The sequence below is a fragment of the Dipodomys spectabilis genome, unplaced genomic scaffold (genome assembly GCF_019054845.1).
Source record: "Dipodomys spectabilis isolate Male_0828 unplaced genomic scaffold, ASM1905484v1 ptg000231l, whole genome shotgun sequence".
Taxonomy (NCBI): Eukaryota; Metazoa; Chordata; class Mammalia; order Rodentia; family Heteromyidae; genus Dipodomys; species Dipodomys spectabilis.
The window spans coordinates 92399-234085 of record NW_024870908.1 but is presented as its reverse complement, the minus strand read 5'-3'; the positions used below and the strand labels follow the sequence as shown (position 1 = coordinate 234085).

Sequence of the window (141687 nt, the reverse complement as noted above, 5' to 3'; positions counted from 1 at the left end):
ATGGCCCTGCTTGCTTCCCTATGCACTTCTGGCTCCAGCATCTCTTATTTATTTGTGTATTTATCTACTCATTTGTTTATTTGCCAGTATCAGGGCTTGAACGCAGAACCTCCCGTGTGCTTTGCTCGCTTGCTCCCTCACTGCTGGCTCTCTGACCCTTGAGCCACACATCCAACCTGGTTCTTTGCTGGTTAATTACAGAGTCTTACGGGACTTCTCCCCTGGCAGGTTTTGAGCTGTGATCCTCTGGATCTATCCTACTGAGTAGCTAGGATGATAGGCATGAGCCACAAGTACCTGAGCCAGGGACAGTGGTGTAGACACAGGCAGTGTAGATGTGGGTTTGGGGGCAGCTAGTCCTGGTCAGGGTTCTAGTCTGGGCTGGTGTGAACTTGGGAACAGCCTCTTGGGGCTTGGCTCTGCTTCCCCACAGGACCCCCTCATCACCCCACAGTCACCAAATGACACTGGGACATTTCCTTTTGTGCCTGACCCCAGGTAGCACAGAGTCTGAGAACTGTCTCCCATGAACGTTTATCAGTTCTTCAAAACCCAGTGAATAAGGGGGGGGAGAGGAGCCCTCTGTCTTTCTCATGCCACACCCAGCCTGCCTCCTAGTGGAGGGAGCTGGGCCCATGACAGAGGTTCAAGGTCAGTGTTGAGACCATCATTGCCGGTGCAGAGATGGCCGACCCTGGGAGCCACTGGGCTTTCCAGCCTCCCTGCCTCGCTCTAACGCCCTCCTCCCGTTCTGCTTTCCAGTAAACTTCAAAATAGAATTAAATTGCAAGTTGGACCTGGACCTGTTACTCTTTCTAGCTCTGGAGGAGGAATTTCTGGCTCTGTGAGGCAGCTTCCGGCTTCTTCCGCTCCCTTTTAGAAGGTGGTTCTGAAGGTCTTTGTAATTTGCGTCTCCTTTTCCCTTGGCACAGGCTTTCTCCCGTGCTGATCTGTGTCATTATGGGCAGGTTCTTTGGCCTAATTTCTAGGGCCGCAGTCAGTGTTGTCTAAATCTGGCACCCGAACTCCAAACCAGCCAACGATGTCTTATTCCCTCCCCTCCCTTCTCTGTTTTCTTCTCTTCTCTTTTCTGTGGTATTGGGGTTTGAACCCAGGTCCTTGCACTTGCTGGGTAAATGCTCTACTGTTGGAGCCACGTAACCATCCCCTCCCCTTCCAGCCCAGGCCCTTTTACTTTAGTTTTTTGTTTCTTTTCTTTTTTCTTTTTGGACAAGCGATTTCACTTTCACCCAGGCTGGCCTTGGACCCATAATTCTTCTACCTACGTCTCATGTAGGTGGGATTACATTTGCAGGCAACCACATCTGGCCACTTCTTAATCTTCTAGCAGCTGAAAATAACCCCAGCAAGCATCTCAGGGTCCCATCCAGTGGGAACATGCTAGAGGAATTTCTCTCCAAATTGGGTAACCGGTGAGGAAACTCGTGTGAGCTGTTAGGAGCAGCCGGACGGGAAAGCTCAGCAGCCGTTCAAACGCAAGGCCGCGTCACAGAGGTGCTGCACGGGTCCCTGGGCCCTAGATCCTGGGGGAGAATAGGAAGGCCGGCTTGTGGGTGCTCAATGAGCACCTGCGGGGGGGGGGGAGCTTGTTTCAGTAAATTAATAAAACTATAGAAATAGTGACATGGGAGGGGAGGGGAAAGAGGGAGGGAGGAGAGAAGGAAAGGATGAGAAGAGGAGAGGAGGGAAGGAAGAGAGGGTTGAAGACAACAAGGGAGGAAGAAGAAGGAAGAGGCGGGAAGAGAGACAAAAGAGGAGAGGAAGGGAAGGAAGGAGAGAAAGGGAAGAGAGGAGAGTCGACAGAGCACAGGGAATAATGGAGAGAGTGCAGGAGGCGGAGGTGGGGTGGGGGACACTGTCCAAAAAGAAATGGACTCATTACCTGATTTATGCCACGTAACCCCTCTGTACATCCTCTGTACAATAACAGTTTAGAAAGGGGGGAAATCGGGCCGTGTGGAACCCTGCTCGCCCTTGTGGGAAGACTAGACAGCTGCCCCTGGGCCCCGTCCCCTCCCAGCCACACGGCCAGCCCCGGGCCCAGCGCATGCTGAGCACACGGAACAGTGTGTTGGATCAGCCCTGCCCGGCTAAGGAAGAGACAAGGCCTCTTTCTGTCTGGACTCAACCCTTAGCCTTTGGACATCTTTGCCCCACCTGGCACAGGGGCCTGCGGTTCCTTTTGGCCCCGGGGCATGCTGGGAAGGGTGCAGGGACAGCGGCTCTTCCTCCTGCCTCCCTGGCTCCTTCGACTCCTGTCCACCTTGCACACAGCACCTGCCCTGCTCCAGCCCTGCAGCTCCACCTCCCACCCTCTAGCTGAGTCCTCAGGCCGGGTTCTTGGGGTGCACGGGTTGAAGGAGGCCAGGCCGGTCAGTCTCATTCCCCATGGTGGCGGCGGGTGGACTCAGAACTCTGAGAGGTACACAGAGACCGAAAGCGCTGTGCTCTGGGCCACACAGCTGCTCCTCATGAGGAGGGCTGGCGAGAGCATGCAGACTTTGAGAATAAATTGCATGGGGGCTGTATTCCCATTGGCTAGTGCAATACCTCCCTGCCCCCCCCCACATGCTCCCTGCACACAGTAGGTGCTCAGTAAACGTCTTCGTGTACACAGACCATGGAGATAGAGGAAGTGTACACGCATGCTTGGGAGGAGAAGGGCACCAGCAATTCCATCACCAACTGCTTCCCATTCCCGTCACACCCCGGCCCGATGGCCTCAGGACTGTCCCAGTCCGCAGGTGACACCTCGCACATGGTCTGCCTGTCCTCAGCTCCCCCGGCCCCTCCCCGCTCACCCCCTCCGGGGTGAATGGTGCCTTTCAGACGCTGGGCTGACCACAGAGGAAGCTGCCAGGAGCCATCTTGGCAGCCAAGGGCTCTGCGGTGCTGTCAGTGTGAACTCCCAGCCCCGGTTGGTGTTGCGGGGGGGGGGGGGGGGGGGAGCTCCCAGCAGGGGAGAACAAGGACGGCTGTGACAGGGCCCCCGCTTCTGGGTGGGGTGCGCAGGGAAGGGAGGGCCCGAGTCACCGGGGCCTCATGGCCTGGGAGGCCTCTCCCTCCACCAGGGCCCTGGTCCTCGGCGCCTCTGGGCACTGAGCGGGCCTTGTGCGCGCCGAGGGAAGACGTGAAAATGAGGGTTGGCACGGACGCCCGGCCAGGGGAACAGGCCCCGCGTTGTGGGGCGCTGGCAGGGCGCAGGCCACAAGGCTGCATTCATGGGGAACCGCTCCCTGGGGTCCGGTTCTACCCCCTGTGCCCTGCCCAGGACATGGATCCAAGGGTTGGCAGAGTCAGCTGCTGGGAGAGGTGGCAAGGCTCCGGGCTCAGCCAGGGGAGCCCCAAATTCTGATTTTCTAGTCCATCTGATTTTCTAGTCCTATAATAGGCCACGAGCTGTGCGTGGTGGCAGGCTAAGCCTCTTCCAGGGCATCCTTTGTGCCGACAGTTACAGCCCACTGTGTGCACACCTCTTTATGGCTCGCCGCTACGCTCGTGTGTCCGTGCGTGCGCGTGTCCATGCACAGCTGTGTGAGTGTGTGTTCCTGAGCCTGTGTTCCCAGAGGGACAGGCTGGCGGAGTTCAGATCGGGAGCTGGCTTTCTACTTATAGTCTGCCTCTCCTCATCTGCACAGTGAGGTGGCCGTGGCTCCTGCCCGGCAGCAGAGAAACGCGGCTCAGGCAGCCCCAGGCCGATCAGCGGCCAGTCCATTCCATTTGTAGGGCAGTGGCCGCCTCCCTCCCGTGTCTGCGCGTGAGCCCAGCGGCCCCCCAGCGGCTGCAGGTGAGCTGTGGGCGCTCTTTTCACGTCTTCGGACTGGACAGGGATGGGGGTGGGGGCGTTCTCCTGCTTTCTGAACAGCAGTGCGTTGCGTCCTAAGGTTGGAAAAGGGAGATGGTTTGGCTCCTATCCGTGTTAGCGCACCCTGTCTGTCCCCCCCGGGGGCGGGGGGGGCCGTGCTGGCTGGCCCCTCGGGCTCTGGCGCCCAGCCCCCCTCCCCCCCCAAGTCTTCCTGACTGCCCTGCGGTTTCCTCCAAGTGTTCCAGGCCAGGGAGGGCGAGGCACACAGAGACCCACTGTCCCCGGCCCGCCGACCACGGCTCCGCTTCCACCCGGCCCAGCCCTCGCCTTCCACACCGCCGCCACCGTGCCAGGCCTCTGGCTTGAGCTGTCAGCCTCTGAGGGGTTGGTGGCCGGCCCTGAATGGAGGACTGTGTCTGAAATAGAGACCCGGCGTGTGTGCACGTGCATGTGCCTGTGTGTCCATGTGCGTGCACGTGTATGCACACGTGTGCGAGTGGTCATCAGAAGGTCTGGAAAGAGGGCTCGCGTCTCTCCTGCTGCTGCTTTCACAGTGCTCACGAGGCACCGGGGAAGGGGCCTGGAGGAAGGCCCATGGTTCAAATCCTTGGTCTGTCCTTTACCGGCTGTGTGACCTTGGGCAAGAACACCCTCTCTGAGATTGCTCACCTCTCGTAAAACTCCTATGAAACCACGCCTGGACCCCAGGCCTGTGCGTATCTCCTCTCCCTTGGCCTGAGGCAGGGAGGTGCGGGGAGGGAGCAGGCTCTGAGACCCTCTTTGCTGGGCAAATGTGAGCCAGGCCGCCGTTGGAGAGGTTCAGGCATCCTGGGTTTGTTTTCCCTGCCCACAGACGCGTGAGCTGTGTCACTGTGGGCTGTGTCAGGCAGCCCCGGATGAGAGGAAAACAAAACATCTTTCACAAGTCACTGTCTGTGGCTGAAAGCAAAGCCAGGTGCCACAGTGGCCTGGGGGCGGGGCCTGGTGGTGGCCACGCCCCGTGCCTGGCTTCCCTCTCCAAAGCAGGCTAAAGGGATGAAGATCTGAATTGGCATATCTATCAAGGTGTTATTACTTCAGCTGTGAGATCATTTGTGGAGAAAATGCCATTATTTTCTCACTGTAGGCTCCCAGACGCGCAGGGCCAGGCTCAGCCGTCGCATATCAATGCTAAGAACGGGCCAAGTGGGAGAAAGGACTTCAGGCTGCGGCCTGTCTGCTCCTAAATGAATTGAGTTCTCTGTTTTCCACGTGGTGACGGCAGAGGGGGCAGAGCACCCCATGCCCTCCACGCCCCGGTCCTCTACTGAGGCCATGTCGGGGGCAGAGGGGAGGACCCCACACTGGGCCTCGGGCCTCGCCCTCACACCCTCCTGTGGCCCCCAGGAAATCACCTGCGGTGGGCTGACTTGTGTCCCCGGTCCCCAGAAGCGTGGGTTTTGTCTCATAGAGTTGTTGCAGATACACTTAGAAAAGCCCAGGCTCTCCTGGAGGAGACAGGCCGATAGCCAGCATGACCACAATCGATATCCAAAGGGGACCTTTGGCCGGGTGCCCCGTGGCTCACACCTGTCATCCCAGCTACTCAGGAGGCTGAGATCTGAGGATCTCGGTTCAAAGCCAGCCCCGGGGCAAGAAAGTGCTACCCATCGGAGGCTTTGATGGCAGGGGTGGGGTGGGGTGAGCCATAGACACAGGCAGAAGGAAAGGGCCCGGGGTTGTCAGGTCGTCTGAGGTTTTAGTGCATGCCAGGGTGTCTGGGCCCTCAGCTTCTGAAATGTCTGAAGTGTGTTTCTATGAGCCACAAGTGTGGCTCATAGAAAATAGAGTCTCAGACTTTCTGGCCCCTGGTCGTCAACATTTCTTGGACTTGGCTGTGGAGCTGGGTTCAGGCAGAGGCTGGGGTGAAAAGCAAGAATTAATGGTGACCCAAAAGAAAGCCAGACTGCCTGCCTCCTCTCAGCAGCCTCCTGTGATTTCACCCCTGCTAGTCTGAACTGGATCAGGGCTGGAGACCATTTTCTTAAAGGGGACCTCCCAGAAAATAAGCACTTGAGACATCAAATGCCTTTGGTCTCCCGGGCAGCTGTTCAACTCTGCCTTTGTAGAGGGAAAGTTGGCAGGGAGGGTATGTCAACAAGTGGAGGGCGTAGCTGTGGGCTAATAAAACTTTATTCATAAAGACAGGCCACCAGTTGGATTTGGCCCGTAGACTGCTGGTCCTGTAGTGAGATAGGGCTCTGTCTCTGTCATCCTCCCCTCCCTCCCCCCCTCCCCCCTTCCCCTGCCCTCCCCTCCCCTCCCTCTCTCTCATACTGGGGTTTGGATTCATAGCCTTGTGTTCTCACTCAGCTTTCTTGCATATGGCGAGTTACTCTGCCACTTGAGGTACCCCATAGCTTGGCTTTTGGCTGGTAACTCTTAGAATCCACTGCCACGCCCCTGTTTGTCTGGCCAACTCCTCCTCCTCCTCCTCCTCCTCCTCCTCCTCCTCCTCCTCCTCCTCCTCCTCCTCCTCCTCCTCCTCCTCCTCCTCCTCCTCCTCCTCCTCCTCCTCCTCCTCCTCCTCCTCCTCCTCCTCCTCCTCCTCCTCCTCCTCCTCCTCCTCCTCCTCCTCCTCCTCCTCCTCCTCCTCCTCCTCCTCCTCCTCCTCCTCCTCCTCCTCCTCCTCCTCCTCCTCCTCCTCCTCCTCCTCCTCCTCCTCCTCCTCCTCCTCCTCCTCCTCCTCCTCCTCCTCCTCCTCCTCCTCCTCCTCCTCCTCCTCCTCCTCCTCCTCCTCCTCCTCCTCCTCCTCCTCCTCCTCCTCCTCCTCCTCCTCCTCCTCCTCCTCCTCCTCCTCCTCCTCCTCCTCCTCCTCCTCCTCCTCCTCCTCCTCCTCCTCCTCCTCCTCCTCCTCCTCCTCCTCCTCCTCCTCCTCCTCCTCCTCCTCCTCCTCCTCCTCCTCCTCCTCCTCCTCCTCCTCCTCCTCCTCCTCCTCCTCCTCCTCCTCCTCCTCCTCCTCCTCCTCCTCCTCCTCCTCCTCCTCCTCCTCCTCCTCCTCCTCCTCCTCCTCCTCCTCCTCCTCCTCCTCCTCCTCCTCCTCCTCCTCCTCCTCCTCCTCCTCCTCCTCCTCCTCCTCCTCCTCCTCCTCCTCCTCCTCCTCCTCCTCCTCCTCCTCCTCCTCCTCCTCCTCCTCCTCCTCCTCCTCCTCCTCCTCCTCCTCCTCCCTCCTGAAACCATGACAGAACACTGCTGTGTGACCATTTTAAGCAGGCCATGGTGGTCTGCCGGCGCCACCAAGCTTTTCCAAGGGGCCACCTTTGTCCTGCACCGAGAGCTTGAGCCCCCCCAGTGCTGTGGTTTGGGAAACTCTGGGCAGGGCTGATTTCAACATCTGGTTTTCCTAGCAGCCCCAAACCCTGACAGGCCTGGAATGGCTTTGATCCCCGCCACGGCGCCTGGAGAGCTGTCCCGGCTGTCCTTGGCTGTCGGGAGCCCGCCACTCCCCAGCAGGGCCTTACAGACCTGCCTGTCAGTGTGGCAAATTGACTGCTATTTTAAAAGCCCATCCGAGGTCGCAGGATGGTTGAGGAGGGTCCCCCGGGGGGGGGGGTGCTCTGTGCTCTGAATCATCTCCTGGTAATTTATCCGTGTTAGACGTCTGGCTTCGCGCATCCGGGGCACTCTCTGGAGCAGCAGACTCAGACACAATGGCACTGTAACAAGGTGTCTCCAGTTAAGGGTGCAGATGCTGACCTTTTTACCAGGCAGAAGCTCTTGGCCCAGCTTACCTGCAGGGACCAGGCCTCCTCCTATTCAGATGCAGAGGCCCCGGGGGCCACGCCCACTGCTACCTGCCCATTCCCCCCCCCCCCCCCCCCAGCCTCCTCCTGTACCGTGCTGGCTGCAGAAGGAACCGTTCAACCGCCTTGTTGAGACTTCCTGGATGGTAGCATTGTGCACCAGCTGCAGGCAATGATGGGTGGCACCTGTGTCACCAAGGAGGTGGCATTTTTGCCCGAGTCATGAGGCCAGAGGAAGAAATACCTCCTAGGCAGAGGAAAAAAGCTTGGGCATCAGAGGGCCAAGGAATGTTCTAGAAACAAGACCATCCACAGATCACAGAGGCCATCGCAATTGATGTCAGGTTCAGGTTTGATCTCAGGGGCTCTGTGGCCGGGTGTGTTGCCCGGCTTGGGATTTTGTGGGACCCCTCCAGCCATGGGGTGGAGAAGGGAGTGGAGTCTGGGATGGTCATCACTCGGTCTCAGTGGGTGACCGTCAGCAGCAGAGGTGGAAAGTCCTGGACGCACGGTGGAGGTGGATTTGGTGGGACTTGGCAGTGACTTGGAGATGAGCAGATCACACAGGGCCCCCGAAGGACAGGTGCCCCGCGGGCCCCGTTCTGCCTGCGTGGTGCGGGCATGGGGGGGCCGGGGTCCCCGTGACATCGACGCGTTCAGGTCGGCCCCTTCCTGGCGGCCTGGCTGTCCTGCTTGCGCCTTGTCTGCCTGGCTCCTCCTGGTGGCCGGGGAATGTCCACTTCGCCATGGCGTCTCCCACCATCTTGCCTGAACTGGGGAGGAAGGGGGTGTTCTTAGGTCCCTTAGGCTCAGGGCTCCCCCTGCCCACACCCACCCCTCCCAGTGCTCCTGTGCCCACAATGGAGAGATGCTTCGTTCAGAACGGATCTCTTAAACCCAGAGCCGACTTGCCGGTGTTTTCCTCCCCCGTGGGGAGATGCTGAGCGATGCGGAGACCTGGGGGCGGGGCGGAAGTGATTATTTAATTGTATGCAAATGAGCCGTGGTGAGGCGTCGGACAAAGGGCTGGGAGGAGTCCCGGGAGGGCGGCACCTGACTCCCCTCTCACTCCTCACTCCAGGCCCCGCGTGAATGTCTACTCGACTAAAAATACCTCAAGAGCCAGTGGCAGCTTAAAGAGCTGTCGGCAAATTTAAACCAGCTTTGTGTGCCGCCCATTATGGCAGAGGAGAAAAAGTTAGAGGGTCCCCCCCAACCCCCCGCCACATGACGATTTGTTTAACTCCTGGCGTGCCGTCCTGTCTTGGATCCTGTCTTCTGGGATGAGTTGGGATAGGGCTGAAGACTTTTCCTTCCTGAAATGATTGATGACCAAGGTGCGTGTCGACTGTATTTTAGGCTTGAGATGCTGTCGTCTGACTTCAGAGGATGTGACAATGTCCTGGGGCTGAGCAGGGAGGAGGTTCAGAGGGAGTCAGTGTGCCGCGGCTTACCAGGCTGCTGGCACAGATGCCCGGGCGGCCGTGCACGTCCACATGACGTGTGTTTATCTCCAAGACAACACCGCTCCCTTCGCTGCCTCTGATACCAGGTCCTGGGCTCCCAACAAAAAACCAGAGGTTAGCCTGGCACGGTAGCACACACCTGCAGTCCCAGCCTGCTGCAGGACAGGCAGAAGGGCCGCTAATTTCAGGCCAACGGGGGCTTCATTATCAAGATCCTGTCTCAAAGCAAAGCAAAACAATAATAAATACAAAGAGCAGAGGTTAGCGGTCTCCTCCTCCACTTAGCTTTTGTGTTTTGGAACATGGTTTGCCTCCAGACTCTAGGGAAGCCATTTGGATATGTACCCTATGACCTTATTCTCGGAACAATGGGTGCAGGCAGCTGAGGGGAAACACGCGTGTACCCCAGATGTCACAGCTCACAGGCCCTCGGGCTGGACGGCACCCCTAGACAGAGCCACCCGCGCCCCCAGAGCTCAGTAACACGGATGGTGCCCCCGTCTTTATGCTCCCCTTTCTTTCCCTGGCCGGCCCCAGCCTCTAGAATTGGCCTACCTGCTCATCCGGCGGAGCTCTCAGGACAAAATGCGCGGGCTGGGATGACAGGTATGCTCCCCGCCGCCCGGCTCAGGATCGCTTCTGCCCATGCTTCTTCCTCCCTGGGTTAACAAAGCCCCCTGAGAGGAACAGCAAAGGGCCCGCTGCGAAGCAGCCAGACCCACGCCGCCAGCCTTCCAGCCCAGATGTCGAGGAAGGGGCGGGGACCCAGAAGCGTGGGGGTCAGAGTGTGGCGTGGAGGGGGGGAGGGGGGGCACAGGCCTCTTCCAGGGGATCGCTGGGCACACTGCTGTGTGCGGGAGACGGCAGCGGCCTGCGTGCCCGCCAGCTCCCCGGCCCCCTGGCACCTTCTTCCCCGGGCAGCGGGGAGCCATGGCGGGCCCCAGACAGGAGACGTCAGAATGAAACTGATGATAATGATGATGGCGGTGATGATGGCTGTTTTCACAGCTCCTCTCCCAAGGTGCCCTTCCCCTGGAAGCTGGGGCTCCCTCACAGATGTTTCCTAATTAATCACCCTGCTCTCCGGCGGGGGGCAGTTGGGGGGTGGCTAATAGCTCCATTTTTCAAGGGAGGTGAGCCAAATGAGGAGGAGGAGGAGGAGGAGGAGGAGGAGGAGGAGGAGGGGGAGGAAGGGGAGGAGGGGGAGGAGGAGGAGGAGGAGGATTGTGCAAATGGCTGGTGAAGGCCACACCAGCTTGAGGAAGGGCCTTTGCTCCTCACCTACGGACCACAGCCTGGAGTTGAGGTTGCTTTGTGTTCAGGGAGGCTCTGAGCAGGTAAGGGGGGGCAGCCGGGACGGAGGGGAAAAACTGGGCATGGGGTGCAGGGCCCGGCCCAGCGGGCAGGTTGGCAGGGGTCCCACCTGGCCCTGTGTGCGCCCAGACCCTTTGTGTCTCCCGAGGCGTCTGCCACGCTTCCTGGTACTGCTGACCCCTCAGGCTGACCCCCCCGGGTCCTCCGTGACGTGAAGATCCCGCCTTTCACAACCCGACCTCCCTGCCTTGTGCATATACCCCGGCTCAGACGCGGGCTCCACCACGCACTCTCCGGGGCCAGCCGGCCTGTGTCCCCATTTTAAACACGTTGAGTTCCGGTGGGGGCCAGAGCGGGTTGCCCCGCCCGCTGTCCAGCCGCGCTTGTGGGATTTAACCCCCAGTCAGCACCGTGCAGGAGAGGTTCAGATGTGCGTGTGCGTGCACATGTGTGTGCGTGCCCGTGCGTGACCGCTCCAAACTGGTCCTCTTTCACTGAGGTGCCGCGTGGAGACTGGGGCCGGCGAACCAGAAGCCTTTCTCCTGTTGCTAGCATCATGGAGCCCGCGGCCCCGTGCATTGGTGGGGAGCGGAGCCCCGCTTTTTGTTCCAGGTTCCTCGGCTCCCCCAGCAACCCAACAAGTATTTAGTAATCCAGTAATCCATAAACAAGGCTAAGGCTGCTATTTAAAGAAACGCTGCTGTTAATCCTTCCATCCATCCATCCCGGCAAATCCTCCTGGAATGCGAGCACCCCTCTTCTCCCCCTCCCTCTTGCCCTCACTGTGTAAACTCATGGTGTTCAAGCCTGTTTGTTTTAGGGTAGAGACACCTGTGGGCTGGGGAGACTCAGAGCTGGGAGGTGACATCTTAGCTAGGTAGCAGCAGAACACAATCACGGCATGCAGCAGGCTGAGGCTGGAGGACCCATGTTTGAGACCCTATGTCAAAAAGACAGAAGAGAATGAAATACATCTTGGATTTTGTTACTCTAAGAGGCAAATGAGTGTTTTTCTAGAAATGACACCGTTCTCAATTCTAATCCTGTTGAGCCAGGCACTCGCCGCTGATCAACCTTGCTGGCGGGGCAGGCAGGTTTTGGGGTGCCTCCTCCAAGCATGTGACTGAGATTACTCACTTGTGTCCCGGCCAAGGGTCCACACCAGGGGCTCCATGGGGATGGCCAGGTGAGGAGATGATACAGCCCGCAGGGAGACCCTCACGGTACCCCCCACGCACGGACAGAAGCCACAGGATCGGGGATGGGAGGGAGGCCTTGCTTCGGGGCGCAGGCGGGGCGGGCTGTGTGGGCAGGAACCCCACGCACCCTCTGCATTGCGCCTCAGTGGGCTGTGAACTCGGCTCCTAGAAGGAAAGCGCTCCTCTGGTGTCACCCATGGGTCTCACCACTGCCTCTTACGGTCATCACCCACCATTGGCCCTAGGTCACACTCCTGAGTGGGGTTAAAAGCCGGGCCCGGGGATTCCTGAGGCCTCGCGAGGAGGAAGGAAAACCAGCCTGTGCCCCGAGTTACTGCAGTGTGCTCCGCAGCCGCAGTGTGGCCCCTCACAGGCCCTGCGCCCCCCGCCCCCCGCCCCCGGTCAGTTCCGTGTTCCCATCCCCTGGCCTCGCTTTTCTGGACCGTGAACCGGGTGTATTGGCCTCTCTGCATCGTAGGCAAGGGAAGACGGGCCGGCCAAGTCGCTGGCACCTCGCGGCTCCTCGGAAGGCAGCTGCCATGAGCAAGGGCTTCTGGGAAGTGGCGTCACCCGCTGGGAAACGGCCACTGCCTGGTCCCCCGAGCGCCCCGACCTCTGAGCAGACTCAGCAGCGTCTCAGAGCCTCCGCAGGGCGCTGAGCGTGCTGCTGAGGAAGAGGTTGCAGCTGCAGAAGGTTTCTCACAAGACCTTGGGACAACTGTGCCCGCATGATAAGGGATCCTGTGTGTGCCCGTGCCTGGGGCGCTGGGGGCAGCCCAGGGGCAGCCGGGGCACGGGACGGGGGGGCTGCCACCCTCTCCCTGTCCCTCCTCCCCCTCACACACCGCAGGTAGGGACATTCCAACCTGGCACAGTGCGGGGACAAGAACCAGTCTCCTTGTGACTTGGGTGCTATGGACCTCCAGTGGCTCCCTGGAGCCCAGACTCAGCATCGCACCTCACAGGGGCGTTGCTGGATTGGATGCGTTCTTGTGCAGAAGGTGTCGAACTGTGATCATGCATGAGCTCTGCTTCTTACCCCGCTGTGTGACACCGGTGCGCGTCTTTACGTCTCTGAGTCTGTGTCTCCCTCGCATGAGTAGCTAGGGTGCACAGAGCACCCTAGCACCAAACCTAACATGTCCCCACTCGAGGCAGAGAGACATGGAGTGCGTGCTACAACTGTCAGGACGAGGTGAGCCAGATGGTCTGCAGGCGGCACGCGGGAGGCGCAGGATGGGGTGCGTGTAAGTGCACGTGCGCATATGTGGAGTGAACACACGCAGCCCAACCATCAGAGGACTGAGTAATCGGTGAAGCCTGGCGCGTGGCGGCCACCTCTGGCTCCGGCGTGCAGATGCGGCGGCTCCTCCTCATTCTCCACGTGCCGGTCCGGTTAGGGGAACACGGAGGAAGGAGACCCTGTGTTGCAGGTTCCAAAAGCTGCTCCCCAGTTCCGAGGGGAGCGAGATTATTGTAGGCCCAGCAACGCCCCTCCCCTCCACTCACCCCACAAACACGCTGCCTTCCATACGGAAACCTCCAGTACCCCCAGTCCTGGAACTTTTCTAGTGGATTCTAGAACATGCCCCCCCTCCTCCCTCCTCACCTCCCACGGCTGCAGCTTCCTGTCCGCACATCCAACCAAGTGGTGGCTCTCGAAACACTCAGGACAAAAACGAGCATGCAGTGAACACAGGCTTTCTCTTGTTGGTTCTGAGCATCATAATTGCAACCTGGGTAGCTGCGTAGCATTTACGTGGATCAGTGCGGCGTGGGAAGCAAATGTGGGGACCGGGGCCAGGAGGACAAGGGCTGGGGGCTGAGTCTGCGCCATGTTTATACAAAGACACAGAGCGGCCCAGGACCCTGGTATCTCCAGGAACTCTGGGACGAGTCCCTGACCAGTGGCAATCCGCCCATGGATGAAAGTTCCAGAATGTCTCCCCTCTGCCTTTGACCCTGCCTCCCTTGCACCCACTTCCCCCCCCCCCCCCACACCATTTTCCCTCGAAGACGTGCGGGGTTGTTTATTCTACCTGCCGAACGCCGGGGTCTTAATTAGCCTTAATTTTTGAAGTTCTGCAGCTGTAAACTGTGTTGAGAAGATGGAAAGCTGAGTGTGCTAGTAATAAGATAATTGTCCCTGGGAAACGCTGCTAGCATGTAAACACGGTTAGCGCGCGAAACCAGAACAACTGCGCGCACCCCATCCCCGGCACCCCTTGGCATTTAAACATACTCCTGTGTGAATAATCACAAACACACAGTGCAGAAGAACTGAGCAGCCCCCCCCCCCATCCCCCCTGCGTCCTGTCCAGTGCAGAATTCCAAGTCTGCTCAGTGGATCGAGCTTCAGCCCTCCCACCCCATCCCACCCCCGTTAACCTGACATCAGTACTGGGAGTCAAGCAGGGACTTGGGGTTCCTGTTGCTTGTCTGGCATAGCCTCCATCCTCCACTGTTGTTTAGGAGAGCTCTGTATGACAGAGACTGCTCGTCCGTGTCCACGAATGGGCGAGTGCTCTGTGAGCGTGTGCACGTGTGTACTCACACCCAGGCACACAATCAGACATGAAAGCCTCCGTCCTGCTTCTCCACACCTCGCACCAGGGTGTGGCTCAGCAGTATAGAACTTGCCTAGCGTGTGCAAGGCCCTGGGTTCAAGACCTGGCGCTGCCTGAGGAAACAAAGGAAGGAAAATAAAAAAGAAAGGTGTTTCTGCCTCCATTCCGGAGGACACACCTTGCTTTTGTGGCTTTTTGCACCCCCTAATTGAACATGCTTCATTAAGTTTAAAAAACTAACTTATCATTGGTATGGTCGTTACGATGGTGGTGACCTGTGTGCTGCGGTGGAGCCCGGGGTCTCTCGAGTGCTTAGCTGGCGTTGCCCCGCCCACCCGTGCCCTCCCCACGTCGCCTCTACACTGCGAGCTCGGGCCACGAGTTCCCCACACACCCCAGGCCTCAGCCACACGTATATCCCATGAAGAACATGAACCCGGCATCGTGGCCGTCAGACATCACGGCACCTTGCGTTGCTGCTCAGCACAGACCCTGCACCCAGTAGCAATGAACGGTTTATGGAACTGACGTGCCTTGCTTTGTGGAGACAGTGCGATTGTGGGCTTCATCCAGTGTAGCGGAAACGTAACTTTTCTCCTTGCAGTCCTGGGATTGAACTCAGGGCCTCGCTCTTGCTGGAGAAGCACTCGACACTCGAGTCCCACCGCGTTCTCTTTCCTCTCAGTTTGTTTAGCAGATAGGGCCTGGTGCTTTTGCCCTGGCTCAGCTCGGACCCGCCATCTTCCTACTCCCGCTTCCTGAGCAGCTGGGATTACAGATGTCTACCACTATGGTTGGCCTTTAACTCATAGGCACAGAGCCGCCAGAAAACGTGTGACTCGTTTTCTTGTCTTATTTGCTTTACCCCAAGGTATTTTGGAAAGGAAGCCAGACCCATGAGGCCACAGGATCCACCATCCTTCATCAGTATCCCCAACATGACCAGGGGACTCTGATCCATCCCCTCTCAGTCTTGTAGCCGAGTTTGCTTTACAGTTTCTTGTCTGCACCTCCCGCTTCTCTCCAGCCCAGGTGCTGAGCTGAGCTCGGGATCTGCTAAACCAGAGATGACAAACTCCAGTACCCACAGCAGGTCTGGAAGGGGGTGTGGGGAGGGGAGGGCACGGGGTGGAGCGGGGGGGGGGGAGGTCCCTTCTGGGGAGTGATGGCTGGACGGCATCTTACGGGGGAGAGATCGGATTTGTCTTCCCAGGGCTTCTCCTGTCTTGAGAAGTGACAGGATTTCGCAGGTGTGTGTGCCAATCCCCCAAATTTCAAGCGCTGAAATCCAATGTCACTTTTATTTTCCCCCTTTTGAAACCATTACCCAGGCCCGGTACAGTGATGAATGCCTATAATCCCGTCACTCCAGAGGCTGAGGCAAAGAGGCACACGTGAGGTCCGGCCTGGCTTACTTAAGGACACTCTGTACCCACCAACACAACAGACAACAAAGCCACCCATTGCACGGGGAGGGATCGAATAAAACCCATCCGAGCAGAAAACTGACCCAGGAGGTCGAGCCGGCTGGGCCCGAGCCCCGTTCCCACCGCACCGTGAATGCGCTCAGCTGCACGGTGCGCACACTTGAACCCGGGCCTTGTTTTCCAGTTCTTTCTCATCTCACCCACCCTCCACAAGGAAGTCGCCATGGAGTTCCTGGGAAGGGAGCCCAGGGTCCGGCCAAAGCCTGGCAGGCTCGTTCCTGTGAGCCAGGGGCCCCCTCGAGCCCCCCCAACACAGGAAGGCTTGGGAATAAAGGGGGTCATTATGGACTTGGGCCGGCCGCAGCCCTGAGCACAGGGGCCTGGGTGTTGATTATATCGCAGGCTCTCGCTTGCCCTTGGCATGAAGTCTGGCAAATGCGACTTTCTGGGTGGAGAACCCGTGGCTCCAGAAACCACGCCATTGAGGCGGCGTTGAGGAGCGCCGTCTGTGGTCTGTTCCCTGTGAAGAGAGCTCATTGTGTTCCACCACCGTCCCGGAGACCCCCCAGGCCCCCTTCCCTTCCTCCGGCCTCGTCCTGTCCCGGGCCCCAGCTGGGGCTTTGTGAGCCATTTGCATGCTGCTTTCTTCCCATCTTCCTGCCGCTGCATAAGCTCTGAGCTGCCTGAGCAAGGCCGTTGTCCTGGGTGATGAGGGGTGGGGGTCGGGGCGTGGGGCCGGGGGAGACTTCTGTCCCAGTCGGCCTGGAGAAAAACAGCCCCGCAGTGTGCGGGCAGCTGCTGCAGGCGGCCACAGGAAACGAGGAATCGTGGGTGCCTGTTGCTTCTTCCTGTTCTCTTCCTGTTCCCCTCCTCCCCTCCCCTCCTGCCTGGGTCCCCAAAAGCCTAGAGCTGGACTTAGAGGCTTGCCTTCAACCCGTTACCATGTGTAGTGTGCACTTGAAATGTCTTCTTCTGTCAAGTCATGGGGTGGGTGCGGTGCCCGTGTGCTCGCTGGTGGAGCCGGGGACTGCGTCGGGCCCAGGGCTGGGAGGTGGGACCATCATCGCTGCCTCTGATGCTTTTGACGCCTCAGCCCAGTGGTCCAGACCCGCTGGAGCGTGCTGGCCTCCAGGGCGGCGCCGTGCCCTTGGGTCGCACGCCCTTCCAGCGCTCAGCCTGCCTGACACCACAAACAGCCGTGTGTTGCGCTCTTGTGAAATCATCCAATTTGTAAATGTTGGCAACCAGTTTTAAGAAAAAACACACACACACCCGTTTTGTGCAATAAGAAGGTCAGACCACAGCACAGGCCAGCGCCTGGGTTCTTGTTTTGATTTTCAGTCCTGTGATGACACCGCGCTTCAACAGGCCTGGTCTTGTGGCTTTGGAGCAACTCCCCAAACCTCCATCTCTGCCTCTGTAAAGGACAGAGCCCCCTACTCCAGGGGCTGGAAATCAGAAACGGATGCCAGCTGGTGACGGTGGCTCACGTCTGCAATCCCGGCTACTTCCTCGGGAGGCGGGCACGGGGAGGCCATCACGGTTTGAGGCCAGCAGGGGCCAAAGTTGGTGAGACCCCACCCCAACCAATGGCTCAGGGCAGTAACGTGCCCCTGTTGACTCAGCGGTACGGGAAGCACGATCAGCAGGATTGCAGTCCGCGCCGGCCCTGGTTAAAGAAAACACCCCTAAGAGCCTACCTGTCCCCACCACTAAAACTCACCGAAGCCAAAAAAGGGCTGAGGGTGTGGCTCGAGTGGTGGAAGGCCTGCCTAGCAAGCACAAGGCCCCGGGTGGAAAGCCCAGTGCTGCCCAGAGCTGCAGCTCCCGGGGTGCAGCACAGCATGAGAGCATCTGCTCATAGGCAGCATGGCCATCACATGCCGCAGCCATTTCTGGGGGTGAGAGGAAGGTTACACATGGCAATAGTTAAGATAGCCATCTTCATCATCGTCATCATCATCATCATCGTCATCATCATCATCATCGTCATCATCATCATCATCGTCGTCATCGTCATCATCATCATCATCATCATCATCATCATCATCATTGTCGTCATCATCGTCATCATCGTCATCATCGTCATCATCGTCATCATCGTCATCATCATCGTCATCATCATCGTCATCATCATCATCATCACCATCCTTATTATGAAGAAATAGAGGTAGAAGAGGCAGTTGGAGGCGGAGACCTTCTCTCCCAAGTCTGCTGACTTTTAGTGGACCCTTCAGGGCCGGAAGCCATCTGTGCCTGTGGCCCACGAGTCTCTCTGTCACCGCCCCCCTCTTCCCAAGCCTGGGACACAAACCCAGACACAGCCTGGAGCCCAGAGTCTCTGTCTCTGTCCCTGGCACTGGGGTTCCCCGTGGGAGCGGGTTGTTCTCTGTGTGTGGCCCTGTTGGAAATATTCCACACTTGGAACACCTCCCCCCACCCCCCCCAGTCCTCCCACCTCACAGCTGGGTGGGACATGGGATCTTCTGAACAGAAGACACACTGCTAATAGATAAGTATAAGAAGAAGAAGAAAATGGGGCTGGAGAGGAGCCTTTCTTCCAACAGAAGGGGGTGAACCCACCAGAACTTGGGTGTTATCAAGAAACGGGGGTTGCAGATGGAGTTTCGAGGCGCCTCGAACATGGCCTTTAGGAAACGTGCTCCTTCAGCGTCTCAGATCTCGCGACTCACCAGGCAACATGGGGTTCTGTTCGGGTCGGAGGTGGAACTAGGGTTCATGTAGAATTCTGGGCTGTGCCGCAAGGCACGTGGTGGTGTCGGAACCCGTGGGCCGTCCGCCATCTTGGTGACCAGAATAAGTAGATGCAAGAATGGCAGGTGCGCTGGCCCCTCCGTGCCCGCGCTGAGCTGGATCTGTGGCTGTGTTCCCAGGCTGGGCAGACCCGGGACCAGGCAGAGCCCAAGTGCTGCCTTCAGAGCTTCTGGAGGTCCTGGGGGCGGGCAGCCAGCATCTGCCATCCGGGCTGTGTGGCTGCAGGCAGCATCGCGTAGCCTGTTCTTGTCTGGCACATGGCAGGTCCCGTGACGGTCTGAAACATCTGTGCACTGTGCAAACGATCGTCCTTTTAGGGGAGCGGATGCCTGTGGCTTGTCACTCTGTGCCAATCGGAGCCAGGCTCAGGATGCCACATCGTCAGTCCTCACAGTGACGATGGAAGGTAGTTGTGATGATGATGGTTAATTATTATTTACAAGGGCAATGGGTGAATCAGGTGGCATGGGCGCTTATAGCAAGGAAAAGGAAGATAGGTTTAGGAACATCCTTCGGGAACCAGCAGCTCCCTGGGCTATGCGGGGGGGCGGTTGTTGATTGCCTTTTGTGATGTGGGTGAGCCACTGAGAGGCTGTGTCACTTCAGGCTGTGCCCCAGGATTTCCAGCTCTGCTCCCTTCCATGCTCTGTGGAGAAGTCGCATGACTTCTCCTCTGAGCCTCAGTTTTACCACCTGTAGAATGGGGCTGGTCCTCTCTGTCTCCCAGCGCTGTGGTGGTTAGTACCCGTCATTAGATAGCGCCTATAACCTGCTTACCACACCTTTTGTTTTGCTATTTGTGTTTTGATTTTGTTTTCTTGTTTGGGGGGTTTGAAGTCACGGCCTCTGGCTCGCTAGTAGGCTGGTGCTCTACCCACTGAGCCGCAGCCCAGCTCTGTGGTCATGGCTGGCCTTCGGGGCCATTTGAGGCATTAACCAGAGGGAGACAAATCTAGGCTTTGGTGTCTGCATGGTGTGTGCTCTTCCTGTTCTTACAAGAAGAGACATTGGGACTCCTGTATTTAAACATCTCGGGAGGATTTCAGATATGTCCCCAGTGCCACAGGCCCAAATCAGATGCAGCTTGAGGCTGTCTGCAGGCCCCTCCTGTCCCCCCTGCCCCCTCCCCTCCAATCCAGCCACCTGTCAGCCCGCTCTCCCCCCCCCCCCCCCCCCGCACCCTCCCAGCCCAGGCTGAAGTCCACATGCTCTGCCAAGGCTCTGCAGCTACTCTCTTGGTTTGGACTGGGAAATAGGGAAGGCTTTGCAGAATACAGGGACCTGGTGGGTCTGTGTTTAAAACCCTCGTGCGCAAGAAAGAGGGCGGGAGGGGGGGTGGGTTGCAGGCAGCGAGGGCCTCGACTTACCTGCCAAGCCTCCCGCCCTCCCTGCGGGGTCTCTGGTTTCTCCCTCGAGGCCCTTCCCTCGGTGAGCCCCGGCTTTCTTTGCCTTCAGGTGAAGGCCTGGAGCGGTTCTCCAGCCACCCCTTTCTAAATGAAGCTTTTCTTAGGCAACAAGGAGGGCTCTGTGTGGCTGCGGGCCGCGGGTCCCTGCCAGCCAGCGCCACTCGCTGCGCACGCGCCACCTCCACCTCAGGGGCCACCGATGCCCTCTGCGAACCGAACCCCCGCCCCCCAGGGACAGCAGGGGAGAAAGGGACACCGAGCCTGCAGCGAGGCCTGGACGCAGGAGGGAGCCTCAGAGGAGGAGGGTGGGGAGCGGGCAGGTGCAGGGGACAAGGGGGACCCCTTCATCCCCCCCACTGCGCTCTGCGGTGGGGAGAAAAGGACACTGTGTGGCATTGTGGAAGTGTCTCGAGGACTGGCTGGGTGTCACTGTGGGGAGGAGGGGGTTGCTCTCAGCTCAGCCCACCGACGCCCACCCCGGGGTGTCGGGTAACAGTGCATGCTTGTCCTTCCGACCGTTCTTCCTCGAGTCCAGACTTTGAGTGACACGGGGATTGGGGTTAATGGACCTATTTCTGGCAAGGTACTGATATGCTTCCTAGGATCCCCCCCCCCCGGCCCCGCTCCCCCCTCCTGAGGCCTCAATCGCCCCTCGGGAACATGAGCCGTCGAATGGGCTCCTTCCCCGGCGGGGCTGCAGCACACGCCTGTGCCTGGCACAGAGCCGGCCTTCAAAGCGGAGCAGTGCAATGCGCCCTTTGCCCTGCCACCACCGGGGCGGCCGTAGTCATGTGACTTAGCACAGCACGTGGGGTTGGGTACAGGGGGACACAGCTGAGCTCTCACAGAGGAAGAGTTGGGGGTGGGGTGGGGGCTGGACGCCTGTACCAGGTCCTCTGTCCATCGCCACCCACCAGCTCAGAGCTCCGCCCTTCTCCCCGTGAGGAGACCATGTGGTGTGGTCTGCGTGGCGTCCAGGCTAAACTGGTAGAGGGATTGGTGGTGATGATGACTCCCCCCCTCCGGCAATGGGGGGGTCAGTCCCTCTGGAAACCCGTCTCCTCTCCTCCCAACATGCGGATGGGAGGAACGGGGCTCCCAGAAGCTCAGGACTCCACTGTGGGCATGTGGTCCCCCGATGTTCCCGGATTGAAGTCATAAGCCCTAGTACCTCGGACAGGAAGGATCCTTGAAGAGAGGGTCTCTAAAGAAGCCATTGAGTTCTGTGATGTCTTGGGGCGGCCCTGATACCTTGACCAGAGCTCTTATATGAGGAGCAGGTCTGGACGAGTAGACACGGTGGCGGGGGGGGGGGGGGGTATGTGAGATTTTCTCCCATCCAGCGTGTGAGCCTCACCCTCACCAGGCCCCCAGTGTTTGACGATAACTATAGGTACGGCACAATCTTGATGTTGGAAATTTCCTAGGCCTGTCTCCAATCATGGAGTTGGCAGAGCGAGAGTCCCCCTCACCCCCCTCCCCCCCGTCCTCCTGTCTCTCGGGAGTGACGTCTCCACTGGTGCCCTGGACCTCCTTTGGCACTGAAATGGACCAGGCCTGAGTCACAAAGGTGGTCATCTCCACCCCAAAGCTACTGCCCAACTCCCAGGAGCAAATGCCATGTGCAGTGTTCCCGAAGCAGCCGCAGGAAGAGAGCCAGACCCGCCCACTACGCGCATGGCAGAGTGTCAGCCAGATCCTCCCTCCTCTCTTTATTAAAGCTTAATTGCTTGTTAAAACCAGGCCTTTAGGCCTTACAGGCTGGAAAATAGTTGAGCCCTGCTTTCTGATCTTCTAAGCTAGGGCTCGCGTTGGGCAGTTGAGTGTCATTTTTCCAAGACCTGTAATGAGACAGCGGCCCCCTCTTTATAACCAGTCAGCCCCGGGGACAGAAGTGTACACAGAGTCGCTTTAAACTCACCCCTGCCTCTCGGGGTTGATTGGTTAACACTGCAGGTTCCCTGCTGTGGTAAAATGACTCTGTTTTGTTTTTAGTCAAGACACAGGTCCTCATTTTCATCCCTCGTGTACACAACCTTAAAAAGAAAAAAAAAAAAGCTATGTAGATGCTAAAAAAAAAAAGGGGGGGGGGGGATTCTGGTATTTGCTAAGCTTTCTTTTTATTACTTCAAGTCGTCTCCCTTTCTGTAGACATAATGCACTTGGCAAGATTGCTCTGTCTAAGCCGGGCACTGGTGGCTCACGCTTGTCATCCTAGCTGCTCAGGAGGCTGAGATCTGAGCCTCGTGGATCAAAGCCAGCCCAGGCAGGAAACTCCATGAGATTCTTATCGCCAATAAATTACTAGACAAACAATTAAAAATTTCATAAAGCCAGAAGTGGAGCTATGAGCGCTAGCCTTGAGCAAAACAGCTCAGGCATAGCACACAGGCTCTGATTTCAAGCCCCAGGACTCACGTACGTACACACACACACACACACACACACACACACACACACACACACACACACACACACACACACACACACACGTCTAAGCTCTGGTGGAGCTGCTAGGAGACTTACGTTCCTCCAGTGCAGAGGTCACATCCAGACTCTCAACCCTGCGCGACCTTGGGCAGGTCACGAGCTGACCCTGTTACATTTCTCTCTTCTTGTAAGGAGAATGATGGCAGCACCTTCCTCCCAGGGTTGCTCCAGAGAAACATGGAAAGATACCATGGAAGGCAAGCTGGGGCCTGGAGTATGGTCACAAATACCGTTTGCCATCACAAGTGGAACGTCTAAAATTCAGAAAGCCGATGTTTTTTAATGTACCCTGTCCATGACGACATCACTTGCAAGCATTCCAAGAGCCATACAACTCCCACATGGGAGACACTTTCAGTCCCAATTACTTTGGAGGACAAATCCTATAAAAATACTAAATAATAGTATTAATCCACCTAGGTGTGGATTAAGTATTCGGAAGGCCAGGTGGGAGGACCCTGGGTGGCCAGTCATGCGCTTTAATGTTACTTTAATGCTCCTAATGGCCTCTTTGGGACAAGCTCAGAAGAGCTGCTGTGTGTGTGGCAGAGGAGCCGCTCAGGGTCAGGTGTCGAAGTTATAGCACAGCAGCCTCACCTAGCCAGGCCCTCAAGACTAGTTCCTCTAATTAACGGTATTTCCACATCCCGAGATCGATTTGCAGACTTAGCGGGAGAGGATTTGGAGTCCCAAGGCTATGTGTGGGTCTATGATAATCCTTTCTCATCCTTTCAAAGCCATTGGGGTGAGGGGGGTGTATCAGTCAGCTCTTGCCACAGTAGTAATGCTGTGTAACAAATTACCCCTTGTTACTGAAACAACCAGCCTATCTTGTCCTGAGAGCGAGCCAGAGGCTGTTGGCTGATCTAGGGGGGACCCAGGTCTACTGCACCCCGGCAGGTCTCGGGCTCATGTGCTAATTGCCACACAGAACCCCACGAAATGGTGCAGAAGCTGACTTTGAGCTTCTGTGGAAGTCCCACTGGCTGCAGCAGGTGGAGCGGGCAAACCGGGCTGAGGGCCGGGAAAGGGCACCGCAAAGAACCAGGCCCCCGAGCGAGTCCCCTCCATTCCCCACTTGCCCTCTCCCGCCTGGTCATGCCCCTGTGGGCCCCGGCGGGGTTTTCCTGGCGTCTGTTCCTTCTGTGGGTCTGGGTGGCATTAAGATTCCGGGAACGTTCTGCGGGAGCCGGCCAGCGCCTGGCGAATTCCCCTCGGGTCTGCAGAAGCCGTCTCTCTGACAGACAGGAATTTACTCTACTGTAAACCAGAGGGCCCCAAGTTGGATGGACACGATGGATTCACCAGACAGCATCGCTGACCCAGTTCCGCTTCGTTAGCCTTGCCAATTAAGGAGGATGTTACTGCGAGTGAGACTTACAGATACACGCGCGTGTGCGCTGCGCTACCTGGAATCCCTGGGACTGAGCCTCTTTAGGGAGAGTCTCACATTTCCAACCAGCACCAAGGGAAGAAAACAAAACCAGGTTGGCAGTGTTAATGGCATGGCCACTGTGAGCGCTTTATCCTCTTCCTGGCTAGTTAATTAAGATGCTAAATAGGTAGCATGTGCGCGTCCGCCTTCCAGAAGCTCTTTAATAAGCCTTGGGCCCTCACCATGAGCCAGCAGGGTGTCTGATCTTGGAACACAGATGAAGAGTGGGGACTTCTCTGATGGACGGAATGAGCAGGGTTCCCCCCCCCCACAGGGATTCACACGACCTTCCAAGAAGTGTTCCCCCCACCAAGGTGAAGTTGTTTTTAGGGGTTCAGGATGGATTCCCCCCCACTTCTTGGCCTTGGAGTTCTGAGCAGTGAGGCATAAGCCCTACACAATAGCCAAATGGGCTGTGAAGTATGGCTTAATTAATCCGGGCACGCTCCCAAGCCCGGTGCAATGCTTCGCCAGGATTTGGCTTCGAGAAGGAGGCCGCCTCTGAGGCGGAGATGGATGGAGCCTCTTGTTTTCTAGTCAGCATGGACACGGCGAGATCGAGCGGACAGACACACAGGCACAGACTGACCCGCGCGCGCTGCACAGCGTCCGGGAGGCCGGCGCTGGTCGCTCTGATGGGGATCCCAGAAATACAGGGTGGAGACTCCTCGCCTGGGAAGGGGCGTGAGCTAGTGAGGGGAGCTCTGTAGAGGATGGATAAAATAGTGACCCCCCCCCCCCCGCCTCCGCCTGTGTCTCAATGGACCTTGGGTTCTAGCTGGCACCGTGGTGCGCGCCTGTGACCCCAGCTACCTAGGAGTCCGAGTTCTGGAGGACTGGACTCCAAGGGCAGCTTGGAACAAAACATTTCCCAAGACGCCGATTATGAGGTGGTGTACCTGTTAGCTCAGCAATGAGCAAAGTGCAAATTAATTAGCCGGCCCCAGCCAGCTCCGTCTTAAAAGCCCATTCTGGGGAGAATAAAAAGTAAAGTCCCAAAGAATGAAAATGAGGAGATCATTCTCAAGCTTAAGGTTGTACCCAGAATCCTCTGCCCCAGACGATTCAGTTCAGACAAATATAGTTCGCACAAAAGCCACCTTCACCAAGCGGGTTTCCTCTTTCCCTTGGAAACCACTCCGTGAGCACCCTCCCCTCCCCCTCCCCCCCCCCCCCCCCCCCCGCCTTCCCCTCCTCCATCCCTCCCTGGCCCCTTCCTCAATCCCAAGAGCTCCTGCGTGATGGCCCAGCCGTGGGCGCAGGGCGGCCAGCGGGCTTTTGTGGAGAGCGAATGGGCAGCACGCTGGCCCGCCGGAATGCGCCGCTTGCACGGGCCCCGAGCTCTCTCTCTCTCCCTTCTGGCTGCCTTCATTCTGTGCAGCAGCAGCCCCAGGCCTGACCGCCGCCCGGCTCTGGTGGGGCCTCTGCGCTCTGGCAGGCGCCCTTGTCCACCTGCGTGTGCTGCGTGCACACACACGCCCGTGTACGTGGTGACGGTCCTTCTCCCTTCTCTTCGGCACTTCCTTGTTTTGTGGGATGTCCCTTAAGGAGAAAACTTGGCCCTTCATCCTGTGCCTGGAGGGAGGGGAAGGGGGGGGTAGTGTACAGGGCGTGGGGGGGTGGACAGGGAGGGGGCGGGGGAGCACATCCTGGCATCCTTGAAGAATGGGGGAGACAGTTGGCTGCCCCCCACCCTGCCATTCTCAGTGCTGTCTCTCTTCTTCCCGCAGGACCCGCACCCGAGCCCGCCGATCGCGCTGGGGACCCAGGTGAGTGAGTACCGCCGTGGTCTTGGTCATTCTCCCCGCCTTGATGATCTGGGACCAGAGATCCCGGGCACTTGTGTCCCCTGTGGGCCGCGGGGCACACCCGCGCTGGCTAACCATATACACGTGCGTAACCGCACACACCCTTGCACGCACTTGTTGGGCATTGCGTGTGCTCAGGGCTCTCCGTGTGCCCCTACCTGAGACAAGATCCCCGTGCTCCTCTGTCGAGTTCTCCTCTGCTGTTTGTTCCCGCCCAGCAATGGCGAGGAGCTCAGTGCAGAGGGGGAGGGGAGGCGGGGGTGGGGAGCGTGGGAGATATTTTTCTGGGGTGTTTGCTTCTTGCAACCCCAGCGGCTGGGCTGGGACACAGCGGACTTTCCATGCGGGCACGCGAGGCCCCCTGGAAGAGCCTGGACGGCAACTGCGGTGCGGTGCAGCACGGATGACCAGAGAGCCGAGTACGGGAGGGCAGCGCCCTTCTGTCCTCTTCCTGCTCTCCTGGGGGCCAGGGCAGGCCTGCGCCAGCAGTGCTGATCAGCACGCCATGGAGCGCGTGGACCCTGGCTCTGCGTCTTCTCCCCCCTCTCCTCGGACAGTCATAGGGGATAATCGGGGTCAGCTTCGTGAACCACTGTGCGATGGGGGGGAGGCGTCTCTGCTCATGTCATCGCTGTAGCTCAGTCAGGAAGCGGAAGGAAGGAAGGAAGGAAGGAAGGCAGGCAGGCAGCCCCTCCCCACCCCCGTCCACAGAGCCCCACAGCAAACACCGCATAATCAGGGCCCGCTCCCTGGATGTGAACGTACCAAGGCTGTCCCGTGTATTTGAGTACTGCAGCTTCGGGGTGGGGGGGGTCCTCTGGAGCCATCATCAAAGACAACTTTCCTCACTCGCTCCCCCTTCTCTTCCTCTGGATCCCTCCTTAGATCTTCCTAAGAGCCCAAACCGATGCTGCTTCAGGATGGCCCAGAATATCAGCAAAGCCAAAACTAGGGGACTAAGAGGGGCAGCAGATCTTCGGGGCTCCCTGTGCATGCCTATCCATCTTCCTGTCTCCCAGGACCCACACAGGCCCCACCCCTGGCTCCAGGGAGGGGTAGGCCCCAGGCTGGCAGGGCGTTTTGGAGAGGGTGACACCAACAGGGAAGAGGCCCCGCTTCTCCTGCCTGCCTGGCCATCCTCGGGACTGCTGCGTCCCCTCTCCCATCACACCCACGTCCTGTTTGCACACAGGTCTCCATCTGTTCCGTGAACTCTCCTAAGACATTCACTTGAACACTTAGACCACCCTAGCCCATGGTCCTCAGCCAACCTAGGGGTGGTTTTGATCCCCAGAGGACATTTGGAAACATCTTAAAGACATCTGGGATCATGGGGTCTAGTCAGAGGAAGTGGTTATTCCTAGAGACCAAGGGGGCAACTCAATATCCTGGGGATGTGTGAGGAGCCCCCCCTCCCCCATAGGAATTAATTATTCAGCTCAGAGTGCTGGTGGTGGCCAAGTTGAAAACACTGTCTCAAGCATTCCTATTGGTCAGTTATGGTTGGGTGGGTGGACGGATGGGTTGATGGATGGGTCAGTAGAAAGATGGATGGATGGACATATAGTTGAAAACAGTCCTATGTAATCTTATAGTAAGATATGCTTGGTGAGCGGATGGATGAAGGGATAGGCAGATGGACAGATGAATAGATGTGCATGTTCACACAGACGTGTATTTCCAGTGCATTCAAATACTAATCTGCGAAAACAAGACGAAGCTTTTCATTTGGGTGCCCCTCAGAATGCTCCACAGGTCTCCCCGACGGTTCCTGTGCCCCACTTTAGGGTCTGGCGCATCTGCCCGTCGTGAGCGGGTCTGGAGGATGACAGCTCTGGTCTTGCTCTGCCTGTCCCCTGGGCTAGGAAGGAATATCGCGAGGCTCAGGAGAACCATGAACTCTCAGCTGCGGCCACAGGTCCGGATGCTCCGTCCTCTGGGGGTGGAGCAGCTGCCCCTGGACGGTTCTCTGCATAGACACAAGGGTATCCTTCACCCTTTCTCCAGGGGAAAGAGTCGTGTGTCACGTCCGTGGCTCATGGTTGACAGCTTATCCTGCCTGGTGGCCGCGCGGCCAGCGGGGGATACAGGCTGCTTCGTGTGTTGGTGCTCCATCTCTGGGCAAATGACTCATTGTGTCTGCAAGCACGCCCCCATCGGAGTTATCAGCAGCACGTGGCCTCTTCCCTGTGCTCTGTTCCTGGGTGAAGGAGATGTTGGAAGCCAACCAGAGGCAAATGTCTTTCGTAAGGACCGGCATGACACCGCAGCCCAGTCTGACCTCACTGCAGTCAGACAAGGGGACAAGGAAAGGTGTCCTAATAGGAAGTGGTGCCCCGACGGTCACCCATATGCCATGAGCAGGACGGCAGACGTGGCTGTGCGGCGGTCACAGGTCATGCGAGCTCCAGCGCAGCCCTGGCCTGACCTCATGTCCTGCCCTGGAGCCCAGGGCCGCAGGTGAGCCTGTGGGGCCTTCGTGAGCCATGTGTTCACATCATGAACCAGTAGCCTAGGCAAGAACCCAGGCCACGCGGCCACGCAGGACCTTCTTCCCACGGGCGATGGGTTGACTGCCTGCTCAGGACTCCCTCTGGCAGAGCTCCACGTCTGTTGGCATCAGCAGAGCTCGGCTTCGTGGCTGCCTTCATGGGAAGAGGAAGTGGGGAAGGTTGAGGTCTCCAGTTCAGCTTTCTCCGTAGCTGGGGTGTCCCAGGGAAGCCCCCGATGCTGCTGCGACCTCTTGTCTGTCTCCACATGGTGGTTTACCCAGTAACTAGGTGACCTAAAAATGGAGAAGGAAACAAGCCAGTCCGATTGTCGTCTGGATTTGGTTTGTGGCCTGGTGTCGCTATCAGTATTCATCCTTACTAACAAGTTTTGCTTGGCAACAGCTGGCTTTTCCCATGGAGCCCGCAAATGCCACAGGTCCAGAAGTGTCTCAGGATACCCAGTTTCCAGGAAGCTGAGGGTCAGAGAGGTTGGAGAACCTGCCCCAGGTCACACAGGAGGCCGGGAGCATTGGTGGGCGCACACACCACAGGGGCACGTGACATCAGGATCTCCCTTCCCCACCTCTTTTATGCTTTGCCAGGAAATAAAATTACCTCGATGAATAGAACGACTCACTCATGTCCAGGTGAGGCTAGAGGGACTGGTTTGATATTTGCTAGGTATACAAGGACCAAGCAGCAAGAGAAAGCTGTGCTCAAGAATCCACAGATGTACTTAGGTAAATTAGTAGAGATGAGATAGAAGGATGAATGAGTAGATGGATGGGAGGTAAGAAAGGAAGGAAGAAAGGAAGGAAGGAAGGAAGGAAGGAAGGAAGGAAGGAAGGAAGGAAGGAAGGGAAGGGATTTCAATGGATAAGGGGACAGACATGTGGGTGGGTGGATGGATGGATAGAGGATGACTAGGTAGGTAGGTAGGAAGATGAATGGATGGATGGATGGATGGATGGATGGCGGATGGATGGATGGATGGACAGATGGATGGCGGATGGATGGATGATTACAGAATAATAGCAAAACTTTGGGAGGGAAAGTTAGAAATGTTATCTTCGAGCTCTTTCCCTACACACTGGCAGTATCTTGAGGAACTTGAATGTGCCTTTGATTTTCCCGATCCTTCTCGATCCTCTCAGGAGTTTTCCAGGTCTAAATCTGTTCTGGTAGGCTTGTTCCTAGTCATTGAACTGGGGCTTTCCTGCTCCCTCTCCACCCAGCAGCTCCTCTGTCAATTCGTTAATGGCTGCCAACTCAAACTGGGAGGCACCAGGGGAGTCGATGAGGGAGCTAGGAAGATCGGTCAATCTTGCTGTTTGTAGTCTTGGCTCCCTGGGAAGGGAGGATCCTCTCAGGACCCAGAGATCAAGGGCACTAGGAAGAAAGCTCCTGACTGCTCACTTTCCCACACCAACCAAGTTACCTGACTTTCTTTGATCAACTAACTGGGGATAAGAAGGGAAGGGAATGCCATTCAGATAGTAAAGGTATTTCTGGAGCTCTGAGGATTGAGAGCCAGGCCTGCCTGGAAAATGAATGGTGGATGTAGGAAGACACGAATGCTCTCAGACTTGCGTCGCTAAATCTGCTCATCTCTGCCTATACGACACGGAGAGAGGCCAGGCTGGGGCTAGAGCCAAGGCCGCAGAGGTGAGAAGGTAGAAGGCTCCCGCTGGGGTCATCTGAGCGGGTGAGAGACTTCCAGCCCCACCCCCTCAGTGAGTGAGATCTGATCTCAGGGCATGACTTCCAGCTAGTGCAGTAAAAGAGTAAGCCTGCCAAGCGACTGTAGACAGGGCCATCTGAAATCTCCATCTGGGTTCCTGTGAACACAATGCCAGTTTTCCTTACAACCCATGAAAGCCTTCACTTCTTCAAGCTCCGTCAATGCCTCCTTCCCCATAGGATGGTCAAGATGAAGAAGAAATTAGTTTATCAGCCAAGGGTGAGGGCAGGTGACAGAGGTGGCCTAGAGAGGGATTGGATTCGAGTTCAGGGGCATCCAGGCTAAGGAATGTGCCCTGGGGGGATTTTGCCAGCCCAGGGGAGCTCCGGGTCACAGTCTTGTCTGCCAATCTGATGGCTGGCTGCCACTAGATCAGTAGTGGGCTGCTGATTAGCCAAACTTAAACTTGGGTGTAAACCAAGGCAGCTCCTCACCTGGCGGTGAACTTTTGGTTTCCAAGCTGGTCACAACTTGGAGGCGAGGGGCATGACTGGCATCTAGTGGGTAAAGGTCAGGGTTGCTTCTACACCTTACACGTGTGCACGAGTATAACTTTCCCCTAGGAGAGAATGAGACACCCAAAGAAATCCCCTTGGAGCCCTGCTGGCCCCTGGAGCAGAGATACAGGCAGCAAGGTGGCAAATCTCCCGAGCTCAGCCTTGATGCTGAAGGTCAGGCCTCATCTGGTCTGCAGGCCCTGGGCCCGACACGTCCATCGCCAGGCCATGAAACGTGAGGCCCTTTGCCCAGCGCGTGCTGGGGCCCCGGGTGCTGCACAAACTAATCAAGTGCATCCACGTGGCCGGGGTGTTCTCGGAGGCCTTGTCCAGGTCTTCTGGGGTTAGGGTTTGGCTCCTCTTTCCAGAGCAGAGCCCACCCAGCTTAGCCTGAAGCTCTCTCCCGCTCCCAGCCCCAAGCCTTCGTTCCCTCCATTGACCTTCCCTCCCTGGCAAGCGGTTCTGGAGTCATCAGGAGTTTCTGAATGGTTCCTACCTGAGTCTCTGGACCATTAATTTCCACAGTGCCCAGCATCTGATGAGAGCAAACTGCCTGGCGGGCTCCTCAGAGCATCAGACCCGGGCCGGCACAGGGCAGGACCAGACCCTTTGCCCGAGCCTTTCCATGGCTGTGATTTGTTGGGTGTGCAATTAGCCCTGGTGGAGGCGGAGATGGCCAGGGCAGGGAGTCGGCACTGGGACCGTGGCACTGTTTGGGGGTGGATGTGTGAACACAGTGACTCAGGGGCATGGGTGGTGTGACGTGACACCCCACAAATAGCCAGCAAGCTCCCCAAGGCGGAGCCTTGAAGTCAGAGCTGCTATTCTGGGCGCCAGCGACTTCACCCAAGACCAGAGGTTTGAGTCCCGCCCTACACCTAGGACACGTACAGTGACTGCCCCGGACCTCGGCGACAATGGCCCCGATGTCTGTTAGCTGTGACACAGGCACTGTGCGGACTCGAAGCCAGGCTCCCTTAGCCCTCGGCCACGGGGCTCTTCCACGGAGCTTCTCACGTGATGTCACCCACTCACCTTTCACGGCTGTCCCGTGGCACAGTTGAGACCTGGGGCGGGGGCGGGGGGGACAGGCGGGGAACGCCGCAGCTGCCTGCCCACTGCTGGCATGTGGAACCAACTTTGGCCTTGGCAGTTATGTTTGTCAGTAACCGTAACCCCAGGACGCAGGTACTGAGGTACCCCCATTTTACAGCTGGGCCAACCAAGGCCCAGAGAGACGCAATTTCCTTCTCCAAGTTACTGTGAGTGATTGTGCCCGGACTAGAGACAGGTATGGAAGACCCGTCTCCTCTCCATCACAGAGAGACAGCCACGGAACCTGTACAGTGATTGGTCCATGGGGAAGAGGGCCTCGGGTAGATTACATGCAGATTCACACCCAGTACACTCCCTCTGGGGATAAGTTAGCTATGGATGCAAACCAAGTCGAGATTAGATGCAGATTCGACCAGATATGTTTGGGGAATAGATAGATAGAGATGCAGGTGTGGATATCACTTGGGTGGCGGTTAGATTGGATTCGCTTATACCAGTAGATGCGCATACGGAGGTGGAGGTGAGGAAGGCGTGGGTTATTAGGTGTAGGTTAGATGAGATAGGTTTACAAGGCCTTTCACAGCGTGGGTCTGGGCTGGGTGTAGAGGTGGTGGAGGTGGGCGTGGAGTAGGTGCAGCACTGGCACACGTCTTGCAGACATGGGACTGCTGTGGGTGCAGACACGGATCCCTCACACGACCCGGGGGCACGGGAGCCTCTGTCCACACATGTGACTCGTGTGGGGCTGTGGCAGAGGGGTCCCAGGCACTGCCCGGGGAAGGACAGGTGCCAGGGCCCCGCCTGGTGTCAGCAGGGTCTCTGGAGGCAGTGGGGACTCCTGGCATGAATGCCCCAGGTCCTGGGATGATGAGGGCTCTCGCCAGCCTCGGGGGTGGGCAGGGGGAAGGGTTCTCGCAGTGAGGTTCATCAAAGAGAATGTTCCATGGGGGTGGGTTTGCAGGTCCACGTCAGACAGCAGGAGGAGGCAGGCTGGGTGGACGAGAGCTGACCATCCCTGGATGTGGCCTCAACCACGGTGTGGCCGGCACTCAGGATGCGTGGGCCGGTCTAACAGGCCTGGAGACAGGTGCTCCTGTTCCAAGACAGAGGCAAAGGGCGCAGGCCCAGGTTGGGTTTACAGATGGATGTGCAGAGCATGCAAGTACTGCCTGAGCTCCAGGAGCGGCAGAGCCGCTCCTCAGAGAGACCCTGAAGGACAAGGAAAGAAAGAGCGAAAGCCAGGCACAGGGGGCTCACGCCTGTCATCCTAGCTACTCGGGAAGCTGAGATCTGAGGATCAGGGTTCAAAGCCAGCCCAGGCAGGAAAGTCCTTGAGACTGTAAGCTCCAATTAACCACCAGAAAACTCGAAGTGGCGCTGTGGCCTAAGTGGTAGAGCACTCACCTTGAACTGAAGAGCTGAGGGACAGCGCCCAGGCCCAGAGTTCAAGCCCTATGACCGACAAAAGAAAAAAAAGAATAGGCTTATTTATATTAAAAAATCTTGCTATAAATATTTAATAAAGATTTGACAAGCATATTCTATAAATGCATAATATATAAGAAGTATGTGTTTTATAAACATAAATATTTAACATAATATGATAAATATATTTATAAATATAATTTTAATATAAATTTTCACTATAAAATTTTATATACAATGTACAAATACTTATGTAATACACTATATATGTAAGATATGTATGTAATATATTGATATATAATATTAATATCTAAATTATATTTATACAACACATAATATATAAAGTTATATACTATTTAAATATTTATTGAAAGGCTGGAAGTGGTGCTGTGGCTCAAGTGGTAGAGTGCTTGCCTTGAGCACAAAGAAGCTCAAGGGTAGCAGCTAGGCCCTGAGTTCAAGCCCCAGAACTGGCCAAAAAGAAATTATAAGTTTTTTAAAATCTCAAATTATTAGCAAATCAGACCAACCAGAGTGTGTAGCAGGACTATGATGGTGTTCAAGATTTGTAACTTGGTTCTCAGAACTCACCATGTGAGCCTCCGCAGAGAGAAAACTCCTGAAGGGGAGCTTAGCACCATGTGAGGACAGTTCTTCCTAAAAGTGGTGCTTTTCCCCCACCGTGACAGCAGTGCTGCCAGACGCAGCCCCCCGGGGGGAGGATGCATTCCAGGTCCCAGCATGAGGGTCTTGTGGACAGCTGCGTGGCTGGTCACGTGGCTCGTGTGTCCGTGGCCGCTGGGAAGCAGAGCATCCGGGCAGCTGGAACATAGTCGCAGGGAGACTCCTTCACCCCGCTCCCTACAGGAAGCGTGGAAGGAGGAAGACGAGGAGGAGCCGGGGCAAGAGAGGGACTTCAAGGTCCTGTCCCCAGTGTGTGAGTGAGTGTGCACGTGTGTGCACGTGTGTGTGTGGACGGGGGTAGGTCCTGGGGCTTGAGCCAGTCCTTCTTGAGAGCTTCATCCTGTCAGCAGATGGAGTTGGGTCTGCGCACCCCCCGGAGCCGGTTCAGCCTTTCTCAGAAGCTTTGAGAGGGGGTGGGGAGGGCTCAGGGCTTCAGGCACGCTAGGTAGGCACACTACCACCAAGCCTCATTCCCAGCCCTCACCTGCGTCTGTGGAGGACATGTCCGGCCACTGCGCTGAGCTCTGTCCTTGGATAAACTCACACAGTCTTCCCATGAAGAAGGGTCTTTTCCACCTTCCCTAGTGGAAGGCAGGTTGGCATCTCACTCACAGGCCATAAACGAGAGGCCTGGGGCAAAGGGTGCATGTGTCATCTAGGGTCACACACGCAGGGAGAGAGTGACACTGGGCCTGGGAATTGGGCCATGGTGGTCTTGGGGGAGAGGGGGGAATCTGATGATCACTGTGACTCAGCAGCTGAAGCTCCATACTTTAAAAGTGAGACTCCTTGACTAGACCCAGGCAGGGAGCTAGGGCTGGACTCCAGGCCCAGCCCATGCAGTCTGTGGCAGCTGGAGACAGCTCGGTGCTGCACCTCTGGGGGGAAACCAAGTCGTAGGCACTTTCAATGACAGGCCCAGGGTCACGTGTATCACAGGGAACTGGACCACCTGTTCCCATTCCAGAGCACTTTCCTCCCACCAGATCCCAAGCTGAGATGCAGAAGTAAAACAAGGAGACCGAGTATGGAGGTGTCACCTGTCAGACCTGCATGTGAGCTGGGCCAGATGGAAGGCGGTGGATGATGAAAGAATGAGTGAGGGATGGATGGAGGGATGAGCAAGGGAGGGAGGGATGGGTGATGAATGAATGATCAAGGGATGAATGGATGGGTGGATAGATTATGGATGGATGGATAAATGGAAGGATGGATTATGGAGGGGTGAGCAAGGGATGGATGGATGATCGTTGGATGGATAGATGATGAATGGATGGGTGGGTGGATGGCTAGATGGTGGATAGATGGATGGATGGATGGATGGATAGTGGATGAATGGATGATGATGGATGGACAGATGATGGGTGGATAGATGAGTAATAGATACTAGATGGTGAATGTATGGAAAGAATGAGCGAGGGATGGATAGAGGGATGAGCAAGGGAGGGAGGGATGAGTAATGAATGAATGAATGATCAAGGGACGAATGGATGGATAGGTGGATGGATAGCTAGATGGTGGATGGATGGAGGGTGAATGGATGATGGATGGATAATGGATGGGTGGTGGATGGATAGATGGTGGATGGATGATGGATGATGGTCAATGGATAGATGATGGATGGATAGACGATGGATGGATGACGGATAGATGGTGGATGGATAGGTGATGGGTGGGTGTATGAGTAATGGATACTAGATGATGGATGGATGGATGGATAGCTGGTTGAGTGAGGGATGGATGATAGATGATGGACAGGTGGATGGATGAATGGGTGATGGATGCATGGGTAGTAGATGATCAATAACAGCCGGGTGTTGGGTTGATGAATGGACTGAAAATGGATAGATGAGTAATGGCTGGGTGCAGGACTGCCTGCTGAATGTGTGGAGAGATGGAAGGAAGGATAAACTTTTAGGTACCTGGATAGATTCAGAGACACATAACATCCCAGCTCCTAACCACGGCTTTGGGTACCGGCGCTGGAAGACACAGGTCCCAGGGCCTCATCTCCGTGAGCTCATGGTCTAGGGAAACCCACTGCCACTTTTTCTGTGTCTTGGAACTCTTACTAGGTGGTAAAATATGTGTCATTTATCTCTAAATAATATTTTGAAATGCAAAGGGATGACAAAGGGTGACAATGATGTCAACGTGGAATTATCCAAATATGTAAAAAATAACTCCACGGAGCAGGGGACATCGGGTTCTTTCTTAACACAGCAATTAGCTGGCTTTGGCAGAGGGTCGATAGCTACTGTAATTTGCAAGGAGTGACACGTATAAATAATATTTTGAGAATTTGCCGCCAGTGCAACGTGACATGAACATCTCTGGTAGTTTCTCTCAGTGTCAGAGTTTTGGGCATGGCTAAGACACTCGCTCTTCCGTAAACTTCAGACGTGGATGGCTTGTGAAATCTCACCTCGAATTTGTCTGTGTGGTTATGAGCATAAATATGCCTGTGGTCAGAGAACCCGGAATTCTTTCCCCAGGACCTATAAGTCCCTGGGCTGGACCGTATCCTGGGACTGTGTGGCTAGGAAAATGCCCATGGCCGCCCCACCCCCACCCCTGGACCTGAGATAACCTCAGGGCAGCCCGAACCCCCCAGAACAGTCCCGAAAGGCTTGAGCGGGAGCAAGCCCCCCCCCCCCCCCGCCTTCCCCGCCCTCCTCCCTGCCATCCCCCTCCTCCAGAGTCACCTGACGCATGCGCACGCGAAACCCACCGCCCTGTGGGAGTCAGGGTGTTTTTCTTTCCCTGCCAGAGCAGTGGGATGGAAGGACAGCACTGAGAAGTGCCAGGGACCACCTGGTGGGGGGGAGGGGGAGGGGCTTGGGGCGTGCTGCCCTCTGATTGGCTGGGAGCGACAAGAGCACCTGTGATTTGGTTCTGGGTTTTTTTTTGTTTTGTTTTTTTAATAATTGCAGAGAGTTAGCAGTCCAGCGCCTCGCGTGTTAGATTCACGCCCGGAACAGGATGTGTCTGCAGGGGAGCAGGTAGCACCTGCTCAAATCCCCACCCACACGCCCACCTCGCCTTCCCCGCCTGGGCTACATGCCCCCCAGCAGCACCCCCAGGACCCCCACCCGTGCCCCGGGACCCCCAGCCTTCCAGGCAGAGCTCACTCTCCACTTCTCTGCCGCAGCCCTTCCTACGCGCTCAGCTGCCAGCCAGGGAGCTGAAAGATGTGTCTCCACGGTACACAAGCGAACTTGGGAGGAATGAATAGCTCTGCGCGTTTTCCTAGTTACATTCCGTTTATGGCACATGATACTGGGTGATTCCCCCCCCCCCCCCCCCATCTACTGTGTTTCCTATTTTCATTTAATTCGCCAGAGTAAATACGCAGACAAACTGGTTTTAAAGAGCACTTGGGAAATAATGTTTTAAAACACGATAGGCCTTCCCGGGATGGGGGGGGAGCAGAGACTAGCGGGTGGGGGACGCGGATGTGGGAGGGGGGCTCATGCCACCTCTTCCAGAATCATGGGGGGGTGTCTCATGGAGAGGCACTGGTGAGGCAGCCTCGGGGGGCCCTCCCTCCGGCATGCGCCGGTCCTTGGTGTGGAATTATGGGTAGTCCTTTCTCCAGAGGCAACTCCGGGAGTTCTGATCCTAGCCTCCTGCCTTGATGAGTTGGGGGTCCTGTGGTGGGGGCCGGGGGGGGCTGATGGCGATGGTGCCCATGTCCCACTGCAGAGCCACAGCAGGGCCACAGCCGGACCACAGCTGGGCCATGGCAGCTTGTGATGCCCAGACCTACCGTCCTGGGGAACTGCTGGGTTTGTGCTCAACAGCTGGAGGCATCCACAGGCTGGGTAGGGAGGCTTTCCTGAAGCTGGAGGCTGAGGGACAGGAAGAGGAGGAAGAGGAGGAAGAGGGGGAGGAAGAGGGGGAGGAGGAGGAGGAGGAGGAGGAGGAGGATTTGCCCACCCGTGGACTCCTGAAAGAGGTATAGATCCGGGTAATTGTGAGGGATCCTAGCATTGTGTCTGACTGATTCCACTGGTGGGCAGGAAGCTACCCTGGGCCTCTCAGGGCCTGGTCGCTGTGGTCCTAAGGCTAGAGGAAGGACAAGCAGGGTCGACAGAAACTCCCGCCGAGACCACCAAGACACTAATGTCTCCCCAGGTATCAGGACAGCAGGAAATAGGAAGTGTGGCAGTGGAATCATCGTGTCTAGGTTTCAGTCCTGGCTGTGTTACTAACAGTCGGCCTTAGCGACTCATGCCTGTAATCCCAGCTGGGCAGGAAGCAGAGATGGAAGGATCTCATTTGAGACCTGGGTGGACAGGACGGGAGGAACGGGCCACGCATTCTGGTCCACATCCCAGCTCGAGGGGCGATGGAGGATTATGGTCTGAGGCTGACCTTGCAAAATCCCAAACCCCAGACTGTGGTTTGGGGCTGTACCTGTGGCTCACGTAGTAGAATGCCTGTCTAGCAAGTACAGGGTCCTGAGTTCCAAGCCAGGGCCACCAAACTCTTCCCCACAACACATACACACAAGATCGGTGCACCTCTTGCAATCTCCTTGTGTCTGTGAGGATGTTGTCTATAGTGTGTGTGCATATGTATGTGTGTGTGTGTGTGTGTGTGTGTGTGCATGCGCGCATGTGTGGTGTGCATCCATCCATCAACTATGCATTGCTTTTCCCTTATTGGAAGGGTGCCTTACTCACCCCCTTAGCAACACAACCACAGCCCATCTGGAACTGGCCGAGTCTGGGAAGCAGACATCTCAGCCCAGGGTCTGGGGTCTGTGAGCCAAATCTGCAGCTGCCCCTCTGAGTCCCAGCCCCCCTCCTTCCTCCCCCACCCCCCAACAGCCTGAGGCAGACATTGGCTCACGCTGTTCCCAGCCGAAGAGCCTGGGTGTTCACTCCGGTCACGCTGGGAAAACACGGCCTCCGCCCTGGTTCTGACCTCATGTCCAGGCTCCAAGGCTCTTCCCCTAGGTGTGGCGAAGGGGACCAGCCGCCCTGGGAGGTTATGTTTGCTGCCGGTGGCACACAGAGGCCCCTGGAGACCGCTCAGCGTCCAGCTTCTCCTTCCCAATCGCATGGAGCATCTTTATTCTAAGACAATACATCTTCAACCAGCTGCTGAGATTCCTCAAAGGTTAAAGCCACCTTCTGTGTATTAGAGGGGTCCCCCTCCACCCCGCATTCACCCCCCCCCAGGGGTGAGGCCCATGGCAGCCCAGACAGAACCTCCCCCCCAACCCACCCACCCTGGTGGGGAGGGCGGCGCAGCTGGACGGAGGAGTCCCTGTGGGCCCTCCGCTGGCTGGAGTCTCTCTGAAAGTAGAACTGGCCGGCAGGCCTGTTGCATAACCCCGAGCCTGGACAGAGCGCGCTGCTCCTCCCGGGGCCCAGTGCATGTGGAGGGAGAGGCGCAGAGTCCTCGTGGGCCGTGGCCAGCTCCGGTGGTGGCAGTCATCCATGCTCAGTGAACAGAGTTCTGGAATGAGCACACGCTTCATTGGGTCAGATACAGGGTCCACATGGAACTGAGTGCCGTGTGTGTGTGCGTGCACGCACGAACGTGTGTTTGTGTATGTGATGGTACACACAGAGTCTGTGTGCATGTGTTAGGCACCGCACAAAGGAATCCCCCCCCCCAGTCTGTGTGTGGCAGGGACAAGGCTGGCCTAGGCTGCCCTGGGTCACTCAAGTGGCAGAACACACGCCAGCTAGGAGCCAAACGCTCCACTAGGCCTTTGACATTTGCAGATAGAACTTTCTGGAACTTATTCTGTTGAACTCCCTTTCAGAAATGAGTGAGTATGCACCTTATGGTGGTTCACACACACACACACACACACACACACACACACACACACACAGTAGGTGCTGTGTCTTCTAGTTAGTAAAAGAGAAGGAAACTGAGCCTTAAGCTGTGGATTCACGATTTGAATCTAGAGCCAGCCCTGTGCTGAGCCCACGCTCCTTGTTAGGCACAGTGCGGTCACGAGCCAGGTGCCACCAGCCGTCTGGCTCTGTGGCTGAGGCCGCCATGGCCCGGCCGTCCCCGCTCGGTGGTGCGTGTGTCTGCAGCTCTGGCTGCGATGGGGCTGGGCCCCGGGACTTGCACAGCGAGAACTTCCACCTCAGCAGTTGACTCTGTACTGAATGAAGCTTGCCGGTCCCCATTCTCGACTCTTCCCGGGATATCTGTTCTGGGATGGTGGTTGGAACTGGGGAAGCAGAAATGCTACAGTGGGTAAGCACATGCCCTGCAAAACCTCTCCGCTCCCTGGAGCTTTGACGCTTTATCCCTGAGCAGTCTCCATGTGACACCCCAGCCCCAACCTCCCTGAGCTGCAGGCCCGGCATGTGTTAAACTTCCCTCCGTCAGTCTAACCTTGGTGTGCGGTGCTGGCGCTTGGATTCTGCTACAGAGCTCTGGTCACATCAGAAAACACAATTGCTGCCTTTTCAGATCTGGAGTCCTTTCCCCATCTGTCTCTCTGTCTGTCTGTGACCGTTTTCTTCTGCTCGTCTATTCCTTTGCTATGATCCCTGCAGGTGTGGTAATGAGCCAGTACTCTCCACCCCAGAAATAATCCTGTCCATCACGAGCATCTACAGAATAAATAGGCTCAGGCCGGGCGGCCCAGCCTCTCGGCCCTCTCTGCCGTCCTAGGCTGGTTCTTCGTGCCCTTCTGCAACCGAAGGCAGGCGTGTAGCCGGGTGTGCTTACCACACAACCCAATCTCACCCCAGGTCTGCTGGAGGAACCCTGGATCACAGGTGTCAGCTGGAAAGGAGGATGGAGTCTGGTGCACCACGGGGGAGTTTCAGACTTGGGAGAACACAGACTTGCCTGGAAAATCCAAGTACAGTTTCACAGTCAGGAGATGTGTTTAAAAATAGAAGCGCACCATCGTTCACGTAGCAAAGGGCGAGCATTTTGTTTCCGGTCATTTGGTCCAAGCACGGGTAGCTGCTTTTGCCGGCAGCTGTCTCGTCTCCTTTCGGGTGATTTTTATTTAAATGGGTGCCCTTGGTCTCCTGAACACTTCTTTTAATTAAGTATTCAGTAGACAGTAAAGATGGGAAGTATCCGAGGCAGGGGACGCAGAGATTAGATCTCAACGCACTGTGAAATGAACGGCAGGGCCGTGATGTCAGCGTGTGCCAGGCCGCCATGCTGACCCTGTGAGACCCCAGGACCCATTCATCCATCATCCCAGCTACTCAGCAGGCTGAGATCTAAGGATCACCGTTCAAAGCCAGTCCAGGCAGGAAAGTCCTTGGGACTCTTATCTCCAATAAGCTACTCAGAAAAAGCCAGAAGTGCCACTGTGGCTCAAGTGATAGAGTGCTAGTCTTGAGCACAAAGAGGTCCAGGGACAGAGCCCAGGCCCTGAGTTCAAGCCTCCAAGATTGGCAAAAACAAATAGCAACAACCACAGCTGGGCTTGGTGGCCCATGCCTATAATCTTAGCTGCTAGGGGATTGTGGTCCTAGACCAGCCTAGGGCCACAAAAAGTTCAGAAGACCTCTCAACTGAAGGCTGAGTGCAGTGTGTGCCCACCTTACACCCAGCTACATGAGGAAGCACAGGTAGGAAAATCTCAGCAGTAGGCTGAGGACAAGAAAGGTAAGGAGAACCAAAAGGACTGGAAGGGGGGCAGGGAAGGTTTGTGACTTCAGTGGTAAAGCACCACACTAGCAAACAAGAAATCCTGAGCTCCCACCCTAGTAGCAGAAAAATAATTAATTATTAACTAATTATTAAAGCAAAGCAAGCAACGAGAGGATGGTGGGTGGAGATTCAGGCTCTGGTAGCTGCGGTGCTGTGCTTAGTTCTTGCTCGGTCCAGGGACTTTCCTTCCCCGTTCGTGCTTAGAGAGGATGAGCGAATGAATTCAGCAACAACCCCAGAAGTGCGTCCCAGCCCCCGCCCACACAGCAGCCCCACGCAAGTCCAGAAGGAACGGATTTCGATCATAACATACTGTCTCTACAGTGCAGGATAAAATGTAAAGATTAAACTCTCAAAATCGCCCGCCATTCCCCGGAATCAAACATTTTGAATGGAATTCAGATGCGAAGCCTGAACATTCTCGTGGCTGGAAAGTTGAAGGCTAACCAAGAAGGGGAAAGTTCTGGGTGTGTTTCTTTCTCCAGTCTTAACTTTCCCACTTGCGCCCAGGGCCGGTCCAAGCCTCCCTCTCCCAGTGGATTCTCCATCAGGTGAAACCTCACGAGATCTCCTGCGTTCACGGGCCGACGGGTGCCCAGCTCACAACTGCAGCCCAGCCGTGGAAATCCTTGAATATTCTTTGTAAAAAACATCGATTGCATCGTGGGGCAGCTCTGTGACTTTCCTCAGGCCTCACGCTAGACTGTTACAAATAGGTAATTATAACTCACGTACAGTGAAGTAGAATGAGCTGTAATTCGTGTCATGAGAAAGCATCTTATCTCTCTGCTCTCACGGACAGATGGAGTACTCTCTGTAAAATGGCCCTCTTTAAAATGGGTGTTTTGTGAGAGAGAGAGAAAAAAGAGGCGAGAGAAAGAAAGAGAAGAGAAAAAGGAAGAAAGGGAGGGAGGAACGAATGAATGACTGAATGAATGAATTAGAGCAAAGGAGGAAGATAAGTGAACACGTTATTCTAAGCCAGAAGTTTGTGTCCTTTTTCTTTCAAAGTTACACACAGTTCTTCACCGGACAACACCTAGACATAAGGCAGGAAGTAGAGGCTCCTGGGATGGGGCAGGATTCCATCACACTGCTGAGAATTGTGCCAGTGCAGAATGCCCCGCTAGCATCCGAGTGACAGCGGAGAGCATGGAAACTCACGCTTATAATCCTGGCTATTCAGGTGGCTGAGATCAAGGTCAGCCTGGGAGCAAGGTTAGTGAGAGCCCATCTCAACAGAAGAAGCTAAACAATCCGAGTCTGTGGAAAATCCCCTATGTCACTTGTGGGCAGGGATGCGGAGGGAGAGGGGGAGCGGGAGAATGGGGGGAAGCAAAGCAAGGGGGTGGCATTAACTTATAAAATGGGAACCTCTCCCTACAGCACTGGTGCTTCCTCGGCCTCCCCTTTTTCCTCTGCCCTGTTTCCTTCTTCCTTGTTAATTTTTTCTCCCCCCTCCCCGTTTCTCACGGGAGAGGGAGGGCGAGCTGGTCACCTGAGCCACCACCACGCAGTTACGGTGATGGGACTCTCCATACGAGATGCAGCAGCCAGGCGCATTTTTGTACCCAGCTGTGCTGACCAGCCCTTCGATGGCTCAGGAACAAACAAGTCTCCTCCCGTCCTCCTCTGCTGCTGCCGAGGTTGTAAACTTGGCCAGCCCCGGAAGTAATGAAGGAGGCTTTAAAACCAGCCGGTACCTGTTGGATGTGAGCCGCCCTCCGTCCCTCTGTCCCTCCTGGGAGAATCGGGGTCTGTTCTCAGAGATGGAAGTCCCCGCGATCGGTGAGCTGATGGGTGTTCAGCTGAGGAGCTGCGCCTCCTGCGGTCGGTCCCATGTCCCTGTCCTCTCCCCTGCCTCCCCCACCCCCCGGGCCTGCTGGACATGTCCACCATCGGGGATCTGTGAGCCCTCGATGACGGAATAACTGGCTTTGGTTAAATAATGTTGCTGTTTACGGCCTCTCTGTTTATGAATCCGTTAAAAGCCCTTTTAAGTGAAATTGGATAGACTACAAAGTGTCGGTTTCGTGTGTTTTATTTGCAGTTTAATCAGCGGGATCCAGCTGCCGGCGCGGGGAGCGCCGAGCCGGGGGTTTTTAATTATCCCTGCTTTGCCCGAGTTAGGAATTCCCAGCGGTGCCGTCTCCGCGAAGATGCCAGAAACCGCATTGTTCTTTAATTAGCTGTTGTAATTGTTTCGGTCTAATCTCCGTGATTAGCAGCAACATTAAATACAGCAGGAAGGAGAGGCCGGTCCCCCGCGCTGCCCCCGCGCACACGGTCTCCTCCCTCCTGCCCGGCCCTGTCCCCCAAGCCAGTGCCATCCCAGCAGCGCTGATGGCAAGGGATGGAGCCCAGACGCCGTGAGGCCTGTGGCTTTGGGACTCGGTGGTCAGCTGAGTCACACATGGCATTGCTGCGGCCCGGCGGACGGCCCTGTCCCTCTCAGAGATAGGATTGGCCGCAGTCCCTTGAACAAGGGGTTGTTCGTGAGCATTTCTGTGCCGGAGCCTGAGGAGAGCGCGTTGTACAAAGCGGATGGAGACCCTATCCGCTCAGATGGCAGCATCTACCAGGGGGAGCTCGGAGAGAGTTTAACAGGGGTACTTTCCCTAGTCGAGTGGGTTGGGGGTTTGGGAGGATCTCACAGAGGAGTGTTACCCACCAAGATCCAGTGAGTGAAAAAGAGTTTGTTGGGCAAGGAGGAGTTCCTGGGGTGGAGGGGAGGGCTAGCATGTGCAAAGGTCCTGAGGCAGGTAGGTTTGGATTCTCTAGTTGTTAGCACATTAGAGGCAGGAGAGAATGGTGGACGGGGCCGGGTCTGGATACATGCTCCCTTGAGTGCTTCCTTGTCTCTGAGCCTGCAGAAAGCGACTTCATGGCACCCGCCTCGGTATCCCCAGATCACAAAGGAAAATACTCACAACAGTGACCCTGGGTGGCAGTGAGGATTCCTTTCATTCCTCCACAGTGGGCATCTAGAGCCCGTCCTGACAGATGGAAACGTCTGGAAGCCCAGGCACTGCTAACCCCGCTGGCACTGTCTTCACTCTGATGTCCGACCACACATGGACCCTGTCCATTCGACCTTGGGACTCGGGCTTATTGGCCCTGCGTGTTCTAGGCTGCCTGGAGCTGTCTCTGGTCCGCACCGATGCCCGTAGCTCGAGGTGCTCAGGCTGGGGTGGCCTGGGGGGGCTGTTCGGCCCCCTCGGCCCCCTCTTTGATCTGCTCTGGGGCTTGGGGGGTGGAATTAAGGCAGAGCGCTCCCTGCCCCGTTCCCAGATGAGGCAGACAGTCTTGGGCTGCGCTGTGGGGTGACCCCTTGGGGACAGCTGGACGGGGGACACGGTGGCCTCTGTACTACCTAGGCAACTTGCCGGGAGCCTGTAATCATTAAAAAGGAAAAGCAAAGGAGGGAAGGGAACAGGAGGGCAGGGGAGGGGAGGGCAGGGGAGGGAGGGGAGGGGAGGGCTCCCATGTGGAAGGCTGGGTCCTGGCACCCTGGGGCTGCTGCTGTGCCCAGTGGGGGGCGGAGGAGGGGGCTGGGGCTGGGGACATCCGCCCCTGCCTTGCTGGTCTGGGAGGAAGCGGCCTCCTGCGGACTCCAGACTCCTTGCCCTCCTCCACGCCTGCTCAGCTCTGCCGTGCCTTCCTGCCTGTCCAGCTGTGCAGGCTCCTCTGTCTGTCTGTCTGGCAGGCACCTGTGCATCCTTCCAGCTCCCATCTAGCCTTTCTTTTGCTCTCCTCTCTCTCTCTTTCCCTCCCTCCCTTCCTTCCTTCCTTCCTTCTGCAACGGTGAGGTTTGAACTCAGGGCCTCGTGCTTGCTAGGCACAGGCTCTCTACAGCTGAGCCACGACTCCAGCCCTGCATCAGGTTGTTTTTGAGATACTTTCTCACTTCCCTTTGGGTAACACACCTGACTGTAAACCGTCCACTTTAGGTCCTCCCCTTCGCTCCCCCCCCCCCCATTGCCGCAATTACAGGCATGCACCACCACACCCGACTTCCTTCTCTGAGAAGGAATTGTGGGGACTTTGCTGCCTGGGGCGGCCTGGAAATCCAGCCCGCCTGTCCTCAGTCTCTCGTGTGGCTGGGATGACAGGAGGGAGCCACCGGCCTGGCTTCTAGAAACCCTTCTTTTGATTTCCCAAAGGCTACCGAGTGGTTGGATTCAAAGCTGTGGTCCCTGCTTTCGGGCAGCACCAGCACGGAGAGGGAGCTGGGGAGCAAGGCCTGCTCCCCACCGTGTGAGGACAGAGGGCCTGCCTCGTGGCCGCTATCCCCCGGCGGGGTGCACGGGTCAGGGTCTGCACCCGTAGGGCAGCACGGCACTGAGCAGGAGGTGTGCAGCAGGGGAAGCCAGGGGTTGGCAGACTGTACCTGTGGTTCTTGACCTTGGCAGTTGGGAGTGTTTCTCTGGGAAAGTGACATTAAGGGGTAAGGATTTACTTGGGGAAGAGGAAGCGGCATGTGCAAAGGTCCTGGGGTGAGGGGAGAAGAGGATGATGGGACACAAAGGGGTACTGTGGAGACAGAGAGACACGGAGGAACCCAAGGGGGGCTCAGGACTCGGCGAGGGATTGGAGCTGGGGCTGGAGGCAGAGGGGGTCGATCAAGAAGCCTCCAGAATCAGTGTGGCTGGTTCCTAATTCCACGTGGCTCCTTTCCAGGACAGGGGCTCGAAAGGCTCTCAGCACCGCATTACCTGAGGAAAAATTCTATAGACCGGCAAATACAATGCAACCAACACAGCAGCTTAAACAGCAGCCGGTGAACGTAAGGGCTGTGCCCGTGTTCGTGGTCATACCCCACACGGGAAGGAAAAGGCTTTGCTCGTGGCAAGATGAATGAATGAATGAATCCCTACACTAAATACACCCTGTGTGAGGGCGGGGACCTGTGGTAGATGCTCATGGTAAGCCTGACTGAAGGAATGAGCGAGTGAGCAGAGGATTTGGGGGGGGCTGGCCAGCGTTGAACCCCCATAACCAGTGCTGCTCCGCAGTCCCCAGCCCCGACCCTGCACCCCATAAACCAACAGTGAACTCACTGTCGCCCTCCCTTCATCCGCTCCAGGCTAAAGGCCGCCTGCCCCCCCCTCCAGCCACCCCTGGGGACCTGGGGGACAAAGCCCCACAACTCTGGAACCTCCTGGAGTTCCGCTTGTGCGTTGGCTGATTCATCTCCCCTCCCGCCCCTCCCTTATTCTGGGGAGGGCTTCTGCCTCTTACGGGACAGGGTGAGATCACGCAAACAAAACATCATTGAGGGGCTGGGAAGGTGGCTCAGTGGTAGAGCGCTTGCCTTGCATGCCTGAGGCCCTGGGTTCGATTCCTCAGCACCACATAAGCAAAAAAAAAAGCCGAAAGTGGCACTGTGGCTCAAATGGTAGAGTGCTAGCCTTGAGCTGAAGAGCTGAGGGACAGCGCCCAGGCCCAGAGTTCAGGCCCCACAACCAGACCCAAAAAAAAAAACCATCATTAAGGATCAGCACGGAGGCACAGTGGGTATCTACTTGGACTTGCTGAGATGGGGCCTCCCCCTCGTACAGTGACTGGTGTCAGTAAGTAAGAGTCCTCTGCGTTTTCCAGTCACGGCCGTGGGTCAGGGCCTTGCTTACCAGACACAGTCATGACTTGGATCTGCCCAGGCCTGCCTGGGGAATCCAGAGAGCAGTCAGCCTAACACAGGGAAGAACTTCCGTCAAAGAGATTTCCCGAATGACTTTGCTGTGTGCTGTGGGGGAGCACCACACCCACACTGAGTGTGGAGTTTGGTGTCACCTGTCACAATTTGCACGATTTCTGGTAATGTGTAAATACGGTGGAATGGAAACTCTGGAGGAAGCGAGGGGGCAGGCCTGGAAAGGGGGGAAAGGGGCGACCTCTGGAGTGATGGCATCAGGGAGAAAGTTAGACAGAGGGCTGGCAAACCCGGCCCTCCACTTGCTCTCTATAAATAAAGTTTTATTGGCACAAGCACCGCTCACTTATTTACATGGGACTCCTGATGGCTTTGGCTCTAAGACAAGTTGAGTAATTACAACAGAGATCAAACAGTCTGCAACGCCTAAGATATTTCCCAGCCGGCCCTTTACAAGAATGAACCGTCCTGATTTACAAAGTCCTGCTCCTGGGGCCTAGCTGCTGAGACGCGATCTGAGCGGGCCGGCTCGGGTCCTTGCGCTCAGGGCCGTGCTGGCGTTTGTCTGACCCCAGGGCCTTTCTTTCTGTTTCCGGTCCGGTCCTGAGGACAAGCAGGTAACCCGCAGACCAACGTGGCAGGGGCGTGGTTAACCCGGTGTCTGACGGAGTTGGCTCCTCCTCCACACCAGCCGTTTTCCTGAGCCGATGGGTGTGTGAGTGACTGCCGCCATCATTAATTCCTCCACCTGTCAGGAAGAGCAGCCTCCTCCTCCCTTCTTTATGAGCTCAGGGTCTGCCTGCCACGTGCCTCCCTCCTCATGGAGCCTCTGGCCGTGGCTGCTGGATTGGGGCGGTGGAGAGACGGGGCTACACTGTCCCGGCTACAGATCCCACATACACCTGCTGAGGAGGGAGGGGACGGCTAGAGCCCAAAGTCCCCCCACACAGTCGGCAGGGTGCCCCTACTGCCCAGGGCAAGGGAGGCCGGCGCGGAGGGCTGGACCAGAATTCCCCTGGAGTTGGCAGCAGCCATGGGTGGCTCTAAACTCTGCACCTCAGTTTCCCTACATCTGTAAAGCTAGGACGGGACAGAATTGGATCCTAAGACCAGGATCTGTGAAATGTCCAACACACAATGGCGCCCCCTAGTAGTGCAGGTAGCCGGCGGCCTGGGTTCAAATCCTCACCCTTCTCCTTCCTTGCTTGCTGCCCGTTGGCAACTCTGTCTCTATTTAAATACCTTCAAAATGTGAAGATGGGGTCTCCTTCCGGAGCTCCCCCGGTGGAGTGGGTGTGCTCAGGCCTCTTGCTTGCTGCTTGGTGAGGCCCCAGACTGAAGACAGGCCACTGCTGACCTTCACGGGGTGCTCGGGGCTCAGGCGGGGAGAGGCTCCCAGGAGGATGGAGCCACCGGAGCCGCCAATCGGATCTTTCTCATCCCAAAGCAAAATGTGGATGTCCACTGGATTCTTCTCACTGAGTAGCACACGGCCTAAAGAGTCACAGAAGGTGAAGGGCGTGTGTGCATGTGTGTGTGCGCGCACGCAGGTCTGGCCCACCATGCCCGCCCCCTCCGCGTGCTTCCCAGTAACTGCCACCGGCTTCAGAGTTGACGCTGCTGACAGATATTAAAGAACAATTCACTTATGACAGCTAAACAGCAAAGCATTCGGAGAAAGCAAACTGCATTAACATCTGCTCTCTGGGCTCCATCTGCTCGCTCGGCTGGGCCTCGCCTCCAGGGCCGCGCCTCCCTCCTGCCCTCCCCGGCTCTGGATGCCCAGACCCCCCTCGGGTGCGGGGGAGGTGTGGGGTAAGCCCGGATTGCAGGCAGTCTGGAGGTAGGGGGTCCTGGAATGGACACTGGGTCTGCTGTTCGGTAGCTGTGTGGTTCGGGAGGACCAGTGGCATGTGTGTGCCTCAGTTTCCTCAGCTGTGAAATGGGTGAGCAGGCCCTTGCAGGAGGGGAAGGGGGCGTTGGGTGCGCAGGCCACAGTGTCTGCGTGTCCCTTCTCTTTCCAGTATCTTCTATCTTCCTCCTCCTTCTCTCTCTTCTTTCCCTCCCTCTCTCTTCCTGGGTAAGGGATGGAACCCGGGACCTCGTGCGTGGCATGCAAGTGCTCCGCCACTGAGCGGCATCCACAGCCCGTTTCCTTTTTGACCTTGAGACAGGATGTGCATGCAGCCCAACCTGGCCTCCCATTTGGATCCTCCTACCTCAGCCTCCCGCATAGCTGGGCTTACAGGAATGCACGGCCGTGCCCAGAATTGTTGTCTAGGCTGGCCTTGAACTCTTTTTCCTCTTTTCCATAGTCGGACGCTAAACTGCTCCTTTTGTGCCGATAGTGGGGTGCACACTCCACAACTGGAGCCACACACCCCAGAGCTTGTCCTGAACATGTCTGCGTGTCCTCACTGGGACCCCAGCCGGAGCTGCCCGGGCACCATTTAGTAGTGGGTCTTGGCTGCGGCTGTCCGTCCTGGAGCAGCCCCGTGCCGGCCGAAGCGGCCCTGTCTCCATCTGCCCTCACCCCGTCCCCCTCACACCCGAGTGTTGCGTGCAGCCAGCAAGACAAACCACCTGTTGTGACGGTAGTGTCTGGTCGCCTGTCAGGCACCATTTCTAAACATGTCTTTCTCTTCCTCCCCTGGCCCCTGGCTCCCGGGTGCTGCCCCGGGAGCTACTGACACCACACAGCTGTGAGCCTCTGGCTGAGGGGGAGGGGGGAGAGAGGAGGGGGGAGGGGGGAGAGTCTGGGTCCTTCTGCTTCCTCACCCATAAAATGGAGGTGCCAACAGCCCTGGCATCCAGGCCGCCATGTTCAGTGAGTCATCTCACACCAGGGACCCGGATCACTTGTAGGCACACACAAGGGGGCAGCTCCTAGCACTGTTGTCATTTTGGAAAGTTGGGGTGGCGGGACCCAGGCAGAGGGGTCTAGCCAGGAATTGAGCCTGTCTGGGGAGAGGAGGACGGGGGGGCGGCCAGGAGGCCCGTGCTCTGGGGGCGGGAGGCATCACCCCCTTTCTTGCTCTTCAGCTGGGACAGTCATGGGATAAAGGGGTGCTGACGGGCCCGTGTCTCCCCGAGAGGGGCGTGGGGCGTGTGGAGCCCACTGGGGCTCCTCCCCCCGGAACTAATGACCTCCCGCCTTCAAGGTTCCACGTCTTCCCTCACCCTGGGGACGAAGCCACACCCCGGGCTTAAGATCTAAAAACGACACTTATTAACTAGAAATACAGATACGGGCACTGAAGGGTAGAGACCAGAGCCGAGTCCATTGTCTTTAGTTTCTTCAAAGGATGAGTATTATTCATCCCGAAGTCTGCCGTCCGTTAGTTCACAACGTAAGCTCCACTGTATTAGACATTCTTACACTTGAAAAATAAGAACATTTAAGTCCATTTGAGAAAACCGTTTTAACTATGTGCTTATCCCTTTTAGAAGTCTGTCTGGCAGCCAGGGACGGCCCTGGGGTGTAACCTCGGGGCCCTACACCTGCTACACACGCGTCTGTCATTTGAGCAACGCCCTCACTCCTTTCTGCTCTGGTTATTTTGAGATAGGGCCTCATCTCCCCTTCCCTCCCCCCCCATCCTCCCCTCCAGGCTAGCCTGGATGGTAGGTATGTATCACCATACCATTCCATACCCAGCCTGGAGAGGCAAAGGCAGATTTCCCATCCAGAGCAGTGACTGCAGGGAGCGGGGGAGAGGGGTGTCGTGCACCGAGGTCGCTTGCTGTTATTGAGCAGCAGCCAGGGAGCGTGTTGGGGTTGCTTGACCCCTGGCTGGGAAGGGAAGGCGCCAGGGCTCTCCCACTGGGTGACATCAAGTTGGGAAGTGACTGTCACCAGGCCGTGCGCTCTGAACTCTGGGCCTGGGCGCTGTCCCTCAGCTCTTCAGCTCAAGGCGAGCGCTCTACCCCCTTGAGCCACAGCGCCACTTCCAGTTTTCTGGTGGTTTATTGGAGAGAAGAGTCTCACGGACTTTCCTGCCCGGGCTGGCTTTGAACCGCGATGCTCAGATCTTGGCCTTCTGAGTAGCTAGGACGACAGGCGTGAGCCACGGCACTATTCCTCTAATTCCCCCCAACACCCCTCCACTCTCGTTCTCTGATAGACAGCCGTCCCCGTCACCATGACCAGAAGTGCCCACGGCACACGGGAAGCAGAGGACGGCAGGCGGGCCCCGGCGGGAGCTTGGCCAAGGAAGGAATGATGTGCCAAGGCCGGGTGTGCCAAGGCAAACACAGGCCCATAAAGGAGATTTAGGGGAGACAGCACCACGGTCGTTTGTCCTTCCACGTCGTAGAAGTAATTTATTAGCAGCTGCCAGCAAGGCTCCGTTCTGACCTGGCATGGCGGGCGATTTTAGGAGCTTTCTTCTCCCTCCCGCGCCCCCCCCCCACTCCACCCCACACAGCCCGAGCTCTGAGATGATATAAATTAATTGGGTTTGTGTGCGCATAGTCGTGTGTCTCCATTTCCTTATTTCTGGCGGCCATCCTCCTGTCTGTCTGGGCTCCGTGAGCATTCCTGGCCCTCCAGCCAGAAGAACAAAGCCCATTGCTGTATGCGGAGGGGGGGGTGGCTGGGGGCGAAACTCCAGCAGTGGACGCAGCGGAGAGCGGAGCAGGGTGGCCAGCAGTCCCTCAGCTGGCCCTCTATGCACTGACCACCCTGGTGCAAAGATCTGGCCCTCAGTGATGAGTTCCTCCCCGGGCGGACGTGTCACCCCCTGAGGGTCATTGTGAAAACACAGTTTCTCTCCGTGTCAGTGGGTGAGTCCGACCCAGCTCCTCAGCTGGCCGGGCTCAGGCTGCTCCCTCCGGGGAAGCGGTGCCCACCCTGTCTGCCCAGGGCCAGCGTGGGTTCCCCGGGGACCACGGGGTCGCTGATGTCACCAGGCCTTCAGCACACACCAGGATGACTGCACGGGGTGAACAAGCCAGTGTGGGCCGTGGCTCAGGAGACTGTTCAGTTGGGTGAACCCCGACCTGTTTCTTAAGACCGTTTTCTTTACTCGTGTATTTGTTTGCTAGTTTCTGCCACCAAGCTCATTGTGCATATTTAAGGTTTTTAGCAGGAAGTCGGGGACCGAGGCAGATGCACCTCATTTCTTGCTGAGAAGGAGCTGTCATCTCCGTGACGTGTTTGCAGCCAAAATCTACTGATTTAACGAAAGTCCTGCTACAACGTTGCTCGATTAACGTTAGTCCCGTGCTCTTCATGAGCTCCACGATGCCTCGCGTCTGCCGTGTGGTATTCTTTGGCCTCCAGCCCCCATACGCTCACTCTATGAGTATTTGAGCTTAGAAAACAAGATCCCAGAAGTCAGGTGGAGAGGTCCACACTTGTAATCCCAACACTCTGGAAACTGAGGCAGGAGGCTCCTGAGTGTGAGGCTAGCCTGGACTACATAATGAGACCACCTCAAAAAATAAAGGAAGTGGAGGGGCTGGGAAGGTGGCTCAGTGGTAGAGCGCTCGCCTTGCATGCATGAGGCCCTGGGTTCGATTCCTCAGCACCACATAAGCAGAAAGAGCCGGAAGTGGCGCTGTGGCTCAAGTGGTAGAGCACTCGCCTTGAGCTGAAGAGCTGAGGGACAGCGCCCGGGCCCAGAGTTCAGGCCCCACAACCGACAAAATAAATAAGTCAAAAGGGAGGGGAGGGAAGGGAAAGGGGGGTCCACACAATGGGAGTCCTGCAGTATTTCTCTTCCCGAGCTGGCTTAGCTCACTGGGCTGATGTCCCCAGGTCACTGGGGCTGCACCCATTATCCGGACTCTTTTTCATGGACAGGGCAGACCTGTGCTGTTGCATAGACACGGCTCTTTTGTGCTACCTCTGCCTCCTTGCTTCCCCGCATCTCCACACCACATTGTAAGCTGCCTTGTAGGTGGGCATGGAAAGACCCAGAAGGTTTGGATCCACATTGTCCCTGGCCCTGGGGGAAGGCCCATGCCCTGGCACTCAGCTAGCTGCCACTGGGCTTTTGACCTAGGACTCCGGCCCAGGCTGCGTGGCCTGACCAAGGACAGTGTCATTCATCCACAGGCTGGACGCTGGCTAAAGTGGTAGGCACACGTTTAGTTAGGAATTGACTGTTAACCAGAGGGAGATGGAGGGAGAAGGACGTAGCAGGAATTACACTCCAGGTTTGTCCAGAGGCGGCTGGGCCTTTCCACAGGGAAAGAGGGGAACGTGGGGCTCAGAAGAGTCAGGAAGTGGAAAGTCCCACACTGCAGGAAAGCTGCCTGGGTTTGCTCACCAGTGCTGGTGGACGCCGGGTTTCTACCCAGGCACAGGAAGATGCACCCGCCTTCCGGTGTTGGCTGGAGAAAGCTCATTTGGGGGGTAACCTTGAGTTTTTCTCAGGCAGGTGCTTCAAGGAGAATCGGGTCACAGACACAAGGCCTTGGGCAGCTAGAAACTGTGCTCCTGTCCTGGTTGAGTCTGGACAGAACTAGGCTGAACTCGTGGAGGAGGAAGAGGCTCAGGGCCCTGCCGGAGTCTGAATGGAGCCCCGTGGTGACCTCTGTCAGTGTCTCCCTCCTCTCAAAGCCAGTTCAGGGTTTTGGTTCCTGCTGCTTTGTTCCCATTCACATCTGCATGAGTACCCCAGTTCTAGTCTTCTTCCTGTTTTCTTTTTTTCTTTTTGTCGGTCATGGGGCTTGAACTCAGGTCCTAGCTCTATTGCTCCAGGCTAGCACTCTACCACTTAAACCACAGTGTTATTTCTGGGGGGGTTTTTGGTGGTCAATTGGAGGTAAGAGTCTCAGGGATTTTCCTGCCTGGGCTGGCTTTGAACCGGGATCCTCAGAGCTCAGCCTCTGGAGTAGCCAGGAAGTAGTCATCTTCAGGCGTGAGCCACCGGCGTCCAGCTCTCTGTGGGTTCTTACTGCACATCGAATTGACATCTCAGAAATGGGACGAGGAGGCTGGGATTCAGTTGTGTCTGGGTAGAAATCCATCCTGAGGTCTCAACATCAGAAACCAGGGGCAAAGGTAGGAATAGACCCAGGCACAGACAGAAAGGCAGCGGGGTCACGACCCCCACCACGCTTGGATCCATGCCATGCCTAGCATCTTCCACCCGATGGGACTGGACGAGGAATGGGCACAAGGCTGAACAGAGATGGAGGACATCATCGTATTTAATTCTTCATCTGGAATAAAAATGGATGGCAGGACAGCTGTGAGGGAAGGCAGCAGCCGAGCAATTAGGGTTTTGGAGCTTGCACGCAAAACATTTGAATGTGCAATTATTGTAATAGGTCCATTAAAATAAAATAAGTCAAAGGGCGGGCATGAGCACAAGCAACCCAAGGTGAGAGAGTTGGATGGTGGGTAAGAATAAAAGGGGCAGGGCCAGTTCATCAAAATAGAGAATTCACCAGCACCTCCATCTTCTGCACAGAGACCATCAGATGAGTTGGGTTGTCCTTTTTCCTCTTGTGTTGGGCAGTAGGCCTGTTCCAGAAGTTTCAGATATGATCATGGTCCCCAGAGCACCGGTGAGGTGGCCGCTCCACACCGTCATCTCCTCGTGTTCCCGATGAGGACTCGGAGAGGGACATGAGCACTTCCCTCCTGTTGGCTCTCCTTGGTCATCTTCATGTCCTTCCCTTGCTCCGCTGATTCCCAAAGCACCAGAGCTCGTCCAAGCCTGGGGCGCGTGATGCTTTGGGGGGTGTCTCATGTGTTCAGGTGCACTGATGCCTGCTGAGGGTCTGGTGCCAAGCCTGGAAACCTCCCATGGTTGGCTTCTGAGCAGGGACAGGAATGTGGAGAGTGTGGGTGTCTGGATGGTGGGTTCTGGAGGAGAGGAGAGGAAAGTTCTTTCTTTGCACCTTGGGGTTCAGATGGAGAATTAGGGAGGCTTCTTGGTGGATGGGTTCGTGTAACAAGTACTTTGTTAAAGAGTGGATATTCTTTTAGGTTATTAAATCTCACAATAGCAACCACATGGAGGACTTCTGGGGGGAGGTTTTGCTGGGTGAAATGAGTCAGGGGAGTATTCGTAGCTTACGTTTCTGAAGCAGAAACTGTAACACTCAAAGAGCTGAACGGAGGAGGGAGCAGGAGGAGGGAGCAGGAGGAGGGAGGCTTCGGGAGCTGCTAATCAAAGGGCATCAAGCTGCCGTTGCGCAACCACCCTCCTAGTTGGCAGCACTGTAGTAGATACTGAAAACACGGGTTGACAGGGTAAAGCGCATAAATCAAATTGTTTGATTTTATTCAGAATGATTTTCTTGAAAAGAGTGAGGTGGGAAAACGAGAGAGAGAGAAAGAGCGAGGGGGAAGGGGGGAGGAGGTCCTGTGACTAGGAACCAGCGTTGACCTGGAGGTGACAGATATCCTCAGGCCCCCAGAGGTTGCCTGAAACTCACTGAGACTTTCCTAGAAGCTATTAGGTATCTATGATGTCTTCAGTCCAGAAGACAAGTCCCTTCTTCTGACACCAGAATCGTTCGGCTTCCCTCAGCAGCCGGGGAATATCCGAGGCAGGCGGGAGGTGGCAGGGCCATGCTGAGCCCAGCCTTCCCTTCCCTCCCCTCTGCTGCCCCCCCTGCAGTGGCCTCCCTCCCCCAGCCACACACTGTGCGGCGGGTTGAGATGGATGACGGTGCCATCCCGATACTACGCATTTGCCATCGGCCGCTCTGGGATTGTCAGCTCAGCTTCATTGGCTGTGGCGGATGCAGAGAAATGATGGCCGGGTTTCCCCGCATCTCCTGGTGACGTTTCGTCAGAAACTGGTACAGAATGTCCGCCTTCGAAATAGGGAGCTTCTGGACGTTTTCTGCTCAGGGACCCAACTCGGGAGTGACAACAAGGAAGGATTTCGATCTGCCCTTGCGCTTGGAGCTGGGCCCGTGTGTTAGTCAGGGTGAGCTAGGCCGTGCTGCAGTAACAGAGCTCTCCCGCCCCACCCCATGTGTGTGGTTTGAAGCAGATTTGAAGGAGATTTCTTGGCCTTTGGTTGCTATAAGAGGAGGGTGAAAAAAATCTGAAATAGATACTGGAAAGGAAAGGAGAAAAGCTGAGTTTTGCTCATGGTTTCGGAGGTGTGAGTCCAGGGTTGGGTGCTGCTTTGGGGCCTGCGGTGAGGCAGTTCAGGCGGTAGAGAAACAGCTCCCTGCCTCCCGGCAATGGGTAGTAGAAACAAGAGAGAGGAGAGAGGGCCGGGACTCGACGCACCCTCCCTTTGCAGTACTTCATCCTCCGGGCCTCCCAGCTCCTGTGGCCTTGTGTTCGGCAGTCCCTGCTCCCTGTCCTCTCCCTCTGGGGCCGTGACCCCATGGGCCACTGCCCAGCCTTGACATGGAGTTGAGCTGGAGTCCTCCTCCACCTACGGAAGACCTTTGGCCGTATGTAACCTTGTGGCATGACGCAGCCTGTGGTAAAGAAGGGGACAGAGTGGTGGCGTAAACCGTGTTCTCTGCCTCCTATCCTCACCTCAGGATAGGAAGTATTAAGGCCACAATTCTACCCTCCTTTAAAAAAAATAAATGAAAAGTAACTGGGTGCTAGGGGCTCATGCCTGTGATCGTACCCACATGGGAGGGGAAGGTTGGGAGGATCACAGTTCGAGGCTAGTCTAATTCAAGACCCCATCTCAATTGCTACCTGGATGCAGTAGTGTGCACCTGTCTTCCTAGCTAAGTGAGTAGTGTAATAGGTGGATTGGGATCCAGGCAGGCCTGGGCATACGTGTGAAACTGCTCGTTCTTTCTGACCAAAGCCTCGGGAATGAATGCCAAGCAGAAGGAAGGGGCATGTTCCAGAAGCTATTCAAGGCACCTGACCCAGACTTTGAATACCAGGGACTCTCCATTGTGGTCAGCAGCTGAACAGGGGGGACAGTGTGACAGGTCTCGGGGTTTGCCTTCCTCCTGAGCCGTGCAGCCAAGTTCCTTCTGCACAGGCTCTATAGGTTCCCTTCAGGGAAAAAAAAAAAAAGCCAAAGCCTCTTTGATTTCCACAGAACCAACAGTGGCTCAGTGTGATTTCTCTCATGGGCACAGATACATGAGCGTGTCCTAAAAGCAACGGGATGTATATGATATCCTACCAATATTTTCTCCCTTTATAACTTTACCACACCATTTCCAGCCCTCCCATACACCATCACTGCACTGTCTGCTGCCAGTGGGAGTCTGGAAGAATATGTCAGCCACCCAGTGGCAGAGACATGGTCAAGGGGCATGGAGAATTGTAGCTGTACACTCCTTGGGAGTTTATGAAAGCCTTAGTTTCGGGTGGAAACGTCTCTTATGTCCTGATGGGGGAACCGAGGTCCAAAGAGAAAAGACCTAAGCCACTTAGCAAAGGGAAATTCGGGCTCAGACTCCTCAAACTACGGGTCCAGTCATTTTGTCGCTGGTAGTGATAAAGGTACTGAGATTTTAACTCAAGGCCTTGTACTTGGCACATCCCTCATTCCCTTTGCTTTTTCAGTTTTGTCTTTCAGATCAAGTCTCACTGACTTTGCTCAGGCTTTATTTTTTGCCTCAGGCCATGATTCTCCTACCTCTGCCTCCTGAGTAGCTGGGATTATAGAGTTGAACCACCACACCGTACTTAGCATGATGGCCCAGTGACGTTTCTCCCCTGTATTCCTTTCTGGTCTTGCGCAGGATGGATACTTGTCTCACCGACCCAAGGAGAAAGTACGCACGGACAGCAACAACGAAAACTCAGTCCCTAAGGACTTCGAGAATGTAGACAACAGCAACTTTGCACCCAGGACTCAAAAGCAGAAGCACCAGCCTGAGTCGGCGAAGAGAGCCCCGGTTCGGCTGAAGGAGCGGCTGCAGAGGAAGCTGGAACTTCAGGACAAAGGACAGGGACATTCGGTCCTGGGGAAAGGCTCCAAGGAGCTGCCACCTCCGGGAAGGAGAGCCGCAGCCAACAGCAGCCAGGCAAAGGATGTGCCCAGACAGCCCCACGCCAGGAAAAGTGGCGGTGCCTCTCCCGAGGTCAAATACGACCAGCCACCCAAGTGCGACATCTCGGGCAAAGAGGCCATCTCCGCCCTGTCCCGCGCCAAGTCCAAGCACTGCCGCCAGGAGATCGCAGAGACCTACTGCCGCCACAAGCTGGGCCAGCTGATGCCGGAGAAGGTGACCCGCTTCTGCCCCCTGGAGGGTGAGTGCCCGCCCCTTCCCGGGCGCCCCCCCCCCCCCCGACCACCACCCCTGCCCCATTTGTGTCCCTGCTCGGAGAATTTCTGCAAGGAAAGTTTTATGAAGCGAAATGCCCTTCTGTGACCCGTTCGTGGGCTCCGTGGCTGATGAGTTGGGCTGGTGGGAATGAAGGCTGGGGGCGGTGAGCGGCCCCGCGGCCAGGGGGTGCTTTCTCCGCCAGAACTTTAGGCTGAGAAGCGGTGTGAATGTAAGGTACTGTGCTCGCCTGGGGACTGGAGGCCGCTGGGTGCTGACTCTGGGGCCTCTGTGAGCAACTTTCCTGTTTTCCATGTTCCCTCCCTCCCTCCCTCCCTCCTTCCCTCCCTCCCTCCTTTCTTCTTTCCTCCCTTCCTTCCCCTCCCTCCCTTCCTCTCTTTCTTCCTTCCTCCCTTCCTTCTATCTTTCCTTCCCTCCCTCCTTCCTTTCCTTCCTTCCTTTTCCCTCCCTCCCTCTCTTTCTCCTTATTTGCGTCCACATTCCCCGCTTCCCTCCCGCCGGTGCCACGCACTGTGGACAGCCTCAAGCCTGCCGGGGCCGGTTTTCTACCGCTTGAGTCATAACCCCAGACCTTTTCTCACTTTCAGTCTGTTTATTTTCCACGTAGGGTCAGGGCTGGCCTCGGACCACCCTCCTCTCACCTCTGCCTCCGCTGTAACCGAGGTGAGGGACACACCTCACCATGCCCGGCTGATGGCTCGAGATGGGGTTTTGCTTACTTTCTGCCTAGCTGGCCTCCCGCAGCCCGATAATCGGGGCGTGATGGTTGCTAGTTGGGGAGGAGCTTGATCAGGAAGCTGGGCTGCCTGGGGTCAGGTCTCCCGTGTGTGTGCTGCGGGACTTGGGGCACCTTACTTGACTCCTCTGTGGCTTGGTGTCTCCATTGGCTTGGGGATGTGAGTTTGTGGGGGTCACTTGGAGGCGCCGGCTGCCCTGGCCACGGCACATGCCCTCCAGGGACCCCCGAGCCGGTTAATGGGGTTGGCACTTGTGCCAGGGCCCACACTGCCCCAGCGCCGCGTTCATTTCCTGCATCACAGCCTCCTCCTTTTGCAGTAAATTTACTGTGAATAGACTAATTGCAAAATAACCCTAATTGGGTAGTTATCAATGAGCAACTTCCCGCGGAACAAAACGGCTTACAATTAATAGCATTTAAGCCATAAAGTATTCTTCTACAGAAAGCTAAGATGTAATTACACCCCATAGGGAGAGTCTGCTCCTTTCTGGAAACCATGACACCCACCCGGGATTCCCTCTGCCTCGGAGGGATTTCAGCGTCTGCCCGGTGGGCCTCTTCCTTGCCTGGGAGAGAGGCCAGGGAGACAGGCTGGAGGGCAGCGTGGGGGGCGCGGGCGGGGACGCAGGCCCTGGGACGCTCCAGAAGTTGAGGGCTTTTAAAGAGACGGCCCCCGGGGGATGAAAGTCTGGAAAATTCCGAGGGAGGGAAATGGATTTTTCCACGTGGACTTTTATGAAGAGCTCAACACTGGATTCCCCGGCCTTCCTTCACGGAGCCTGAGTTCCTGGTAGCACAAGTTGCCATCACGTGTGCGCTCACACGCACACACACGCACACACACACACACACACACACAACCTAGGGCCTCCCCTGGGCCTGTGGTCTCTCCACATCCCTCCCTGGGCTTCTGCTCTGTGCTGTAGGGTATGCGGCCATGTTGGATGGAAGGCCAAGGGCAGCCGGAAGTAGAGAGAGGATTTCCGCCCATAGATCCAGGGCCTCTGCAGAGCAGATGGAATCCCAGTCCTGCCTTTTCCTAGCTGCGAGACCCCACCCTCCCACCTCCTCAGCCTCCTCCTCCCACCCCGCTCCCTGCGCGGCCGCTGGCTGGACTGCGGTGCACCGGGGCAGCAGGGACCGGGCTGTGGCCGGTCACAGTGTGGGTGAAGGGGACACACGGGGAGCAGACAGCCTCTGAGACGGGGTGGCCCTGTGTCCCAGGGTTCCTCTGCGCCCCTAGGCTATGCCCTTCATGCATGGGCTGGTAGCGTCCGGCACCTCCCTCCCCAGTCCCTCATGATGCCCCTCACCACCTGCCCTGGCCGCACCTCTGACTGGATGTTAGCGTACATGGAAGCCCTCCAGGATCACCCCTATGCACCCCCCCATCGCCCCAAAAGCTTCAGCCACGGGGGCCGTATTGATGGGAGAGGGGCACGCTCCCATCAGCAAGTGCGCTCTGTGCCGACTGCCAGGCAGTGCCCCTCCTCAGCCTGGCCTGGTGTGCCACGGAGCTCCACCCCATCCCGTGCCCACCAGCTTCCTGGCATTGTTCATCCACAGATCTAAGTACTCAACCACAGACCTAGGTGATCCATTGCAGAGCTTGGTGCTCAACCACCGACTTAGGCGCTCAGGCACTAAGCTAGGTACCCCCGCCACTGAGCTAGGCACTTAACCACAGAGCTAGGAGCTCAGCCAGGAGTTTGCAGCCTGGAGGAGCCATGGAATTTGGCCGCAGGAACCTTGTGTGGCTCCATTCCCCCTGTGTATGGCAGAGTCTGGGCAGCCAGGCCCAGAGGCAGGCTGGTCTCAGTCATCCATCTCATGCTTGGTGTGGAAATGGCCAGTGGTGGCTTCTCCCTGTTTCTCTGCCTGTGTTTCGTCACCATGGGATATCTGTGTTCATGTAAAAATGATAAAGCAATAATTTTTCATTGTATCCTTCAGTCACCCATGAGAGATTGGATTTAGGTCACAATTTATTACTCCGTGGAATTGAATCCAATTTTTAACACCATGTCAGCCTCCCCGGTATTAGAGCCCTTTAATGGCTGTGAAATTTATACAATGATAAAGTAATTTAAAACATATGTAGGAAGAGCGTCAAGCAAATTGATGTGTATAGAAACCCAGGGTAAAAAAATTGAATAGGAGATAAACACAGAAAATGGGGATTGATTAGAGGGGAGTCGAAACAGTGCTCCCGTTGATAAACTCTTAATGGCAAAATTAGTAAACTAATTTATGCCTCGCAACTTTGAGACGGGTTTATGTAGCCCTAAATCAGGATTGAGGCTCAGCCGCAGAGCACAAATTAATGGCTCACTTCGCTGTGGCTTGCTACAGCCGAGTAGCGGAGAGGCCCAGAGCCTGAGGCCAGGCTGCCTGCCTTCAGCCACCAGAGAGGCCCAGAGCCTGAGGCCAGGCTGCCTGCCTTCAGCCACCAGAGAGGAGAGATGGAGAGAAAGAAGAGGCGTGGGAGAGACAGCAGACCCTTGTCCAGTTTTTAAGCCCTACTCAGAAAGCACAGAAGGTATGCTGGCTCTAGTTCTCTTTCATTGTGGTCATATAACAAAACACTGTTGGCCAGGCATGATGGCGCCCATCTGTAATCTCAGCTACTTGGGAAGGATAGACATTCCAGTTGGGGAGACCCCCATCTCAGTGGACAAGCCAGCAACGGTGGGACACACCTTTGGTCGCATTCACATGGGAGGCAGAAGTAAGTGGATTGAGGTCCAAAGCCAGGCCCAGGCAAAAGTGTGAGACCCTACTTGAAAAAGCAGTCAAGCCACGAGAACTAGGAGTCTGGACCAAGTGGTAGAGCATCTGCGTAGCAAGCACAGGGCTCTGAGTTCCCATCCCTGGTAAGGGAAAAAAAAAACTTTTAGAATAATTCCATTGCACCCTATGGGCGTGAACATTTAGGATCGGTTAATCAAAAATTAGAAAATTCAAAAGCTCACCTCCACCCGTTGGTCCACTGGGAGACATGACCACCAAGCGTGTGGTTTTTGTTGGGTCCCTCGATCTAGTGTGCAGGAAAACAGGTTGGCTTTGTGATCGTCGTCATAAATCGTATGAAACGGACAGACAAAATGACAGCATCTGGTATAGGGTGAGGATTCCAGTGCTGCGTGAGGCTGGTTTCCCTTGGGTCCGAGATGCGTCTGGAGGGCTGGCCTGGTAGTGCCCACTTGGTTCAGGAAGTTATGAGCAGTGTGGCGGGGACCGTTGCTTTCAGAGCCTGGGCCTCAAAGGACAATTCACCTGGTTATCTGCCCCAGCCCTTGCGTTGAGTGCCGTGGACACAGGAACATGCTCTCCAGTGCACAGAGTGCTATCAAAGGATTGTCCTGTGATTTAGAAGGCGCCCTGCTGCATAATGCACTTGTAGAGCAGCGAAACTTCTGGTGAATCCATGGAGCTCCAGACCTCATTTGTGCATCTGCAAGGCACTGAGGTTCCTGGAGTTGGGGAGGGGGCTCTACACCGGGGTTCTCTGGCTCCTTGGGCAGGAGCCTCCTGAATGTGAAGTAGGGTAGCATCCTGACCCCCGGTGTCCTCGGGAGCCTGCCTGTGGCACCAGGGGCGTGCGCGTAGCCTCCGTGTACTTCACTTCCTTCATCTGTGACTCGGGCTAACAGTAGCACACAGGAGTTCCTTGCAGTACCAATCTTCCGATCACGGCCCTCCTCCCTCTACCAAACGTCCTATCCCGGTCCTGCTTCTTCGCTTGCCCCGCCCTCCTGGGAGCTCACTTGCCCCGCCCTCCTGGGAGCTCAGGTTGAACTATCAGTTCTTGGTTCCCATGTCTCATCCAGCTTGGAGACTCAGCCCTGCATTCAACTATTCTCTACCAGTGCCCTTCTCCCGTGGATATGTGCATGCACACACGCATTCATACACACACACACACACACACACACACACACAGTGTAGGGCTTGCTCTCCTAGCTCAACTTCTTACACCTGCCTCTGTCCTGGTAGTGTTCTTACAGTCTTCAGTGAACTCTGGCCCATGGGGTTCGTGGTGGTCTGCTCCTCCTCCAGACCCCCCTCCCACCTCCCTACTCCACAGCTCACTGGACCAGCTCTCCTTCCCCACGCTGCCCACCCCACCCCCAGCCCCGCCTCCTGCAGCCCCTTTTCTCTCCACAGAGAAAACGCAAGCCGCAGCAAAGCCTTTCCCACGCACGCACCGTTGTCCCTGCCCACGCCCTGTGCTCATGCCGGTCCTCCAAGCTCCTGTTGTTTCTCTGATCTGGGCTCAATTCAGGATGCCTCTGCCTTTCTTCTGCAGAGCTGATCCCGCTTGGTAACTACTGTGTTGTAGAGCAGCCATCAATTCAGCATCTTCTTAGATCCAAGCTAGACTCGGCCAATCAGGAGGGCAGATCCTGCCTTCTCATTTAAAAACTTAGCCCATTCAGAACAAAGCAGATACCCTGGTGGATGCCGGGGTTGATGGACGGATGCACCAAAGGATGCGTGGATGAATGATGAGAGGATGGATGGATAGGAGAATGGATGCATGGATGGATGGATGGTGATGAGCTGATGGGTGGATGGATATAAATATTGGAGAGAGATAGTTGGACTGCAGCTCATTGTATGAAACCTCACAGCCAGGTGTGGTAGAGCATGCTTATAATCCCAGCTAGTCATAAAGCCTATGTGGGAGATTTTGGTTTGAGGCTACCCTGGACAACATTAGTAAGACCCTATCTCACAAATAGACTAAAGCAAAAAGGGCTGGGTAGGCGGCGTGGTTTAAGTAGTAAAGTGTGTTCCTCACAAGCGTAAAGCCCTGAGTTCAATCCCCAGCACTGCCAAGAAAACTTCAGCCTGTGCCCAGATCCAGCCTGCCCGCTGACAGGTAAAACGTGCCAGACATGTGCCCCATACAACACCGGGGACCTTGGCCTCTGAGCCGGAGCTCTCCAAGGCTGAGTAGACAAGAAGTATCACCGCTGTCTTTGACGGAGGTGAGGACTCAGAGCAGACAGACCGGGCAGTGATGCCGGAGGGGGCCACTCGGAGCCCCCCGGGCGTGGTTCTGCGCTGCATGTAGCACGCAGGAGGGGACCCCATGGGTTCCAGATGGTCCCTTCCCAGCGCTGGTGAGACGCATCGATCACAGCCATCCCCAGCTTCTAATTACCGCTCTGCGCCTGGCAGGAAGGAAGAGACCTTTGGCAGGGGGGCACTTCGCAGCTAATCTGCAACCCAGCGCGGCCGGCCTTAATTACACGTGTGCTTCCTGGAGCCACGAGAAAGGTTCTGGAAAGCGGATCCACTGCCTGTCAGGACAAAGGACGCTGGTCTCCCACCTCAGCGCAACTGGTGTCTTCAGCCTCGACCCCTAGCTGAGCATGGGGTGGGAGTGGGGCGGGGAGGGAAAGCAGGGCTTTCCACCGAGGAGGCCAGTGAGAGGTGAGAAAAGTCCACGTGGGGGGAAAAAGAGAGAGAAATAGTAATTTCTCTGCTAAGTCTTTGAAATTCTTCCCAGTCTGAGAATGGGGGTGGGAGGAACACTGAAAAGCACAGAGCTGACTCCTAATGATGATGACGATGATGACGATGATGATGATGATGACGACGACGACGATGATGATGACAATGATGATGATGACAATGCTGATAGCGTCATCCGTGGACATTAGTTTGTGTTCCATTATTTCCACCTTAGGCGCATTGTTTCAGATGCACGTGGTTTATCGCCAAACCCGAATCTTCTGCACTCCAAATAACATTCACCTGACATTCTTCTCCATCTTCTTTTTGCATGGAAAAGCCATTTAAATGCTGCTGATTCATATGCCAGGAGACTCACGGCCTGTAATCTTAGCTACTCGGGAGGCTAAGAAAGGGAGGCCTGCGGTTCGAGGCCAGCCCATGGCAAAAAGCTCACGAGATCTTTTCTAGCCCCTATCTGGGCATGGTGGTACACACTTCGTGTTCCGGTTTCCTGGGAGGCAGAAAAATCCTGAGGCTCCATCACCACAGAGGGAGCCGTGGGGTGACAGGTGTGTGTGATCCTGGCAGAGATGAGAAGTTTACAGGAGACAGATGGTGGCTCTCAGGTACACCCCTGGATGAGGACGGAGGCTCTGGCTCAAGCATAACCAGCAAAACACAGGACCAGAGGCGTGGCTCAGCAACACAGCAGCCCCCCTAAGTGCCACCAAACACTTTTAAACACTGCCGATTCCCACATCTGACCTCTTCCAAGAGTTTCAGAATCCTGCACGCCATTGCTTGGTAGATATTATGGGGTACATTTCCCCACCTCACCCCTCAAAGATTTTTGCAGGGGAGCGAGTTAACATGAGGTCAGGAGAGCGAGCGGATTGCAATGCCAATGTGTCTTTCTGTAAAAGAAATAGGGGCCGAGCGGCAATGCCCAAATGGAGGAAGCCATGGGACCGGCAACCCCGGTCAGTTCCCTGCGGGGAAGGAAAGAGCGAGCTGGCTTCATTCATTCCAGACAGGCTGGGTGGGGTCCCCCTGCCCTGATTTTGGGCCCTGAGGCTCCAAGCCCACACACCAGCAGGTGCGGGCCAGATGTTGGTTGCTGGCGAATGGCCGGAGATGCTCATGAAGATGCCGGGTGTCCAGCTAGCAGCTTTGCCCTTGGTGGTGGCGCAGGTCTCCAGGGGAATCGGCTCTCACCAGCCCCGAGCGCAGGTCTCCGGCCAGGCCTGCCTCCCTGGGGACGTGACCAGCCTGGTCCCTGTCAGCCTTGCCCTTTCGACTCTGACCACAGTTGACAGATGTGGGGAGAGCCTTCCAGCATCTGGAGGAGAGGACAAGACTCAAGGTTGCCAGCAGGAGGAGACCTGGAAGCATCCCTTCAGCCTCCTCTTGGAACTGCCAGCCCTTTATGACTTCAGCATATCAAAACCCAATCTTCAGGAAGACAAACAAACGAGGGAGGCAGGCAGGTGTGGTTGGTCACGAGCAGGGGCGGCGACTGGGGTCTGGGCTGGGACGGAAGCTGGGTCAAAACTGGCAAGCCTGGAAGCTGCGATCCAGAGGCGCACAATCCTGAAAGGAACCGCTAAGAAAGCCTCTGTGGAACTCTCCATTCAGCCGCCCGAATGCACCCTGTCCACCAGCGACTCGGCCCAACACCGACGGCCTCCTCACATGCAGAAGAATCCTGTGAGGCCCTGAGCACGGGCCCCGCTGAGGGCAGCACGGACCACTACAGATGTCCACCCGCATGACCTTGGCCTCTGGGAGCCCCATTTGTAAACAGGGGCTGTGGTACCTATCTTAACAGGCCGGATGGAAGAACTGGAGGGGGGTGGGAAGACCTCGCTCGGCACTGCGGTTAGCACATAGTAGGTCTTTAAGAAACAGGAAAAGAAGAAGCCATACGGCAGCTCTGTCGCCTTGTCTGAGATCAGGGGCTTTCTTGTCTCCCCTTGAGAGCCACGTTTAATTCCGGCCCCAAGCTGGATTGAAATCAGCAAGAGGGCTGTCCGATTTCTCCCCGCCACCCCCACTGCCACCCCAGGAAGTTTCCCTATTTCCTCATCGTGAGAGATCATTACAATAACCAGAAGACAAATGGCACCAGATTAATAAAAATGTAGATCCAATGATCCTCCGTTACCTACGTTGGCTCGATTGCAATTGAGGAGTACATTGATTAATCTGCCAGCAAAGCATTACGGTCGTATCCATTACAGCGGCATTCTCTATGGTTTATTGCCGTAGGCCGGCGTGGTGAGCACGGCCCTGGAGAGGGACGTTTTCTCTGCGGGCTCAGCAATCGCACACTGGGGATACACGCCGAAGACGCTGGGCTCGCGGGGCGGGCCGTGGAATGGAGCCGAGGCTCAGGGGAGGAGGGGAGGTGCCAGTTACTGTCTCTGTCCTCACCCATGGCTCCGTTCGCCAGGACCCCGCATGGAGGTTGCCCAAGGGCTGACGTGACATAACAAGCCGCTTGCTGGTTTTACTCCAATGGTGGTGTTGCTCTCAACCCTGCCCCGCAGCCGCGGGTGTGATTGATTCCTCTTGTGCTTATTTACCCGTCCGGCTTACTAATTCCGCAGGCACTTACCCATTATTTCTGGGCAGGCGGGGGACGGCCCTGCAGAGGTTGGCATCTGGGGACTTCGAGGCTCACAGGTGGGGAGAGCTGGTGGGCACGAGTGAGCAGCGGGAGAGAGGCGTGCGTGGTGTGCGTGGATTCTGGGCACACGTGGACAGAGGTCTCTGCCCCGGGCACCACTGGCACGGGAATGGAAACATCTGGAGCTGGCAGCGGGGTTGAACTGGGCGCAGGAGGCCGGCGCTCGCCCTTCTGATCTAGACTCCCGCTCACAAGCGCTGAGTTAGTGGTCATTCCTCTCCTCATTTGTAAGATGCGGGGCTCACAGTGTCCACCTAACCGTTGGAACAGGTGCCCAGGGATGGGGGTGCCGCTCACCGGTTGGGTCCCGGACCAGTGGGGCTCGCGTGTGTAGCCCCTCCGTGTGGAAGGGTCATCTGTGGTCATTAGCATGTTTGCTGGACCCACAGGGAGTTAGAACTTAGGGAGAGCAGGAGCCCTACAACAAATGTTGTCCGCACCCCCTACCCACCCGCCCCCCACCCCCAGTCAGCCTGGGCTGTTCCAGTATGTGTGTGTGTGTGTGTGTGTGTGTGTGTGTGTGAGAGAGAGAGAGAGAGAGAGAGATTAATTGGAGATGAGGCTCACAGGCTTACCTACCTAGGCTGATTTCAAACCTCGATCCTCAGATCTCAGCTTCCCATGCAGCGTGAGCCACAGGTACCAGGCTATTTCCATGATTTTTGAAGTCAGAAGCCTGAATTTTTAGCTGAAATCTCTCGATCACGCTGACAACTATTTTAATGGAAAACAAAAAAAAAAGCAGAACAGAGCAAATTTGAAAAGCTGATCTGTGGCTGGGCGAGCCTGGGGACAGGAGGCCTTGAGCTCTGCTTTGAAGCAAGGTCTGTCTGTGCAGCTAGCCTGGCTGCGTGGTGTGTGTGTGTGTGTCAGGGACCAGCTGCTCTGCTGTCCCCAGTTCCTTCTGCCCCAGGCCCTCCCCACTGTGGCCAGTGTGTCACTCCCTGGTCCCTAGCAGGAGGGTCAGACCCTCTCCTTGATGGTCACCTGTCTCCTGGGTCTGGGGACCTGGGGACAAGCGGCCTTGTGGCTTCCTTGGACTGGAGAAGCATGGAAGGTCCAGATAAGCTGCTTGTCCATTTTGTCCTTCGGAGTTGGGAGAGGCAGTTGGAAAGTTCTAGTGCCTTGGTCCTCACCCCATTCAGGGTCAACTTGCAGGCCACAGGTGGGGAGGGAGCCCGTGGAGGGCAGACGGAGCACACGGACCCTGGAGTCCTGATGGACCCGGGAGTCCTGATGGACTGGGAGTCCTGATGGACCCGGGAGTCCTGATGGAATCGGTGGCGCACGGGAGAGGCATAGGAGAACTTGCTGCAGCACAGGGCAGGGCTGAGCAAGACGGAAGGAAGCCACCAGCGCGAGTGGCTCGGGCCGAGTCCGTGCTGTGTGTGAGATCACAGGCCACGGGTGTCAGAGTTCTTGCTGATTCGTGACTGAACCACGGCCCCATGCAGCCACCCCGGCCGGCACACAGCTAGGGGCTGCACAAAGAAGCGGGAGGGCAGCCAACCCAAATCGGCGCGTGCCAGGGAGGACCGCAGATCTGCTGCTGCTCCCCGCAGGACCGCAGGAAGGCCTCCCACCCACGTTAGGACTGGTTATTCCCAGGTAGAAAGGCACACACGGTGCCAGGGGTCCCAGTGCCAGCCTTCGCAGCCAAACACGCGTGACTCTGAGCTCCGGCTCTGGCCCTGGCTAGCTGTATGGCCTGAAACGAATCTCTCAACCTCTCTGAATCATGATTTTCTTGTCCCTACAATGAATCTTATTCAGCCCAGAGATTTTGGAGGGACCAAACGGTCAAGCAATGCTTCAGACTGTGTCAGGAAGGGAGGGTGGCGTGTACTCAATAAATGTCAGTCATCTACAAGTGACGGGCATCTTTACTGTCAGGAGGTGCAGAGTAGATGGGAAGAAGGGAAGACATGGGGTCTCGTCCAATCAGAAGCCTCAGTAGTGAGGACATGGGGTTCTGAGTCACCCATTGGCTGTTGGAGACAGGAAGTTTTCTAAGCCTCAATGAGCCCCTCCCCTCGTCTCCAGTCTTCATCACCATCCTGCGCTCATTGTGTATGCACCAGCCAGTGTTGGAGGTGACACCTTATTAAAACGAGGTTTGTCTGCTACCAGGCAGAGTCACAATGAAGTCAGGAATTAAGATATAGCTTCCCCGCATGGTCTAATTGGATTACAAGGATCATCAGAATGCTGGCTTGACGGTGAAATGTGCGGAGGATTATTCAGTGATGACTTTCTTCTGTCCTCCTTCGCTGGCCCATCAATCAGGAGCAGCTTTAGATCAGGAACGTCCCAGCGGACCAGGCTGCCCTTCTCACTTCCAATTGGGTTTGCGAGGAGCCCCGGGAGAGCAGGGGAGCTGGAGACAGTTCAGTGTCTGGGTGTGCCAGCCACCCTGTCTACACCTGAGTCACCAGGCTGGAATCCTGATCTGAAGGCAAAACAACCTGTTTGGGGTCCCACAGGCATCTTCTCAGTCCCGCAAAGAGCCCACCATCTTCCAGTCTCTCTAGTCCCCTGAGCTTTCTCTTCTGATGAATAACGTCCCCATCCTCCACGCGGCTCAAACCAGATCCCCAGGAGTCCAGTCATTCCCTGCTCTCAGTTCACACCTGAACTCTCTCCCCTACCCAGCTCCCACCCAGCTCCCAGCCGGCCACCCTCTCTCCCCACAAGACTTCTCACGCTTCTCCCTTACAGTTGCTCCCAACTTGTCTTCCTCCCGCCTCTATTTCTGCCCCACTTCACAACAAAAACATGGCTTTCTCTCCTGCTGCTGAACACTCCTCTACCACAAAACCTGTCAACAGATTGCAACCTGCCTCTCATCTACCTTCTTGGGCCCAAGCAGACAGTGCTAATCAATCACTGCATTGCTTCCTGCTGAGCCGAGTGTGGACTGAGCATCGCTGACTTCATTGGATTGGCAAGCCATTGAACCTCTCAGAATTCTGGGTTAGATGTCCTGTCCCGACTCCTCCACCTTTCCCATAGAGTTCACATCCCCACAAATCCCCAAATTTGAGCATTTTTTTCTCCTACCATCCACCCCCCTTCCCCCCCCCCCCGCCCCATCATCCTGCTGCCATTTTGCCAAGTGCGGCTTTGCTCTGACATGGCTGGTTTACACGTCTCCTGCCCACGGGTGTTTCTCAGCCCCTTCGATGGGGCAGGAGGACAAAGCTTAGGCCTAGTCCACCCCCAGCACCAGCCACAAGTGTCAGTGCTGAGGGGAGGATCTGTGTCCTGCCAGTGATGTGCGGCTGAGTTACTGGAATGCTCGCCTTTGACAACACCGGACTAGGCACTGCACATGCATCAGCTCCACACACACCACACCTCTACTGGGTGGGCGTGGCTTCTTCCCACTCCATGCTCTTCCAGTCAGTCCTGCAGGTGATCCGTTGCCGTGTGAACCGTGAGCCACATCCCCACCTGTCCATCCAGGTCGGGTCACCTCTAAACCCGCTACCTGAGGCCGGTCCCCAGCCGCTGACATGATGCAGGCAGTTATGTGTATGTGGGAGGGGGGGGGGGCTTGTTGTGTATTTATTTATTTTGTGGCTGACGTTCTCAGGAGCAAGGTAAATAAGTAATTTAGATGAATCCAGAAATCTCATAATCTGCCTCCGCTCATGCCAAGTGGCGGTGACAGAGAGTTAACGAAGTACCCGGTCCATTTTCATCAAGGAAGTTTGAACTTTAGTCCTCGCGTGCAACTTAGCTGTGATATTCCATTATTTATTATTCACGGGGCATTGTAACTTAGCACAGTCTCTGAGTAATCTTTTTAAGCCTGCCAAAAGAACCGGTGTTAATTGCTTACACTGGAACATATTTGCTGTTGGAAATGTCACACCATAATTATATCCCATTTCGCTGTCTGACAAGTAATATACTAAAAGAAAATTGGGTTTCTTATTTTCTTCTGCTGCTTCTTGTGATGTGTAAAAAAACCATTCTCAGAACCCTTCAGGCAGCACGCAGGTGGCAAGTTTTCCGGACTTGTCACAAACTTTGTCACAAAACTTTCTGAGCTGGTTGGCTGATGGAAGACACAAGCTAGTGTGTGTGTGGAGTCCAGGGAGTCCTGGACTTGGAGGGACCCCAAGCAGCTCCAGGACTTTTTACTCAGAGGAGCCCATGTTGGATTGAGGGTTTCCCTTCAGCTGTCTTGAAATCTTTAATACATTTCCAGCAAGGACCGTGTATACTTCAGCAGTAGGACCTGCAAATTAGAGATCTGGTCCTGCAAAAAAGTAGCAGGAATGGGGAATGACATAGCTCACAGAGCCCGTGGTTAAAGGTCAGGAAGCTGCAGGTATTTAAGGAACTGGGGAGACTTTCAAGGACACAGAGAAATGACCACTTTAGCAAGGTGTGTTACCTGCATAACACATTTGTAAATGTTTTATGTGTACATATACGATACATAATACATTATATATTTGTAAACGTATAGTGTATTTGCAAATGTGTTTTATATCTATATCATGCATATAATATAGGTGAAGGAGCGCACATGTTTCTGTGTATATAGCAACACACACGTGTATATGCATACCTCTGTCTATACTGATCCCTTCATCTTGGGAGACCCATTCCAGAACTGTTGTGCCTAGCAAAATGCAGGGATACTCGAGGCCCTTATATAAAGCGGCACAGCATTTGCCTATAACCTGCATGGCTCCTCCCCTAGAGGGTTAAATCACAGGTTACAGAAAGCATCGCCGTTACCTAACAACACAAGGAAACGTGACGCACATAGTCATCATCCTGCATTGTTTAGGGAATAATACATTCAGAAGAGACGTGATCCGTTTTCCATGTACTTCCGACGTGTGGCTGGTTGAATGTGGAGGAGTGGGCCCGCCCTCTGCGGGCACACACACACACACGTGCGTGCGCATGCACATGCAGACACACATACGTGCTGCATCGCGTTCACCGCACCGCCTGTGAGCGGGGAGGACCAGTGGCTTGTGAGGCTAGGCAGGGCAAAAATCACGTGGCTCTTTCTGGGCGGGTGCTCTGTTTGGTCAGCTGAGCTTCCCTTTACCCAGCAGTTGGCAAACCAGGGCATGGTAGCCAAACACAGTCCCCTGCCACCACCACCACCTGTCCAGAAAGTCCGGGTTGGGCTGGGACATGGCCGCACCCATTTATAACTACTGCTGCCTCCCCGCTCCCAGCAGAGGAGGAAGATGACAGGGAGCCACGGAAGAGGCGGCCGTCACTGACACCTCCATTGTCTCGGCCAGCTGCGAAAGTAGGTTCTGATGCGTGCCAAGGAAAAGGGCAGGAGAGAGACCCGCCCACCCTTCCTGCTCGCTGTCCTGGTGTGGTCAGCCTCGATCCTCCCCTCTTAGGGTTATTTCAGCCAAACCCAAGTCCCCCGGACCCTTCTGACTGTGCGTCCGTCTAGCTGGCCAGACGGGTCACCTTCCCCCATGCCAGGAGCATGTCCCCAGAGAGCTCTCCTTTGTGAGCGTGGCTGCGTGTGACAGGGACGGGGCACAGGGGAGGCAGGGTTAGTAATTTAGTTGTCAGCGGCTGACAGGTTAGTCTTGGAATATGTTCTCTCTGCAATTCAAAGCTCGCAAGAGAGAGATGGGGGGGAGGCACTTAACATGCCAGCCTCTTCCCCCCACCGGCACAGCTGCCTCACGCTGACCCGAGAGCTATGGAGAAGCTGTGGCCACAGACATCCATCAGTGCCTTGTCGCTCTGCAACTGGCCGTCCCGGGAGGTGGCCCTGGGTGCGGGCCACAGGAGCAGCCATCGCTGCCACCTGCAGATCTCGTCCCCACGGAGGAGCCTAGGACTCTGAATTCGTGATCAGCGGGCTCTGCAACTCTGTTGGAGCGTGGCTGGGTTTATATCACCGCCTGACAGCCCTGGAGGCCGGGCTCCGACCCAAAGTGGAGTAGATTCCAGGAGAATCCATCTTGGCTTTGACAACCTCAGACGACTCTGGACCTCCCAAATCATCCAGGGGAGGGGGGTTGGGCTCCACTGAGAGGAGCCAAGGTGGAAGCAGCCTGGGTCCCCCCGGGGGCAGCCTCCCAGGGGAGCAGGCGCGAGAAATGAAGGTGCGTTGTTGAAGCCCTGCAGCTTGGAGGGGCCGGGTGTTAACCTCTGCATTCCTCGTCCACTGAGGACGGGTGGAGGGGAGGTTCTGGCCCCCAACTTCACCCTTGGCTGTGCCATCTCGGCGGTGCTACCCCACCCCTCTGCCTCCATCTCTCCTCCTGGGGAAAACTGGGACAAGGAAGGCACGCGGGTGAGTGGCGGCGGGAACGTTAAATGAAGCAGCTATGATCATCCGACCACGCCTGCCAGAGTGTGAGCGTCTAGTAATACCAGCTTTTCTCCATGCCGCACTCCTGCCAGGCTGGACATGTGTTCTTGGAGTCCTTTTCTCCCCCCTGCCAATCTGCTTCCCGTACCTTAATTGTTGGCCTGGTACTATTGGAAAGGAGAAGAGCAGGGGGCGGGGGGGGGGGGGACCCAGGGGAGAGACTCCCCTAAACAATGTCAGGGGAGCGGCGTGCCCTGGGGGTGCCAACCCCCGCAGCTGGCGGTGACGAACGCTCCGCAGAGCTGCTCTGGTGGCAGCTACGGAATGTCTGCATTATCCACTCTGCGGAAAACATATTCCATCATTATTCCACAGTCTGCGCACCAGGAGACAGGAAGACAAAGGCACGCCAGTCTTGTCACGTCTTTCCAGAGTCCCCCCCACGTCTTGTGTCGTTTGTGTGGCGTTTAAGACAAGGAAATCAACAAGCAAAGACACACTTCCAGCCCCGGCAGAGGGCTGAGAGCGCTCCAAACATCTGCACACCGCTAGCCTAAGCCCACCGACTCGTTCAAATTGTCTCAGCCCAGGCCACCCACAACTCCTTTGGAGCGTGTCCTATCAAAAGACACCGAGTTGGCCCGGCCCAGGTGACAGCTTGCTCAACTTTCCATTGTGCTTATAATTTTTTTTTTTAAATGGCAGTTTCAACAAATTCTACTCACTGATGCATTGTTTAACCAAATGTCATTTCCCTGCCTTTCTCATTGAAGTATCATCTGTTAGTTTTACACGTTGGTACACCCATGAAATTAACATTACACGTGTTTCCTTTTGGAGCTGGCTAAATTTAATTTAATTGAGGTGGTTCTCACTGACACTGGCCTTCGGAAGCTGCAGGAATATGGTCCTGCCTCCTGGACGGCTCATCTTAACCCCTTTCTGTCTAAAAAAAAAACAGGCTCCCCCCTTTCCCGAAGCTCTCTCCAGGACAACATCAGCGGCTTTGTTCATACAAGTCTTTAATTAGAAGAGGATATTCTCAGAAATATCCTAGGTTTACCGGCAGTTCCCAAGCCGGGGGTGAGAAGTCAGGGTCTCTCGGACCGGGTGTGGTTGGGCACTGCTTTAATCAGGAGGCAGAGGCAGGGAATTCATGGTCTTAAGATGGCAGCTTGATCAAGAGTATGAGACTCTTAACGTGAAAAGCAAACTAAAAGCTAGAAGGATTGAGGCGTGGCTCGGAGAGTGGAGCACCTGCTTTAGCAAGCGCGAAGCCCCAGAGTCACTGGCCCCAGATCCCCAGTAACTACCCCCACAAAAAAGAAATCAGGGTGTCTTTGGTGGGCCAGGCTATGTTGAGTTGTGAACTTAAGACACGATCTCCCAAACCAGTGTCAGGCAGGCCATCAGAAGAACAAATCCCAGGCGGGGGTTTTCGGTGCCTCGGCATGCCTTGAGGGTGAAAACCAGGTACCGCTTTCATGCCTTCATCTCCCGTCTACCTGGACACCAGCTAGCTCAGCGTCAGGCCCGGCCAAGGGGCCGGCGGGCCTCAGAGACCCGCCAGCACTGCTAGCTTGCTAGCTCAGGAGGTGGTAGGATGGAGGAACATTCTGGAATCGGGCTGCCTGGACTCAGGTCTCAGCTCTGTCCCCTCCCAGATGCTTAACCTGGGGCAAACCAACCCGTCCCACTCCCGCTCCGTGACTCGGTTTCCCCATTTGTAAAAGGACACGCAGGCAGCAGGTGCAGGCCAGATGCATAAACACTGCACTTTGGAACAACCAGCCTCCGCATCCCAAGACGGGGTGTGACAGCACTAACCCAGCAAAGCAGCGCCGCTGTCGGAATGCACCCCTTTCCAAAGCCGGCACCTGCCACGCGTATTTATGGCTGGTGATCAGGAAGGCAGCGTTAATGGCCCGTAATGTGATTACTATGAGGGTTTTTATTAGGAAAATTCCCACCACTTTGGCATTAATTAATGTACTGTTAACTTTCGAGTGCTACTCACTTAGTCCTTGGAGAGTTGGAGAAAATAAACCTGTTGTCAAAATCCGTACCCTGAGAAGTAAATAAGACTTGTTTCCTCCGCACCAGGCCCCGTTGGTAATAAAAACAGATGAGTTGCTGCGTGTCTCTGTGATGGTATTTATGGAGCCTTCGAGTCTCTTCAAAGGGGGGGGGCAGGGGCAGGCAGAGATGGAAATGTCATGTGATAGGAAGGCTTGGAGGAGAGCTTGAAAAAAAAAAAAGACCACTTCCGGGTCAGAAAGGCTGAGAGCACAGATAAGCCCGGTGCGGGGAGCCCTGCCTCCCGCCTGTCCCCCCCCCAAGGGGCATTGTGTGGGGACACGAGCCACGGCAGTTTCTCCTGGGGACTGCAGAATATGTTCTGCACAGTTCATCCCTCCTGTGTGGATCTAAGCTGGCTTACAGGTTTGTACCTTGTTACTCACTGAAGCCCTTAAAATGGTGCCTATGCCTCTGTGCCAGCCACGCTGGCTTTCTTCTGAACCTCCGTGCTGTGGTTCATCGCAGGGCCTTTGCACATGCTGCTCTGTGGCAGCTGCCTTTGGTTTACCCACTGCCCACCTGTAGCTCATAGACCAAAGGGTGCATCCTGCCACCTTGACTACTGGCTCTGGGAGCAGTTCTTTCTGGCTTTCACAGATGGCTGCCTTCTTGTTGTCTCTTCATGGGGTAAAGTCACCGTTAGCTCCCTGCACTAACCCCAGCAGGCCCCCACTCCGCCCTGTGACCCCATTTATCCTCACTGTCCCCTCAGATGAGCACCCTTCTCTAGCACAGCTGAGTGAGGGGTTAGAGCTTGAACTCTGGGCCTGGGCGCTGTCCCTCAGCTCTTCAGCTCAAGGCAAGCGCTCTACCACTTGAGCCACAGCGCCACTTCCGGTTTTCTGGTGGTTCACTGGAGATAAGAGTCTCACAGACTTTCCTGCCCGGGCTGGCTTTGAACCGTGATCCTCGGATCTCAGCCTCCTGAGTAGCTAGGATGACAGGCGTGAGCCACCGGCACTCCGCTGAGGGGTTTGAACTCTTCACCTGCCAGCAGGTGTGATCTTGACCAAGGAGCCCACTTCTTGAGCGTTGAGACACACAGCTTGGCTCTGTGGATGCTGAGTGACATGGCGGCTCTCTGGGGAGGGGGAGGAGGAGGCTGGAGAGGCTGAGGAGGGAACACGGTGTGAGTCACTGTTTACGATGGCAGCCACGATGTCGACCGTCTCCTCTTCTCGCCTCATGTCCCGGTCCTGCAAATGCTTTCAGCCCCACCGTCTACCCTCCCTGCGCAGCAGAGGGCCCCGCGGGCAGATTTACCCACTTACCCACTCCCAAAGACCTGTCTCCACTCACCGCCATCCCTACAAACCACCCCAGCCTGCATGGCCTATGTGCGCTCCATTACCGGCCGTTTCTGAACACATGACTCCACAGGCTGGTAGGGGCTGGTGCTCACCCTTTCGTCACTGGGGATGAGCTGGAATCTCCCAGAAGCTTCCTCGCTTGCCCGAGGAGTTGGTGAGTGAAGTGTCAAGATCTGCACTCTTCGGATCTGTCGGCCACACCTCTTTTCGCTCGGCCCCCGTGTCCTCTTGCAAGAGTAGCTGCGCATGCGGCCAGAAAAGAAGTCAGCCATCTTGGCAGGGAGCCCCCAGCCTTCCACAGCAGTGAGTGGCTGGTTCTCAGCAGCCAAGCTGGTCTCCGGGGGGGAGGGCTACTAGGACAGGGGGGAGGGGGCACTTGGGGTGTTAAATGCCCTGCAATGCCATGGAGAGACCCTCCTGCTCTCCTCGGAGGTGACTCGGAGCAGCCTCCGGCTCCTGTCCCCTGTAGTGCTTCGTGCATGCCCGGTGCTGGGCTCGGTTCTGGCTGCAACCGCGCAGGTGAGGCAGCTTCTGATCGTGTCTGTCCATCTTACAGAGTGTTTACACAGCTGGCTTAAGGCCACAGGAGCTGCCTACCCAGAAACCATACCCTAACTTAACCTCTGCAACTTGTGTCTCCTTCTGGAGCCTCTTCCTAAAGGCAGCACCCTCCCCCTCCCCCGCCCTCGGGGACCCATCCCAGTGCATCCCACAGTTGTTGAAACCCGCACCCCACCTGGACAGTCACCCTCCGCGTCCACAGACCGGGCGTGCTGGAGCACACCGCATCGGCCTAGAGCCGACCCACCTTGTCTGGGATGTTTCCACTCACCTCTAGATTATTTATAAGACCGAGTACACCCCAAAGGCTCCACCGCCGGTTGTGATGGTCGACACGCCAGCGAATTATGATGACAAAGGGGTCCGAGCGTGTTCTGCTAGATGCATTTCTTACAATACTTTCCGTGCACAGTCGGTTGAGTTCTGGGATGGATGCGGAACACACCGAGACGGCCGGCCGACTCTCCCATCTCCCTCCTGTACGTGTATACTACGAGAGCATTGCATGTATGACTCACCCTCAGCCACAGACGGACAGAAGTGATTAGTAATAAAAATAGAACCATGCGGACAGCCATACTGTAATCCAGATTATTCAAAGCTATTTCTGGAAAATGTTCTGTGTGATATTTTCAGACAGAGGCTGATGGTAGGAAGCAAGTCTCAGCAACTGTAATGGCAGAGGGGCCTGACAGTGGTACACACACACACACACACACACACACGCACACACACACACACACACACACGCACACACACACACACACACGCATGCACGCATGCACGCACTGACCCTGCAAAACACCCACATCTCCGCCATCTCTGGAGACCGGAGATTACAGCGTTCTCATTTGACCTGAGAGCAGATTGAGGGGCGCAGAGCTGGTGTAAGAGGCTTAGCACCGCCCGGCCAGTGACGTGGGGAGCTGGCGCTGGCTTCGGGGCTCAGCCCTGGCACCTGCCAGCAGCAGCGCATTGCTATTCTCCGTGCCTACCTGGCTTGTTAACATTCGTGTGCAGTCGGCCTCTCTCCTGCCTCTAATCACTCTGATGCCTCCACTTATTTGCCATTTTGTGCCACAGGTATCTGATTACAGCGTTCAGCTCAGGCTGCTTTTTTTAGGAGCTGGGCAGTGTTTGGGTGGCGGTGTTTGAAAGTCCCCTGTGTTAAAGACCTGCCCAGCAGGGAGTCGCAACTCATCTGCGTCCACCCTGCAGCCCAGAGTCTCCGGACTGGTGGTCTGGGGCCAGATTTTCCTCTTTCTTAGAATAGTGATGGTGACAGCCATCGAGTTCCGCCAGCACAGGCGCAGCGCATCTGTTGGGTGTTATTTTTTATTTATCTCTTTTTGCTCTTGTTTGTTTGCATGTTCGCTTTCCCCTCCTGGGCTGAGGATGCAGGGCCTTGCACACGCTAGCCAAGTGCTCTGACACCGAGGGACAAACCCAAGCCCTCCGTGGTTTGAGAAAGGGTCTCTCCATGGCTGGCCTCCAACGTGGGAGCCTCTTTGCCTCCGCCTCCCTAGGGCCGGGATGACAAGTGTGCGGGACAGTGCTCAGCAGCTCGGCTGCTTCTTAGTAGGGGCCTCTGAGTCTCGGCCTCCTTGCTGCCTTTCTTCTCACGGAGTTCTGTGTGACTTTGCGATCACACTCAGCCCTTGCTCTGTCCTCGGAACAGCTGTCTGGCCTCCCCTCCTCCCGCCTCACTCCCCCTCGGCCCTGCCAGCCACTCTGTGCGTGTCGCCTTTCTGTGGCCGTGGCTATTCTCTCTCCCCCTCAGCCCTCCCTAAAACAGCTGGGCTGCGGAGCTGTGTTCTTTGCAGCTGTCCAGAGCCACCGTCTGAGCCAAGGACACCTTCATGTAAACAGAGGAAGTGGTTTGTTAGTGTGGCTGCCTCTGATTTCCCAGTGCCGTCTCCCAGCCCTCCCCCACAGGAGAAGCACAGCTCTCGGCGTGTCTGCCTGTGACCCTACATTGCTTTCCAAAACCAGAAAGCTTACAAAACAGTCTTCTCCACCAGCCACCAGTGGCTCACGCCTATAATTTCAGTTACTCGGGGGGGGGGGGGAGAGGGCTGAGATCTTGACGATCGCAGTTCAAAGCCAGCCCAGGCAGGAGAGTTGGTGAGACTCATTTCTAACTGACCACCCACTAGCTGGCCGCAGCATTGTGGCTCCAGTGGTAGAGCACTAGCCTTGACCAAAGGAAGATCAGGGACAGCGCCCAGGTCGTGAGTTCAAGCCCCAGGACCAGTACTCCCCCCCCCCAAAAAAGGGAGAAGCTTTCCTCAGTATCGATGTCCAAATCTTTTCAAAGCTAAGCAGGGCTCAGGGCCTCGCACCAGACTTCTCCAAGTCCCTGTCTCTACAGAGGGCAGGTGGAAATAGCAGGATGGCTTTGAATCATCTGCTTCTCCTCTGCCCTCACTGTGTGACCCAGGGAGTGTGTTGCTCTCTCTGAGCCTCCAGGGTTGGTAATGTTTTGTAGCGAGCCCTCAGGAAACATCCACCCCTCAGGACCACGGTGGCCACTCTTCTTCAGAACCCATTCATTCATTCATTCATTGATCCAGAGACTGTGGCAGGAGGCTGACATGGTTGAAGGGCATGGCAAGATCAGATGGTGTGTGGTTTTTGTCAGCTGTTGGACATTTTGTTGGATGTGTATTTGTGTAGTTTGCTGTGCTTGAGTGGATCGGCAGTTGGATATGGATAGATGGATGAGTGAGTCATAGATGGGTGGGTAGATGGGTAGACAGGTAGATGGATCGATGAATGGATGGATGGGTGTGTGGATAAATGGATGGATGGATGGGTGGATAGATGGATAGGTGTACGGAAGAACAGACAGATGGATGGATGGATGGATGGATGGATGGATGGATGGATGGATGGATGGACGGATAGATGGTTATATGGGTAGATGAAAAGATGTATCAGTATTGGTCACCTAGAATCATCTCCCATCTAATACAGAAATTCTGTGATAACTGTGACCATTTTGAAATTCAACCCCATAACTATCTTAGAGATATTTCGTTAATAAGCACCATCGTTACCCACTTTCCCTTCTAAGCTGATGAAGTCTGTGCTCGTGGCTTAGTGTGATGATGTGGTCTGTGTTTGTGGTTGAGGACATTGTCTTTGGAATGAGACCTGGCTTGAATCTCAGCTTCACTAACTGAAGTCGTGTAACCTTGAGCAAATGCTTTGTAGTGTCTACACTGTGCTTTCTCAGTGAAGAACAGGGATAACAGCATCACCCTGCGGCCCTGTGCCCAGGATTCATGAGAGCTAGTGACTGTCAAGGACAGGTCGGTGCTCAGTAAAAGGCATCGTGATTGGCCCAAGCCAACGCGGGTCCTCCTATCGCTTCTTTTCATCAAGAAGCAGGCCTGTGGCAAGTATGCTTCTGGTGTTGCATACTTGATGGCAAACGTGGTGTTTGGTTCTAGCGTGGCATTCACACAGTAAACCAGAAAACAGACGACCAGTTTCAGCTTCTGTTAAATACTATGCAGAACATTGAAACGGGTATGGTGAACGATGGAAGGCTAGGAGGCGAGGACAGTTCTGTGGGGACGGCGAATTAATGACAGGAAGACCCAGCCCTGGTAAGATCTGGGGAGAGGGTTCTCTAGTAGGAATAGCCTGTGACAAGGTCCTGAGGCAGAAGGAGCTTGTTGAAGGGAAAGCAAGATGGCAGGGAGTAAGATGGAAGGTGAGTTAGGGCAGAGCCCCAAGGATCTTCTCTCTCAGGCCATGGGAGATGTCACAGTGAGTTAGGCAGACATCACCCGAGTTCATTTCACCTGTTCTAGAAGGAGTCGTCTCTGTTTGGCAGCTATTTGCTTTCTGATGACAGCTGACTGGCTGCTGAGTTCCTGGCCTCTGGGCAAAATGGTCTCCATGCTCAGGTGTTGGGGACACATGGCAGTACTGTCCTGACAATATTCTGGATCTTATCAGCACAGAACACACGAGGAAGGCAGCTCGGCCCAGAGGAGCTCAGGCCAAGGCCAGACATCAGAGGTCTGGCTGGAGTCAGCCCTGTGCCACACCGAGCCAGGACGCTGGGTTTCTTGGAGCTCTTCCTCTGGAGCATTTATTTCTAAAGGGAAGGAGGAGAGAGAGAGACAGACAGACACAGGAGACAAGACTACTTCTAGAGCCATTTACCAGCTGGGATCTGGTGTTGGATCTGGCTTTAAAAAAAAAACAAACAAACCAGTAGCAGGGGCTGGGAAGGTGGCTCAGTGGTAGAGTGCTTGCCTTGCATGCATGAGGCCCTGGGTTCGATTCCTCAGCACCACATAAGCAGACAAAGCTGGAAGTGGTGCTGTGGCTCAAATGGTAGAGCGCTAGCCTTGAGCTGAAGAGCTGAGGGACAGCGCCCAGGCCCCGAGTTCAGGCCCCACAACAGACAAAACACAAAAAGCAAAAACAGTTACATATGAGGAGCTGCGGCCTGGGTTGTGCCAGGTTGGACACTGGCCAATCCCAGGGCTCACGCAGGTGGTCAGGACTTGGACACAGGGGACTGTTCTCCAATAATAGATTTTCTTCTGGCAGCTTCTGTCCTTGAGGGAACCCAGAGGCTCTCATGGTCTTCCAGTATGATGTCCAACAGAGCAGAAACTCTCTTATCTAATAAATAGTTCAACAACAACACAGTGTGGAGTTCTCTTCCGGGCTAATTAGCTTGCTGGGGGTCACACATCCAGTCCTGAGGCCAGAGAGAGGCAGTGCTCTGATTGGCCACAGGATGGGCCCTGGGTTGATCATAGAGCCAATCCCCTGCATCCCTGAGCTCAGGCCCTGAGAAGGGGCTCAAAAAGTATCAGCTGATAAGACCACAAGATGTCTGACTCCAGTTCTCGCTAACAATGCCAGACTGGACATTTGGAGACGTGTGCAGAGTTTAGATCGCCTGTACCCATTCCTTCAACAATGGAAGGCAATTGCAAGCAAGCAAGCAGACAAACGCACTGGCTGCTGCTAAGAAAGGAAGAATGGGCACAGTGTGTTAGCTTAGCCTCGTGGTAGCTTAGCTTGCCTAACCCGGAATTCCCTTGACGTCCCCCATTTCCTGCCTGTGCCAGCGAGTGAATACTTGTCAGTGTCCCCATCTACCAGCCGTCTGAAGCGCCTTTTGTGCCCAGACAGCAAACACCAGCTTAGATGTGCTTATTAGTTAAGTTGAATCAAGTTTCAGGGCCCCAAAATAACTCCTGGGCCTCTTAAAGAAAGACTGCAGAAATAATAATAACAAACAACAGCATCAGCAAACATCCCCACTCTTCACGGTGCAGCCGAGCCTTGGTCTCACCTCTGCTGTCTTGGCTCTTCTACCCCCCAGGTAAAGCCAATAGGAATGTCCAGTGGGACGAGGACTCTGTGGAGTACATGCCGGCCAACCCAGTCAGAATCGCCTTCGTCCTGGTCATCCACGGCCGGGCCGCCCGGCAGCTGCAGCGCATGTTCAAGGCCATCTACCACCGGGACCACTTCTACTACATCCACGTGGACAAGGTGAGGGCTGGGCTTCATCCACGATCTGCGCTCTCTCTCTCTCTCTCTCTGTTCCCTCCTGCTGCCCCACGAGTCCAGGCCAAGGCTCAGAGGCTGCCCAAGAGCACGTGTTCCTGAGGTGCTGTGCAAGCATGTATGAGTGTGTACGTGTGTGTGTGTGTGTGTGTGTGTGTGTGTGTGTGTGTGTGCACGTGCACATACTCAAATGCTGGCTTCAGACTTTCCAGCTGTGACTTTCCACTCTCTCCATAAACAGTGTTTTCCTCTTTTTTTCTTTCTTATTCTCATTTGACACATAGCAATTAGACATCTTTCTGGGGTATAATATGCGATTTCAATATCTATATACACGGTGAGCCAATCAGCCTGGGATGATTAGCCTATCCATTTCTCTCTGGTGAGATCATCTAGAATCCTCTTTGGTGCCTTTTATTTGGCAGGGGGGTGGGGGTGGGAAACTCACCGCACTGCTGCTACTTCGGTCGCCACGTGGACAGTGCAATCCAAGCAACACTTTCATTTCTTCCATCTCTCTTCCTCTCCTTGCAGTGCTCCCTACCTGCCCCCCCCCAAGCTTTGTTACACCAGCTCTTCCCAGGTCCCCCCTCCCCATTTCCCTATAAAAGTCAACAAGTTTGGGCTCCTGGAGCCACTGCTACTTAATACTATCCTTGTAGTGTAGCAGCAACTACGAGAAATGTCAACAAAAGGGTGTGGCTGACTGCCAATAAAACTTTATTAACAGAAGCCCACAACCAACACGATTGTGTCTCTCACCAAGAAGGCAAAGGCAGGGAAGGGTGCTGAGCATGGTAACACACACCTGTAACCCCAGCACTCAGGAGGCAGAGGCAGGAGGAGGGTCAAAAGTTTGAGGCCAGTCTAGCCTACAATAGCAAAGCCCTGTCTCCTAAAAAACAAGAGTTAGAAGTAGACTAGCTCACCCCAGGCTCTGGATTCTATCATCAGCACTGCAGAGAAAGGAAAGAGTATCCAAGATTTTCATCTAGCCCATCTGTCCACAGCAGGCATCGGAGGGGGTGAGGACGGGGTGGCGGGCAGTTAAATTCCACATGCAGAAACTCTGCCTCGCAGATTCTTAGCAAGTGCACCCAGCCTTTTTAGCTTTAAAAAAAAAATAATTAGAACTTAGGGCCTGGCACTGTCCCTCAGCCTCTTCGTGCTCATGGCTAATGCTGTACCACTTGAGCCATGGCGCCACTTCTGGCTTTTTCTGAGTAGTTTATTGGAGATAAGAGTCTCACCGACTTTCCTGCCCTGGGCTGGCTTCGAAGCATGATCCTCAGATCTCAGCCACTCAGATCTCAGTAGCTAGGATGACAGGCGTGAGCCACCATTTCTAATGTGTGCAGCGTGCATCTGAGAAATTGCTTTAATGAACCCAATGAAGTGGGTGTAGACCAGTATGGTGCAGAGTGCCTGGCTTTACCGGCCTGAGCCTAGAGAGCTGTAGCTCGGGGTGGGGCTGAGGAGATCTGTGAATGGTGAGGGCTCCCCGCTACCCGGGGCCAGGCCAGTGACATGGGGCAAGCGTGTGGTGCTCACCCAGTTCCCCCAGCAGGGAAGGGGCCTGCGGGAAGGTGTGGTGCCTGAGGTTTTTCTGGGCCGCTGAATGTCACCCTTTCTCTCCCGGGAAAAGCGCTCTAATTACCTGCACCGGCAAGTGCTCCAGTTCGCCACACAGTACAGCAACGTGCGTGTCACCCCCTGGAGGATGGCTACCATCTGGGGCGGAGCCAGCCTCCTGTCCACCTACCTGCAGAGCATGCGCGACCTCCTGCAGATGCCCGACTGGCCCTGGGACTTCTTCATCAACCTCAGCGCGGCCGACTACCCCATCAGGTGAGGCCACGGGGTGGGGCTTTGGGGCGGGACGGTCAGCCAGGGCGGTGGGCCTGCCGCCCCTTGCTCCTCCCTCCTGGGGACACAAGTGAGGCGTGGGAAGGCGTAGGCCTTGGTGAGGTGCTGCAGGGGGGCTCGCTGCTGTCTTTGTAGTCCTGATGCTGACCCCCGCCCCCATTCCTTCACTCGCTCGGCATTTATGGTGAGGGAAAACAACAGGAAACAAAACCAACAAATGGTGCACAGAGGGCACGCGCGGGGAGAGGCCAGGAGGGGAAGGGCTGGAGGCTGATGTGGGCTCGTGCCCTGTGTGTGCTTAAAAAAGAAAAAGGCAGCATTGCTCGAGGGGTAGAGTGTCCAGAGGTGAAAGGTCAGAGAAAACCGGGGCCAATGCAGGAAATGTGCTGTCATTCTGAGCAAAATGGAAGCCACGAGCCCACTGGGAACAGAGGACGGGCTGGCCCCGAACTCGAAGCGGGCAGAATGGAAGAAGGAGGCTGTGTGCCTCAGCCTAGGCCATGTGAGGCCTGTGGGTTCATGGGCTGAAACTGTGGCACCTTCTGCCCACTTGTGCCAGCCACGTCTCCAGACCTGTCCCCTCCACGAGGGAGGACCAGATCACATGCACTGTAGAGCCACCATTTCTTTTCTTTTTTTTTTTTTTGATGGGTCCTGGGGCTTGAACTCAGGGCCTGGGCACTGTCCCTCAGCAGTGCATCCAGCTTTTTTGTTTTTTGTTTGTTTGTTTGTTTTTTATTGTAAAGCTACTATACAGAGGGTTACAGTTACATGAGTGAGGTAATGAGTACACTTCCTCTTGAACATTGTTACCCCCTCCATTGTTTTCCCCCTACCATCCCCTCCCTCCCTCCCTTCCCCGAAGTTCTTTTTTTTTTTTTTTTTTTTTTGATTGTGATTAAATGATTACATAATTTCAAAGTCACAAGTTCATTCTAACTTCCCTGGAGCAAATTGTCTACCACAGTCTGTAATATATAACAGTGTTCACATGTTATATACCATATTTGTGATCAGCAGCATGGGGATATTTAGTAGTGGTTCAACCAGATGAGCGGGAGTTCTTTGTTTCTTAAGTCCTGTTAGTTTTGTCGTATCACCTAACCTTTTGGATTTAGCATCCCCTTATCAGGGAGACCATGTACCGTTTGTCTCTTCGTTCTTGGCTTACCTCGCTCAACATGATTCCTTCTAGCTCCATCCATTTCCCTGCAAATGCCATTATTTTGTCATTTCTAATGGCTGCATAATATTCCATTGTGTATAGATACCACAATTTTTGGATCCATTCATCTGTGGTGGGGCATCTAGGTTGTTTCCATATCCTAGCTATTGCGAACAGTGCTGCAATAAACATGGAGGTGCACGTGTCCTTGTATATTGGTTCCTGTTGTTCAGGGTAGGCATCCAGCTTTTTTGAAGTAGTTTATTGGTGGTAAGAGTCTCATGGACTTTTCTGCCTGGGCTGGCTTCGAACCACAGTCCTCAGATCTCAGCCTCCTGGGTAGTAAGGATGCCCGGCGTGAGCCACCATTTCTAATGTGTGCAGCGCGTAGCTGAGAAATTTCTTTAATGGACTGGATGAAGTAGGTGCAGCCCTCCCCTCTCCCAGGAAGGACCGGGTTCAGAAATGCCCGGCTTGCTGTGCGGGGCTGACGTGGCATGCCCTCCCTTCAGCTTCCACAGCAAACCCAGTCACAGGTGGAGACACTGAGGCCCAGCAGTGCAGAGAACCAGTTCTGACTGGTTGTTGGGCTGGGGCTTTCTCTGTCTCAAGTGAACCTCTTAGCTACAGTCAGCAGGCTCAGGCTAGAGATCGCCTGGGACGCCTGGTAAACACGGATGGCAAAGGTGGAGGCCCTTGAACTTGCGGCTGGGTGGGAGATACTTGTCCCAGGGCAGATGGTGTCCCTGAGTCTGAGCAGCTGCTGCTTCAGGTTCCCGCTCTCCCGGCCCCCAGACCTCCTGTGAGCCCACAGAGGTCAGGTCAGCCTCAGGGGGTTCAAATAGTGTCACTCAGCCAGAGACTGTTGGAGGCCAGGCGAACGTGCCCGCTGCTGCCCCCTAGAGGTGCTGTGCTGCACTGACTGCAAGTTGAGGTGTAACTGGGCAGGTGTCCTTTTCCCTGGGGAGAGCTTCCCCTCTCCCCAGCTCTGCTCAGCCTCCCAGAGGATGATTCCGGGGGCCAGGGAAAGGGGGGGGCATTCACATCTGAATTCCTCTCTCCTGCTAACCGACAGCGAGCCCACCGGCACGCACCGGACTTCCTGGCCTATTCTGAGGTCCAAGGGAAGATGAGCAGCATTTCTACAGCTCTGTTAGCATCTGGGCTGCATCTCTGTTGGTCTGGCTGCCTCTTCCTCTCCCTGCTCTCTTCATGATGCTGCCCAGGCTGCCCGTGCACACGTGCACACACCCCCTCTCCCGCTCAGCCGGCCTCCCCCACCAGAGGTGCTCCGTGCAGTAGGCACCAACAGCTCCGCTCGCTACTGCTGCCACGAAGTCGCCACACACAGAAACATATGAATTTTGCAGATGAATGGTTCCATCCCGGGCAACTCTGATAGGTTTTTCAGTCCCCATCTGCTGCTCCATCTGTAGCTTCCAAAATCCACCACCTCTCCATCCCAGGAAATTGAACCAACGTAGGAGCCTTCTTGAAGGGGCGGCAGGAGCCCCCAAGGTAGCATCGTCAACAGTGATCTCAGAACTTAGGCATCTCCGCGAAGCCCACTGCACCTCCCCAGGCTCCTTACCCTGACTGGGGTCAGACTGGCTTCCTGGGCACTAGCCTCATTTACGCCCCAGGCATAGATGGCTTGGATTAGGCTCTGCCTATACCTCTGTGGCCATGTGAACTGGCATACATTTTCTCCCATTTTGTACATCTCCATTTTTTTCCCCCTCCATAAAACGAGCTGCTGGGAGAGGAACACAACACCTAGAGGTAGAACACGGTGCCCAATACACAGCCAGGGCTGGGTGGGAAGGAAGACGCCAAGAATATTTGATGATGGTGCTAGCTCTGGTAGCAGGTACCGGTCCTTCTCCAGCCCTGTGTCTGAACAACAAGAGGGAGATTGAGAGCAGAGAGCCAAGGCTCCGCCCCGGGCTCTCATTCTGCGTGTGGGGTCTGCCCAGGAGCGTGCACGCAGAGCAGTGAGCATGCGTGAGAACCCAGGCCCTGATTCTTCCGCCTCTTGGGGATCCATATTCACAAAGGATGGCCCAGTCAGGGGCCCGTGTAGACACAGAAGTTGTCTCCTCTGCCTTGGGGTGCCAGCGGGACCGGGTGGGAGCACAGAGCTTGGAGAGGTCTTTTGCCATCCAAGCCCTCCGGTTTGGAGCTGCTCAGGGTTGGAGAGCGCTCAGGCCAGCTGGGACACGGAGGCTGGAAAAGGCCCGTGGATGCGTGAATGGAGATGGCGTACCCCCATCGCTCAGCACGTGTTCCCGGAGCAGCAGCTCCAGGTCGGCCACGTGCTCTCCAGCCACCGGGAAAATCAAATCCGGTTCCGAGCCTCATTGCGGTGGTTAAGGCCCGACCACCCGGGGCCCAAACCCAGCTCCTTCATTCACAAGTTGCGTGAACCTGAACTTGAGCGAATTACCCCTTACCCTTGTGCCTCAGGTTCCCCATCTGTAAAAATGAAGTTTCACCTGAGTTGTGTGCCAGGGGTTGGCGAACACTCGCTAAGGACTGTCTGTGTGATGATCGTGGTGATTAATAGGAAGAAGGGAAGGCCGGCACAAGGATGCGTGCCTGCAGTCCCAGCGGAGGCAGGAAGATCACAAGTGTGAGGCCAGCCTGAGGCTGCATACAAGACACTAGCTCAAAAAGGAGGGCACAGGGAGACACTGAATGCCACAGTAATGAGCATGCCATTCACTCACAAAGATGAGGGGTCTTTGAATCTCCCAGCCTTGGGGTGGGGGTGGGAAGGACCGTGAGTTCCCACCGGGATGTAGCCAGGGCCCTGTGATGTACCCCACAGCATCTCCTGGCTGAGTTCCCAGAAGCCCTGCCGGGGGTGAGGGGGTCTCGGGAAGGCGATCCAGGGAGGCCAGGTGGCCCTCGGCAGGTCTCAGGAGCTGGAAGGAGGCTGCGTGACCGGAAGGCACAGAGCACAGAGCCTACAGGGAGCAGAGCGGGTGGGCGGGCCCAGCACCACCTCACTGTCCATCACCTGAGGGGGCGTGGCTTGGCCAGTGAGCAGGAGGCCTTAAGGGGAGCCATTCATGGAGCTGTTGCAGGCCGGGCGGCCCGTTAGGAGGCAGCAGGCTCTGCTCTCTGTGCTCACAGAACCGTGGTCCTCCAAACCTCCTGGCAGCACATATACCCTGGCAGCAGTAATGAGCTCCCAGAATCCAAGCAGCCACTTAGTCCCTCAGTCACACAGAGCCAGGCAGCACCTTCTGTTTGGGGACCACGAACCTCACACCTGGACAGACAGCCCCATTCACAGATCCACAGAGCGTTTCAGCTGGAGACAGAGCAGGGAACACAGCCACCCAGTGGCCCGGAGCAAGAGTCATAGGAGAAGTGCACTAGTTGTAAGACAGCCTAAGGATTAGAAAGAGAGCGAAGCAAAAGAATGTGCCAGAAAACATTTGAGAGACCCTCTTTGTTTCCTGCCCTTGATTTTTTTTTTTAATCACGGTCGGGCTCCTGTGGCATAGACAGCACTGCCATCGCCGCCATTTTTAAGTGTGCGGCTCTAGTGGTATCAAGTATCTTCACGCCGATGCACAGGCATCTCATCCACTCAGCTGCAGAAGACTTTTCACCTTGCAACATTGAGGTTACTCGTTGAACAGCTCGCTGTTCCCTCCCTCCTCCTCCTCCATTCCTGGTGACCACCATCTTTCCGTCTCTATGAACTGGATTCCTTTACATGTTCTATGTAACTAGTCACCTCGTACTTGTATTTGTGACTAGCTTATGGCGTTCAGCAGTGCGTCCTCAGGGGTCACCCAGGGGGTAGCATGTGTTCGAATTTCATTCCTTCTTAAAGCCGATGGACCACAATTTGTGTATTCACCCATCATGGACTCGTGGATAGCTTCTACCCCTCAGGTGCTATGCCTAACACTGTCATGAGCAAGGCTGTGCAGAGATCGCTTCAAGACCCTGCTTTGAGTCCCTGAGATAAATGCCCAGAAGTGGAATTGCCGTATGCTAATTCTATTTCAGTTTTGGTTTGTTTGGAGGAACCCTCGTCCTGTTTCTCCAGATTGGTTGCACCATTTTACAGCCCCGCTCTCCAGCAGTTGATGAGATTTCAGATTCCTCCACATCCTCACCCACACTTGTGTTCATTTGTCATCCCCATCCTCATGGCTGTGTGATGTCTCTGGCTCTGTCTAAAGATGTAAACTCCCAAAACAAAGGGCCCAAGAACCCTGGGAAAGTTTGGACAACTGGTATACCTGCTGGTCGACACTCTGGCTGTTGGAGCTGTGTCCCTGCCAGAGGCACAGTCTCTCTGGATAGGACTCTCCTGCTCGACAGAAGCCCGCACACACTCTGTCAGCCTCCACCTCATGCCTCCACCCAGGCCCTACACATCCCACCCAAACCCTGACTGACATCTCTTCCTGTGCATCCCTCTCAATCCTCCATCCCACCCGGTGAGACCCTCGTCCGGGTTCTGAGTGATTTTCAGAAACTCAGGGTTCTACCCTGTGCTCAGAGAATATAAATTCGTGTGTGTGTGTGTGTGTGTGTGTGTGTGTGTGTGTGTGTGTGACATAGGGTGAAAGGTTGAAAACAGGTACAGCGAGGGGGTAGACAAGGGGTAGGAGTCTCACACGGTGACAGAAACAAATAACAAAGTAAATAAAGCAAATGCAGCACAGGAAGACCATTCGCCTCGGAGCTTCATGGGAAGTTGGCATTTTGGGGTCCGGTGAGCATCTCTGCTCTCTCAGCAGCCAACCACTTTTGTCCCTGGATGTGCAGAGATGCATGCCCTCTTTTCCTAAGACCCCAGGGCCCCTGGGATAAAAGCATCCGCCAGAAGCTCCACCCAGATAATGTGCAGTATGGAAGGGTCACCTGCCCCGGCCATGGCCCCGCAAGGGGACTGGAAAAAGCACGCCCATAATTATGCTGTTAACAGTGTTGTTTGCCTCTAGTAACAAAATCAACATATTCCCAGCCCTGTTCTTTTTCAAGCTGACAGAGCACAGGCTGGCTTTTGCAGAAATGCACTCTGCTTTCCTCTCGCCAGCTGCTCTGGTCTTCAGAGCTCTATTTCAGGCAGCATGGCTCTAGGGCTTTCTTGAAGCCAAGAGCAGCCCCACACATCCACTGGCCAAGCGGAGAGAGGCCGAGTTCTCCCAGTTCCCCCAAAAGTCTGTGAGGAGAATCCAGGCTCCTCAGGAACGCAGGAGTGGTTAAAAACTCTGAATGAAAGGCAAGAGTTGATGTGTTCCATCCGAACAAATTCCCACCCTATTGTGGAAGGCTTTCTGCTTGAACACCACAAAGATTCAGTGCCTAGGAGGGAAAAAGAGTTGGATGGTTCTGTCTTGAGTCTTCTGTTTTGGCCAACAGTGTAATTCGTTTATCTATGTATCTGTTTATGAAACAAATGATTCTATTAGAATCTATATAGAGGGGCTGGGAAGGTGGCTCAGTGGTAAAGCGCTTGCCTTGCATGCCAGAGGCCCTGGGTTCGATTCCTCAGCACCACATAAGAAAAAAGAAAAAAGCTGGAAGTGGCGCTGTGGCTCAAGTGGTAGAGCGCTAGCCTTGAGCTGAAGAGCTGAGGGACAGCGCCCAGGCCCAGAGTTCAGGCCCCACGACCAAACCCAAAAAAAAAAAAAAAAAGAATCTATATAGAATTTTGAGATTCTATTAGAAAGCAGCATGTTCTTTCTCTAATATCTATGTATATATATATTTATTAATATATAACTCTTCTTCCTTATATGCTACTTGGGCTTAATTCAGGGTCCGTGCAACTTAGCCAGGTCCCCAGTCCTTTTGCTGTTTTTGCAGATAGGGTCTAGAGCTTTTGCCTGGGCTCGCTTCAGACAGTAATCTCTCTACCTCCCAAGTAGCTAAGATTATAGACATGAACCGCCACACTTGGCTTGGTTTTGCTTTTGATTTTTTGTTTGTTTTGTCGGTCATGGGGCTTGAACTCTGGGCCTGGGCGCTGTCCCTCAGCTCTTCAGCTCAAGGCGAGTGCTCTACCACTAGAGCCACAGCGCCACTTCCGGTTTTCTGGTGGTTAATGGGAGACACGAGTCCAGGCTGACTTTGAACCAAGATCCTCCCATCTCAGCCTCCTGAGTAGCTAGAATGACACGCGTGAGCCACCGGCGCCTGGCCAGAATCAGCTTTTAAGGCCAAGAATGTTTGATTGCTGAGTCCGTCTTCGTTTAGAAGTTTGCCACCCTGAGGAAGTTCCTAAGGGGTTACTTTAATCCTTGCCCTGAACAGCCCTGTTCATCTAGATGACCTGGGGGGGAGGGGAGGCACAGTGTCCCCAGACTGACAGGCCTCAGGACCCCTTGAATGGGCCTCATGAGAGCAGAGGCTGTAGCATGGGCGGGGGAAGGGTTCCTGTGTCATGAGCTGAGCTGCTCGCGCCCCCCGCCCCCCAGCCCTGAGCATGTGCACGGTGCTGAGGGCTTCCTGTGGTCTCTGCCCCTGGGCCCCATCGTCCACCAGGAGGGCAGGCCCACCCTCTGGGAGCCATAGCCCAGACTTGAGCTGGCCAGGCAGAGACCGGCCAGTGCCACCCACAGGCCGCTGGTGGGACACGCAGGCAAGTTGTCCGCAAAGCGCCAGCATCTTCAGATTTCTGAAGCCAAAGTTTGCTTTCAAATACACCTGACGTGGCGGGGCACTGGCATCTCACGCCCGTAATCCCGTGTGCTGGGGAACCCGAGAACCGGGGGGTTGTGATTCAAGATCAGCTGGGATGGAAAAGCTTGTGAGACCCCATCTCAACCCCATAGCTGGGCATGGGGGGGGAGAGGGCTGTCACCCCACACTCCATAGGAGCGATTCAGTGGATCCTGGTGCCTCCTGCCATAGCTGAGGTTCTAAGCATGGACCACCAGGCCCAGCCTTCAATTTGTATTTTTAAACTGCTTAAGAAAATCACTTTTACTGTATTGAAATCTCACATCAGACCCCAAATGGCTAGAAAGGAAGACCCCTGTCAAAACTAGGGGGTGGGGGAGGCTCCCCTGGACGGGATCTGAAAACCACTGATCTAGAAGATGCGTCTGGCATCCTTCTGTCCCTAGACACTGCCAGATCCCTGCCTCGAGGCCCAGGGGTTCCTCCACGTACACAGTCTGGGCTTGTTCAACGTCTCCTCCGCTTCTGCGATCAACAAGCGGCAGCCTTGGAAAAGTGTTGGTGGAGAAGGTTCTGGCACAGTAGCTTCAGTCCCCTGGGATCTGTGTCTGTGTGTGCCGGGGGTCGGTGGAGGCGGTGCTGGTGTTGGTTCTCCAGTGGGGGGGGGGGTCTGCCTCATTGTGGGTTCTGACCTCGTCCAGTACGTCAGGAGCGGGGACTGGGCAGGCTGCCCACACAGGGTGAGGTGATCCGCCCCGGCGCCTTACTCCACACCCACCCCAGCCAGTCCCGCAGCACCGGCTGACCCCCCTCGCCTCCACTGGACCCCGCTGTCCACCCTGCAGGTCTTTGAGGTCCTCCCTTGCCCGCCATCCGGAGCCCCACTTCCAGAGCCAGCTCCTCTGCAAGATCAGATCTTCACAGCAGCCACACCCTAGCTTTCCTCCCACAACCGCTTTCAAGATCCAATCTTTTAATGGCCTCCAAAAGGGACCCCCTCTATCCCCGCCCCCATCAAAGAACACGTCAAATAGCAGGCTATGATCCATTGTCACCTCGTGGCGTGTGATTACAATCAGATTTCAGAGAATTAAAACAAGGCCCAGGTGTGTCTGTGCTCGCAGTAGGTTGATATTTGGCGGGGGAGGAGGGGTGAGGGCAGGGTCTCACTGTGCAGTTCAAGACGCCTCAGACTCACTCTATAACCCTGCCTGGCCTTCAACTCCTGTCGCTCCCGCCTCAGCCTCCCAAGTGCCAAGATTACAGGCACGCACCACCATGCTGGTTGCAACTTCTGCTTCTTCATTTATGATTTTCGGTGGTGTTTCTCTAACCAACTGGGCCTGGGTGTGCTGACCCTAGTCAGTGGCCTCTCTGTTCCGGTGGACTGCCCTGAGGAGGGGCTGATGCGTTCAGAGCCTCCATTGATGGACCATCAGATCAACTCACCTGGTAGAACAGCCCCAAGTCACTTGTCCTAGCATCTGACCCCATATTGCCAGAGCCTCATGCCTTCCATCTCTCCCACCGCCGTCCTGTCCACTGCCATTGCCCACGGGAGCCACGGAAGGAGGTCTGGAGGGACACTCATGTTGTAGAGCAATCCAGGAAGGCTGCCTGGAGGTGTGTTCAGAAGCCGGGCAGTGTCTTGGCTGCTTTGCTGCTCCTCGGTGCCCAGTGGTGGCTGTGATGACGTCTGTGGGGTTGGGAAGAACTGTAATGCCGAGCTTCGCACTTTGCACAGTGCAAAACCAAGTCTGCCTGCAGAAGTCTGGCTGCCCTTGAACCAAGGATTCGCCTCATTTCCAGTTCCGGTGTTCTCTCCCCTTCAGGAGCCTTGAACCTGACCTCTCTTCACTCCTGTTCTCAGATCCCTGACATCTCCAGTCCCCCCCCATCTTCCTCCCTCCCCCCGTATTCCCATAGCGGTCAGTAAGAGTCCGTCACGCGGTGCACACAGTGCACACACGGCGGGGTGCGTTCCTGCACCCCGTTCCCCATCTCCCCAGGTCAGGTGGCCAGCAAAGACCTAGGGAGGGGCCGGGATGGAAGGGAGGGCACCTGCCGCTCCGCTCCCCACCCTCAAGCCTCCTCCTTCCTTTTGTTTCGAATGAATGAATGGAGTTATAACTATTCAATTATGTCAGACGCTTACGTCTCGCCTTCACTGCCTTTTAACAAAGCAGTGCGTGAGCACACCTGAGCAGCCGGGCTGAGCCCGCAGCCTGGCGCCCTGCCCCCCCAGCGCATGCGCACCGCGCCCCCTCCGTGTGCCAGGCCCCAGCGCGTGGAGGAGCCGGAGGGAATGAAGCCCAGTGCCAGCCCTTCCCCTCACGCCAGGAGCCCGTCAGTCCAGATGGGAAACCCTGTGCTGTCAACAGATGGGCGCCCGCTGGAGCAGCTGCCCCAGGCCTAGGGATGGATTCAGCCCCTCCACAGCCCACCCCGCTACTCAACAGGAGGTCACTTCCTCCATGTGAGCCTCGCTGGCTGTTAGAATGATGGGCCAGACAGACGCCCTGGGTGTGCACAGATAAATATGAAAGTTTGTGCGTGGAGTGGGGTCTGAGAAGGAGGAACTCCCCCAACGCTGGGGAAGTTGGTTGGGTCCCCCCATATTCTGTGGGCCCCGGGGACTCATCAGACATAGCAGTGGGCTGTGTCCTGTATTCTGCAAAGAATCCTGGGCGGCTCACGCCTGTCATCCCAGCTACTCAGGAGGCCAAGATCTGAGGAGCCTAGTTCAAAGCCAGCCCAGGCAAGAAAGTCCGTGAGACTCTTACCTCCAAGTAACTAACAAAAAGCCAGGCTGGAGGAGTAGCCGAAGTGACAAAGGCCAGCCAAGCCAAGCTCAAGGCCCATGTTCCAACCTCAGTCTTGGCAAAGATCAAAAGAAACCTGTGAATCCGTGTTCCTGTTCATGTCACTGCAAGTAGACTGGCATGGAGCCCCGTAGGTCCTGAGGACTGGGTGGGTTTATAGATGCAGGGTGCCTAGAACCGCGCCTGGCTCACATAGTAGGCCCTCAAGTGTCGTGTTTGCCACTGTTGGTATTTGGTGCTTTGTCTGGCTGCTGCAAGTGAGAACTTTATGGGTGTGGGGGACGGGCCAGCTCCCCCCCCAGTCCCCCACCAGCGACTTCCTGTGTATTTGGCCTGTTCATGAAGTGTGCTGTGCTCCACCACTTACCTGGGTTGGTGAAGGACCATCTTCTTCAACCTGAAACTCCACATCCTGTGGTCACCCGAGTCCTGCACACGTCGCAGCAGTTGAGCCTCCGTAGACCTCGACGGCTTCGTTGGTTTGTGTCGAAAAATCACAGTCGCTATAGGAAAAAAATTTAAAAAACGGTACATGTGGTTTATCAAGTTGGAGTATTACTCAGCCTTGAAAAGGAGAGGAATTCTTGCAGGCACTCCTAATGCGAGCGAAGCTTGAGGATGCTTCCCTGAGCGAAATAAGCCAGTCACAGAAAAAGAAACGATTCTTACAGCTGCCCTTCTATGGAGCTTCTACAGCAAAACGGGGTGGTGGCTGCCAGGGGCGGGGCGGGGGGGGGGCTGATATGTGGAGAGTTACTGTTGTGTGGGGGCAGAGCATTGATGGGGTGCTGGGGAGATGTTCTAGAAGCGGATGGGGTGAATGTCTGTGTTAGCTCCCATCTCCCAGCCTCCGTGTGCATGTCTGCCCCACAGAGGCCCATCCTCTTGCACTGGAGAACGTTCTGGATCTTAATGGGAGGGGCCCGAGAAGCGCAGCCTGCCGCTGCATTCTGCCCGCAGGTGGCCTCGCTTGGCCTGTGAGCCTCCTCTCCCCAGCACCCTGAGTTCTTGGGTGTTGAGGGTTGGTACCCCTCTTCCCGTGTGTCTCCATGCCGGGAACAATTCCAAGTATTCGCTCCACGCGAGGGAGTGAGAACATTTCCTCTGTACAGAACATTCCACGGGTCAATCGGCCCAGAAGCCCTCCGGTGTCCAGTCAGCTTAGCTCCTTCCATCACTTTTCCCATCCACGGAAAGATGAGAACTAGCACCGGGCCTCGCCCCTGCTGTACAGCTGCTCTTCTGAGGTAGCCAAGGCCCAGGGGTCACCTGAGCCTAATTCAGTCAGTTTTGGGGTGAGGCTGGGTCCGTGGACTTCGGCACACCGGCTACGTACCCCAGAGTGGAAGCCGTCCACGCTCGTTCTCTGCCCCGTGTGGAAGCCATGAAGATGCACACATATCGTGCACCTACTGTGTGCCCTCAAAACACACCCTGTGAAGGCCCGGGGCCTCAGCCCAGGTCGGCTGGCTCTGCCCCTCCCTGTGCAGAATGGGAAGGAAATCCGCGTCTCGTAGCCTCGCGGCAGATGACAAGAAAACCCAGCGAGAATCCACTAGGAAGCCAAGGCCGCCATGCACAAGCAACCCTGGTACTTTCCAGGCTGGGTTTTATTGTTCATTTATTTAGGCACATTTAACCCAGAGCTCTGTAACGGTTAACCAGTCAGGTTTTATTTCCGCGTTTCTCTATGGTATTACTTTGTTTCAGGAAGGTTTTTGCATGGCTCCAGTTACTAAGGAGAGATAAGAGGACGTGGTCCGAATCAAAACACGGATGTGTAATCGTGTTCAGTGTTCACAGAGGAAAGGAGGAAATGGATGACTTGATGGGGGAGGGGGGGGGAGGGGGGAGACACTTGGCAAATGCTTCACCAGAGTGAAGGGTGTGTGTGTGTGTGTGTGTGTGTGTGTGTAAGCAGGAGTGAGCAAGGCTGGAATGGGGTGAAATGTCAAACAAGATCTACAGTCATTCATAATCTGGACAGAACTGAATATGGTGTGCGCTGTTATTGACAACCAGGCTTGCAACAGCCACAAGAGGAAAACTTGGGCCCCGGCCGGATTCCGTCTCTGGGAGACTGGACGTTAGCATTCCTAGCAAGCACTTTGCACACAGGGGCGGGAGCGAGGCCCCCCCCCCCCCAGGAGCTCCCAGGAAGAGTGGGAGGCTGGGTCCCCCTCACCCCACCCATGTAGCCAATCCAGGGAGATCCCTGGGCCAGCACACAGGGCTGGGCTGTGAAAAGGGGCTTTCTCCACAAGCTCCCCCCCACACACTCTCTCCCGCCCTTTCTCCCCCAAGATGTCATCTTTTGAAACGATTTCATGTGGAATCATCGCTAAGTAAATTCACTAAATGCCTATTCATCCCCGCCCGATGAGGGCTCGGCCAAGCGGTTAATGTGAAAATGGTCCCCGCTCCTAGACCTGAAAGACCACGTCCGGGGCTGTCGAGCGGAGTCTCGGCGGTGGCTGACCCTGGGAGGCCCCCAGCCTCACCAAGGGGGGCCTGGGAGCCCACCGAGGCCGCCCACCCGGGCCCCGGAGGCCTCTGCGTATTATTCCTGCAGCCCGGATCCCATTCAGAGGCCAACTTGTCCTGTATTCACTGGGACAACAATTATGAACTGTCAGCGTGGTGAGGGGCCGCGTGGGGACACGGAGCCTGAGCAGCCCCTCCACGGCTGGGGACGGGACGGGGCCCGGACCCCTCCCTCAGGCCCATCTCCCCAGGGCACTGAGTTGTGTTTTGGTGGGTGGGCTGAGATGCGGGCAGCACTCCTGTGCCCCTTGACTACTCTGTGCCCCTCTTCTGGAACTAGGAAGTACTCAAGGGAAAGCAAGGACCGGCAAGACTTCCGCCGACGTGAGGGCGGGCGGCTCAGAGCAGAGAGCGGGGCACAGGAAGACGCGCACCTGCACATACCATGCAGCCACTGTGCGCCTTAAAACACACCCCATGGCGGGCGCTTCACACCTGTCATCCTGGCTACTCAGGAGGCTGAGATCGGAGGATCGCAGTTTGAAGCCAGCCCAGGCAGGAAAGTCTGTGAGACTCTTACCTCCAATGAACCACCTCAAAACCTAGGAGTGGCGCTGTGGCTCAAGTGGTAGAGCCTTGAGGCTCAAGGACAGGGCCCGGGCCCTGAGTTCAAGTCCCAGGACCAAGTATATGCACACACAGACATACTCACACACACACACATCTCACCCCATTGCTCACTCATCCATAGATGAACATGCCCTACTATGCCCATTCTGTCGCCTACCTACTGTGTGCCCTGTAAAGCCCACCCCATTACCCACTCAGTATCTATCACAGCAGACCCACTGTGTGCTGGGCATGCTTCCACTGTGGTCACAGCCACAAGGAAAACAAATTCAGAAAAGCCTGCCCACTCAGAGGGGCCACGCGGCTGAGCCTCCACCAGGACAGCTGAGCTCTGTCTCCAGATCTTTCTGCCTTTGGAGCCCAGGCATTTCTTTCTTCCCGTGGGCCCCCACCCTGCTTCTCAGGCCCTGCGTGGCCTTCCCCTGCGGTTCACCCCTTCCTGCTTTGCAAAGCTGGGGGACACGGAGCCCGCCCAGGGAGGCTCGGTCACACCCAGTCCCTTCACCTGCTTGGGTTTATTCAACAAAAAGAAAAGGTGACCGTGTCCCTGGCAGATGGAGGCCCGAGGACGCACTTTTAAAATACTGTCACGGCCGTGCACGCATGCGCGTTGATCAGCTGTGACTGCGCTGCGATCACTGGGATGGTTGGTGATAAATTGGGCATAACAACACTGGAGCAACATCGCTGTGTATGTCCGGTGCCTGGTCCTGGATAGAGACCCCATCAGGAGCCCCCGGGGCTCCCTGCTCAGAATGCCATTGAAGAGTTCCATGCGAGGGCTGGTGGCTTGGACTCCTGCATGTGTTTACTCATTCATTCACTCATTCATACACATTCATTCATTCACACACGCATTCACTCAGCAAACCTGAATGCAGCTCTTCCTGGGAGCCAGGGATGAGCGAAACCCACAGGGCCCCACGCTCGTGGCTGCTACTGCATTGTAGTGCAAGCAAGGTCAGGGCCCTCGGGTGGTGATAAAATGGTGAAGTAACGGGGGGGATGGGGTGACAGAAGGTGGGAGAGGGCCAGAAGGTGGAGCTGCAAGGGAGGCCCCCGCTGAGGTGACATCTGGAGGAGACGTGGACAGCCAGAGATGGGAAGATACAGGACACGTTCCCCAGGCACGGCATGTCCAAAGGCCCTGAGGTTGCTCCGTATTTGGCAGTGGGCTGCACACAGAGGCAGGGCACAGGAATGGAATATATTAAGACACTGGCTTGTCCTCCAGGAATTCCCGATTCAGGGCAGGTCAAGGGAGGGGGACACAAGCACTGTGTCTTTCTTCTTGTCTTTTTAATCAGTCGTGGGTCTTGAACTCTGGGCTTGGGCGCTGTCCCTCAGCTCTTCAGCTCAAGGCCAGCACTTTACTGCTTGCGCCACAGCGCCACTTCCAGTTTTCTGATGGTTCATTGGAGATAAGAGTCTTATGGACTTTCCTGCCAGGGCTGGCTTTGAACCACGATCCTCAGCTCTCAGCCACGAGTAGCTGGGATTACAGGCGTGAGTCATCGGCGTGTCTTAACAGAGTGGCGTGGGAGCTGCAGAGAGGACCCTCAGCAGGCCCTGGGGGAGATCAGGAAGGCAGAGGAAGCAAGAGCGCACGGGGTGCCGATGGCAGGGCAGGGGGCCGAGCCGGGGCATCCCCGCGGGCTCTGCCGAGTCCTGACCTTCCTCTCGGTTTGCTCCCACAGGACGAACGACCAGCTGGTGGCGTTTCTCTCCCGGTACCGAGACATGAATTTCCTGAAATCGCACGGCCGGGACAACGCAAGGTAAGAAACACAGAGTCCCCTACCCCTGCGTGCGTCCAACAGAACGGAAAACCTAAGCGATCGCTGGGTGGAGAGGGGGGTGGGGAGGGAGGCTTCCTTCTAGGCTAGTCGGATGAGCTCAGAGGTGAACCACCACGATTCATTCCTCCACCGGGGGGGGGGGGGGGGGGGGGCAGAGGCCCGCCCTCTGAATGATAGCCATGAATTGTTTAGTCAGTCAACATTCACCAAGGGCCCGTGGTGGGTTGGGCACCGTTCTGTTGGTGAACAACCAGTTCAGGCCTCTCATGGAGTTTCTTTCCTAGCGGAAAAGAGTCTTCTGCCAGCACAGACTCATCATGATGCCCCCCTCTCCCCGCCTCCCCCCAAGTGTCAGCAGAGATCAAAGCCTCAAGCTGGACGCCTGCTTTCTGCACAGGCAGGGAGACTCTGGGATGGGCAGCGGCGATGTCTCAAGCGCCCCCTATAGGCGGTGTCTGGAACCGCGTACCCACCCCGGTAGGCTGGTCAACAGACCGCATCCGGCCCGCTGCTGCTTCATTCTGTTTTAATTCAGGCGTCGCATTTGAACACTAACAGCGGCATTTTCCCCCGGGGGCTGATCCGGGTTTCTAGCTCCTCTGGAGAAAGCCAAAGGCTTACAGTGCCGTGTCTGAATTTTCTCCTGGCAAATCCTTCACGAGCCTTCTTCTCCAGGCAGAGAGGCCTGTCTCCTCCCCCCACCTGCCTTCTCCCCCATCCTTGGCGCTCCTGCTTGCCGTCTCCCCTGGAAACCTTCTCTGCCATTGCTGGCGGCGGTATTTGTTTGGGGCTAGCCTTTTGACCCAGTTTGCCCCAGGGAGAGACAAAAAGCAGGCAACGTGTCCTGGGTCCTAAACTTTTGCAAAGATTTGGTTTCCTTTCATGGGCAAATAAGAGTCATTGCCACTGGGAAAGTCTTCCTTCCAAGTGTCCGTCCCTGTGCCAGGCCCCCCGCTCTTCCCAGAGACACCCGCCCCCCCATCATTCAGCACAGGGACCACCCTCTCTCACCTCACTCTCGGGAAATGAGAGGCAGCTTCGGGACTCGAACCGCTGTGCACTAACATTGCACAGCTGGTTAAATGCTAGAATGTGAAGCCAGGTCTTTCAGCCTCAAAACCAGTGATCGGGAGAGGGCCAGGCATGATTCCATGAAGGGGGAATTGAATGGAGTGACCCCGCTCTCGGTATTGCCCTCCGCTAGGGAGAGAATGAGCACCCATCTTCCCCTCTGGGCAGCCTGGAGTTTGGTTGGTGCAGACAAGCTGCATCATGGGAAAAGAGCTCACTCAAAGTTCGCCCCAGCAGTGTGTTTCCGGCGGAGGCAGAATGCACGCACCTTGGGGTGACGGAGCCCAGTGCTCTGCTAGGACCTGATTCACGTGATGGAGAATTCCCACTTCCTGCATGATGAGCTTTCTGTGTTCCAGTCCTGCTTACATCCCACGCACTGGGTGGCTTGAAAAGTCAAGGGAGTTTGGGCTGGCTGTAGCAATGCACAGCTGCAATCCCAGCTTCTTGGGAGGTGGAGGTCGGAGGATTGCATTCTGAGACCCGCTCAGGAAGCAAACAAGCAAGAAAAAGGGGGGGAGGGGAAGGATCATAGCTCGTATGGTGGAATGCCTAGCTTGTAAGTGTGAGGCCCTGAGTTCAAACCCCATACTACTGAAAAGAAGAGGGAAAAGCAAAGCAAGTTGGCCAAAGGGGAAGCTCTCCACAGTCCCTCTGAGCCTCCGCTCCCCTGCTCCTGGGCCTGCCCTTGTAAGAGGAGAGCCCAAAAGATGGAAAATGGGGAGCAGGAGGCAGGCAGGCAGCGGGGAGCCTCCCTGGGTTTTCTCCATAGCTCCTCTGTCTGGCCTCCGGCTTTCGGCAGCCAATCTGGACTTCCGGCTCGGACTGGAGGAGATGGCAGCTCATATCATCATAGCGGCTAAACTGGGCCTGTCTGTGCTGTAATGAAAGGAGGGCGGAGGGCCGCGGTGTTCACGGTCTCTTCTGCTCTCTGCAAAAACAAAGTCCCCGATAGATGGAGCGAGAGCGGGACCCAGCTGTCATCTTCCCAGGCAGTGTCGGCAAGGCCGAGCCGAAGCAGCTGTCCCGGAGAAAAGGCCAGTATAGTATATTCCGGAAGAGGCCCTGGGACCTCCGGGCGTCTCGGGCAGAGGAGGTATTTCCTGCCCGCTCCATCCAGGGCCTCCACTCATTTTGGGGGGCAGGGAGATCCTGGGGCTCTGGTGTCTAGCACTGGGTCACAGTGCGGTCTAGTCCTAAGAGCAGAGGGGAGTCTGGGTCCAGCCACCGGTGTCAAAACGGCAGCTCTGCACCCCACGCCTGTTCCCCCCCCCACCCCCAGCTGTGAGAATTCAGAGGTTGGAGTTTTGACTGTCACAGCTCTGTTTCTTCCTGTTTTGAGGAGGAATGAGTGCACTGGGATTGTGAACTCGGGCTCTCTCCTCCACCACCACTACCCCCAGCTTTTTCTCACTTTGCTTTTTAGGTAGGGTCTCCTGCTTTTGCACAGGTTGGCCTCAAACCAAGATCCTCCTTATCTCTCCCTCCCGAGGAGCTGAGATGATAGACACCACCAGAGGTTGCCTGCGTTGTTATCTTTAGAAGACCCAGACAGGGACATGGGACCGGAGGACTGAGTATTATAACATTTTTGGGATCTCTTCACTGACCCCAGTTTTGAGGCCAGCTGGGCGATGTTAGTGAGTGCCTGTCTCAGAAACAACTAAAACAAAAGGGCTGGGGGGGGGGTCACGGATCAAGGGGTCGAGTGCTCGCCTAGTATGGACAAGGCCCTGAGTTCAATTCCCACGACCAGCACAAATAAAAAGTACATAAAATGCGGAAAACCATACAGACTGCGGACTCATGGAGGTCCGGCAGGTAGGGACTCAAGCGCTGTGAGGAGCTGGCCCAGGCCGGTTTGAAGAATGACCAGCAGGGAGCATTTGGGGAGGCCCAGCTCAGACCCAGGGAGCTCCTGGTTTGGGGAGACAGGAAGGAGGCTTTTATTTGTGGAACTCAGGCAGAATTGCTCAGAGTCCAACAGGTGTTGTTCCAATAGAAGGCACAGGCGGTGGAGCCCTCCCCGGGCCTTGGGCACTGTCCGTGGTCCTGAAGCTCTACTGCTCTGCAGCTGTGCAAGGGTTTTCTCCAGCCTCAGACCCGCCTCCCACCCCCACCCCCTTCTCATCCACCCAGCCTCAACACGGAGAAGAGGAGGAGACATTTAAATCCGCTGTGGATATTTGTGAGGTGCTTTCTGCATGCTGAGTGCCAGGCTCAGCCCTCTCCCTATCCAATCTCTCTGAAACCTTCTTCACACCCCCTGGTCCGAGGCAGGCATGACTGATCGCTGCTTGCGCTGGAGATGCAGAAACAGGCCGCGTGATTAAATGTGCCTTCGGCTAATAGCTGACACTGCACCTGGCCCCGAGAAGCCGGGCCTGGGCCCTGGGCGTCCAGCTGTGTCACGGTGAGCCTGTCCCCGTCGGGGCTGATTTCATGCGTGTCACGTCTGTCTGCAGGCCTGATTCCCGGACTTGACTTTTAAACTAAAACGTTCGATTTGTAAAGGATCTGGAGGGGAGGGGAAACCACTGGGTGGGAAGACAGAACATCAGGAGGGGTTTCCCCCCGTTGTAGGATTTGGGGTTGTCATCCTGTCTTTGTCTTCTTGTGGTTTCATCTGTGGCTTTAGATATATTAGCTAAATGTTATGATTCCTTCTTGCTCAGACATACTATAAAAATCAAAGGGGCAGATATTTCCTCTTTAAACTCAAAAAGGGGGTAAGACAGTTCTGGAATAATCTCACACTTATGAGTGTGCCAAGATTGTAGACAGGGGGACTGATGAAGAGGGCCTTCATCCAGAGACCAGAGGGGTTCTTTTCTCAGTCCTCCACTCCATGAAAGAGGCCAGGACCGCTCTCCCCTGGCTTCATCCGGCCTTTCTTGTGGATGACAGTCATGCTAAGCTGGTAGATTGGTCCCCATGGCTCCCATTGGATCCCTTTTTAGCTGGGACTCAGTCCCCTGTGGCACTGGAAACTCTCAGGAAGGTAAGCCGTTTGTTTTTGTGAGCCCGGGAAATAAAGCAGGGTGACCCCAGACAGCTCATTCTGGAGCCAAGTCCCCAAATGTCACCAGAGCACCCCTTCCCAGCACCAATAATAAGACCTTTTCTCATGCTTCTCTGTCTCTCTTCTCTGGCCATTGTGTTTTTGAGGTGGTTGAAAGGCTAAAGGCTGGTGTTGGGCCCAGCCAGACCTGGATTCAACCAAGCTTTCTAGCTGTGTGATTTTGGAGGAAATTACCTAACCTTCCTGAGATTCGCTTCCTTCCTCAAGTGCATTATAAGAACTAGTTACCTGGTTACAGATTCCCGGGGTGTCCCAACTGCCAAGAGCTGTGGTGGCTACCCTCCCCTCTGCTCATTTGCTCAGTAATTGTCTATTGAGCACACTGCTTGTGTGCTCAGCGGTGTTCTAGATAGAGCGCCACGAGCACAATTGGACAGACATCTCTTTTACCTTGGGCTCACATGTAGCCGGTAGTACTGGACACATGGAGAGAGTGGAAGGTAAGAATGAAGCTTGAAAGGAGGGTCCGGGATGCCAGGGGAGGCAGGGGATCCTCCCCCCCCCCACGATGTAAGAAGGGACCGGGGGTTGGGTCGGCTCATTGATTGCGTAACCACCGCTCACCACATATCTCGCAAACCCCCCGTGGAGCAGACTCCATCATGCTTTGATTTGTCAGGATGGGGTCGTGGATGCTTGTGTGGCACGCAGGAGTAGGATTAGGACCTGGTTCTGCCCAGTGTCTCTTCTGCTATGGGGCCACCTGTTGCCAGGATGCACGGGGTAACCATGGCAACTGGAAGTGAAGCAGGAGCATCACTGGTCCCCTCCATGTACTGGAGCACTGCTGTGAAGCTGTGTTCACCCCGTAGGGCAGAGAGCTGGGCACCCTCTGCTGGAGAGCCAAGATCAACGAGAGAGCTACAGAATGAGAGAGAGAGAGAGAGAGAGAGAGAGGCATCCCATTGTGTCCTCACTGACTTACCTTATCCTCCTGTTTTACTCTTTCAAGTCATGATTAATGCCCAAATCCAAACATCCTCTCATCTGGTTGTTACCCAGATTCTGGGCCTCTGCCACTTTCTCCCAAGTGAAAACAAAGTCCTCGGCAGGCCCCGTGACCCCAGAAACTTCTAAAACCTAGGGACTCGCTTGTCTATTTACTCATAATTAACCAAAGCATATATTTGCAGCGTATCCAAGTTTGGAACACAGTAAATATAGAGCCAATCTCCCAATGCATGAATATTTCATTTTGGAGATGACTACATAAATATTGCATTTGAATATTATGGCCTGGGACATCACATTAAAATTGCAAGACGACGCTATTATCCCATATAATGGAACATGAACTATAAGAGCCGGTCTAAGGAAGGACCAGCAAGTCCCTGTACCTCTGTTCTCTTATCTCTGTCCCTCTCTCTCTCTCTCTCTCTCTCTCTCTCTCTCTCTCTCTCTCCCTCTCCTCTACCTCCCATGTAAATTTTCACACAAGCTATCTGAAAGTTAAAGTTTTCTGTGTGATGATGCACACGCACCAGCCAAAGCTGAGATAGGATGTTAGATGTTATTTCCCTTTATTGACCCCTTGTGTCTCCATCTGGGTAAAGCTGTGACACAGTAAAGATACCCTCACCAAGCCGCTCCCCAGCAAGAACTTGGCTGTGCTAACAAGCTTAGCTTTTGTATGTGGAGAGAACCAGCCCAGGGACACTGGCTTCTGGGCCTTCTGCCCTTGTGTGAGCCTCAGTGTGTTGCTGGGAAAGTTGCCTGCCCTCTCTGGCCCTCTTTGTCTGCAGGTGTCCTGTGATAACACCTGGCCCACGGGACCCTCTTCTTAGGTATAACCGAGTGACTCCTGGACCATCACTGCTAGAATTCTGGCCAGAGGCCTTAGGACAAGATTCAGCCTGGGGGAGATGTGTTATTCAGCCAGAAACATGTTAAGGGAATGAAATGGTTACAGAACGGCATTACGCTTTCTCCATAGTCCTCAACCCCCCCCCCCACACACACACACACACATACATACTACAACCAGCACACTTCACAGCTTCCCGGATCTATGTGGTCCTTATAAACACCCAGACAAAGATGGAGACCTGGCCCAACTCTGCACTCATACCAAGGGGAAACTGAGGCTCAGAGAGCACTCCTCGCTTTCCAGTGACTCTCAGCTTGTGAGGGGCTTTTGAGCAGATCCTGAAGCCCGGTCCGCCACAGGAGGTGGCACAGACTAGTGGTTGTGTGGATCAGCCATGAGCGGGCAAGGGGCAGAGGTACTCAGCTGCATGCACTGTTCATGGGGTTGCAGAGCACAGATTGCAAAGCACACAAGGCTGAGCTGGCACTTTCATACTATTTTGTGGTCCCCAGCGTCGCATTAAGTCAAGAATCCCTTGAGGCCCAGGGGCCATGGCTCAGCAGTCGAGCGCCTGCCTGGCACGCACGAGGCCCGGCACCACAAACACCAGCCAGAAGTACATGCGTTGCGCCCATGTGCGTTGTGGGCGTGGTCTCTCCATAGGCTGCAGCCACCGCACAAACAATGTGGTCTGGAAAGTGCCGTGGACGTGGCCTGCGATCGTGGCTCTCTGAGCTGCAGTGGCTCCCGGCGTGAGGGGTAACTGAGGGCGCCTGTCCCAGAGGACAGCACAGAGCCCCCAACCCCTGCACAAATGCTCCACAAATGACCCAAGAGCACCTGGGGCTCTGGGCAGCGCTCCCTCCCCGCAGGACTCAGGGCTAGCTGGTCTCCGCAGGTTCATCCGGAAGCAAGGCCTGGACCGGCTCTTCCTGGAGTGTGACACCCGCATGTGGCGCCTGGGGGACCGGCGGATCCCCGAGGGCATCTCGGTGGACGGCGGCTCCGACTGGTTCCTGCTGAACCGCAAGTTCGTGGAATACGTGACGTTCTCCACGGACGACCTGGTGACCAAGATGAAGGAGTTCTACTCTTACACGCTGCTGCCGGCCGAGGTGAGTCCCAGGGACCGTCTGCCCCCCCCCACACACACACACACACAGGCCGGGGCCAGCTGCGGCCTGCAGAGCGGCGGGGTGTTCGACAAAGCTATGTCGAAGGTCTGCCTGCCTTGTCCAGATAAGAATGCGTTGGCCTTGCATTGGCCATGTGGGGACCGCAGCAGGGCCTCTGGGTCCCCTCCAGGCCACCAGAAGCTGTATCACCCCCAGCCGCCTGCGCAATGCATTTGTGTAAACAGAAAAGGCAGCTCTTGCTCAAGATGCTCAGGCCCTTTTGGTTATTTCTTTAAAAAAAAAAAAAAAACACATAATATACCGATTTTGTTAGAGCAAGATACTTTGGTTCCATTTTCCAGGGAGAAAATGTTATTTTTAAAATTACAGGTGTAGGGATGGGAAGGTGGCTCAGTGGTAGAGCGCTCGCCTTGCACACATGAGGCCCTGGGTTCGATTCCTCAGCACCACCTAAGCAGAAAAAGCCAGAAGTGGTGCTGTGGCTCAAGTGGTAGAGTGCTAGCCTTGAGCTGAAGAGCTGAGGGACAGTGCCCAGGCCCGGAGTTCAGGCCCTACAACCGACAAAAACAAACAAACAAACAATACAGGTGTATATGCCTGTAATTCTAGCTACTCTGGTAAGAGCAGGAGGATTGTGGTTTGGACCAGCCTAGACCAAAGGATTTCAAGACACCGCCCCCTGCCCAGCTCAACAGGAAAGGCTGTGTAGAGTGGTTCTTATCTACCATTCCAGTTATAGCAAAAAGTATAAATAGGAAGATCACAGGCCAACCTGGGATGAAAAGGAGAGGCTATAGCTCAAAAACATAACCACGGCAAAAATGTGCTAGAGGTGGATTCAAGTGGTAGAGCACCTGCCAAGCAGGCTCAAAGCCTCAAATCCAGAGCCCAGTACTGAAAATTAAAAAAAAAAAAGCAAGCCTCTAATGCTTTCAGCAATTATGATGCCTCCGGGGAATCTTGCAGTAGAAAGCCTGCACAGCTGTACTTGCTGACCCTTCCAGAGCAGGTAGACAGATCCACTTGACCTTCATCCAGACCCTCTACAGCTACCAATTACATAATGACCACCTGTCAGCACCAGCAGTCCCTTTTCAGTCCTTGATGGAAGTAGTTGTTGGCTGCATAGTCACACCCCAGACACCCGAGCCATCCCAGAGCTGGCCAGCTGTGTTTCCTGCACAGCCCTCTTGCTTGTTATCTACTCAGGCCACCGCCCCGCGTCCTGTGGGGAGCGCTGAAAAGCTTCAGGGAGCCCAAAATCATTTGCTGGCCCCCAGGGTGGGAAACACCCATTGTCTCAGATGGCAGCCCATCCTAAATCATCCCAGACCAGTCTTGAAATGATGCTCCCAGATCTGCATGGACAGCACAGCTGGATCTGTTGCTACTGAGCTTGTAGCTTCATGGTTGAGCCCCCATTACACCCTAGTGGGGCCCCCAGCTGTAAACCATGTGGTCTCCGTGTGTGTGTGTGTGTGTGTGTGTGTGTGTGTGAGAGAGAGAGAGAGAGAGAGAGAGAGAGAGAGCGCATGTGCACTGGTCTTGGGGCTTGAACTCAGGGCCTAGGTACTGTCCCTGAGCTTTTGTGCTCAATGCTAGTGCTCTACCATTTAAGCCATAGTGCCACTTCTGGCATTTTAGTTGTCAATTGGAAATAAGAGTCTCATAGACTTATCTGCCTGGGCTGGCTTTGAACCATGATCCTCAAGCCTCAGCCCCCTGAGTAGCTAGGCTTACAGGCGTGAGCCCCCAGCATGCAGCTGGCCTGAGCCCAGACCAGAGCAGGCGGCTCATGTAGTGATTTTCATCCAGGAAACCCCACAGCACATGTGTTAAGTTGCAGCTTTTAATCCTGCATCAGCAGAATTCTCCCTTTTCTCTCATGCCCTGTCATCCATGATCCCTGGGGAAACTGCATGGTGGGGAAGGAGGAGGTGTGGTTGGGAACTGGGTTCTTGTCTTGTCACTTGGTGGGGAAGGTGTGTCTCTGTGGACCAGGACACCATCCAGTCTGGCTGGCCTGGCACCTTGCATCCCGGGGACCCACAGGGGTGGCACAGTGGCTTCATTTTTCCCACCCACCCTTTAGAGGAGATTCTTTGGGAGTCTGGCTGTTTTTGTCAAGACACTGGCCTCACTGCTGGTGCCCAGGAATCCGTAAGCCCTACCTTTCCTCCCTTGTCCCCCGAGACTGTCGCCCGCTCAGCCCTCCCTTCTCCCGCACACCTCTGGGGACTAGCTGAGGAGACACCAGTGTCTGCGCCCACAAACACGTCCCCGGCAGCCTCTCTTGGGGAGCTGGGGCGGGGGAGGGCTGTCTTCTGTAGGCTGGCCTCACCTTTCTCCTGGCTACTCTGTCAAAAAAAAAAATCTCAGCAGCTCCAACCATTGTACCTCCTCTCTGCTGTCTTTCCACTCTGGCCATTGCCTCTTTCTCAGAGGTTGACCTCCTAGACTATATGATGAATCATGGCTCCTGGTCCAGTACCATGGACAGCAGCCCTTCCCTTGTGGTCACACTGCGTGGCCTCGTTCAGCACCATGGACAGCAAACCCCTCTGGCGTGTCCTCTCCCCCCACCCCCCGCCCCCCGGCTGGCAGGGATCTGGGGCACCTCTGCCCCAGGTTTATGTACCCCTGTGTATCTTCCCTCCCTCGTGGCAGAGTCTGGACCCTTTGGTGGTTATGCCCACGCTCCCTCAGACCCAGAGGTCTGAGCCTCCCTAGCCCAAGGTGTCCTGGTAGATGTCCCCATGTTTGCCTCCAATCCCCATATGTTGACAGCCCTGAGAGGCCCTGGCCGTCTACTGGGCAGACAGCAGCCACCCCGAGCCGTGGGACGTCTTGATGTCAGATTGTAAGCATGGGTTAAAGATGGCACTCTGGGGAGTAGCCAGCTCCCGAGTTGAACCAGCCGCTCAGGACAGAGGCCGGCTCTCCCAGAGCTGGACCCCACTCCACTGAGAGGCGCCGACCCACGTACTCAGGGGAGGACAGGAGGGTTAAGGTTGGCCCCTCTCCCCACCCGGCAGTCCTTCTTCCACACGGTGCTGGAAAATGGCCCCCACTGCGACACCATGGTAGACAACAACCTGCGCATTACCAACTGGAACCGCAAGCTGGGCTGCAAGTGCCAGTACAAGCACATCGTGGACTGGTGCGGCTGCTCCCCCAACGACTTCAAGCCGCAGGACTTCCTCCGCTTCCAGGTGAGCCCGACGCCCGCCCCAGGCCCCGCCCGGGCCTGCCTCCCACAGCCCCTGGTGCCAGGGCGGGTCAGACCGTTCATCAACCCCACGACAGCCTCACAGGATGTACGTTGTGCATGCTCATATTCCATCTTACAGGGAAACTGAGGCACGGGAAGGGCAAAAGCCTTATTCAAGGATCTATTTCCAAGGCCATGCTGCTCCTTTGCACTCCCTTTCAAATCACAATCCTCTAGAACATTCCTCAGTCAGACCCCCCCAAAATATAGAGAGAGAGAGATGCCATCCTGGGGACTGACACCGGCTGTCTCTATTGGATAGAGGTTAGGAAAGTAGCAGCATATGTTTGAATACCTCTTGTAGTCTAGCTTGCTGGTTGAGAGATGGGGCATTGACTCTGTGTGTGTGTGTGTGTGTGTGTGTGTGTCTGTGTGTCTGTGTGTGTGTATTGGGGCTGGGACTGACTGACCTTGAACTATGATTCTCCCAATCTCTGCCCACTACCTCCTTACAGACAGGTACCATCTCATGTGGACCCCAAAATAAATTCTTTTTTTTTTTTTTTTTAACAAATATTCCAGTAGATTTAGCAGTGTGCTTGTCATAGGTAAATCACAGCTCAGACAACACTCCCAGGCTGGAAGTGAGATCCTGTCTCAAAAATAACCGGTAAAAAGCAGGGCTGGAGGCACACTGCCATAGAGTGTCAGCCTAAGGAGTTCCGCCCGCTCCCCCTGCACCAGCAAACCACCAAGAAATAAAGAAAGAATAAGCCTGAAAGAAAGAATGACCAGAAGGAGAGAGAGAGAGAGAGAGAGGGGAAGCGGAGTTAGCTTGGTCAGGGGTCAGGCCACTGCTAAAGCCTGTTAGCAATTCAGACTCCTGGCTGTGATCTGCTGATCTCTCCCTCCCAAGTACAGTCTGGGACTATACCTGTAAACACAGGAAACCAGAAATGGTTGCCCGAAGCTTCCACTTCTTAAACGCTGCCAGAGAGTTCTGTTTCAACACATCCTCCTGGCCACCTAAGACACATCCCCAGGCTATATTTGCCCCGGCTCATCCGTGTGTGTGTGTGTGTGTGTGTGTGTGTGTGTGTGTGTGTGTGTGTGTGTGTGTGTGTGTGTGCCCTTCGATGAATAACTCCTGGAACTCCTCCTCCCCGCTCACAGCTGAGCTGAGGACTCGGTGGATATAGCCGTCGTTTACGAGATGCCGAGGTGTCCCTCCAGGCATGGACTGCTTGGGTCCTCAAGTCCCCTCCCGACACAGAGGGGTCCACCGGTGTGAGAGCAGGGGTTTGGATCCCGGTGCCCCTCGCCGTGGGAAGGGGAGGGTGGTCTCCCCAGCACCTGCTGACGCCCTTTCCCTCTTCAATCTGTGAGCACAGCAGACAGCCCGGCCCACCTTCTTTGCCCGCAAGTTCGAGGCGGTGGTGAATCAGGAGATCATCGGGCAGCTGGACTACTACCTGTACGGGAACTACCCCGCGGGCACGCCGGGCCTCCGAGCCTACTGGGAGAACATCTACGATGAGCCCGAGGGCGTGCACAGCCTCAGCGACGTGATGCTCGGCCTGCTGCACTCCTTCACGCGCCTGGGCCTGCGCCGGGCCGCCGCGGCCGCCCCGCACCCCAACGCCGACGCCGGGGAGAGCAGCTGCAGGTGAGCCCCAGGAACCCCGGCCCGCTGCCCCCCCCCACGTCCTCCCCGCGGGGACCCCAGTGGCTGACCCGCCACCTCCATTGCTGCCTCCCTGTCTCCACCTCCCCCTGACCTTTGCCCCCAGCAGTTCCTTCCGGTTGTGACGCAACCTGATCATCTGATCGCCAGTGGCTTTAAGACAGATGTATGCCACCCTTGGGTGCCCTTGGGGTGGTCTTAAATGACAGGTAACCCTGAAACACAAAACAAAGCAACCTAAGGGTTTTTTAATCAGCCTTCCATGACGGAAGATGTCAAATGCATACAAGGCAGGGAAAATAGCAGAGCCCTGAAGCCATCGACTGCCATCATTACCCCCCCCTTCACCCCCCCCCCACATCCCACTCCTCTCCAGCAGCGGGAAGGAATCCCAGACACGGGTGTCAATTCCCGCCATAAATATTTTAATAGGTACCTCTGAAAAAATAGGGTGTCCTTTAAAATGTATACATGTATATATAATTATGATGTCATTCTCCCACCTAAAAATACAACTCAATCAATCATTAAAAGGCAGAGTTCTGACTCTAAGATGTTCTACCAGCTCTTAGAATCAGCTCACCTCCCACGAGCGGGCAATTTTTTTTTTAAAGGATGTTCTAGAGTTTGAGGGGGGGAGGAGGAAGGGTCGGGGGGGAAAGCAAAATCCCCGCAGCCAGCCACCCCTTTCCCCTGCGCGGGCTTTTCCTCCCGTCCTCTCTGACGGACATTGACATCATGGCAGCAGGAATCTGGTGCCCACCCCTCCCCGTACCACGCCACGGGTCTCAGTGTCCCCGTTCTGTCCAATGAAGAGGAGAGCCCAGACCCTTCCCTGTGGGGAGCAAGGTTCTGATACATCCTATATATGTCTTCTTCTTAATTTACTTCGTCGTTATTACAGAGGTGACAGGCAGAGGGGTGGCATTTCCAGGTGTCTGGTAATGAGCACACTTCCTTCCGTACAGCGTCATCTGTTCCCTCCTTCTCTCCCATTCCCTCCCTCCCCCCTCCACCCACGAGTTTCATAGTCCACTTTCATCAATGTCCAGTGCAGCCAGTGGGCTCCAATGATGCCCCCTTTCACACGTTTTCCTCCAATTCTGTGCCCTCCCCCTTACCCTCCCACAGAGATGCATGTGAATACACCCTATAGAAGGTAAAGCATACAGAACCATGAGACAAAGAAAAAAACAAAGTAAGAAAAGAGTCCTTTGTTTCCATAGCTCTGGAGTTCACTTCAGAATGTGTGTGATGTTATATACATAGGAAGAGGCGCTTGGGCATTGCTCCTTTGTGATTCCCTCCTAAGACTATCCTCTTTGGGCCTCACTATATGCGACTATCTGGAATCCTGTGTAATTTGTCACATCCCAGCGCATTTCAGATCTAACCTCCACATATCAAGGGAGAACATGGCTTACCTCGCTTAACATGATTTGTTCTAGTTCCGTCCATTTCCCTGCAAATGACATTATTTTATTCTTCTGATGAATCCTATATTTGCAAAAAAAAAAAAAAAAAACTGGGGTGTTTTATTTTAATTCTCTTTTCTGATTATTGCTTTAGGAGAGATTCCCAGACGTGCCTCTGATCGCTCTCCTTGCTGCCTCTCTCCCCACCCCTTCTCCTCTCCTAGCTTCCTTTTAACCACGCAGTGAAAAAAGAAATGAGCTCTGAGCCACAGTCCCCTGTCACCGGGCTTGTCTTCCGGTGCCCCTTTTGTTCCCCTCCCTCCTCTTCTTAGGGAAGAAAGGAGAAGGAAGGCTCCTTCCCCACAACTCTCTGAGACACAGGTAGGTTTCCTGCCTGCCGCTTGTCTGTCCCCAGCAGACCCTCTGCTGGGCAGCGGCCACCCCGTTTACCACTTCCTTACCTAACTGGCCTTCTCCCTGCTCACAGGTCTGCTTAGGGTAGAGTAGGCCAGGGACCTGGGACCTGCACTGTGAACTCACCTCTGCTTCCTAGCAGTGGCCCTGAGGCTAATCGTGAGCTACTCGGAGCCTCGGTTTCTCCATGTGTGAAACGAGAGTATTATTCACCACCCTCCCTGGACAACATAACTGTAAAGCTCAGAGGAGAAAATGCTCAAAAGGGTCCGGATGGGTTTTAAGCTTAGTAGCAGTATCCAGGTCTGCTAACGTCTTCCATGCTCGAGGGCCTGGTCCTGCACAGGCCACCATTAGGGGATCTCCTGGGTGAGTGAGTCACTGGCCGTCATCTTTACTCACAGCCTGCTGTGACTGCCATCATCCTAAGGACCATCCTAAACACCACCCACCTTCTAATACTGTTTCGGGGTTCCCCTCTGACAGCCCCATAACCTCTCCCCAGCTGAACGTATCCCAGGGATGTCACCTCCGGCCCACCCCTGGTATGTGGCTGGGGACCCCCGGGGTCCTTTTCCCCTGCCCTCTACGGTAGAGTGGACAGCCTGGCACACAGGCATGTCACCTCCGTACACGGCCCAGCCCGAAAGACAGGCTTTAATCCCAGGCTTCCTAGAGCTCAGAAGATGAATGAGCTGATAGGAAGTTCCAAAAGACACCCCCAATTTATTTAGGGTTGTTGGGATTCTCCCCTGGCACTAGCTTTAGAATAAAGCAATCCACCATGTCCCTCAGGCCTGTAATCCTTTGGCCTGGGCCTCTTTGATTTGGTTTTTTTTTTTTAACCCTTATGGGACCATGTGCCTTGCTGTGGGCAAAGCCGTACATTTATGAATCAGAACTGCACATAAATCAAGACCCTTCTCCCCAAAGGCAAGAAACAGAGAGCAGAAGCAGAGCCTGGGTTTTTTCCTCTAGGCATTTTATGCCTACGTGTATTTCCAGTCCACCATGTTGACCTTTTATTAAAAATAATGTGCATTGACTCATTTTCTCATTATGAAGCGGCACATGTGCATTGCAGGAATGCCTGGAATGGCGGCCTTAAATGTAAGGAAACTGGAGGGTAGAACCGTATTTATTACCCATAGCTCCGTTCAGTGCCAGCTGGCGGTGTGTGCAGTGCCGCATGCTGCCTGCAGGGGGCGCCCGCCACACCCGCCTCCAGTCCCGTAGATTGGAAGTCAGCTGACGTACATGTTTGCAACCAAATCTCCCGACTTTCCAAGAGAGAAATCAGAAACAGGATGCGAGAAAGCCGGGGGACCCAAGGGAGGCTTCTAGAAGCCTCATGCCAAAATGGCAGTCAGTCCCACATGCCACAGGGGATTCAGGGGACAGAGGAATCACCTCTGATGACAAGGCCCCGAGCCCTGGGGACGTCTATAACCGTGAGCCACCAGCGCCTATTTGAGGAGAAACGCAAGGGGAAGTGGCATTCCTCCACCACGAGGCCGAGCTTCAGGTGCTCAACCAGTCCCATGTGGTCCGCCACTGCCTGAGTGGCTAGGACAGACCCGAAGCCTCACCATCAGCTCCAGAAACTCCATGTCCCAGCCCTGCTGTGACCTCCTGCCGCTGGGACTCCTAGATCTGAGCACTGGTGTGAGTCTCCATGGCTCACACCGGGGTTTCCTCCTAGGGCTCCCTGCCCCCACCCTTCCCCAGCCTCCAGTCAGTGCTGCGCACAGATGCACCATGGGAAGGCGGCTTCCCCAGCCATTTAACAGGACAGAGAGATGGAAAACTCCAGCTCCAAAATGAGGCATTTAGCTGGGTGAGGACAGCAGAAAGTAATGAGGGAATCAGTGCTGGGCAAATTCATAGGTGGCCCAAGCAACAGCTTTTTATTTTACAAGCAAGAAGGACAAGGAACCTTTCTCCTCCCCTCGCTCCCTGCTCCCCGCTCCCAGCTCTTTTCCAGCCATCTCGACCTTGCTCTCTCCTCCCATTCCAGCCAGCACACGGTGTGGATGAGGCCAGCCCCGTGCTGAGAGACCCTGCTTGAAAGTAGCAACAGCAGAATAGGACTGCAGACCCAACGCAAGGGGTAGAGCAGCTGCCCAGCAAATGCGAGGCTCTGAGTTCAAATCCCAGAACTACCAATAGAGAAATACACACACGCACATACAGAAAGAAACATTCCAAACATAGTTTTGCTGGAGGAAGTTTAACACAGCACTGTTTTAGACTACGGATAATTATAAATGGTAGACAGGCATGACTAAAAACATACATAAGACATGCCCACACATGCAAACACACACACACACACACACACAATCTATATGTTAAGGCTTGAGGAGTCCCATGGAGCAAAGGCAAGATGCAGCTATGTAATTTATGCAAATGTAGACATAAAAATGAGGCTGCAGGGAAAGTCATCGGTAACCTGTGTTCACACACCGTCTCTGCTCCACTGTACCGAGCACCAGAGGACTCAATGCGTGTCTGTGAATCAATGTTATGTATGGGAACAGGCATCAAAAGGAGTCATTTTATTTCCTCTATTGTGCTTTCCTACAGTCAGCATGTTTTACGTTTATAACTCAGCAAAAAGTTCTTCGTAATTAAGATCAGCCATACAATGGCAGTAGTTTTTAGACTGACGCCGCAGAAGAACGTGGTAAGAAGCTGGACAGAGTAGTGCACACCTGAAGTCCCAGCTACTTGGGAGTCCCTGACCTGTGAGCTCTGTTTTCAGGTACTACCCAATGGGCCACCCGGCATCCGTCCACCTCTACTTCCTTGCTGACCGCTTCCAGGGCTTCCTGATCAAGCACCATGCTACCAACCTGGGTGTGAGCAAGCTCGAGACTCTGGAGACGTGGGTGATGCCAAAGAAAGTCTTCAAGGTCGCCAGCCCCCCAAGCGACTTCGGGAGGCTCCAGTTCTCTGAGGTAAGAGCCGGGCCCTGGGACACATGCTGTCTTCTGCAGCGCCCTGGCCAGGTCCTGTGCCAAGCATGGACCTTGTGTTTCTTGGGTTGCCAACAGGAGGAGATGGCCCTGAACACAGGGTGGAGGGTCACAGCATGAGTGGATAGTATGACCTGGAACCTGGCCTACTTTTTTTTTCTGTCAGTCATGGGGCCTGAACTCTGGGCCTGAGTGCTTTCCCTGAGTTCTTCAGCTCAAGGCGAGCACTCTACCACTTGAGCCACAGCGCCACTTCCGGTTTTCTGGTGGTTCATTGGAGATAAGAGTCTCACGAACTTTCCTGCCCCAACCGCGATCTTCAGATCTCAGCCTCCTGAGTAGCTTGGATTACAGGTGTGAGCCACCAGTGCCCAGCTTAACCTTTTTTTTTTTTTTTTTTTTGGTCCTAACAGGTGCTTCCTCTAAATCTGTGTTAGTAATGGACCAGTAGCAAACCAGTTTGCTAATGAAAAGGTGGCATTAGTACCATTTTTTTACAGATTGAGAAAGGGAGGCCGATGGAGATTTTGAGATTTTTTTTTCCCCCTACATCACTGCTAGAAAGCGGAAGAGTTCAGAATTGATTCCAGGTTTCCTTGGCCACAAATGCTTGGTGTGTTTTTGTGGTCGCACTTCCTGGTGTTGGGGCTGGCTCCGCATGAGCACCGTCAGTCAATGGAGGAGTGGCGGATGGGCAGGTGGGAGGAGGGAGCTTGGCCTAGATGGGAGACAGGGTCTCACCTGCTTCCGTTTCCCTTGCTGGTCCTTCTCTAGCGCCCCGCAGTCCTGCCTTGTTTACCCTCTCCATGCTCAGTAGACCCCCATGGCATATGGGCATGCATGGGAGTTTCTCGTGGAGCCAGCCTTTTCAGCGATGGCTCTGGATGGATTGGTTAGGTCTGAGCCACCACAGATGCTCACTGGATAATCCCCACCTCCCCATTTGACCATGCTCCTGCAGATTCTGGTGACCCTCTAAGGACATTAGTTTCCCATTAAAGTTTCCTGTGCTGAGGGTCTGGGAGCTGACTCTCTACCTGCCTGCCACTGGGTGACCTTCCACAGTGACATGACATTTGATTTTGGCCAGCCTGTGACGAGACACTACTACCACGGGCCTGGTAGGCCCAGCTCCATGAATGTCCTTGGCATGGACTGCAAAGAGCTTGCTGGTACTCATCAAACCCCCATCAGCCTCTACAGAAAAAGCGATGCTGGCGTGAGAGCTTTCAGTTTTTCTACAACACACACACACACAGAGTTCGCTTTGAAAAACACAAAATAAATGTGATGTAGGCTGAGGGACAGCCCCTTACTCACAAGGCCTGGGACTCGGCATACTATAGATTTAATGGGGTGTGCAGAATTGCATGGTTTGGGGGCTTTGATTTGAGAGTAGCTTCACGGCCACTTTTGGTGGGCACATTCTTATTTCCAAAAATATTTGGGGTTTTGCTTCAAAACCCAGGCTGTGCACCAGGCCCGGGGTGCCGCAGCTGAGTTGGAGGCCTCCAGGCCCCGTCATACCCCAGCCCCACTCCACTGCTGGGCAGCCACGCCTAAGCATGGCCCCTCAGTCTCCTCATCTGTGAAATGGGTTTAGGCGTCCCGAGGCCTCCCTGGGCCCAGCCCCAGCCCCACGCCGGCAGCTGACCCGCCGACCAGAGGCCCCAGCACTGACCAGCTTCCCTGTTTCAGGTGGGCACTGACTGGGATGCCAAGGAGAGGCTTTTCCGCAACTTCGGGGGGCTCCTGGGGCCCATGGATGAGCCGGTGGGGATGCAGAGGTGGGGGAAGGGGCCCAACGTGACCGTGACCATCGTGTGGGTGGACCCCGTGAACGTCATCGCCGCCACTTACGACATCCTCATCGAGTCCACCGCGGAGTTCACGCACTACAAGCCCCCCCTGAACTTGCCCCTGAGACCTGGGGTCTGGACGGTGAAAATTCTCCACCACTGGGTGCCGGTGGCTGAGACCAAATTCCTCGTGGCCCCTCTGACCTTCTCCAACAGGCAGCCCATCAAACCGGGTGAGTACCTCCGTGCTCCTGCAGGAGGTGGGACCCTGGGAACTTTTCAGACAGGGTGCTCACCCATGGGCCATGCAGCCCGCCTGGCAGAGCAGTCAAAAGTCACTGGGTTGAGCTTCTTTTTCTGGCTCTTTGCCCTGGACAGCCACGCAGGCTCCTCCCTGCACCGCTGAGGTTGTATCCAGCATGACTGGCCGGCCTCAGAGTTTGGATCGTATTTCCAACAAGATGGAGTCCCAGCAGAGTACTGTTTCCTGGGTAGAAATCGTAGTGGGCATGGGAATCGTGTTCTTCAATACACGATTCACCTAAGCCGAGATCGGGGTGAATGAGCAGCCAGCCCCAGAGAAGAGCACGGGCCGCAGAGACACAGCCAGTGCGTTTCCTACCGGTGTTGTCCATTGTGAGGGTGGACGGACAGACTGGCCTAAGACAGACTCCCAAAACGGGAACCCTCAAAACACTGCTCCCTCCATTTGCACCATACGGCCGGCCGGCCGTGGGAAATGGCTCTGGGAGCTTCTCTGAACACTCACATCCGAGCGGCAGAGCGTTTGCCTATAACCTACATATATAAATCACCTCCACTTGCTCTAATGGCACGCTAATGGTGTGCAAATAGCGGCTGCGCTGTATTGCGGAGGGAGCAAGGACAAGAATTAAAGCAGCCCATTCAGGGTCTGTACAGACATAATTTTTTTCCCCAGCTGTGTTGGCCCTGCGGTAGGCTGGGTCTGTGAGAAAGGTCTAGAGGGCCAGCTGGATCTGGGCTTGTTCCTCTCCCGGAGTCACAAACCCAGGAGCACTTCCCGTCAGACAGGAGGAAAATGATGTCAGCAGGGGAAGAGAGGGGTGTATGCCTGGAGTCCTGGACCGGGCATGATGTCCATGCCTGTCGCCCCAGCTCCTCAGGAGGTAGAGGCCAGGAAGATGGTGGTTCAAGGACAGCCTGGGCAAAAGGAAGGAAAAAAAAGTCAGCAAAGCCCCCCTCTTCAGCAAATAAGCCAGATGTGGTGGTACACGCCTACCATCCCAGTTACATGAGAGGCAGAAGTAGGAGGATCACAGTCTGGGGCTAGTGGGAGACCTTATCTGAACATGAACTCAAGCAAAAAAAAAGAGTCTGAGGACATGATTCAAGTACTAAGGGACTGAAGGCTCTGAGTTCAAACCCCAGTACCACCAAATATATATGCTATAATATATACATATTATATATTTATTTGTTTATTACGTGAGGTGATGCCCCGTGCCCAGCACAGGGCCCACTACGGTGTGAGGAGGCGTCCTGTCAGCTGCACTTCTAATCCAATCCTTGTCCCCTCGGCTTTCAGAGGAGGCGCTGAAGCTGCACAACGGGCCCCCCCGCAGTGCCTACATGGAGCAGAGCTTCCAGAGCCTGAACCCGGTCCTCGGCCTGCCCGTCAGCCCGGCCCAGGTGGAGCAGGCACGGAGGAACGCGGCGTCCACCGGCGTAGCCCTGGAGGGCTGGCTGGACACGCTGGTGGGCGCCATGTGGACGGCCATGGAGGTGTGCTCCGTGGGCCCCTCCGCCTGCCCCACCATGCCGGCCTGCAGCCAGACAGCCTGGAGCTCCTTCAGCCCCGACCCCAAGTCAGAGCTGGGGGCCGTCAAACCCGACGGCCGGCTCAGGTAGCCCCGGCGCGGGCCCCCAAAAAAACCCCACAATCTGATCCCGGTGGAGGAGCAGCCAGAGGCGGCCGGTGGGGCCTGGACCTCGGCCTTTCCCGCCCCCGGGCGAGGTGAGGCGGTACTCCCCCCACCCCCCGGGCAGGGTACCCCACGAGCCCGTAGGGTAATGGAGCCTCGGAAGCCACCGCTGGATTGGCCTGCATTGGGCGTCTGGCCTTTGCGAAGGGGGCGGCGGGTCTCCCTTCTGGTTGACCTCATTCCCACAGGTTCCCATCTCCCCCACCCCTGATCATCCCTGTCCCCCCCCCCCCCCGCCCCGTCCCCACAAGTGAGTTTCAAACTTTGATGCTGAACAGCAGGATTTTGTGCTCTCCACCAGGTGTGGACGCTCACCGTGGGCTGAGCTCCGCTCAGGCCCGTGGGGGCTGAGGAGTCGTGGGGGGGGCCCCTCTGTGGCCCAACCCGGCTGGTCAGCCCTTCGGTACCTCTTCCTGACCAAGGGCTACCGCGTTACCTAGTCGGACAAGTACTGCCCAGACCGTGGGGCCTCCAGCACCAGCCCTGCCCTTCCTCTCCCTACACTCTGGCTGGGGAGCTACTGGGGCCTTGGTCAGGGACAGAAGCAGGCCTGGAGACTCTCATCTCCCGCCCCCCACCAGCCTCCCCCCCGGAGGCTGACTGGAGACCCATCTCCCCCATAGCTGTCACCCGCAGAGCAGGGGGCGGGGGGGGTTGCATCTGAGCTTGGGTCCCGGGGAAACCTCCAGTCCTAGAAAAAGGGCATGGGAGGTGGGGGAGGTTGGGGACCTCCCCAACACATTGCTTGGAGCAGCTCCTGAGCTGGGGGGTCCACAGCAACACCCACTGCCTGCCACGGGCCCCTCCCCCACCCTCAGGCCAGGAGCCCCTAAGTGCTTGTGACTCGGTGCTGCTGGCAACGAGCAAGCCACACGGGCCCACCGTGAACCTCTCCCACCCCAAGGAAGGCATTTCAGAGTCAGTTTTCAACATCCTACCTTCAGGATCCCACGGCCCACCCAGACACGCGCCCCGTGGAACCCGGAAGCCGAGTTCCAACAGAGGGAGAGGCTTGTCCACACGAAGAAACAACAGCTGTCATTCGTTGCTTACCTTCGCAGAAACCGAAAGTGTTTCTTGCCATGGGCACTCTGGGGGGGGGGGGGCACTGCCCTCTAACCTGAGGATCACCCCCCCAGGGGCCCCCCTTTCTCCTCCAGCCCCTCCCCCACCATGACAGGGCTCCCTGGGGAGAGCCATGCTGCGCTTCCCAAGGCAAGCCGGCCAGTCCTCGAGTCCCTCGCGGCCGGGCCCAGTGGTGGCCTGACCCCCACCCTCACCCCGCTGCCCTCACCCGTGAGCAACGGAGGACACAGAGAGGGGACTCTAGATATTTATTATTTATATGTTTTAGTCAATGACTAATTAGTAGGTGCTGTTTTGACAGCTTGTCAATTATGTTATCTTACTAACTGAAGCTGCCTTTATTCACAAAAGGCTCCGTTCCTTTCTCCCATTCCCATCCTCCCCCCCCCCCACACACCCCGTTGCTGCTGCCTTTCCACCTCTGCCCTCCGTCCTCGTCCTCAGAGTAGAGTAGGGGTGATCTGGGTTCCTCCCAGATCATCTGAGCCTCGCTCTTCCTCATACTGGCCCTGTCCCCCCAAACCCAAGACAGGAAACTCTGAGCCACGGGGGGGGGGGGGCTGCCAACACAGGGACGTGACAGGGTGAAGGCTTGGGGAGAGATGGGGTGAGCTAACTGCAGGGCCATCCCCACTTGCTCCACTGAGGGTTTTCCAAGCCCACTGGCCGGGAGGGGGGTCAGGATCACTCAGGAGGCAGCCATGGGGGTTCTGAGGGCCTCGTGGCTTTGTCCCGTGGCCCGTGGCATCTCCACGTGGGTTTATGAGCCCTCGGGTCCAGCACGCAACCTCCCTTGCCCTGAGCTGTCCCGGGCCTGCGGTTTCTCTGTGCCGGTGCTTCCTGCCATGTGATCGGTGACTTTAGGAACGCAGCCCTGGAAGGTGCTGGAAGGTCCCTGCTCACCCAGAGCTGGCTTTCCCTGGGGACCACCCTCCTCCCCTCGGGCTTTGCTCACCACCATTTGCTCACACGCCATTGGTGTGGAAAGGCGGGGGGAGGCGTTGTTCTTTGACTCCTCTGTTGTTGGACCGGAGAACATTTCTGTAGTCTTATATTTGGTTTAAAAAAAAAAAGAGAAAAGAATTCCCAGCAAAGCCCACCGTGATGAGAGAACACGTGGTTTCCTAGGGGAATGGGGATGTTCTGGGGCCTTGCTATTTAATGCCGGCAGCCCTGAGCCATGGCTCCCTGGTGATTTCAAAAGCATGAGTGAGAGCCAGGCCCCGTGGCTCACGCCTGTCATCCTAGCTACTCAGCAGACTGAGATCTGAGGATCATGGTTCGACGCCAGCCCAGGCAGGAAAGGCTGTGAGACTCTTATCTCTGATTAGCTACCCAAAAAAAACAACACAGAAGTAGAGCTGTGGCTCAAGTGATAGAGTGCTAGCCTTGAGCAAAAGAAGCTCAGGGACAGCACCCAGGCCCAGAGTTCAAGCACCAGAATGAGCAAGAAAAGCGTGAGTGAGGCACCATCTACAGAGGGCAGACTGGCCAGGGCTCAGGCCCCAGAGACAGAGATGCAAGGCGAGGTCTGGACTCCTGGGGAGAAGGCAGAGTGTGAAAGGCTCACTGCCCATGCCCTGCACGAAGCAGCCTTCGCAGGAGACCCCCTTGCTTTAGGAAGAGCTGGTCCAAGCCAGAGTCTTCCTCACTCTTTCCCATTCTGTTTAACTTGTGAATTCAACTGGAGGAGGAAAGAGACAGGGAGCAAGACCACACAGCCCCCCCCCCTCAAAAAAAGGTGCAGTCTCTCACCCCAAGCTGGCCGTGTAAGAACAATGGCCTGGTTTTCAGATGGAAGGAAGACAAAGCGGGCAAGATCGGCGGCTCTTGGGAGTTGGGGGTGGTGAGCAAGGATGCCCCTTTCTCGTTCCCTGGGGGTTCAAGATACCAGCAGCATTTACAGGGAGGACATGTTCTAGAAACGGCTGTCCACCGGCTTACCTTGAGAGCGCAACAAAGACATGCCAGATAAAGCATGTGCTCAGTGGTAGGAGTCGCAATTTAGCAAGGCCCAGAGCATGCGTGTGTGGAAGCATTGCTGGAAAACAGAGAACCCTGCATAGGACCCATCCAGAAAGAGCAATTGAGACTGGGCCCCAGCTTGTCACTCTGTGTAAGGATGCCAGCTCAGCCAGGTGCTGGAGGCTCCCACCTGTAACCCTAGATACTCAGGAGATCTGAGGATCATGGTTCAAAGCCAGCCCGGACAGAAAAGTCCCTTTGAGACTCTTACCTCCAATTCACCACTCAAAAACCGCAAGTGGCTCTGGGGTTCAAATGGTAGAGCACTAACCTTGAGCACAAGGAAGCTCAGGGACCACACCCAGGTCCAGAGTTCAAGACCCACCCCACCACCACCACCAACAACAAAATGCTAGCTCAGAGCAGTGGAATCTTCCACTTGGATAAGAGCAGTCACAAGTCCAGATTTTAACAGATTTGAGTTTTTCAGTGTTAGCTACTTATTTTTTTCCTAGCTGAACTGAGGCAAAGGAAAGAATATTCGTAATTCCGCGCAGACATTGCTGGTGAAGTGATTTAAAGAGAAGAAACTAGCATGAGGGAGAAGCAAAAGGAGTATGGCTTATCAGGGAGCTCAGACTCTGACTGCACGTCTCCATCACAGAGCCCGACTCACGGCCGGCCCGTTGGTACCCCCGTGTCTCAGAGGCCCGGACCGCAGCCCCCTGCGTTCCCACGCAGATGCCTCCTCCCCACCCCACCCCTGCCCCCGTCTCCTGGGATCCCATCAAACCCCGCTGCCGTGGCCCAGCCAGAGTCTGGGAGAAGAAGTGGTGGGGAAGCAGCTGGCCTCTCTCCAGATCTCAAAGTCCTGACAGTCACACTGGCACTTCTAGAAACTTCTTTCGGAAGGCACCAGGAGCCATGCTTGCTCAAGGGGGGTCCTCTAGCTTCTGCCTCAGTTCCCTTCCTTTGCCCCATAGGGTCAACCACAGGCGCTACCTCATTGTGTCTGCTGAGAAGTTTACCTGGGGGGGGGGGGTCACGCTGGGATGTCCAGGTGTTCTGGGGCTGAATACAATCTATGCAAATATTCTCTCTCTTTCTCTCTCTCTCCTCTCTCTTCCTCAGTTCCGTCTCTCGAACCTTGAAGTATTAGTATCATTATTATTACCTTGCAAACCAGATACTGTACAGGATCCTCCTGAGACCGAGGGGACCGTCACGTGCGGCCCATGTGCCCCTAGCCTTGTCTCTGGTTCTGTCCTTGCCCCATGCAGGGAGGCAGTGGCCTCTCCCCACCCCCTCCCTGCCGGAAGCACGCCCGCGCCCATCCCCAGCAGGTCTTCACTTTCTGTCAGGTTATGTTTCCCCTCCCTCCCCTCCCCTTCTCCCTCTCCCTCACACCCCTAACCAAAGCCTTAGGCTTTTCCTTTGTTTTTTGGTCTTTTTTTCTTTGAAATGTGGCCTTAACATTATTTTGGGGAAAGCTGCCATCCTCCCCCTCCACACCCCACCCCAGAAAGCAGCCCCGCCTCCGGAAGCTCGCGTGGGATGGGGCTCACGGGTGAGATGGAACAGAGGAGGAGCTTGGGGCGGTTTCCCTCTGGGTGGGATGAAGCCTGGGGTGGGCGGCTCTCCCTCAGCCAGCTCGGTTCCTTGGTACCATGATGGATCTGAGCACCTTTCCAGTCCCCCCCCTCCCCACAAGACTGGGTGACTTCACGGGGTTCGTCCAGGGGTGGACCAGGAGAGTTTCTCCCTGTGGCTCTCGGTCCTCCCTGCCTGGAAAGTGCTAGCATTGAAGATTCCCAGTAGGTTGAGTGCTCAAAGGGACCAGCTCTGCCCACCCCCCCCCCCCGCCTTCGGATGCCATCCTTGACCCCCCTCACCACCACCCCCCATGCTGATGGGAGCCAAAGACAACCCCGGGGGTTCTCACAAGAAACTCACTGGAACCCAGCGCAGTGGTCCGAGTTGTCCGTCCCTTTGTGTTCAGTTGATGTCGCCCACAGCATTGCTTCGGGTATTTGTGTGAAGGGGATGTCTCGCGATAAGTTATTACCGTCGCCTTCATTGTTTTCAAAGACGTGGTGATATAGTTTTAAAGAAAAAAGAATAACTATTTTGTTATAGATCATGATATGCATAAAACTGTACAGAACTATTTTGTAATGTATTGATTTTAAAAGCGAAAGAGAAGCTGTAAATAAAGTTTTAAATAAAAAAAGAAGAAGAAGAAGAGAGAATTCACACGGCACACACTGAAAGATGTAGATATTTTGCTATTTATTTAAAGGATATTTTAAGAGATTTCAAACTCTGGAGTTGACAAAGTTCTAATCATCCGAATGCTTTTCCTGGAGATAGAATGCGATTCTCCGAAGCGATTTCATTACCTGCCCACTTTCCCACTTTTTCTGTCTTTTCATTGATCAGAAAAACAACTACAACAACAACAACAAAATTGTGCCTTAGCTGTCATTTTTCTTTTTGGTCTAGGGGAGTTTGTCCGACAAAGCGACATTCTTGCAGAAAACAGTGGATGTATTAAATACTGTATCATACCAAAAACACCGCAGGTGTACATAGATGCTTTCTGTCATACTGTGTTTTCAGATGCAGAATTTTAAAATAAAATTTAAAAAAAAAAAAGATACTGTCTTTTTGGACCTATGTTGGCTTCCTTTCCCTGTCATTTTGTCTGTCTTCAGTCGACCTTGCATTCTCTTTCATCTGTGTACCATGATGGCTGGGGTGATCATTTAACATCTTTCCCAGCAGGAATACAATTGCAAACACACTTCCTTATATAAAGGCTGCGGCCATCTCCCCACCTAGAGGCCATTTCCTGGGCTGGGGTAGGACTGCCTTCTGCACACTTTGGTGGATCCAACGAGCTGGTTGCCTAACAAGCCTGCTTCCCTTCCCTCTCTACTGGACTACATCTCCCAGACTGCTTTGTTCTTGTGTGTGACCACATGACTGAGTTTTGACCAATGAGATGTAGGTAGAACACCATTGGGACTGGCCCATCAAACCCCTCACCAGAGCCTCTTCTCCCTCAATCATTCCTCATTTGCCAGCCCAGATGTTTTGAATTGTCTTGATTCAGGACATTCCCATATGTGGCTTATACAGTGTTCTCTCCAGACATATGCCAGCAACATACAGGAGGGAAGAGCCACAATGTAGAAGGAGCCTGGGACCCCTCAAGAGCCACATGAAGTATCATCTGACCAGAGAGCGCCCTTTGAAAAGAAACCAGCATCTATATTGTTAAGCTAATGAGAATGTATCTGCTTAGAGTAACAAGTCCATACGTAGAAGCTCTGCTATGCCTCTGGGAAAATCTAAATATTAGTTCCTTCAATCCTTAGAGGAAGATACAGAGAGTGAGACGGGTAAAGAGATTTCCCCACAGCCACTCGTGGTCCCCAAGGCCAGTGCTTAGAGCTTACCTGCTCTCCAGTGAGAATTTGACAAGTCATCGGGAGAAAACAGCTGTCTGTCACTTATCCAGCACTGTTCCTAGTACTTAGCATGATGGATCCATGGTTATCCAAGATACTGTCTTTATACCCATCCTCCGGCCAATCACATTTGCTATTCAAAGCCTAAACCTGCATTTTGCCACCAATAATGAGATTTCTAGGTCACCACAGGGCTGGTTGGAATTCTTTTCTGATTATTTATTAGATCTAAATTTCAAGTGCAGACATGAAGAGCATAGCCCAGTTCCCACCCAACATCCAGTTGTATTTTTCCCCCTTCTTTGGAGAGGAGCCTTTTTTTTCCCTCCCAAACAAATTTGAACATCAAACCTATATAGCATGAAGAGCCCTTTTTTTTGGGGGGGGGTCAATTGTAGGGCTTGAACTCTGGATCTGAGCACTGTCCCTGAGCTCTTCAGCTCAAGATGAGCGCTCTACCACTTGAGCCACAGCGCCACTTCCAGTTTTCTGGTGGTTTATTGGAGGTAAGGGTCTCTTGGACTTTTCTTGCCCAGACTGGCTTTGAACCGTGATCCTCAGATCTCAGCCTCCTGAGTAGCTAGGATTACAGGCGTGAGCCACCGGCGCCCAGCTGAAAGAGACTTTTTATAAATTGAGGAACTGTAGGGTTACTACAGTTGGAGCAGAAAGTTCTGACTTAGCAGTGACTTTTTTTTTTGGAGGGGGTCCAGTCGTGGGGCTTGAACTCTGGGCCTGGGCGCTGTCCCTCAGCTCTTCAGCTCAAGGCTAGCGCTCTACCACTTGAGCTACAGCGCCACTTCCGGCTTTTTTTCTTTTTGCTTATGTGGTGCTGAGGAATCGAACCCAGGGCCTCATGCATGCAAGGCAAGCGCTCTACCACTGAGCCACCTTCCCAGCCCCTTAGCAGTGACTTCTGACCCAACCAGACAACTTCTTTTTTGGGGGGGAGGGGTTTCCAGGAAATGTGTAGACCACCAGGCTTGGAAGGCCATGGCTCTGATCGAAAGCATCCAGGCTTTCTGTGGGATTGGCTTGTATTTCTGCCAGATGCTAGGAAGTGTATTCTAGTCCAGCGGTCTCTTGAGAGTAAGACCAAACAAAACCTCGTGTGTCTTGCAAGTCTGTATGGAAGACATTTCCGGCTGACTGAGAGGGGGTATGGCTGGGCTGAGGCCAAGCTTGCATGGCATAGGTAGCATGTCTGCTCCCTTGTTCTTGCAGCCACACTCTGACTGGAGTACTGGGCTGAGAACCAAGCCTTTCCCCAGCCCCTGGTTTTGACTGACTTCCAGTGTGACTCCAGCAATTCTCTTTCCTGAGATGGGCCTCAGTTTCCCTCAGCTGCCAAAGGAATGAGAAAGAGGCCCCAAGGGCCACTGAGGCCACTTCAAGTCCAGACAGGGCGAACGAACTTGCCTGTGGAGTCGCACAGCATGCCTCCTGCCCAGCGTGCGTACAGAATGCATAAGGTGCCACAAAGAAATCTGAGAAGAAAATGGTCTCAACAGATGATTTTTGGGGGCTAATGAAGATTTGTCCACCAGCAAGCAGCACTAACCCAACCATCTGATGCTTTGTCAGGTGAAGGTCTCTTGAATCACGGATCTCTGGATGATAGAATCGCAATGCAGAATGCAGGAACCAAGGCAGCCTGAGGCTGACTCAAGAGCTAGACCAGAGCCTCCATATCTCCTGACACCCATTTTATATTTGTGCTGGACCCAGTTTCGGTCTAGTGTCTGATTTTTTTGAAGATTTTTATTACCATATATTATTTGTACAAGGGAACTGGCATTTGCATGAAAATATACAAGCAAATATACATACATCATACATCATACATACATACATACATACATACATACATACATACATACAATATGGAACTGGGATTTGAGCTCAGAGCTTCATGCTTGCTAGGCAGAGCTTCATGCTTGCTAGGCAAGTGCTCAACCTTTTGAGCCCCTCAACCTGAATCTAGCGTCTTTTATAGAGAGCTAACTCCCTGCTAGCTTCTCCTCCAAACTCCATGGTTTGAAAATCATCATGTCCTTTGTCCTTACTGCCGAAGAGAGGGCTCTTAACTCATATCACAGAGGTCAGGGTGCTGTAATTGGCTGAGGCTGACTCATGTGCCCACCCCTGTGGCCATAGGATTGGTTGGAATTCTTGATTGGCAGGCCTATCCTTATCATAAGAGTGCTTATGCCCAGAAGGAGAGGATGGCTTTGGATGGCAGAAACAACAGATGCCCATCTACTGCCCAAGCCAATAAAAGGCTCGGGTGGTTTCTCAACTGGCCAGTCCAATCCATTGCTGTTCCTCAAGTGCCCAGCTCCCGTACCTGTCTTAAATCATGTTAAACAATTAAACAAACTGCCCTTTGCCAGTTGGAGTGGGTGGTTCAAAGTCACACCATAAACCAGGGCCTGTGCCCCTGCAGTAAAGAGCAACACCCCCCTCCAGGATGCTTCTCTTAGGGCATCATCATTGCGGCCTCCCTGCTGAGCCTCCACCCACTGCCAGCGAGCTCCTTCCTGTTGCAGGCTGCGGCTGGCTGGCCTGGTGTGTTCAGCAGATGTGTGGGGCAGGTGAGGGAGGCAGGAGAAAGCACTAGGAGGGGGTGGGCTACGCGGCAGACTGAGTGGGAAGAAACAGATGCTTTTGAAGCCTCAGGAAGGAGCCTAGCGCAGTTATTCCCAGCTTCCAGTGCCTCCTGCAAAACAGAGGCGCCTCCCCCAGATAATGTGCCACCAGATAATGATGGGCTCACGGAGGCAGAGTTGGCTCAGGTCCCCTGATCTCTTACGGACCTCGTTTCCCCATCTGCGCCTTGTGAATAACAATTACTAGCCTAGCTACTCTGGAGGCTGAGACCTGAGGATCCTGGTTTGAAGCCAGCCCAAGAAAGGAAAGACTATCGGACTCTTATCTCCAGTTAAGCACCAAAAAAAGAAGCCAGACATGGAGCTGTGGCTCAAGTGGTAGAGCATTAGCCTTCAGCAAAAAAAAAAAAGCTCAGGGACAATGCCTAGGCCTTGAGTTCAAGCCCCACAACTGACCAAAAAAAAAAAAAATGAGAGGGCTGGGAAGGTGGCTCAGTGGTAGAGCGCTTGCCTTGCATGCCTGAGGCCCTGGGTTCAATTCCTCAGCACCACATAAGCAAAAAGAAAAAAAGCCGGAAGTGGCACTGTGGCTCAAGTGGTAGAGCGCTAGCCTTGAGCTGAAGAGCTGAGGGACAGCGCCCAGGCCCAGAGTTCAGGCCCCACGACCGACCAAAAAAAAAGATGGGAATAATATACCACGTATCTCCAGAAGGGGGATTTTTAAAGTTTTCTCTGTCAAGTTGGTAACTGCCATGCACCATATATCAAATCTCACATAGCACCCAATTATAGTTGCAGGGCTTTTTTTTTTTAACCTATTCTGTGTTTGTGTTGTTTTAGAACACCTTAATTGTGCGATGTGGAGGTTTTGTTGTGCTATTTCCATACATGCATATAATCTACTTGGATCATATTCAATTTTATCCCACTTGCAATTTTCAAGTGGGCTTCACTAGGATCTTCTTTTCCTTTCCTTTTTCCCTTTTTAGCTCTACTGGGATTTGAACTACAAGGCCTTATGTTTGCTAGCCAGGTGCTCTACCCCTTGAACCACACCTTCAGCTTGTTTTCCATTATTTTTTCAGATACACGCTTAGAGTTTCGCCGAGTCAGCCTCAAACTGCGATCCTCTTCACTCTGCCTCCCAAGTAGCTGGGACATCAGGCCTCAGCTACCCTGCTCTAAACCTTGTCACTATGCACAACTTGTACATTTTATGTATCCCTTAATAACAAATTATTTTTGTCGGTTGTGGGGCCTGAACTCTGGGCCTGGGCGCTGTCCCTCAGCTCTTCAGCTCAAGGCTAGCGCTCTACCACTTGAGCCACAGCACCACTTCTGGCTTTTTCTGCTTATGTGGTGCTGAGGAATCAAACCCAGGGCCTCATGCATGCGAGGCAAGCACTCTACCCCTGAGCCACCTTCCCAGTCCAACAATAACAATTTTTAAAGGGGGGGGGTAGGGGGAAACTTTTTCTCAGACTTCATGGAGAGAACAAGGTAGCAGGTGTAAACACTGCCTGGTATACCGTCATCATCTGATCCATGTTAACCAACAAGGCGAGCGCTGTACGGACCGTACCCCGCCTGCTTTGTCTGCCGCTTGTTCTTCAGACCTCAACAGAGATCATGGCATATTGTAGGCATTCGAAATTAATGAGTAAATGATTGAGAGGTGAATAACTGAGTGAATGAATGAATGAGGGTGTGAGTGATAAAATGAGGGAAGAAATGAATGAGGGAATGAATGAATATACACATGAATGAATGAGTGACTGAAGTGACCAAAATTCTTGACCAATGGATGACAAGCAAGCCGCCCCCGCCCCGCCCCCGGCCGTTGCAGTGTCCCCCGACCATGGCCAGGTCTGTCCCTTGGAAGTGGGCTGGACGGAGCTGCCGCAAGCCACCCATGTTCTGGACTCCCGTGGGGAAACCCAGCGCCCACAGCACCGCGATCCAACCCTGGTGCCCAGAGCCTCCTGTTCCGTTTGACACCCGCCGAGCCACTGCCAATTAACACTCATTAATCTAATTTTCATGAAATTGGACGCGCAGACAGAGAGGCTCGTGGAGCCAAACACATGGCTAGGGAGCAGACTGAACTCTCTCTTCTGGGCGCGGGAGCCCATTCGTGGGAAGCGGCGAGCAGGTAGAAGTTCCCGATCACCTGGAGTGCAGGCTGCTTTGCTGTCCTCAGAGGGCTGAAGATGGAGTTTGCGGAGGAACCGGCCCTCTTGGATGTGTGCGGAGCCAGAATCTAATGGGAGAATAGCAGGCAGGCTTCTGGCTTGAATCACGCCCTCCATCCACCCTCCACCCCCACCCACAACCACCCCCACCCCCAGCTGTACGCTTGCTGCTGGCTGACCCATGGCTGTCTCCTTCAGCCCGGAGATCAGTAGGACTGGAATCTTCCATCTGGCGAGTGAGAACGGGGAAGGTGTAAGTGTTAACTGTCAGGCTTCGAAGCCCAGAGGTGGTGAAGGAATCTGAAGTCAGAGCCAAGTCTAAAGACTAATCCTGCTTCTGCGGCCAGTTAATGCTTCCATGTCTCCACTTCTGCGTCTACAGACTAGACATCTAGAAGGTAAATAAGTCAGACTCCTTCCGTGATGTATTTCTTTTTTCTTTCTTTCTTTTTTTTTTTTGGGGGGGGGGGTCCGGTTGTGGGGCCTGAACTCTGGGCCTGGGCGCTGTCCCTCAGCTCTTCAGCTCAAGGCTAGCACTCTACCACTTGAGCCACAGCGCCACTTCCGGCTTTTTTCTTTTTGCTTATGTGGTGCTGAGGAATGGAACCCAGGGCCTCAGGCATGCAAAGTAAGCGCTCTACCACTGAGCCACCTTCCCAGCCCCATGTATTTCTAATATTATATATCTATTACAAAAAAAATCATCATGGTCTACTAATGAATAACCATCTTAAGAATTCTCTTTCCTTCCTTAATCTCTCCTGACTAGACCTCAGCCCAGTTAATAAAACCAGAATTAAATCCATAAGCCATGCATCTCCCCAGTAAGTAGAGCTTTACTAAGTAGCTATTGTAGCCAGTACTTGAGACAAGTGGTATCTATATGCTATTTTAGAAATAAAAGGCTTTATACAATAAAAGGTGTATTAGGATAATAGGCAATAAAGGTAAAACAAGAAAGGGTAAGAGACAGTCATGTAACTCAAGTTCCTAATTCTCTAATGTGCCCAAAGGCCTCCCAAGGGACACGTGTCCTAGACTGTCTCATCTTGAGGCTGTTCCTTCGTCTCCCTGAAAAAAAAAAAAACAACAGATGTTGTGTTACTATTCTTTTTGGAGTGTAAGAATCTAGCATAGAAGACAGCTGTTGATATAATACACACAGAAGCCAATGCAACATTGCAATAGAAAGCAGGAAATGAGAGAGAGAAGGAAGGTCAGGGGGCCCACGGTGATGGCAGACTATAGGAGATGAGGTCACAGCACTGATTGAAAGCACTCAGCAAAGAACATGGAGGCCACTTTAGCATTCTTGTCCTCACAACTCTGAGCCATCAGAGCTTTGTAAGGACCAGAGGACCTGGCCAGCACAGAGCCAGTCAGATTCAGGTCTTGAGTTATGATTAACTGTGGGGCAGGTGCAGAGAGGGCCCCAAGGAATCTGGTAGGTGTTGAAGTGAGAGGAAGGGTGGATGATTCCTAACATCAGGGCAAGACCTTGAATTTCAGTCTGAGCTTTGTAGCAAGATTTTGGCCTTGCCCATGCCCAGGATGAGAGGAAGAAAGCAAAGGTACATGTGCACTCTTGTGAGAGTCCTATTTTGGGACTTGATAGCTTGACCAAGATGAGAGTGGGAACGAGAGAGATAGTGGGGATGGGAGGATGGATGGATGGATAGATGGATGGATGGATGGATGGATGGATGGATGGATGGATGGATGGATGGGTGGGTGGATGGGTGGGTGGATGGGTGGATGGATGGATGGACTGAGGCATAGGTAGATGGAGGGATGGGTGTATAGATGGATAGATGGGTGTCATGGGTGGATGGAAGGATGGAGGGATGGATGAATGAATGAGTGGGTGGATGGATGGATGGGTGGGTGGATGGGTTAATGAGTAGATGGATGAATGGGTAGATAGATGGGTGGGTGGGTGAAGGGGTAGATAGTGGATGGATGATTGAATGGATGGATGCATGGGTGAATGGATTAGATCTGAATGGAAAGATGAATGGGGATGATAGATGGACAGAATAGGTGGGTAGATGAATAGATGGGCATATAAGTGATTGAGAATAAGTCAGTGAATTGCTAAGTGAATGAGTAAATAAATAGACAAATGATTTATACTGATGAATGAATGAATAAATAAAGTCAACACATTTTCAGAATTCTCAACCACATGAACACCTTTGTGTGGGATGGTTTGGGATGTTTCTCTGCAGTGGCATTCCCAAGGAGATCATCCAGGATGCTCTCCATACCATGGGCCTCTCTGTCTCCCTCCATTCCATCTGTGAGCAGGGGGCTTTTGTCTATTGACTTGGGTGTCTTCAGCACCATGGACAGTACCCAACACAAAGAGATGATGCTACCACTATTTTTGTTCTTGGTGACAAAACACTAGGGAACCGAAGCTCGAGAATGCCATGTGATTTGTCCACAGACATTCAGGTAGTGAGTGACTGAGCCAGGATCCCTCTTGTCCCAGACTCACATGCTTGTCTGTTGTGCAGTGCCTCCTCTGCTTAGAACAGACGAAGGCAAGGTCAAATCCTGGGAAGACTTTACTTGGCCACCATTGACATCCTAGAGACAGAGCAGTTCTAATCCCTCCCCTATCTCCTACCTGCTTCCCAGGTGGGAAAAAGCAGATACGATTGCTGAGGTCTGGCAAGGAAGAAAAGGCACAAATTCCTGCAGGCTGGCTCTTACAGGGGCAGGTCAGACTCCAAGAAATGGGCCAGTGGAGCGATGGGCTCAAGCCTCTGGGCTTTGGCTTAGGAACTCGGATTGGCTGTGTAGGGACTGTACCAAAGGAGGCCCATTAGCAGGCCTCAGCACCTGCATGCAGTTACATAATACCACCTGTTCTTCGTAGAACAAACCGTGCCGCCCCATGGCCCAATTCCAGCCCAAGCTACGTGCAATAAGGGGTTTCCACCTGCTCCTCCCACCACTACCAAGAAATCCTGTCTCATGGGGGGAGGGGCTGTGTCAGTGTCGCTACCAAAGGTCTTAAATATTCACGAACCAGCCGTCCAATCCCCATCCAGGGTAGGCGGGATTTACATGATGGGTACTCAGAATTCAACAATGCTGTCTTGCTATTTCCAATGTGGCCTTGCTGGTACACCAGCAGGCGGGGGAAACATTTACTTCAAGGCTCCAAACGCTGTGGAATGAGGGCATCAGTGAAGCAGTTTCTCCTCCCTGGGTTTATTTCCTAGCCTGCCCTCATCAAAGCGAACTCAAACTAAGGAGGGGAACTAAGAAACACCTGGGAAGCTCTGGATTCCTCCAGATCTGGCTGGGAATCTACTTCTTAAAGAACGTGGCTCCTGACCCAGCCCCCAAGGGAAGTTATTTTTTCCCAATTCAAAATGACAAAGAGATGTAGAGCTAACGTAACCCATAGCACTCCAAGAAGCTTACATGCAAGGGACGTAGTTTCTCTTTTGCCAGTCCTGGGGTTGGAACTCAGTGCCTCACTGCTTGCTGGGCTTTCTTGCTCAAAATTGGTCCTCTGCCACTTGAACTATGCCTCCAGCCCTGGTCTTTTTTGCCAGTTAATTACAGAAGATGGCCTTCAGACTTTTTTCCCAGGGCTGGCCTCTATCTGTGATCCTCCAGACCTCAACCTCCTGAGTAGCTAGGATTACAGGGGTGAGCCACTGGCACCTCATTTAAGATATTTTAGTTCACGGGCATTTTTATAGAACACAATACGATGTGGTGGACTAAATGGTATCCAAGGAGATGAGGGGCCTAAACCGGAAGGATGCTATCTGTCCCCATTGTCATCAACCATACGTTAAACTGAGATAATAAATATGAACATCGGGTAAAAGCAAGGGCGATACAGACTACAACTCATGGTAACAGCACAGAAACTGAATAATAGGAATTTATCCAGGAAGCTCTCGCTTGAAATCTTCTGTTTGGACTTGATATATCGTCACCTTTCACTCTATAAAGGTTCTAGATTGAGTAGTAAATTATAAACAGCCATAGAATGATGGCTGGGCCAGGGAAGACCACTTTTCAGGAGCTGAAAATCCTGTGGAGGCTAATATGAAACGAAATCAACCGGAGACAGTCCAGAGAAAGAGGCTGAGATCTGGAGATCGCAATTCTAACTTAGCCCAAGCAGGAAAGTCCATGAGACTCCATCTCCAATTAACCACCGACAAAGCCAGACGTGAGTTGTGGCTTAAGTGATAGAGCACCAGCTTTGGGCAAAAAAAAGTTCAGGGAGAACACCCAGACCCTGAGTTCAAAAACCAAGAACTGGTACACACACACACACACACACACACACACACACAAACACACACACAGAGGGCTGAAGGAACCCAGGTCATCAGTCTGGAGGGAAGAATGAGAGAATCTCCTTGGAAGAGCAGAGAAGCAACAGAATGAGGAAAAGAAAGAGGGGTATAAGAAGCGACCGTCCATGTGGTCTGATGGTTTGGAGCCATAAGAACTTGCCAATGGCCAGAGGCTGGTCACTCACCTCTGTCATCCTCGCTACACAGGAGGCTGAGATCTGAGGATCACGGTTCAAAGCCAGCCAGGACAGGAAAGTCCATGAGACTCTTATCTCCAATAACCACCAGAAAACCAGGAGTGGAGCTGTGTTCAAAGTGGAAGACCGCTAGCCTTGAGTAAAAAAGCTCAGGGATGGGGCTGGGAAGGTGGCTCAGTGGTAGAGTGCTTGCCTAGCATGCATGAAACCCGGGGGTCAATTCTTCAGTTCCACATACACAGAAAAAGCTGAAAGTGGTGCTGTGGCTCAAGGGGTAGAGTGCTAGCCTTGAGCAAAAAAAGCAGCTCAGGGACAGCACCCAGGCCCTGAGTTTAAGACCCACAACTGAAAAACAAGCAACAAGAAGAAGAAGAAGATGGCTGTGGAACTTACATTTAATTCTAAGATGCATCAGGGACCGTGGGAACTTACGTTACAGAAAAACTCTGCGACTGAAGGTGTTGCTCTAGTGGTAGAGTACCTGAGTTCAAACCCCGGCTCACCACCAGTCACAACTTAACTAGAAGGGAAAGATGGCGGACCTAAACACAGCTGGGCATGCTCAGTTCAGTGCTGGGTCACCTAAAATGAAGCCCTGGGTTGAATCTCCCATAGCTCCTCAAAGAGTCTTAGGGGAAACTAAAGAACAGCTTTGAAGGCGAGCTGTCCTGTGTGTGTTTCTTGGTTTTTGTTTTTAGTTGGAGGTGGTGGGGCAGGGGCTTGAACTCATGGCTCTGCACTCCAGCAGCCCGAAGGGGTGAGGCCCCGCTGTTGTCTGTGTCCGACAGGTGCAGGAGATGAGCAGTGCAGGTGCGGTGCGTGTTCTTTTCCAACTCGTGATTCACATGCAGCTCAAGCGGGCCAATGAAGCTAAGGCAATATTAGGTCCCACAGGTGACAGAGCGGAATTCCACAAAAGCCCCCACCCAGCCCCCACCCCAGCCCCCTCAGACCCGGGGTTTGGTGGGGTTTTTCGGCTTAGAAATGACTCATGACCTGTAATAAATATTTAAGTAGCCGGTCTCACAGGGAGCTGCTGAGACACGCTATTTGAGAGACAGAAGAAGAAAGAAATATCTAGATCCTGATCTTCCTTGCACACTGAAGGACAGGAGGCTTGGACTAAAGCCATGAAAGGAGGAATTAGGAGGCTGGGAAGGTGGCTCAGTGGTGGACTGCTTGCCTTGCATGCATGAGGCCCTGGGTTCGATTCCTCAGCACCACATAAGCAGAAAAAAAGCTGGAAGTGGTGCTGTGGCTCAAGTGGTAGAGCGCTAGCCTTGAGCGGAAGAGCTGAGGGACAGCGCCCAGCCCAGAGTTCAAGCCCCACGACCAGCAAAAAAGAAAGAAAAAGAAAGGAGGAATTAGAATGACCCCATGGGGTGGGGGGGTAGGATGAGGAGCTCCACCCCTTTCGGGGAGGAGGTGGGAATCAGGATAGGGGGGAATGTGGCCCCCACTGTCTAGCAGAGAACCCGTTCCTTTGCAGAACTCTAGGTTAGGCTGTGCTGAAGGGAGACTCAGCACACACACAGGGAGCGTGCATGCGCGTGCAGCCAGAGAGGAATGCCGTCAGCGCTGGCACAGACCTGGGCAGAGACGCGGCTAAACCACTGGGAGGACACACAGGGGAGCGTGGCAGGTCAGATGATAGCGACGGTTCTTCCCTTTCTCTCTTCTAGATGTGGGATTAGGACCAGCATCGTGTCCTCCCTCCCTCAGGGAGACAATGGCCACACATTCTCAAGCCATGGATGAATCCCTCTTTGTGTGTTTTATTATTACAATGTTGACTCTGTGTGTACTGGAACTTGAACTCAGGGCTTTGTTGGCATTCTTGCTTGGCTTTTTCCCCCGGCTACTGCATGAGCCAAACCACTTCTAGCCTTTTGGTGGTTCATTGGAGATCAGAGGCTCTTGGATTTGTTCTACCAGGGCTGGCTTTGAACTGTGGTCTCCAGACTTCAGCCTCCCGAGTAGCCAGGGTCACAGGCAATTGCCAACCGGTGCAGAAGAGAGGAGAGAATTCTAGAAAGCTTCACGGGCCTCTTTTAACAAGGGGAAGGGGCCATTCGTTGCTTGCTTCTGGAGGTCGTGGGGCCCAGCCACAGCACTGGAAGCCCCTGGTGCATTCCCAGGGGCCGACCGTGGGTTCCAGGGGAAGTAGCTGGCCCCTACCCATCGGCCCATCGCCCCTGTGCCTCAATTTCCCCCAGCTGAGAGGCAGCCGAGACCCTGGAGAGAGAGGCGTTTGTCTCCGAGGGCCGTTGGATTTGAGTAGCAATGTTCTCCTTTGCGAGCCATTTCCCCTTGAATATCAGCCGTTGCTTTTCTATCCTATCGGCATTCACCGCAAAGGCTGATCCCCCCAGCACGTCCCCACACTGTTACACAAAACAGAGCAGCACGTAGCGCCCGTGAGCCTGGCGGCTGCAGGACAGTCTCCTCATCTGCTGGCTTCCGGAGCATCTGCAGCCGCCCGCAAAGAAGGAAAAGCTGATCCACTCCAGTTCTGCAGCCACGGGGCTCTCCCAGAACTGGGATCAGCCCTACCACTGATGGCCAGGGACCCACTCGGTTGATACTTAGGGGCTGGATACGGTGGCTCACGCCTGTAATCCCAGCTACTCAGGAGGCGGTGATCATGGTCCAGACCAGTCCTCAGGCAAAAATGTAGGATTCTATCTGGAAAATAATGAAAGCACAGAAAGAAAAAGGCTGGGGTGTGACATAAGTGATTGAGAGTACTTCTTACCTAGGAAATGCAAGGCCCCAAGTTCTACCTATCATCAACCAGTCTATCATCTATTATCTACCTCTATCTAGCTCTATCCACCACATCGATCTACCTATCTCTAGCTATCATCTTTCTGTCTACATTAGATATAGATAGATCTTCTATATGTATGGATTACGAATTGATATAGATCCTATACGTATGTTATCTATAGATTGTATAGGTTAACTATAGATTATATATAAATATTAATAGGTATGGGTACCTTTTATAGAGGTCTATTATTCATTATAGATTATTATAGGTTATCTATAGATGATGGATAGATATAAATTATATATATCATCTATCTCTCCAAGATAGACAATCTATAGATAGATAGATAGATAGACAGACAGACAGACAGATAGACAGACAGATGTTGGGTAGATAAATTATATATATGCTAAATACAAGGAATATAGTATCAAGCAAGACTCCGAATAAAGAGTAGATAAATGTGTTCCTCGTTTGGGGCACATATAAACAAATTGCAGAAGAACACTTCAGTTTTTAAACACTTCAGCTTTCCATCTTGCTGGGCTCAGTCTCCAACTGTCTCTAACGAGCCATCTTCTATTAGCTTGTTACTGCGCCTCCAGAACCCAACAGAAGCAATTCTGCATCCTCAATATCCCATAATTCAAGTTTTTCCTTAGCCCTCATTTGTTTCCAGATGAGTGCTTCTGACATGTTTGCAGTTTACAAAGGTAAATACTCAGAGCATGCATTTATTTACTTATTCATTCATTTCCTTCCTTCCTTCCTTCTTTCCTTCCTTCCTTCCTTCCTTCCTTCCTTTCTTGTGCAAGTCCTGGGGCTTGAATCCTGGGCCTGCGTGCTGTCCCTGAGCTGGCTTTTGTGTTCAAGGCTAGCTCTCTTCCACTTGAGCCACAGCTCCAGTTCTGGCTTTTAGGGGTAGTTAATTGGAGATTAAAATCTCACAGACTTTCCTGCCAGCCCAGACTGGCTTTGAACCATGATCCTCAGATGTCAGCCTCCTGAGTATTTAGGATTACAGGTGTGAGCTACCGGCACCCAGAGCCTGGCTTGTTACTTATATATGAGACATAGCCCAGTACAGGGCCTGGAATACAGCAAGTGGTCCATCATTGTCATCACTACCATCATCACCATCATCACCACCACCACCACCATCAACAGCATCATCAGCTTACTCTGGTTGGATATTAGCTGTCCTCCTTTGTAAAAAGATCACTTATTATTCACCCAGACCTCGTGTAGAAGAAGTTGGATCATCACAGAGATGAAGGTTTGACGAAAATGATCGGGTTGTGAATGACCCGCAGCTCGAACGATTTTCTGAGTTCCCATCCTCCACCCCTCTGGGGTTCCACATTCTTGTCATAAACCTTGTGATTGCAGCCACACACACAAAATCAAGGGTGAGGTTACCGTGGGCCACACTATGCGACTTGCTTTGCCAAAGGGATCTTAGCAGCTGTGGCACAGGAAGGGCCTGAAATGGACTCCTACCACTGGACATGGTCTTTAGTGGCTGTGCCACCACTGGAAGAACCGTTTTCCCCAAGGGCAACCTGAGGATGGACACATGCAGACTAGAACCAACCTATTCTGCAGCGAAATCAATGACAATGGTTTATATCATTGAGATCTTTGTGGACATTTGTTACGCAGCCATAGCTGACTGACACATGACAGCCCTGGTAAAGATGCTTACAAAAGATGTGTCTTCTTCCACTTATTCAGAGTAAAATTCCAATAACAGAGAAGACAGGAAGTACACGTACGTGTTCCTGGACCTGGCTCAACCAGGCTGTGTAACCAAACGCCTCTCTTCCACACACTAGGAATAAGGTTTGTCCTTAAATTTGGTCAGGAAGAAAAATGGAGGATAAGTTAAATGCTCCCTATCAGATTCAGCATTTAACCAGCAGGAAGGGAAGGAAGACAGGATGGTCATGAAAACAGAAAGTTCTAACACAGAGGCAAAGTTACCCAGCTCATACTTCACCGGCCTCTGACCTCTCCTTAACCCAACTCAGACTCTAAGACAAACGCTGTGCTGTGTTTTCTCCCTGGGCCTCTCCTCTCTTCTCCTCCCATCCCCGCCCCTCCCCTTCCCCGCCTGCTGCCCCTCTAGGGCACCACGCCAGGCCTTTGATTCCTTGGTAAGACTGCTCTTCCCTGTAAACCTGTTGCCACAGGAATAGGCCATCCTGGCAGAAGACGGGCAGAAAGCAGGAGGAAGGGGGAGAAAGCCACCCTCCTGTATTCTTGCTGGGAAATTATCCCCAGCCTTTGATATATTAAAATGGAAGTGCTGTAACTGCCCGTTGCCATGGCGACGCTTTGCATGCCGCCCTGTGATTGGCTGGTTGTGAGTTCACTTTCCTTCGGGCCTTGCAGCCTAATTAACTGTTATTTTTGTCAGTACGGAGGAAGAGTCCACACTTGGGGCTTTTTTTTTTTTTTTTTTTTTTT

General features: G+C 54.7%; 1 protein-coding gene across 1 annotated transcript; it reads left to right on the top strand.

The window, feature by feature from the left end:
• Positions 1 to 24928: 24928 nt before the first annotated feature.
• Xylt1 (xylosyltransferase 1) lies at positions 24929 to 120779 on the top strand. The gene is made up of 12 exons (XM_042698124.1): positions 24929 to 25102; positions 25418 to 25456; positions 57350 to 57860; positions 82418 to 82590; positions 84251 to 84453; positions 99927 to 100007; positions 106887 to 107103; positions 110160 to 110336; positions 111727 to 112001; positions 116613 to 116808; positions 118525 to 118858; positions 120193 to 120779. Exons 1-12 carry the CDS (start codon positions 24929 to 24931, stop codon positions 120513 to 120515), a joined length of 2703 nt encoding a protein of 900 aa, XP_042554058.1. The 3' UTR covers positions 120516 to 120779.
• The last annotated feature ends 20908 nt before the right edge of the window (positions 120780 to 141687 follow it).

Coding starts and splice junctions, on each gene's coding strand:
- Xylt1 (XM_042698124.1), top strand. CDS start 24,929: ATGGCCCAGCCGTGGGCGCAGGGCGGCCAGCGGGCTTTTGTGGAGAGC. Junction 25,457..57,349: donor CGATCGCGCTGGGGACCCAG/GTGAGTGAGTAC, acceptor GGTCTTGCGCAG/GATGGATACTTGTCTCACCG. Junction 82,591..84,250: donor ACTACATCCACGTGGACAAG/GTGAGGGCTGGG, acceptor TCCCGGGAAAAG/CGCTCTAATTACCTGCACCG.